Source organism: Magallana gigas, chromosome 9 (assembly GCF_963853765.1).
Source record: "Magallana gigas chromosome 9, xbMagGiga1.1, whole genome shotgun sequence".
In the NCBI taxonomy this organism is placed as follows: Eukaryota; Metazoa; Mollusca; class Bivalvia; order Ostreida; family Ostreidae; genus Magallana; species Magallana gigas.
Window position 1 is genome coordinate 43,854,761 of NC_088861.1, and position 144,179 is coordinate 43,998,939.

Below are 144,179 nucleotides of genomic sequence, written 5' to 3' on the forward strand. Positions count from 1 at the left end.
ATTTAAACTTTAAAGAAAAAAAAAATAGGAGAGATTTCCCAAAAGCTATTTCCCAAAAATCAGGAAATTCCTAATTTGTTGTGGGGGTAAGGGTTACTAATGTGCGGGCGGGCGGGGGGGGGGGGGGCGATAGCTTTCTGATACTTAAATATAATATGTTAATGTATAAGAAATATAATATTTTCTGCGAAAAAAGTGGGGGTGGACCCTCCCTGATGCTATGTGCCTGCAGATTGTTTGGTCTAACTTTGCAAAAAGTTCCGACGCCTATGCTTATTTCCTATACGATGAAAGCAGGTATGTTAGAAGTCGACCAAACCGGATCCTGTGACACTCAAGCAGTGGCCGACATGTAACCCCAATAACCCTATAGGTACACCATATGGACATCAGTCAGCGTTATATAAAGACACAATTATAAAAATAGAATACTAGTATCTTTTTTATTTTATTTTTTAATTGCATGTATTTAAAAATTGTGAAGAGGATCTTCTTATCTTTCAAAAAAATGGGAGTGGGGCTAAAAGTTCGGAAATGACCCGCTACACCGGGACCTAGCAATTGGGGATCATAATTTGAACTCAGTTTAAAAAAAGCTACATTATATATAATTATTATATAGCATTAAGATAATGCAGAAGATTTTATGGAATACTACATGAGAGAATGGTTCTGGATGTTTACAATTATTTCTAGAAATCACAAGATGATATCCTGCGCAAGCGCGGGAATCAACACTGTACTCATTAGAATGATACAATGCACAATATGTAAAACAATATTTTTGTTCATTTTTGTATATACTGTATCCACTTATTCTTAATTGCAGTTAGAACATTGCTTTCATGATACTCTTTAAAATTGAAATAGAAAAAAGCATGGCTGGATATATATAGAGGAGCGGGCAGTGATGAAAAATATAAAATGAAATGCATGATTTATACATAAACGTACATGGTCTTCACTCGTTTTATTGCAGATGACTGGAAAAATTAGCAAACTTTTCTATTTAAATTCAAACCAGTAAATCGGTTTTTAGTGCATCGTTTCTCTAAATTTTGGGTTTTTTTTTTTATCCTATTTAACTCTAATTTTTGACACTGTTCCAAATAAGTATATCAGAAATCTGATAAAAGAATGTTTTGAAGACACCCCCCCCCCCAATTCAACTTCCCCGTTTTATGCGTACTTGATTTTTTTTTAGCACAATCTGTTCATTGTTTGCAAATTATTGTATAAAGGCTTACTACCAATCTGTCATGTTAAAAAATGTATGAAAAAAAATAAAACGCTAGTGGGTGCATATTTATTTACATAATTTATGTTCTCCTTCGTTTCACTCATCCGAACATAAAGTATTTCTATTCTAAGTATTTTATAAATAACAAAAACACACGGGTGTTAGAGTGAGTGAGCTATCAACCAGTTTATTCGCCGTAATATACAATCAGCACGCGACGTTTAATAGCGGTGAACTGGAATTAGGCCCAATAATTGTATACTTCCAAATATATCTACAAAATACAATGTAAATTTTATATATAAATACATATCAAGAATACTTCATATCCACATGTACCTATAAACAAAAACAAAAAAATCGCGTTCGAAAGGGTTGATTGCTCTTCGACGACCTGTCTATACCTGATCGGTTCTATATATACTACAACCAAACAACTACTTGTATAACTGCGCTAAAAGAAGTAGTCCGTAAAAAATACAACTTACAGAAATTTATTTATGTTCTCCTTCGTTTCACTCATCCGAACATATAGTATTTCTATTCTAAGTATTTTATAAATAACAAGAACACAGGTGTTAGAGTGAGTGAGCTATCAACCAGTTCGACACCAAAGGTATACTAATTATGCAATTCAGAAATTAAAGATATTATAATCCAAGATTCAGAGTAACAGATAACTGTACGTTAAGGCTGTCCAAAACATATCCATCTTTTGCATTTATTGAACGCCATCTACCATGTACTTTAAAGAGTCTGTCTGGAACATTATTATTAGCTGCTGTTGTAGCTTCCCCACTTCTCAAACTATGTAAACCATATTCTTTGAAATCAACTCCAACAATTTTAAATGCATCTAACAGAAGTTCTCTCGCTCTAGTATATGTCAAAGGCTTGTTTTTCAATATGTGAACCAGATTGATGAAACTTAATATCACACATCTTAATATGTACAAGTTCATCGTACCTCAGAAAACCAGCATAACACAATAGTACCATGCAAACAAGTCTGGAGTGATACAAATTTTCAACCTGAGAAAACTTATCCATATTTTTTTCTAAAATTTCTGGTGTAATAGGTTTCTGCTCAACTATAGCTTTGGACCTTAATCTTTTTCCGCCTTCTAAAATTAAATTCACAAAACTGTTATCGCACGGATTGTTACACAGGTTCATGCAATGAGTCCATTGAATAGTATAGTATGCTGCATCAATAATCGCTGCTGAAGAATTGATCTGTATCAAATAAGATAAATAAACTGCGACTGTAGAGGGTGAAGCAGGTTAATCCTGAAAATCAAATGTTTTACACCAAGCCTTGAATCTCAGAAAATAATTAAGTTCTATACGTTTTATAGGTATTTTCAGATCGGCTGTTCAGTACTATATTACCCATTCCCAAAACTGTTTCTTATAGTCTTGGATCTTGAATCTCTCTAATTTCTTTCCCATGTGAGAAAGTTTGTAAGCTGAAAATAAATATAATTAAATAATGTTTAATACATAAGTCAAAGAACCCATCATCAATTATAATATTATCTAAAGTCACAAAGACTAATTAAACTATCATAATGCACATAACAATGCCCAATTAAGGCCAAAAACGAAAATGCCCCATCAAGGCTGAATAAAACATAATGCCCCATCAAGGCTAAATCAAATACATTGCCCCATCAAGGCTATATCAAACACATTGCCCCATCAAGGCTGAATAAAACATAATGCCCCATCAAGGCTAAATCAAATACATTGCCCCATCAAGGCTATATCAAACACATTGCCCCATCAAGGCTGAATTAAACACAATGCCCCATCAAGGCTAAATCAAATACAATGCCCAATCAAGGCTATATCAAATGCAATGCCCCATCAAGGCTAAATCAATCATGTATATGCCCCATCAAGGCTATTAAGTCAATGTGCCCCATAAAGGCTAAATCAAACACAATGCCCCATCAAGGCTAAACAGTTCATATGCCCTATCAAGGCTAAATTAGTTATATTGCCCCTACGAATCTTTTCCAGAATACGAACAGTTGTTACGCATCCTGGCTTTCTGTTGTTGTTTCTTTTCTTTGCTCTAAAAATAGCTTGTCTAAGCTTAGTAGCATCGTCAGCATCATCAGTAATAGGGTCATCTTGATATTCTTGTACGACATCCCACCCATACTTGTCGGCAATACGTACAAATTTATTTCTTTTGTTCAAGTCTTTTACAACAGAATTTAAAGGGTCAATTGCAGATTCAACATTATTGCTTTTTAATAGATTAACTGCTTTAAGAATGTCATGTTCTCTGTCCGAGTTAAATTCAAATTGGATCTTGTTACTTTGAAACTTAAAGTCCGGTACCTTTTTCTCCGTTGATTTTGAAGTCAAATTCAATTCGTTGACAATCTCCTGTTTCTGCCTTCTCAGCGCTCTCTCTAGCTTGTCAGAAAAGATATCCAATGCTTCTGCGGTCGTAAAATCATCCATAGAATCTTGCATGGGCCCGTGTTGTGAACCTCCTGGGGCAGCATGAAAAGCCTGCTCTTCTCCCACGTGGCTTGAACTCGTCGATCTCAGTCATAAGTACGGCCAGAAAAAAATCGTGTTCGAAAGGGTTGATTGCTCTTCGATGACCTGTCTATACCTGATCGGTTCTATATATACTACAACCAAACAATTACTTGTATAACTGCGCTAAAAGAAGTAGTCCGTAAAAAATACAAAAATACAGACGTTATTTTGTCTAACCGAATTCCTTGACACCCGTCTGGAAAGTTCCTTCCATCAAAGCTAAAACCGCATCAAATTGATAATTTTTTTTTATCAATTTGTTTTGATTAACCCAAGATATTAGCCTGCGATGCCCTAGCCTTGGTTATATACCCCGTTCTGGAAAGTTCTCTCCCATGTATCCGGTTTTCTCACCTAAGCGTTTATCCATCAAAACTAAAATCGCGCATTTAAGAAACAAATTGACTCGTTTTATTTTTTTCAACAATTTTAATAATTGTCTACGTTCCCAATAAATATATATTCACCCCAAAAAATGTACCATTCAACAAGCATATATTTTGATGCAAACTCGCACTGACATGGATCCGCCAAAGCGTGTCCACCACTTTACTCTCATTTTTGCTACTTCAGTCTGGTTTATCAGAAGCGAAAGTAGGTTTTTAATTATTTCTCAATAATTATTCATCAGGTAAAAATCAATTACAGATTATGGACATATCATATCACACGTGTTGAAATACCAAAGGTAAAAGCAGTTATTATACATGTAATATACTCTTCTGGTGCAGGCGTTTTGTAGTTTTTTGGCGAAATGTCTTATAATTTATAAGTATAGATTTTAAAAATCACGAGATTTCCGTTGACAGAGAGATAAAATATATCCAATGCATCGAAATATATTTACATATACCGAGTATGATTCCCTCTATTTCCTACGGAAATTTATCGTGAATTCATAGCTCTATAGAAACAGCCAGACTGAAATTTTCACGCCCCGTTTATCGATTGGTCAAAACCTACAGCGACAAAAGAAAAATCACGGACTACATGAAATAATCATGATGTCAGACTCAAATTCCCATAGGAGACGATTTGGCTATTTCTTTTAGAAAACGTACCGATGTACAAGAACTGCAATAAAGTGATTTTTTATTTACCTTTTCCAATCAATTTATTAATTTGCGAATAAAAAATGTAAATATAAAAAATAGAATGCTTTCTTTGATGATTCATGCAGGTTGTGAAGGTAGCGATAATTGCTGAAAAATTTGCATAACCCACTAATTGTAACGCGGGTAATGTATTTATTTCTGCAATGTTGCCACCTTCATATCGCCACAGAAAGCATTTTATTGTTGAAATATAGTTTTATATGAAATTCTTTTGAATGTTCTTTTCATTTAAATTTCCTTAAATTGGTTATGTAATGTACTGTTAAATATCTACATCAACCGTATTATCTAATGGTGTTCATAAAGCCACAGACAAACCCAGCACAACGTCCATGTATGAACGCGGGTAATGTCCCTTTTCATACAATGTTTGAACTAGCGTTACCTCTAAGACAAATCGCATATCTTGGGCCTTTCCGGCAGAGCTCGGAAAATTACCTAGGCGTCCATGACAACCCCCCTTTTTGTAAAACTTGAAATAAATAGAACACATTTTACGATCTGTTGAGATGTGAGCTATACTTCATTAAAATAAACGACATACACTAAAATATAACACAGAAGCGACATACATTACAAGACTGTCTAGCCGATACTTATTTTAATGGGAAGCGACTCCATTTTGTATAAAATTCTAACATCCGGTGATGTTAATCCATTCGAGGTGTTTTTCCGAGCTTGCCGGAAAGGCCCGAGGAGTTGCGATTTCTCTAAGAGCGCACTGTATATACTTTCACGCTTGTGTGGATCTAGAGCTAGGGGTCGGGGGTGGGGTTCATGGAAAATAGGCCTTGGACCCCCCCCCCCTCCCCCATCCCGGAAAACAAAACTTTCCCTGTTGTTGTGTTGTCTGGTTTATATGTCCCTGAATTAGAGCTCATGAAATTAATCATTTTAAATAACGAATTTGCCATGGAGTCACTTGTTCAAAGAAATAGCGATATAGGCATCGTAAAATGGCGTAAAAAACGCCATCATTAAAAATTAAGTTACCAAGATTTTTAAAGCGCAAAAGGATTATTTAAATGTGCATTTGATTTGAATTACCTGGTAGTAAAATTGCACCCTCTAGCTAAACTTATTCGAAAGTAGTAAGTTTTTAAACCAAATTTGATTAAATAAGTCTTAGAAATTTGAATAATATATGTTTCTTACATTTCTTAACTTGACATGCTCTCCTTTGTTTAAATAAAAAAATCTCTAACAATTCAGTAAAAGAAATTGTTGTCATAAAAACCAATGTAGAACGTTCAAAATTATTTTTTTCCACATTTGTCCGAAAGGCCTGACGATTAAGTTGTAACTCGGCTGAACCCTCCAATTAAACTGATTGTCAACACAAGATCACTTCTGGTGCAATTGATATACTATATATAATTAAGTTGGGTTTCATATGGAATTTAAAGACTTTACTCTATAAATCCACTTGACAAACAACAAAGAGATTTTCTCAAAGAATATCCTTTTATTCTTATTTTGTAAACATAAAAAAATTGAAAACAGTAATGTGTATAAAAAAACATCAACAGTATACAAATGTATATGTAAAATATTTTTCTGAAAGTAACATGGTATCAGTTATTTGCACGGCACTGTTTAATGCACGTGCATCAAGGACTGTCATTGGAGACCCGCGGGCAGTGTGGGGATTTGGAGCCCTTGGTCGCTTTCTATTGAGGTTAAGTCTTTTCTTGGAGTATTACCCCCTCATTCTTTCCACAGCGAGCACTTACCGAAACGGGGAACGAGCACGTCACTGATTTGCTGCAGAGTTGCCGCCATTGAGCCCCTGTGGCGTACAAGCACCGCAGTACCCTCGAGGTTGGTCACGTGGTCTGTGACGTCCATCAACATACCGTGGTGTAGATGGTACTGGATGTTGGCGGTAAGACGCACGCGGACGATCTTTGTGACGTAATCAGGCTCGTAGACGGTCTTTTCCTCCGTCTGGTCCTCGTTGACCTCAAGAATAGCTACGTCACCAACGACACGTGACATTTCGTCATAAATGACGAATTTGTCGCCTGCTTCCACTGCGCATACTGTAAATGCGTATCCTTCCGGTAGGCTGTCGGACCAGAAGTAGTTCTCGTTGTTGTTGAGAGTTTCTCCCGAGAAAGTCAGTCGCTTCCCATATCCAAGGCCGATGGATTGGAGCATGCGCGGTTCTCCGTTGAACAGGAAGTCTTTGGATCCCATGTAGCGAACTCGGTATCGGAACCCTGGACAGATGCTTTCGTCGACATGGAAACCTGACGAAAAAAAACCAAGATGCTGAGGACTCTTCAAACAAACCGTTTGTCATATTATATATTTCATACGTTACAATGCATCGATTTGAATAAAGAACACTACTTTTAAACTGACTAGATTAACCGTGAAAATTCACATATGAAATACAGTGTGAAGTTTTGACGGTTAGTGAGTGCTTCAATATACAGCATCAAGAAAAATTCACTTGGCATAATATATTCATTCAGAACGCTTTATCAAAATACATTAACTAATCAATATCTGCATGTGTTTTTGTTATTTATAAAAGTTTTTGTGGTGCAAGTATGAGCGATTTCAATTTAAAATAAATTTAATTGTCACGTGGTATTTCATTGCCCTGTTAAAAAAAAAATGAGCATTGGCAGATGCCTTTTATCTAAAAAATATTTTCCCCGTTTGCATAATTTTGAATAAAATAATATATGGGGTAATTTAGAACATTGTTGTTGTGTTGTGTAGGTCTTTCTTCCTCTTCTTCTTTCCTCGACTGCTCGATCGCTGTGTAGGTCTTTCTTCCTCTTCTTCTTTCTTCCACTGCTCGATCGCTGTCTCTTGGGTGAAGCTTTCTCCACGTTCAAAGAAATGTTAAAATTTTTACCCCGTTCTTCAAATTCTCTATGGTAAATTAGTCTCAAATCCCAATGAATGAATTTTAGTTTTTTTTTTATCTTTTTTTTTCCATCTACATATACCACGTGACAAAATGACATCAGAAATAAAATCTACAAATTTCGGCAGTTGTTTTCAGTAACGTAACATGAATATGTTACCACTTACACAACTATCCGTAATTATCTGCCGAATCGTCACAGCAGAAATCGAAGGTAACTGAAAAGACAAAACCTTTTCAAACCACAACATACGGTCTACAACACAGGTCAGAAAGGTCACTGTTTGATCAAGAGGTCTCAGGTCACATTAATTTGTAGAGTTCTCAACCCCCCCACCTACCCACCTTACAATACTCAATGCTTAGATGATCATCTTTTCATAAATATCAATAAAGTTAAACAACTTTGGTATACTTTTGACAAAGTTAAAAAATAACATTTTGAATTAATAAAAATTAATATTTTTTTTACTCAATTAAAATGTTCCTACTGTACGTTTTAGGGTAAAATTACACTAAGTAGTGTAAAAATTCAATATATATATATATATATATATATATATATATATATATATATATATATATATATATATATATATATATATATATATATATATATATATATATATATATATTATTTTGACACATATTATATTAGCTATAAAATGTGTTAACGAGGATTAACAAAATATATTGAAGTAAATGTAACTATAAAGCGTGGTTTTCTACTGAAATAGTTTCGTAATAATGTATCGGTTGTAAATCATTTTATAAAGGTAAAGCCTTACCGATCACGGGAAACTCGTGCGGCTTGATTCCCGCCGATTTATACTGGATGGGGAAACCCCGCCCGTCAATGAACGGGGTGTCGTCACACACTCTCTCCAGGGAGGAAGAGGATTCCCCTCTCTCCTCGGTGATGGCCAGGTCATGGCGGAGATCCCGGGCGGGCCGGAACAAATCTTGGAGAGACCCGCGGGATCCGCGCGGGGTTTTGGTCAGTCCTGGATCCGCGCCTAGAGATTTTATGTCCTCGGGGCGGATAGTGGCGTACAGGGATAATCTTCTGACCAGAAAACATTCGTCAATTTCATCACGGTTATCAAAGACCTGGCTATTTTCAATGATCGGCATTTTGACTTATTTGTTAAGAAATAAATAAGGATGGATTTAGTCTGGTAGCTTTTTATTCTTGATCAATCTCTTTGCGTGGCAAACTGTGTTATGATTGTAAGATCAACAGAATATCGGTATTTATTGCTGACAGAGATTATTTTTGATCAGCCAATCAGAAACGATTTGTCTCGAACTGATCTCTGCCATTGGTCGGTTTATTAATATTTTCCCACGTGTAGTCTGCATGCACTATTGCATGCACAGCTTTCTCCCATTCATAACTGAACTTTGACCCCGTATAAGTAAATATTTTGGTTTGGGTTACATGTAGATTGTAAAATTCTCCAAAAACAAAGAAACCTTTTTGATATCGGGACCTTTCCCATTTTAATAAATAATTCATGTTTACACTTACCGGCAATAATATTTGATGTTCATTTCACAAAGTAAGTCAACAGCTAGGGTGATTTTTCCACAACTTGCTAAGTATTGTTTACATAGGTCAAAGGTGAAAAGATTATTGATGTCAGACAATCTTATGAAATGTTTAATGTTATTTTTTTTTATAATATACACACTGAAAAAAATTCAAACTTCAAAAAATAAAACATTAAATCATTCCTTTAATTCCATACGTTCACATATTTCAGGCATATAATATTATCTCTCCGCATTTCTTCGATTCCGTTTTCTGTTTTTATTTACTAATTGATCTTTAGATTCAAAATTGTATGATCGAGTAGCCCCACCCCTTTTTGAACATATTACATAGGCATCAGAACCGGGGGGGGGGGAGGCTAAATTAGCTAGCCCCCCCCCCCCCCCCCCCCCCGCCCTTTCTTCTCGCAGCAAAGATAATAGTTCCTAAACTTATCTTGAAAAGATTGAAATATTGAGAAGTCATAGGTTTACTATATATGAATCCGAAGCATTTATATAAAGGTCTATGTTGCTGTAACAGCAATTACGTTCTCTCTCTCTCTCTCTCTCTCTCTCTCTCTCTCTCTCTCTCTCTCTCTCTCTCTCTCTCTCTCTCTCTCTCTCTCTCTCTATTAAAGACACAATGAACTCTCTGTTTATGCCACCGTGAATTATTTCCCTGATTCCCGATCCAACAACAATGCAAATAATAAAATAATAACCCCCCCCCCCCAAGCAGATGAGCTACAATTATCAGGCATGAGCATCGTTTTTGAAAGTGGGGGGGGGGGGGGGCCAGACCCATCCAAAAAATCTTGACAAGCAAAAAAAAACAAAAAAAACCCGAAATTTAAAGTTTCCAAAAATCTTCAAAATCCTAATCCGTGGGGGGGGGGGGGGGGGGGCGTGGGGGGGGGCGTGGGGGGGGGGGGGGGCTCAACTATACTTCCAAAAAAAATTCTTCCCTACCAAAATTTTTTCCCCTCCAAATCATGAAATTCCTAATCCGTGGGGGGGGGGGGGGGTATATTCAATTTTCATCTCAATTTTTTACTAACTTCCAAAAAAGTGGGGGGGGGGGGGGGGGGCCAACTCCATTATAATTCATTTTTTTATATGTAAATTTTAAAAAATTTGTTGCTGCGAGAAAAAGTGGGGGGGGGGGGGGCAGGCCCCCCCCCCCCCCCCTGGCCCCCCCTGATGCTACGTGCCTGATTATGTGCATAAACCATATATATTTTGGGGAATGTTTCAGGCACAGATTATATCACTTTTCTTTTTAAAAAATGTCCCAGAGCACACGTATATATATACACGTACTATATATTCCATATCAACTAAAACATTGCTGAGTTTCTCCACTTGTCTATAAGAGTCTCAGTCCGCCTATAAAAGAGAATCCCTTTACCGTGGTAAGTACATGTAAGCATGACTGCATGAAAACGTGCCTTTTTCTATTACTCTGAATTTAAAAAGTATTACATTAATTTTCGATATCGAAAGAGGGCAAGATCTGAAAAGTACGTCCTTAGAGCGGTGTCTTCCCACTTAGCCAACATTTTGAAAAAATACAGGTAAAATACAGGTAAATTTGTGTTGGCTAAGTGGGAATGGGGTGCAGGTGGAGAACAAAAGAATTTAATTACAGGTAAGCTATAGTCTGTTTTCAGATAAAAGTCAAATTTTCTTTGGTTCTGATTTGAACATATTTTATTGCATTATATATTGCAATGGGATTGGGCACAAGTTATAAATACTTAATTCGGCCTCTTAATTTCTTTGGTTTCTATATTTTTATTGAATATTTCCAATCTAGATAATATGAAATTAACAAAATACAAAAAAACGCTTGAGTAAATTAAGTCCTTAATTATATTCCTAAGGGTGATACTTCACATTTTATAAGATTCATTGTATGATGATGAATACATCATTAGTTAAGAAGATAAAATCATCCTTTGTCGTTTTTTTTTAAGTTGACCTGCACCTGAATATCGGTGCTTATCAATTGCAATTAGTTTATTATCTAAAACCATTAAAATACACATGTACATGAGGTACAAAACTGTGTTATTTGTGTTAAATTGTAATGTCAAAAGTTTAATTAAATATGATATTACATTAGAACATAGTAATACATGTTTCTAGTCTATTCTTTAAAAACTGCTGATCTATCTTATTAATGTATATATACATCCAATTTATAAACAGTTTGTTAATTTACATCAATGTTTTAATCATGCAAGTACTGGCATTGGTTAATACTTATAAAATGTGTTATGTAATAATCTTTCAGAAAATTGCTGATTTATTTTTGAAAAAAAAAATGCTTTGGTTATTTTTATTCAATTATTTATTTTAATTATCATATGCATGTTATAGCTTTAATTAAATGCTATTTTTTATTTGCATTTTTTCAATTTACTATTCTCAGGTAATTGATAACAAATACACTTACATGTGAAAACAGACTATAGCCTGCTGATCACTCAGGTGTGAAAATCAAAATGTTGGCCAAGTGGGAATTGAGAATTTCAGAATGTTGGCTAAGTGGGAATAAACCCTTAGAGCAGGCGATGGTTATGACGGTGATCAATTTACCTAAAATTCTACAGGGACCATCTCTTATAATGTGAATACCTAATTGATCTGCAAAAAAGTAAGATAATCATATGCCAAAAGAGAAGATAGCAGGAACTTCTTTTTCATTTTTGGAATATCTTCGCATCATCAAACCATTGCGAATTTATTTAATATTCTTTAAATCCTACTGTTTTTTGTTGTTTGTCCTCTATGCAAACTGCATGTTTGGTGAGGATTAACATTTCCTATAGCACCGCCTCCTAGCTCCTATTGATCAGAAATCAATCTTTACATGTACTCAATTAAAATGGAAATCATTCACATACACGACTTATGGTATAAGGGAGCTAACTCGCAGTAAATACTCAAGCCTGACCAGTTTAACTGCACTGTTTGTATTTCTACCAAGTGTGTCTCAGTTCAGTTTATTTTCATTCAAAACCATAAACTGATACATGAGGTACATAAACAAAAGTAATATTTTTACACAATTATATACACCGACACCGATGGTATAATATAAGCACTCACAAATCATATGCCATCACGAATCTTGAGAGATCCTATATTATAACATTGGTGATATATGTATCCATTTCATATACCGTAAAGATTGCTTGTTTCAGAAAGAAAGAAAAAAATATTAATTAGATCTGTACATTTAATAAAGAAATATTTTTATACATCCAATTCCAACTGCATTCAATACACACATGTACATTAAATTATTTCTTTAGTTTACAATTAACGATGATATACACACATTATGTTTACAGACATATGTACATGTATAAAACACACATTCTATTTACATATGATGTACACATATATTATATACAGTTTTTCTTATAAATAGAATGCATACACATAGTTTGTTTACATATAGAACAAAATAGTTTATTTACAATGATACATACATACAGTTTGTTTCTAATACATGATATAATACTTGCACATGGTTTGTTGACATATACACATACAATATGTATATACACACAATTTGTTTACATATAATACATACACACAGTTTGTTTACATATAATACACACACAATGTTTACATCAGACATTGTATTTTCTTCACTTTACCTGTGTAGTACTCAGTCACAAAGAGGTTGTCTCTGGTGTCCACACATAAACCCCATGGACCCTGTAAATGACAGTTGTCAATGTAGCGGAGGAACTGTCCGTCCTGATCCAGGATGTGGATACGGTGGTTGTCATAGTCTGCTGTCAGGATCCGACCCTGGCTGTCTGTTGTGATGCCGCGTGGATCAAATGGTCCCTTGGTAGTAGAGGGAGGACCAGTGTAGGTAAACCGGAGTTTCCTGGCCTGATTGACCACCACTACTGCACGGGCGTCAGAGTCTGACACACAGATATCTAGGTTCCTGTTCTCACTGATGTATTTAATGTTTAATCCACCAGATGAATAGAGAGGTTGTCCTTTGTCGTCGTACTGAATACTTTGTTTCTCTCTGGAGCCAGAGTAACACACAACTTTTGTTTGTTTATAATCATCACTGAACATGACAACCAGGAGGTCACCAGAGGAGGTACTACAGACACTGCGAGGTCTCCACCCCCGTAGTCTGATCACTGTCTGTATCTGTGTATTCTTCACTATGTTCACAGTTCTATCACTGAAATCAGTATAAACTAGATCCCCACTCCTGTCACTGCTATGTCCCATGGATAGTTCCCTGACTTGGTTTGGACTGACTTCACTAGTTCCCCCTGCAGGTTGTAGAGACTCATCATCTTATTATCATAACTACACGTCCATATTTCTTCATCACTGTGACAAGTAACACTGGTTAGACCATTAGAAAAGCCTCCATACTGTGTCTGTATGGTGGAGATGATTCGTGGCTCATCAAGCAGTGGTTTGAGAGGAGAGGATCCAGCTTCTGAGGTTTCCATGGTGTAGCCGTGTTCCTCTGTTGTAATGGAGAATGCTGACAGGGAACCAAATTGTTGGTAAAGTTGTTCTGGGTTAATTTTCTGATGGGTGAAGTTTGGTAGAGAAATTGTGAGTTTAGGAGGCAATCTTCTGAATTCAGCAATCCTGGATTTGTAGGCAGAGACAAGGCTGACATCATTGGAGTCCAGTAACTTCTTCAGATCAGCAATGCTCTGTGTGATTTCAGAAATGGTGTGTGTAATTTCATCTTCCTGTTTGTTTAAGACAGCCAGGTGTTTGGTGTCCATTTCATCAAGATCAGATTTCAGTTTCTGTATAATGGTGTCTATTTCTCTGTGCCAGACTTCTCCATGTTTGTCAATTCCTGTTGTCAATTTCTTGGAGTTTTTACTCAGATCAGCTTTCTGCACTGTTATTTTGTTTGCAATCTCTTGGTATTTAGGAGAAAGGGATTTAACAAGTTCTTGCAAATCTTTCTGTAGATCTTCTCTTTTCTTTTCATAGTTGGTATAAATGTCTACTAACTTATGATTTTTGTGACTTTCAGAGGAAACACAGTGGGCACAAATAGGAATGTCACATTGTTCACAATGAAGCTCACATTGCTTGGGGGAATGTTTTGTGCAAATGGGATAATTTGGAGTAGATCCTCGGTCTTTGAACGGTACCACCTGATGTTTTTTGGATAAATCCAGCATATGTTCTCCAACACAAGCTTTGCAGAGATTGGTCTGACAGAAGTCACAGTGTAGTGGGGGGACAGGGGTATCACACACATCACAACGCACCACATCCTGGGCACTGCTTCGGGGATCCATGGTCAAGTCCTTTATGTATGGTGCATCTACCCTGAAATATACATGTATATCATTAATTCCAATCCTATTGGAATAGATTATATTTATATATACATAAATCTATGTAAATTTTGTATCCTGATAAAATGCTTTTCTTATCATATTAATGTGAACGAAAGTTTTCAATGTAATATGCATAGCCATTCTCTCCTTAACTATGCAATCAAGCATACTAACAACATATCAAATAGATTTAAGTATATTTTTCATGATCCACAATTTATCAAAATCAAGATCATTGAAACAATTATCAGACATGTCAAATGTTGGTGATTATTTTATTCCATTTCTCTTTTTAATCCATTTTTGAAACTTGTTATCTCAATTAAATGAATTACAGACTATCAAAAAAAAATGCCAGTTCCATACCTATTAATTTTCTAATGTACTGAAACTCCATTTACTATAAGTTTAAATATTTCCTGTTGTACAAGATAGTAATCCATTTAAATGGCAAAATCAGATTTCAGTTGACTGGTATATGACAATTATTGTGGTCTGTAATTCATTAATTTTGTCTGGCAATTAATTTTTACAAATTTAGTTAATTAAATGCTATGAAACTTAATGGATGATTGGCCTATCAATAACAAGTTTAATATTTTAATAGATATGAAACCACAATATTTGTTGTTATTGGTCTACTTTATAATGATTTTTACCGATACATTCCTGTAGCACATTACATCTACAAACCTTGTACACTTTGGTTCATGTTGACAATGTACAGATGTTGTAATGGAAGTTCAGCTGGGGAACTCTGTAGTTTCTCAAAAGACAGGCCTATAAATAATAATAAACAAATCAAAATCAATAACATCAATTACCAAATTTTGGTGTATAAAAAAAACAAATTTCATAACACATATTTTAGCATCTCACATCAAAGGTTAAATAAGGTATCTAATCAGTAAAAAATCTTTTTCATCCATAGACTTTGTACTTTCCACTACTGTTTTCTTTTATAACAACTTTAATTTTAAATGACATTGGAAAGTAACCAACAATAGATACTGGGTCAGTGTTCCTTGCATTAATGCACGTCGCGTCAATCTACGGGGGGGGGGGGGGGGGGGGGGGGGGGGGGGGCGCACTGTGTTAAGTTCCTTTTCTTTAAAATCATAACAATTAACATATTTTCACCTGAATGTGTATATATTCAAGAGAGGACTATGTTAACATCCTACAAAGTATTTGTGAAAAAGTGTTGGTTAGAACTTAGAAATCTAACGTTAAATAAGCGAAAAAGTATCTATCTTTTGTGTTTCTTAGCCAAAACATGTTAAACACCTAGAAATAAACAAAATCCATTTGATCTTGAAACAGACCTGAACAATACAATGTTAAACTATTATCATAACCTGATCTTATGGAATGAATTACCTCTTCACATTAGAATTTTACCAACTGAGTCTTCATTCAAAACAGCCATAAAAACATTCTTTAGAAAGCCAAACAAACTTTATGACTTTGGAAACAGAAAAGCAAATATTATACATTGTCAGATAAGAAATAATGCAAGCAATTTAAATGCTGACCTATTCAATCATTTTTTGTGTGAAAATTCTATTTGTGATATGTGTGGTTATGCATCTGAAAATGCTTATCATTATTTTTTTGTCTGTCCACATTATCATGCACAGAGGCAAGTATTTATACAGTCAATAAGTAATTTACACTTAGATATCCCCATCTCTCTGGACTTATTGTTATATGGGGACAGTAGTTTGCCTTATAACGAAAATGTTGCTATATTTAAGATTGTACATGATTATATATTAGCTACCAAAAGATTTAAGTTTTAATGCATTATTCACAGTGTCACTCAAACAGCTGAACTGCTAGCTTTCTACAACTATTTTTCATTTTGTACATAAATAATACCCGGTACCAAGCATTTTGATTCCACTTATTTTTTCCTTTATTTTTCTCTACTATATTTTATTGTTACATTGTACCATCAATGTTTGTCAAATTGACTGTTAAAGGAGAGGGCTCAAATAGGCAGATTGCCTGCTGCCCAATCCTATTATGTGATATTTTTTACATAATAAAATATTGTTTAAATAACCTGATCTTAGTTAAGCTGTATATAAATAATAGCGAGCGCAGCGAGCTCTAAGAACCAGTGTGCGCGGGAAAAAGAACGAGCTAAACCTACAGTTCATCAAACAAAATTTTTTGTCTACGTCCCATAATGCTCTCTAATGTTTTCACCCGTGGTGCTATGCCAAAAATGGCCGACTTCTAACTCGTAATTTACGGTGTCTTAAGGTTTGAAGATACGTTTAGAGTACCGCATATGCTATGGCGAGACTCGAGAAATTTGTTAGTTGCTTCCATACCTTCGTATTGAGTCGAGATACGTTAACAAAGACGAACAAAGTTACGGATGACGTCACAGTGCTCTCGCGCTATATTTCCCGCGATAAATTTAGAGGTGGATCAAACATCTGTAATTTGTGTACTATAGCTATTTAAGAAATGAACTCAATGTCTACCCAAGTTATACTCGTATAACCTGGGTTGGAGCAATTTACGCTTTATAATCTGCGAATTATAAAAAAGCGTAAATTGCTCCAACCCAGGTTATACGAGTATAACTTGGGTAGATATTGAGTTCATTCCTTATAATTTAATTTGGAATTTGCTGTACAAATTGAGTCCGTTTTACTTTTAAAAATGATATAAATCTGTTCAAAATTCAAACGTAACGTCAAGTGAATTAGTACGTTGGTGCATTGTGACGTGTCTTGTGACGTGCAAACCAGGTTATACAAATATAACTAAATTTTTCTATCCAATCAAATGCCGCGTTACAACCATAATTAGATTATTTCAGTATAGACTGCGATACCTGTCTCATTGACATATGATTTGTTTTTTTTTTCAATGTATAGAGATTATTTAAATATATACTAGCAAGAGCCATACTTTACTGTCATATCGATTCATTTATAAGCTAATTGTGCATGCATGTATAGTAGCTAGTCAGGTAAGTATATGAGTAGGGAGGAAATAAACAATAGGATATTTTGAACTAAATAAACAGGAATAAAGAGAAAAAATAAACAGTAAAAAAATTTATGTAGATATTGCATATAGTCAAACCATTAAATTTAAAAGTGGGAAATTACACACCTACAAACAGGAACCGGGCTCTCTCTCCCCCCCCCTCTCTCTCTCTCTCTCTGGAGAGGGGTAAGGGGTTGCGCTGTATGTATCATGACCATTAAAATTAGTACCTTTGCCCCGGCATACTAATTGTAGAGAAATAATCTCTCAAAAATTCTTTGACGTTCGTTGATACCTAAATAACACTAGGATTACAATGATGCAAGGTAGGCTATGTGTAATTCTTGCTGCGCTTGCCAGAACGGTACCTGTTATCTTCAATTTTGTTTTTTGATAAACAATTCTAAACTTTCATTGCCCAATAAAAATACAAAAAATGTACTTTTAACTATATAACACATTCTGACATTCATGCTCCTTGAAAAAAAATCCCACAACAAGTAGGCCTAGCACTTACAATGTTTCTTGGCGTCAATATCATTACATTTTAACAGCGTTAAACGACCGATCTAGCTCCTCCAAAAGTTCGTCCAACATGGCGATTGCAGCAGGCGTTCCGACCGTGGCCTAGACCTATTTGGGTTACGGGGTGATTCGTACCGAGACGTTTCGCTCTGGGGCGCCTGTAAAGTGCGAAACGAAATCGAAACGAAACGAAACGAAACGAAATCAAACGAAACGAAACGAAATCAATCGAAACGAAACGAAATCAAACGAAACGAAACCAAAAATCGAAACGAAACGAAACGGAATTTAAACAAAACTAATATCAATTTTGTTTACATAAAAGGGGCGCCTGTAAAGTGCGAAACGAAATCGAAACGAAACGAAACGAAACGAAATCAAACGAAACGAAACGAAATCAATCGAAACGAAACGAAATCAAACGAAACGAAACCAAAAATCGAAACGAAACGAAACGGAATTTAAACAAAACTAATATCAATTTTGACTACATAAAAGTGAAAATAAATTCATTGAAATAAATTTTTGAACCATAAAATATAACTACCTGTATGTTTCAGATTGGCGCTGTAAATTTTTAAGCCGATTATCCGAAATTTCACTTATTTACATAATTATATAATTTTTGCAAATTTCGGATAATCGGCTTAAAAATTTACAGCGCCAATCTGAAACATACAGGTAGTTATATTTTATGGTAAAAGGGGTAAAGACAGTTTTAGAATACGTTTACAGTATAATCATCTTTATATTGCAAGTTAATTTTGTCAAATTACGACGTCCAAATGCATGCTATACATATTAAAACAATTCTTATTATATGTTAGAAACTGGTAACCAACCAGTATGCTCTAAATCACATTGTATTCGATCGTTTAGTTTTTACAATATTTCAAATCGACAGAAAGAAAATTGATGTTAGAATATGCCCTTTAGTATCATCCTCATATCTCTATCTCTCTTTTTCTTTCTTTCTCTCTCTCCCAAACTTGCGTATATACTTTGCTATGTGATGTCGCTGATAAGTTTTAAGGCATCTCTCTCTCTCTCTCTCTCTCTCTCTCAAAACGTCTGAATATCTTTTTAATCATTTAATGAAACAAATTAGAAACATTAAAAGGTATAGGAATGTACATCACTTATTTACATAATTATATAATTTTTGCAAATTTCGGATAATCGGCTTAAAAATTTACAGCGCCAATCTGAAACATACCGGTAGTTATATTTTATGGTTCAAAAATTTATTTCAATGAATTTATTTTCACTTTTATGTAGTCAAAATTGATATTAGTTTTGTTTAAATTCCGTTTCGTTTCGTTTCGATTTTTGGTTTGGTTTCGTTTGATTTCGTTTCGTTTCGATTGATTTCGTTTCGTTTCGATTGGTTTCGTTTCGTTTCGTTTCATTTCGTTTCGTTTCGTTTCGATTTCGTTTCGCACTTTACAGGCGCCCTTCGCTCTGACTGACGATTTGTACCGAGACGTTAAATCTATCACATGACCCGCCGTTTTAAAAAGGACCACTGACCAAGACGTTTAACGTTTCAAGATTAAGTATTTAATTAAGATCAAGACTTATTGATAATGAAATTAATGATTTCAGAAAGTCTTATTTGGTGTTAGATCCATTATGACGCCTTAATTAATTGATCAATTTGAAATTATATCTTTTGGCCTTTATTTTTGGAGAGAATTGTTTAGTCTGTAAAACGTAATTTGAATTTAATTTTGTCAAAATTGTTAACGATAAATACAGTATTATTTTTTTTGTACCATGTTCTTATCTGAATTTTATTTTTTTCCTGGTTCATAATATTTCACATAATATATCATTGCATTGTATAAGATTCAAAATATCTATTTTATGACTTTGCCAAGCATAGTTTACAAACAAGAGTTATTCCCTTTTTTGCATTACTACATGTGACTGTTATCTGTAATTCTAATTAGATAGTTATTCACTCATGATAATCAACATTTAAACATATTTCATTTCACTCTATAATTGACTTATTTAGCAAATATGATATGCTTCATTAATAGGCAGTATTATAAATAGCACAAAGTATAAAACAGTTACTTACAGTCTATAGAATTACGTCATGATCTAATACAAACTCATCTAGTCTGTAGGAAGAAGATCAGATCGTAAAAAAAGACAAAGCAAAGAGATTTAATTTAAAAGACTACTGGAATTGAGAATTCAAATATAGAATTGACCATGTGATGTATAATCAACTACATCAGGTTTAATACTGACTAAAATGACCGTTGTGGTAGTAAATGCCCAAAACCTATAATTATAAAAAAAACCCTCTTAATTATCAATTTCATGATAATACAATTACATGTATGACTTAGTACTATAAAATATCACCCTATCACATAAATATGTTATTTAGGTACCTCATGTACAATTACATGGTTGTTTGAGTGAAAATAAACTGAATTAAAAGTTGGAATTCCAATTTCGCCTTAGTAAGCTCTAAGGTGAATTAAGACATGGCGGCAACTTATATTAACATCTAATTAGTTGTAATATTGTTGGTATAGTATTACTGGTATACTGTATTACCATTTAAAATTATTTGTTCTTAATTAGGTATGAGTAATACCCCATTCATACGACGAAAGTGTGCAAATTAACATGAGTAAATTTACACACATAAGTAAAAGTTAATTTGCTAAGCGTTCAGACGAGATTTATCTACCGTAAGTAAATCCTTCAATTGTCATTAAAAATAAGGCGATGGACAAATTTCAGACGTGAATTTTTACAAAAGGGATATTCTGGGTGTTCCTAAATCAAGGACATTTGACAACTGATTGGTACGACAGAACAGATTGAAAAGTTGAATTTTTTTTTATTGCAGAACGGAAAATTCTTAAAATTGTGTGAACAGTTGGACAATGGTTCGACCCAGCCTAAAAAAATTGTAAAAGAATCTTTGCAAGTAAAGAAAAACGTAGCTATTGCCATTTTCTGGTTAGTGTATCGGACGACTGGAAATCTTTTTATTGTTACGACAGCATATATGCAAAATTTTATCTACCTACCCAGGTGCAGATAAAGGGTGTTTTCCATTTAACCAGATTTTCAGGCGTTGCCTACATCGCCGATTGCTGGAAGACGCGTCGCCGGTGTAAAGACGAAAATGACCACTGTAGAACACTGTCCCGGTGGTGAGATTTCTACGGAGAAAATTGATCCAAGGTCAGTATTCTATGACAAGTAGGGTCCTTTTCCCATAGTAGAAAATCATTCCAGACCAACCCCCTAAACGTTAAAAACTGATCCCTATAGAATTTTGACCTCGTTTATACGCCACATGGAAATTTAAGGCGATGCGTGTTGTATTTATGTTTCGAGGGGAGGGGGCGGCAAAAGCTTTTGAAAGATTAGGCAAAACTATGGATTTACCTCCCGTTTTTACATTAGTTTTAACTTTAAACAGAACGATGTCTATGTTTATCTTAAAGTGATCGTAAACTTTTGGAGCCCCTTCGCTAAACCTATTTAGGGTTTGTTCTCCCCCTAAAGGGACATTAATGACGATACACTCGCTTGCGCTCCATTTTTGCATAATGAAAGACGGTAATGGCAGAACAGTTTCATCTACTTGCTTTGCTGAATAGGTCCCACATTGTAGTAGATGATTTCACAGATAAACCTACGTAATGACCTGTGTACGTTCTGCAGAATTTTAGAAAAAAAAGACAGGTGTTGGTTTTGCATTGATGATCGTTTGTTTTGCGTCGGTCTCTGTTGATTTTGCAAGAAGATGTTGATTTTGTTTTAAGCTAGTCTGTTTGTATTTTTGCATGTTTTTAAAAATAAGTTGTTCCTTTTGCATTAACGTCTTTTTTTACTCTTTCAGCCGAATACACTTTTTACTGTCAATTTATTTATTTGTTAAAAGAAACATGCTTCCTTTGATGATTCATGAGGGTTATAAATGTAGAGATCACTGCAGAAGAAAGCTACGTCGTTTTCATTTTTTTGGGGCCTAAATTTAGGGTTAGTGGAACTTTTTATAATTAGTGTACTTTAATTAAAAATATTACTTTTTAATTATAAAAATACAGACAGACAGATAATGACGATGGGCAATAACAGGTGATCAACAAGCGTTATTCGAACAACTTGATACGGAAGAAATACATAATATTTAATAATAATTAATATACACATTCAGTGTACATTTGCCCCTTTCTTTGCATTGGAAATCTGCAACGTTCAGTTTTCTATGAATACACTTTGATAATTCATGTGTCATGTGCACAATCATAAACGTCTCCACGTGTTTTGAGTATAATTATTTTTGTAAGATTAAATGAGAGGTTCAGAATTACATAACAAATTTTTTATGTTGTTCTAGCTCACCTGAGCTGAAAGCTCAAGTGAACTATTCTGATCACATTTTGTCTGTCGCCCGTCTGTCTGTCTGTCTGTCTGTCCGTCTGTCTGTAAACTTTTCACATTTTCAACATCTTCTCAAGAACCACTGAGCCGATTTCAACCAAACTTGGCACAGAGCATTCGTAGGCTAAGGGAATTCAAAGTTGTGAAAATTAAGGACTTTTGCAAAGGGAGATAATTAGGAATTATTGAAAAATTTCGAGAATTTTTCAAATATCTTCTTCTCACGAACTATTAGGCCAGGAAAGCTGAAACTATTGTGGAAGCACCCTCAGGTAGTGTAGATTTTAAGTTTTTAAAATTATGATCCTCATGGGTAGGGTGGGACCACATTGGGGGGGGGGGGGTCGACTTTTTACATAGGATCTTTAAAAATCTTCTTCTCAAAAAACAATCAGCCAGGAAAACTGAAACGTGTGTGGAAAATTTTTCCGTGTAACGGGATTTTCTTCAGGTGACACTTGTCCTGCAAGGTGATAATTGTTCCATGATTGGCCATACCGTTGCCTATAATTAGCACCGATCGTCCTAAATGTACGTATAATCTGATTTATTTAAAACGAGAGAGAGAGAGAGAGAGAGAATGAGAGAGAGAGAATGAGAGAGAGAGAGAATGAGAGAGAGAGAGAGACCGGAAAATATTTAATGAGTTAAATAAGAGTCAGATTGAGGGGAAAACATACATTCGTCAAGTTGAGTTGATGCCTACGGTAGACACTTTATAATAGTACATCGCGCAAAATTTGTCTTCTTTAAATCTGTGGCATATTTACAACTCATAATATGCAAAAAAATAATACTTTAAAATGAAATATTACTAATTTTCAAGTACACTTATATGCATGATTTGCGTAATACATTGCTTTGTTTGGGACTCTTGAACAACATTAACAAAATACATGTAGCAATAGTTTTCTAGAAGTTTTTGTTAAAAACAATAAAAAAAAATAATGAATTTTTTCTTCTATTGATATTTATATCTAAATTCTAACAATAATTAAAACAGCGCTTGTTTTCTCCTTCTTGGTTTAATCCGTGATACAGATAACACGCGTGTTACGGTGTCTTACACCATCGCGGTAAAATCGTGGCCCCGCGATGACAATACCGCGACGGTGTATCGCGGAAAGGATTAAAACACCATCACGGTGTCGCGGGAAAATACGGGATCCGCGTTGGCTGTAGTGTACCTAAAATTCTACAGGGACCATCTCTTATAATGTGAATACCTAATTAATCTGCAAAAAAGTAAGATAATCATATGCCAAAAGAGAAGATAGCAGGAACTTCTTTTTCATTTTTGGAATATCTTCGCATCATCAAACCATTGCAAATTTATTTAATATTCTTTAAATCCTACTGTTTTTGTGTTGTTTGTCCTCTATGCAAACTGCATGTTTGGTGAGGATTAACATTTCCTATAGCACCGCCTCCTAGCTCCTATTGATCAGCAATCAATCTTTACATGTACTCAATTAAAATGGAAATCATTCACATACACGACTCATGGTATAAGGGAGCTAACTCGCAGTAAATACTCAAGCCTGACCAGTTTAACTGCACTGTTTGTATTTCTACCAAGTGTGTCTCAGTTCAGTTTATTTTCATTCAAAACCATAAACTGTAACATGAGGTACATAAACAAAAGTAATATTTTTACACAATTACAATTACAATTTACACAACCGACACCGATGGTATAATATAAGCACTCACAAATCATATGCCATCACGAATCTTGAGAGATCCTATATTATAACATTGGTGATATATGTATCCATTTCATATACCGTAAAGATTGCTTGTTTCAGAAAGAAGAAAAAAAATATTAATTAGATCTGTACATTTAATAAAGAAATATTTTTATACATCCAATTCCAACTGCATTCAATACACACATGTACTTTAAATTATTTCTTTAGTTTACAATTAACGATGATATATACACATTATGTTTACAGACATATGTACATGTATAAAACACACATTCTATTTACATATGATGTACACATATATTATATACAGTTTTTCTTATAAATAAAATGCATACACATAGTTTGTTTACATATAGAACAAAACAGTTTATTTACAATGATACATACATACAGTTTGTTTCTAATACATGATATAATACTTGCACATTGTTTGTTGACATATACACATACAAATGTATATACACACATTTTGTTTACATATAATACATACACACAGTTTGTTTACATATAATACACACACAATGTTTACATCAGATATTGTATTTTCTTCACTGTACCTGTGAATAGTTCAGCCACAAAGAGGTTGTCTCTGGTGTCCACACATAAACCAAATGGAGCTTGTAAATGACAGTTGTCAATGTAGCGGAGGAACTGTCCGTCCTGATCCAGGATGTGGATACGCCAGTTGTTACGGTCTGCTGTCAGGATCCGACCCTGGCTGTCTGTTGTGATGCTGCATGGATCGAATGATCCCTTGGTAGTAGAGGGAGGACCAGTGTAGGTAAACCGGAGTTTCCCGGCCTGATTGACCACCACTACTGCACGGGCGTAACGGTCTGACACACAGATATCTAGGTTCCTGTTCTCACTGATGTATTTAATGTCACCAGATGAATAGAGAGGTTGTCCTTTGTCGTCGTACTGAATACTTTGTTTCTCTGTGGAGCCAGAGTAACACACAACTTTTGCTTGTTTATTATCATCACTGTCCATGAAAACCAGGAGGTCACCAGAGGAGGTACTACAGACGCCGCGAGGTCTCAACCCCTGTAGTCTGATCACTGTCTGTATCTTTGTATTCTTCACTATGTTCACAGTTCTATCTGTGTAATCAGTATAAACTAGATCCCTACTCCTTGTCACTGCTGTGTCCCGTGGTTTGTTCCCTGACTTGGTTTGGACTGACTTCACTAGTTCCCCCTGCAGGTTGTAGAGACTCATCATCTTATTACAATAACTACACGCCCAGATTTCTTCATCACTGTGACAAGTAACACTAGATAGATAATTAGTATAGCCTCCATACTGTGTCTGTATGGTGGAGATGATCCGTGGCTCATCAAGCAGTGGTTTGAGAGGAGAGGATCCAGCTTGTGAGGTTTCCATGGTGTAGCCATGTTCCTCTGTTGTAATGGAGAATGCTGACAGGGAACCAAATTGTTGGTAAAGTTGTTCTGGGTTAATTTTCTGAGGGGTGAAGTTTGGTAGAGAAACTGTGAGTTTAGGAGGCAATTTTCTGAATTCAGCATTCCTGGATTTGTAGGCAGAGACACGGCTGACATCATTGGAGTCCAGTAACTTCTTTAAATCAGCAATGCTCTGTGTGATTTCAGAAATGGTGTGTGTAATTTCATCTTCCTGTTTGTTTAAGACAGCCAGGTGTTTGGCGTCCATTTCATCAAGATCAGATTTCAGTTTCTGTATAATGGTGTCTATTTCTCTGTGCCAGACTTCTCCATGTTTGTCAATTCCTGTTGTCAATTTCTTGGAGTTTTTACTCAGATCAGCTTTCTGCACTGTTATTTTGTTTGCAATCTCTTGGTATTTAGGAGAAAGGGATTTAACAAGTTCTTGCAAATCTTTCTGTAGATCTTCTCTTTTCTTTTCATAGTTGGTATAAATGTCTACTAACTTATGATTTTTGTGACTTTCAGAGGAAACACAGTGGGCACAAATAGGAATGTCACATTGTTCACAATGAAGCTCACATTGCTTGGGGGAATGTTTTGTGCAAATGGGATAATTTGGAGTAGATCCTCGGTCTTTGAACGGTACCACCTGATGTTTTTTGGATAAATCCAGCATATGTTCTCCAACACAAGCTTTGCAGAGATTGGTCTGACAGAAGTCACAGTGTAGTGGGGGGACAGGGGTATCACACACATCACAACGCACCACATCCTGGGCACTGCTTCGGGGATCCATGGTCAAGTCCTTTATGTATGGTGCATCTACCCTGAAATATACATGTATATCATTAATTCCAATCCTATTGGAATAGATTATATTTATATATACATAAATCTATGTAAATTTTGTATCCTGATAAAATGCTTTTCTTATCATATTAATGTGAACGAAAGTTTTCAATGTAATATGCATAGCCATTCTCTCCTTAACTATGCAATCAAGCATACTAACAACATATCAAATAGATTTAAGTATATTTTTCATGATCCACAATTTATCAAAATCAAGATCATTGAAACAATTATCAGACATGTCAAATGTTGGTGATTATTTTATTCCATTTCTCTTTTTAATCCATTTTTGAAACTTGTTATCTCAATTAAATGAATTACAGACTATCAAAAAAAAATGCCAGTTCCATACCTATTAATTTTCTAATGTACTGAAACTCCATTTACTATAAGTTTAAATATTTCCTGTTGTTCAAGATAGTAATCCATTTAAATGGCAAAATCAGATTTCAGTTGACTGGTATATGACAATTATTTTGGTCTGTAATTCATTAATTTTGGCTGGCAATTAATTTTTACAAATTTAGTTAATTAAATGCTATGAAACTTAATGGATGATTGGCCTATCAATAACAAGTTTAATATTTTAACTCTTATTTTTTACCGATACATTCCTGTAGCACATGACATCCACAAACCTTGTACACTTTGGTTCATGTTGACAATGTACAGATGTTGTAATGGAAGTTCAGCTGGGGAACTCTGTAGTTTCTCAAAAGACAGGCCTATAAATAATAATAAACAAATCAAAATCAATAAAATAAATTACCAAATTTTGGTGTATAAAAAAAACAAATTTCATAACACAGATTTTAGCATTTCACATCAAAGGTTAAATAAGGTATCTAATCAGTAAAAAATCTTTTTCATTCATAGACTTTGCACTTTCCACTACTGTTTTCTTTTATAACAACTTTAATTTTAAATGACATTGGAAAGTAACCAACAATAGATACTGGGTCAGTGTTCCTTGCATTAATGCACGTCGCGTCAATCTACGGGGGGAGGGGGGGGGGGCACTGTGTTAAGTTCCTTTTCTTTAAAATTATAACAATTAACATATTTTCACCTGAATGTGTATATATTCAAGAGAGGACTATGTTAACATCCTACAAAGTATTTGTGAAAAAGTGTTGGTTAGAACTTAGAAATCTAACGTTAAATAAGCGAAAAAGTATATATCTATCTATCTTTTGTGTTTCTTAGCCAAAACATGTTAAACACCTAGAAATAAACAAAATCCATTTGATCTCGAAACAGACCTGAACAATGCAATTATCATAACCTGATCTTAGTTAAGCTGTATATAAACAATACTTGTTATCTTCAATTTTGTTTTTTGATAAACAATTCTAAACTTTGTTCATTGCCCAATAAAAATACAAAAAATGTACTTTTAACTATATATAACACATTCTGACATTCATGCTCCTTGAAAAAAAATCCCACAACAAGTAGGCCTAGCACTTACAATGATTCTTGGCGTCAATATCATTACATTTTAACAGCGTTAAACGACCGATCTAGCTCCTCCAAAAGTTCGTCCAACATGGCGATTGCAGCAGGCGTTCCGACCGTGGCCTAGACCTATTTGGGTTACGGGGTGATTCGTACCGAGACGTTTCGCTCTGACTGACGATTTGTACCGAGACGTTAAATCTATCACATGACCCGCCGTTTTAACGAGGCCGGGTCTAATTTTTTCGGCCCTAGATTTTTGAATGAAATTTTTTACATGAATTTCTACTGATATAATTATTATTTTAAGATAAAAAAATAAAACATTTATCACACCGTTTGTTTAGGGGGTCATCTCAGAGTTTGTTAATTTTTAACATAGGACCCTATGGGATTTTGCTTGAAATGTATCAATTTTGTACATTTTTTACATTTTTTTAAACTTCTGCCCTAGGGATTTCTTTTTCTGTTCTACATATTAAAGTTATTGCTAAAAGGCATCAAATGGTCAAATAAAAAAAACCTTTTACCTCCTGGTTTGTTCCAGGGATCTTATAAAAATTGATTTTTTGTATACCCAATTTCCCAGTTTGTCAGATAATGGCTATTTTTTATTTGACAAAAGCGGAAATGGTGATCTTTATAGTATTATTAAAACATTCATACATATTTAAGTAATAAATAAATATATAACATCACATATTAAGGGTCATTAATATAAAATACATGGTTTCTGTCTTGAAATATATGAATTAAGCTATATTTAGGCGGGTTAAGTAAAACGTGAGAGGGCTAGGCTTGCTGAACCCTCTTCACGTTTTCGACCCGAGCCCGAATATAGCTTATACGTTGAGACATTTATGTTTATTCCACAATATAAAATAAATTTTACGCATCAAACGAGCTATTTTCAACAAATTTCGCTGAATATCTGCAGTTGAAACTATCACGCCATGGCGTCAACAACGCAAAAAGATGACGTCATAATACAAATGAAACGCTGCGCGAAAGCGTGCGTACTCGTTCTGTACTCGGCCTCGTTAAAAAGGACCATTGACCAAGACGTTTAACGTTTCAAGATTAAGTATTTAATTAAGATCAAGACTTATTGATAATGAAATTAATGATTTCAGAAAGTCTTATTTGGTGTTAGATCCATTATGACGCCTTAATTAATTGATAAATTTGAAATTATATCTTTTGGCCTTTATTTTTGGAGAGAATTGTTTAGTCTGTAAAACGTAATTTGAATTTAATTTTGTCAAAATTGTTAACGATAAATACAGTATTATTTTTTTTTGTACCATGTTCTTATCTGAATTTTATTTTTTTCCTGATTCATAATATTTCACATAATATATCATTGCATTGTATAAGATTCAAAATATCTATTTTATGACTTTGCCAAGCATAGTTTACAAACAAGAGTTATTCCCTTTTTTGCATTACTACATGTAACTGTTATCTGTAATTCTAATTAGATAGTTATTCACTCATGATAATCAACATTTAAACATATTTCATTTCACTCTATAATTGACTTATTTAGCAAATATAATATGCTTCATTAATAGGCAGTATTATAAATAGCACAAAGTATAAAACAGTTACTTACAGTGTATAGAATTACGTCAGGATCTAATACAAACTCATCTAGTCTGTAGGAAGAAAATCAGATCGTAAAAAAAGACAAAGCAAAGAGATTTAATTTAAAAGACTACTGGAATTGAGAATTCAAATATAGAATTGACCATGTGATGTATAATCAACTACATCAGGTTTAATACTGACTAAAATGACCGTTGTGGTAGTAAATGCCCAAATCCTATAATTATAAAAAAAACCCTCTTAATTATCAATTTCATGATAATACAATTACATGTATGACTTAGTACTTTAAAATATCACCCTATCACATAAATATGTTATTTAGGTACCTCATGTACAATTACATGGTTGTTTGAGTGAAAATAAACTGAATTAAAAGTTGGAATTCCAATTTCGCCTTAGTAAGCTCTAAGGTGAATTAAGACATGGCGGCAACTTATATTAACATCTAATTAGGTGTAATATTGTTGGTATAGTATTACTGGTATACTGAATTACCATTTAAAATTATTTGTTCTTAATTAGGTATGAGTAATGCCCCATTCATACGACGAAAGTGTGCAAATTAACATGAGTAAATTTACACACATAAGTAAAAGTTAATTTGCTAAGCGTTCAGACGAGATTTATCTACCGTAAGTAAATCCTTCAATTGTCATTAAAAATAAGGCGATGGACAAATTTCAGACGTGAATTTTTACAAAAGGGATATTCTGGGTGTTCCTAAATCAAGGACATTTAACAACTGATTGGTACGACAGAACAGATTGAAAAGTTGAATTTTTTTTTATTGCAGAACGGAAAATTCTTAAAATTGTGTGAACAGTTGGACAATGGTTCGACCCGGCCTAAAAAAATTGTAAAAGAATCTTTGCAAGTAAAGAAAAACGTAGCTATTGCCATTTTCTGGTTAGTGTATCGGACGATTGGAAATCTTTTTATTGTTACGACAGCATATATGCAAAATTTTATCTACCTACCCAGGTGCAGATAAAGGGTGTTTTCCATTTAACCAGATTTTCAGGCGTTGCCTACATCGCCGATTGCTGGAAGACGCGTCGCCGGTGTAAAGACGAAAATGACCACTGTAGAACACTGTCCCGGTGGTGAGATTTCTACGGAGAAAATTGATCCAAGGTCAGTATTCTATGACAAGTAGGGTCCTTTTCCCATAGTAGAAAATCATTCCAGACCAACCCCCTAAACGTTAAAAACTGATCCCTTTAGAATTTTGACCTCGTTTATACGCCACATGGAAATTTAAGGCGATGCGTGTTGTATTTATGTTTCGAGGGGAGGGGGCGGCAAAAGCTTTTGAAAGATTAGGCAAAACTATGGATTTACCTCCCGTTTTTACATTAGTTTTAACTTTAAACAGAACGATGTCTATGTTTATCTTAAAGTGATCGTAAACTTTTGGAGCCCCTTCGCTAAACCTATTTAGGGTTTGTTCTCCCCCTAAAGGGACATTAATGACGATACACTCGCTTGCGCTCCATTTTTGCATAATGAAAGACGGTAATGGCAGAACAGTTTCATCTACTTGCTTTGCTGAATAGGTCCCACATTGTAGTAGATGATTTCACAGATAAACCTACGTAATGACCTGTGTACGTTCTGCAGAATTTTAGAAAAAAAAAGACAGGTGTTGGTTTTGCATTGATGATCGTTTGATTTGCGTCGGTCTCTGTTGATTTTGCAAGAAGATGTTGATTTTGTTTTAAGCTAGTCTGTTTGTATTTTTGCATGTTTTTAAAAATAAGTTGTTCCTTTTGCATTAACGTCTTTTTTTACTCTTTCAGCCGAATACACTTTTTACTGTCAATTTATTTATTTGTTAAAAGAAACATGCTTCCTTTGATGATTCATGAGGGTTATAAATGTAGAGATCACTGCAGAAGAAAGCTACGTCGTTTTCATTTTTTTTGGGCCTAAATTTAGGGTTAGTGGAACTTTTTATAATTAGTGTACTTTAATTAAAAATATTACTTTTTAATTATTAAAATACAGACAGACAGATAATGACGATGGGCAATAACAGGTGATCAACAAGCGTTATTCGAACAACTTGATACGGAAGAAATACATAATATTTAATAATAATTAATATACACATTCAGTGTACATTTGCCCCTTTCTTTGCATTGGAAATCTGCAACGTTCAGTTTTCTATGAATACACTTTGATAATTCATGTGTCATGTGCACAATCATAAACGTCTCCACGTGTTTTGAGTATAATTATTTTTGTAAGATTAAATGAGAGGTTCAGAATTACATAACAAATTTTTTATGTTGTTCTAGCTCACCTGAGCTGAAAGCTCAAGTGAACTATTCTGATCACATTTTGTCTGTCGTCCGTCTGTCTGTCTGTCCGTCTGTCTGTAAACTTTTCACATTTTCAACATCTTCTCAAGAACCACTGAGCCGATTTCAACCAAACTTGGCACAAAGCATTCGTAGGCTAAGGGAATTCAAAGTTGTGAAAATTAAGGACTTTTGCAAAGGGAGATAATTAGGAATTATTGAAAAATTTCGAGAATTTTTCAAATATCTTCTTCTCACAAACTATTTGGCCAGGAAAGCTGAAACTATTGTGGAAGCACCCTCAGGTAGTGTAGATTTTAAGTTTTTAAAATTATGATCCTCATGGGTAGGGTGGGACCACATTGGGGGGGGGGGTCGACTTTTTACATAGGATCTTTAAAAATCTTCTTCTCAAAAAACAATCAGCCAGGAAAACTGAAACGTGTGTGGAAAATTTTTCGGGGAATGTAGATTCCAAGTTGTGAAAAATGACCCTCGGGGGTAGGATGGGGCCACAATGGGGGTCGACTTTTCACGTATGAATATATAGAGTAAATCTTGAAAAAATCTTCTCCTCAAGAACCATTTGGCAAGCAAAGTTGAAACTTATGTGGTAGCATCCTCAGGTAGTGTAAATTCGAGGTTGCGAAAATCATGACTCCCGAGGGTAGGGTGGAGCCACAATGGGGGGGGGGGGGGTTGAAATTTTACATAGAAAATATATATAGAGTAAATCTTTAAAAAATCTTCTTCTCAAAACCATTAGGCCATAAAATCTAAAGAGGATGTAGAAGCATCCTCAGGTAGTGTTGATTTAAAGTTGTGATAATCGTGACCTTTTGGGGTAGGGTGAGGCCACAATGGGGGGGGGACGAATTTTAACAAAGGAATATATAGAGTAAATCTTTAAAAATCTTTTTCTCAAGAACAATTTGGGCAGGAAAGCTGAAACTTGTTTGGAAGCATCGTCAGGTAGTAAGAGTTGAAGTTTTTTCAAATCATGATTCCCGGGAGGTAAAATTGGGTCATGTGGGGTGGGGCAAATTTTTACATAGGAATATATAGAAACATATCTTTAAATCTTTGTCTAAAACAACATTTGTCTAGAAAAGCTGTAACTTTAGTGAAAGCAACTTCAGATAGTGTAGATTCAAATTTGTTCAAATCACAATCATTAGGAGTAGTGTGGGGCCACATTGGGGATTCAGTTGTACAAAAAAACCATTTTAGTTATTCACAAAAACTGAAATGATATTATATATGCTTTTTCTTATATGCAAGCATTTTTATATATTCCTGATTCTTTAAAATTGTTTAAACTTTGGCCCCTGGACGATTATTGGGCCTCAATAAGGGTTCAAAGTTTGATGTAGGTTTATATCCTGTTCATAAACAATTGTTAAGGGTCTTTTTGAGAACTGCAATGCTGAATGTGACATGACTATAAAATCATTCTGTTAGAAAAGGGACATGATTATAAATATAAGAATATCCAGGGGGAAACAGATTTTTTTGTATAGGATCTACATTATACCACATTGTCCAGATATTTTGTATTATGACTCCATGAAGCTGATTTAATCATGCGTATTGTTGAGCAGGTGAGCCATGTGGCCCGTGGGCCTCTTGTTTATATCTACTCCTTAATAAAAAGGATTTTTCTCTACAAAGTTTCTGGCACTATATTTTTAGTCGCGGAAGCGAAGTAAATAGCATGTTAATATGGCTGTTCCATGTATGTTTCAAATCCCTGACTAAGAGCGCAAATAATGGCTTTATAGCGGCGATACACAATATCTTATACAAATAGACATCAGTATATAAATATAAGGATTGAATGAATTTTTTATGTCGTCTGTCCTATGACACACCAAGCGGTGCAGACAAATTATCACACCCCGCTAACGAGCGCTTTTCAATTCGTCTGCACCGCTTGGTGTGTCATAGGACCGATGACATCCAAAAATAAGCCTTCAATGCTTAATTTTTTCAGAACCACTGAATTCAAATAAAGTTTAAGGAGCGGGTATTGCTAACGCTAGACGAAGCTGACAGAATTGATCGTGGCCCTAAATGTATCTGAAAAAAGGCACAATAAAGGTACTTTCCGTTTAAATACGGGTGAAGGCAAAAAAAAAAAATTAATAAAATGAGAAAAGGTGTAAGTTATATCTCATTTAACTGCATATAGTAATAAAATTATAAATATTCAAATTCATATATAATTAATGCTTACCTAAAAGGGTGGGGTACGCTACCTTATATGGATAGCATTATTTAACATGTGATAATAATTACGTCAAACAGATTCTCCAATCCACTGAATGAGTCGCAAAGCATGACGGTCTACTACCTGTTTACGAGTCAACAGACACACGTGATTTTTGTGTTATAGAGAATTATGATTAATTGCTTTCCGGAAAATATGTACCTCTTGCTTTTACTTTAAAAGGTAAAAAAAGACAATTTACGTACCATAGACTTTGTTCCATGCTAACATTGAATAACGGTTATTTTTTAGATTGTCATTTGTTGCTTCAAAAGTCGATCAGTATCAAAAGTCTGGCAAATATACGCATACAAGTACAAACAAATGTTGATAGGGAAACACTGCATACTAGTAATTGTTTATTGGTGACTTATTCATTGTACACCAAAAATAAATACAGGTAGCTAACATACTTAAATAACCATGGCAATAAAAAGCACAAATATACAAATACATCCCGAATTCCATGCTCTGGTTTTGCTACTTTTAAACTTGCTGCAGGTATATGTTTGCAGTCCAGAATAGCATTTGTACCATGTTGATTATGTCCGGGAAATACACATGGCTTTTTAAATGGCATTAGAAATACATGTAAAACGAACACTAGCACTAGCAAAAAAGTTGTGAACGTTAAACATTCTAATTGTTTTTCCTGAAGAAAATTTTCAAAGTGCTTTCTACTAATGTTGTCCCAAACTAGGGTTATCGCATGAAAAATTTGGTCAGTGCTTTTAATTTATTAGGACAAACCTTTTCTTTGAGCTTTGACGATGGGGCATTTATATAGGTTGATATAAGACCTCATAAGCATTAGTTTTTTTTTAAATGTGAGAATAGAAATGAAAGATCAGACATAATTTTCCATATTTGTGTCATACATTCTGACAACAAAAACTGAAAATAGTTTATAAAGGATAATTCAAAATGGTAAATTATATTTTCAATACGCCTAGTATACACTAAAACGTGTAATAGCGCATGATGAATGTACCTTGCAATTCATTACCGGATTGCCATGGTCTGTCGATAAAAGGAAACAGATAGTTAACCGAGCGTGTTTTGTGCCGACACAGTAATAGTAATTTGAAGAAAAAAAATGTACACTCCTGTAAACACCATTTTTAAGAAGTGTTGCAGTGATCGTCTCAACACACAGCTCTAAGATGTCGCTGGAGGAATTGTGGAACACGCTAAAGAATGCAACTGACTGCAAAACTTTGCTGAAGAAACATTTAACCGAAGAATTTTACCAGCAGCTCAAAGATAGGAAAACAAAGTTCGATGGAACACTCATCCATTGTATTCAGTCAGGTACATGTCATCTATGTAAGAAATAAACAACGTTATTTAGTGAACATCATGAATAGCAATTGCTCTGCTGGTGCTAGTGCATCATGAAAATATGCCAGCAGTTGCTATTCATAACGCCGAGTTTACTAAATAATTTGTGTTAATTCCTTATATTTGCATGATCACCTATATTAGACCTTGACATTTAGATATTGCATCATAAATAAATGTTCATTCTGTAATGTAATTTGTTTTATTTTTCAACTCTCATAGATTGCCAAAACAGAATAAATGATACGTTATAACAGGTATTTCTTTAAATGTGAATATAAGACATGTTTTAACTGCACCATTTTTTTAGCAAGTTGGAGAGAAAACACAAGTGTTAAAGAATTGAATGTTTCAGGATAGGGCTGCCCCTAAAAGTATCAGCTCTCAATTTAGTCCTTTGATCAAAACTTATCAAAACATTTTAGTTTTTCCGGGCAGACCTACCCTGATGGATTTCTTGGCCAGAATTCGTGCAGAAATAGACCGATCTTTTTTGTTGTTGCAAAAATGATGTTTTAGCCATCCTTGAAGGTTTATTTAAGAGTAATTACTCCAATTAAGTGAAAAAATAAGTAAATGTATGTATAATAAGTTCACATTTATTGATCATTTTTATGTATAAATCCTTTTTCTTGGTACCGGGGATGAATAAACACAAAGAATAAGTCTAATGCTCAAACAACTTGTTTGAGCATTGGACTTATTCTTTGTGTTTATATATATATATATATATATATATATATATATATATATATATATATATATATATATATATATATATATATATATAGGCTGTAACAACCTGGACGGCGGCTGTGGGATTTTCGCCAGTGACCCCGATGCCTATGAGGTTTTTAAGGAGGTGCTCCACCCAGTCATAAAGGACTACCACAAAGTGGCAGAGATCAAGCACACAAAACCAGACTTTGGCGATTTTAACAACCTCGGTTTTGGCGACCTTGACCCTAGCGGAGAGTTCATCGTGTCTACGCGGGTCAGGGTCGGACGTAGTCACGCCAGCTATGGGTTTCCACCAGTGGTCAATGCTGAGGTCAGTTAATATAGCTAAGTGTGTCGTATCAAAGAGTATACTTGCCATGTTTGAAACAAGACAAAACCTGTCAGTTTGTCAGTATGATGAACTGTATAAAGAGGTCTCACTTTAAAAATGACCGTATATTGATGAATAATTTAACGAAATGCCATTGAACAAGCCATTTTGAGACAAGATGCTAACAATGGAAAGAATAGCACACTTAGTATACGATTTTGCCAACAATATTAAATGCAGGTGTTCCCCAGGTCTCTGTTCTTGGCCCATTATTGTTTTTACTCTATGTAAATGATGTGGCTGAAAACATGAGATCAATATGTAGACTTTATGCTGATGATAGTTCATTACAACAGTGTTCAAACAATATTTCTGTCATAGAAGATAATCTTAATTATGATCTTCATGTACTGAAGGAATGGTCAAAGCAATGGCTTCTAGAATTTAATCCACAAAAAACAAAAGTTGTATTCTTTAGTTTTAAAAATGTTGAAAAATTTCCTAATTTGATGTTTGATGATTGTACCTTGGAATATGTTTCACAACACAAGCATCTAGGAGTATTGTTATCTTCAAATTTAAGTTGGTCTAATCACATAGACATCATTGTTAAAAAAGCTTACAAAAAACTTGGTCTACTTAAAAAACTTAAATTTACTGTATCTAGAGATATTTTAGCACAAATGTATGTATCATTTATAAGACCACAACTAGAGTATGCTGTTGAAGTTTGGTCTGGATGTACCCAATTTGATATGGATAAGCTTGAAAAGGTTCAACTTTATGCAGCAAGAATAGTTTCAGGTCTTTCAGTCATAGCTTCAAGAAATTCTCTATATTTGGAAACAGGATGGGAACCATTAATAACGAGACGAGACCGCCTTAAATTATCTACTATGTTCAAAATTCACAACAATCTTGTTCCTTCTTATCTAAAAGACATAACTCCTGAAATTAGAAATGTCACTTCCTACTATAATACTAGAAACTCCTCAAACTATTCTTTGCCTAGATGTAGATTAGAAGCTTTTAATAAGTCATTTTTTCCTGACACTATTCGTAAGTGGAATAGTCTGAATAATAATACCAAGGAAGCTACTTCGTTAAATATTTTTAAGAAATCACTACAGAGCAATTATACAAAACCTCCTAAGTATTTTTCTTTTGGTAAAAGATTCTTGAATATCATTCATACGAAATTAAGGCATAATTGTGTTCTCAATTGTGATCTTTATCGGTGTAACATAATAGCCAACCCAATGTGTTCATGTGGAAGTTTAGAAGATGCACATCACTTGTTCTTCGTTTGTAAAAAATATTCATCATTAAGACAATCATTTATGTATAATCTTTTATCACTGAACTTTTTGAATATAATTGATGTACATTTGTTACTTTGGGGTGACAACACTTTATCTTATGATGAAAACATAAAAATATTTAAAGAAGTTCATACATTTATACAAAAGTGTGGTAGATTTATCTAAGTTTTTAAATTATTTTTAAAATTATTTGCTTAACTTTCTTATCCATCCTAATTCTAATTCTAGATTTAAAACTAATGATTTATTTGTATTTCATTACATGTTCTATAACTGTTATCAATGTTAACTGGCATTGTATGGCACTGTAATATATTATGTACAAGGAGAGGACATTGTAAGTTTTTGGAACTTGTGTCCAATCCTTTTGGCATTAGTCAATAAAATATGTTCAACACAATATTAAAAGCACTACTGCAAACATAAGCCAGTTTCAATATTTAACAAAATTTATTTAAAATATCTTTTAAAAAACGCAAATTACACAATAACCAGGTTAAAAGAGTTAATTATTTTACGCGATATCATTAAAATCTTAAGGTTTTGTTAAGGCATTGGATTCCTGTGTTGTATGCGTGACCTAGTGGTAACGCGTATGTCTTTTTGATTTCGTGGTCGCTGTATCGATTCCCCTAAGTAGTAAATATATTGTTGTTTCTTTTCTCGTAAAGCATGATAAAAATAGAAAGTATAAATTACCTGTATCTTATCTGGATTTTAAAAACAAATTCTCTTGTATTATTCTAAGCATGAGCATCAGAAATAAACAGATTTCCTAAATACTTCTACACTGTTCACATTCATTGCATTTTGCTGGAAGTAATCACGGTTCAGAATATCAACTGAATTTATACACAAGGGTTCTAAGTATATGCTGTCTTTTATGAGTAAACATAACATCAGTACCCAGGTTTCGGAAATCATATTGTGGCAAGTACCTGTATTCATTTTTAGTTAAAGGTACTTTCCGTTCAAACACGGGTGTAGCAGAAATAAAGGGAAAAGGCGCTATACCTCTAACAGAAAAAAAACCCAAATTTGACCAGTACATATAGTTTTATCACAAAGAAATATATTATTAAAAACGATTGACGTTTGTGGAGGATATGCGTATCTTATTATGTTCGTAGTTTTGAGTCGAGATCTTGTAACTATATGACATCATGCTGTAACTACGAAAGACGAATAGGGCCACATAAAAACATATTTTTATTTAGTAATTACGAGAAAAGATCTCGTTATTGCTAGTTAATTATCTCGTTATTACGATAAAAGATCTCGTTATTTCGCGTTAATTTTCTCGTAATTACGAGAAATGATCTCGTTATTACGAGTAAAGATCTCGTTATTACGAGTTAATTTTCTCCTTATTATTATACTGTATACATGGTTATTTTTTAGCCATATGCAATTTGCCCCCTCCTTCACTTGCAAACATGTTTGTCCCGTCTTGAATTCGCCCAGACACAGTTGTGTTTAAAGAGAGATAATTTGAAACATATGTCTTTGTTTCGCCCGCTGACAACGATCGAGGGCGAAAGTGGCGAAAATAAAAAAGGACGAATATTTCCCTGTATACAGTATTTGCATACGTATGTATATTTAGATTGATGTGAAACCCCCCCACTAAAACACACACAGTGACACATTTATAGAAAATGCAGTGTTCTTTTTATACATAAGCTCCTCTTTCCTTACAGGAACGCAAAGAGATGGAGAAGATTTCTGTTGATGCTTTGAATTCTTTGGAGGGAGAGCTGAAGGGGAAATACTACTCCCTGGAAACCATGACCCCCGAGGAGAACCAGCAGCTCATTGATGACCACTTTATGTTCAAGAACGACGATAGGTACATTGTACATACAAACAATTCCAGCAAGTTGATGTTATATATTTTTCTCCCTTTTCCTCTTCGTTGCCTAGGCAAGGTAGTAGATGCAGATGTAGGTGGCAGGTGTAATGCACCGTTTTTGTTGAATCAGTTGTAAACTAAGGAGTTGAAGGACCAATCGGCAGACGGACAGGATCGCAAAGTAATTTTATACCGATGAGTTTTAAACAAAAATCCACTGGATGTGACAGTTTTAAAGAAATCCAAGATGGCGGCGATGTTAACCTTGTTTATTATTAGATAGAGGGACTATATTTATTATGAGAAAAATACATAACGTCAGGTGCCTTTATGTTTAAAGAATAATCCAATTTTGTGTTCAAAAACATGCTAAATTAATCTTTAAAAGACCCATAATTTAACTCAGTTATTCATGTTGATATTCTATTTGATCCAAAGTCTAATGTGTGGGTTCTCTAATTTGGCCAAAATATTTATTTCAAGGTAGCTTACCACATCGAGGCTTATACTTTTTATGACACTTCATCACAAGATGGCTAATTACATTATCACAATATGTTTTATATTAAATTGAATGGTTAAAGTATCAGGCTTGTGAAAAACAGAGTAATGTTTGAATCTGCCTGGGGGGTTTTGTTTATTTTTTTGGATTTATTTTTCGAAAATCATATTAAATCTTTAACAAAAAGTGTTCTCTTTTTCGCTTATTTGACTTTTATACTTCTTATGGATCATGCTTCCGTTCAAAATAAAGTAATTTTCTGCTGATTTGAAAAGCTATTTCGAGGTGAAGTGAGCCACTTCAATCAATTATTTTTTTTTCATTGCAAGATTTGAAAAAAGGAATAGCTCCAAGTTTATATGTTTATATGTATGGTGAACTTGGAAGGTATCCACTTATTATTAATATTAAAGTTAGAATGATTTCATTTTGGGGTAAATTAATTAATTCCCAGAATTCTAAGTTATCTTCAAAACTTTTTCATGTACTCAAAAACTATAAGAATCCATGGTGTGTATATGTAAAGAACATTTTAGATAATTGTGGATTGTCCTATTTATGGCAAGAAAATTCTATAAATATTCCTTGGTTAAAAGCGAAAGTTCGCAGCATACTATTAGATCAGTTCAAACAAACATGGTATAGTGATGTTCAAAATTCACCAAAAAGTATAATGGAAGAAATACTGTATTTTTAGAACTGGTAACTCAAAACTACCTATTGAGACAGGAAGATGGTTCAATATTCCAAGAGAGAATAGAACTTGCAAATTATGTACTTGTAATGAAATTGGAGATGAATTCCATTATTTGTTTAATTGTTCTGACCGTTGTATAACTGATGCTAGAAACATGTATTTACCAAAATATTATATATCATACCCAAATGTTTTAAAATTTGAAGCATTGTTTAATGTATCGAACAAAAAACAACTTATCAAGATTTGTAAATTTATAAATACAATTATTGAGAGAGTTAGCTCTCTTGGTTAATGTACATGTACTAATCCTTCTTCACAATGTAATTTTTGTATATATCTTCTCTACACTGTAAACACAGTTTATTGAGAATAAAGTTCATTGTCATTGCCTTGACACAATTTTTTGTTCAGGGCAAGGAACTATTTTTTTAACTTTTTTTCTATCATAATTGCAGGTTTTTAAGGGACGCTTGGGTGTACAAGGATTGGCCCATTAACAGAGGGATCTTCTTCAACCACAACAAAACCTTCCTGTGCTGGGTAAATGAGGAGGACCATCTCCGTCTGATCTCCATGCAGAAGGGGGGAGACCTCGCTGCCGTTTGGGAACGTCTCGTCAATGTAAGATGTGGTCTCATAACTGCAACGGTTATGAGAGAGAGAGAGAGAGAGAGAGAGAGAGAGAGAGAGAGAGAGAGAGAGAGAGAGGGGGTGTAGGGGACGAACGGACAGATAAGCAAGGCTGGGCAGAGAGTATTATATAATTAATAAAGGATGTTCAGTCTTAATTTTTTACTATTCTATTATCAAAAAAAAAAAGTATCAATAGGATTTGATTAAAAATTTTGCATGTTAATGTATCTGTTGATTGATCCGCACACGTTTCTTCTTTTGCAGGCGATCCAGGAGATGGAGAAGAAGCTGACCTTCGCCCACCACGATCAGCTTGGCTACCTCACCTTCTGTCCCACCAATCTAGGAACCACCTGCCGGGCAAGTGTCCACATCAAAATCCCCAAACTAGCGGCCGAACCCGACTTCAAGGAGTTCTGCGATAAACTCAACCTTCAATCCAGAGGTACTTTAACTACTGTTTTATAGTTTTTACAACCAATTTTCATATAGACACGTAGATCCATTTTTCATTGAAAAAAAGGAGGTTGTACTGACTAATATGTTTCTAATGATTGAAATAAAAAAGGAGATTTTTAAAAAGTTGAAGAACCAACCCCCTGTTAGCAAGCACGGGCGTCTGATATAGAAAATAAAGGGGAATTCAGGGCTTGTATTTTCCATTTTAAGGAACTTATGGATGGTACACGGAAAATGTGGGTGGAGTCTATGATATTTCCAACAAGCGCCGCCTGGGATTGAGTGAAATCGAGGCTATCCAGGAAATGAGGCGCGGAGTGGAAGAAATCATCAGGCGTGAGAAGGCATTGCAGGGGAAGTAAAAGAAAAAACCAAAACTGAATATGCATCGTTGGAAAAAACCCGGAAGATTGTTCTGAACTGTGATATATTTTTTATTCTGTCATATTATTTCGTAAATTATCTATTTATTCAAATGTTTTCAATAAAGGTGTGGAAATATTTTATTTTTATAACCATTTATATTTCTAAAATTGTAGTAAAATTCAAATTTTAAAAATGTCGAAATTAATATGCTTAGAATATATCGAAAGGCTTGTGTACAGCTCCCTTTTTTCTAAACATTGGTTAATTATATATAATTATGCATGGATTTCAAAATAAAATATTGACCAGAATTTGTATTTAGACTGATGTTAACGTTCATGCCATCAAATCAACTTAGTAATATGTTCTCTTTGTAGAGTATTTATCGACCGAGTAAACAAATTCAAAATATCAATTTAAATTTTGAAAATTAACGATATCATTGTTATTTCAAAATCTTATTCATTTAAATGATGAAGGCAGATATCTGTCAAGTGTGCGATGAGGGGAAAGATGGAAATGCTAATTAATGACAATACACACATTTCCCATAAATATTTCTGGCATGTATATTTTTATAGCCAAATAATAGATATAGGGGGCAAAAATGAAAAATCCGAATTCCTCTTTTGATTTTTCTCAATCTAAGTAACAGAGTAAGGTGTTTATATAATAGAATTTCACCGCTATTAATATTCGAAAATTAAAAACCTATAAAATACACGGTCAAGATTAGTAAATGATGGGTTTATGAATTGAAAATGTACTTTAATAATGTATGTAAAAAAATATAGCATTAGTTTTGTTGAAATCGATCTGTTTAAATAGTAAGTGGAAACATGTTTATCGCTAGTTCAATACAAAATTAAACGCTTGCCTGTGATGTTCCGTCCAAATGACTGGTTTTGTTTTTTCGGATTTTTTTAGACACCACTTTTAGCATTGTTTTCTTATTTTTTTTTTTAATGGGGATGAGGTGGTTAGGGTAAAAGATCCCTCCCCCCTTTTCTGGAAAAAAATAATAGTATAACCTAAGAAAACATTTGATCACTCTTACCCATATGTAGATTTTGCATGATATATATAATCTCTAGAGAATTATGTATTCACAGCATTGGCGATACGTGTACCAAGTTCTGCAAGTATTGCATGTACCTAAATAATTTAATCTTTAAATAATTGTAAAATGTATATCAAGAAAGCAAATCTTACAAACAAGGTTCGGTATAAACACAAATATAAGATTTATAACATTTTGGAGTTTTGATACCGACTGCATGGTGCGTACAACGTGGGGTATGGTGGTTTTTGTCTCCCCCCTCCCCACCGCGCAGTTTTCTTTAATAGTCGACTTAGATGAAAAATATTTCTTATATATATCACACATGTGATGGACAGGCTCCGCTACTTCTTCGAATTCAACAAAACTGTTACTCATTTCACTCTACAAAATTCTAATAACTGAAAACATTTTGATAGACTTTAACTTGTGTAACAAATCATTCTCGAACTTTATATTTATAAATATATATTTATAAACTTTTGATCAAAAGAAATATTTACAGAGTCGAAAATATACATTTTTAAAAGAGAATATTTACTAAAATTAAAAAAAAGAAATTCATGCCCCTCCCTTTGCCACAGGATCTTCGCCCCCCCCCCCCATTCCACGCCTCATAAGATTCTTGGTCAAATACTTTACATTTTATAGTTTTTAAAGTTTGAAGTATTTCTTTAATTATTTGTAAACTATTAGATACTATATCTGAGAGAGTTAGCTCTTTTGGTATCATGCCTGTACTAATGATTTTCGTTTATTATATTGTATAGTTTGTACATACAGTAGACAACTATTTCCTTTACACTCTAGTTTCAGTTACGAGAATAAAGTTCATTGTCATTGTCCTTAACATGCTGATTTATTTTTTTAGAGGAATGTTTTGTTTAAAAAAGTAGAGAATCACGTTTTTGTAAATCAAAGGCACCGAAAATAACATGAGTCGCCTCCCCTCCCCACATACTGACAACGTGTTCCAAAGATATTTAATCCCCTAGTGGTTAGTTAGTAACTGTATTCTTCTATGCAAAACTTTTGGTTAACTAAATCTATTTTAATTACACGCAGTAAGTCTTTGACTACTTACTAAATTATTACTTTCTCCGATTCAAAATAACCGCCCCCGCATGGCATGAGCGATTGCACGCGGTGAATATTGAATCTCTAAAATTATTGGTTTAGACTTTGGATGTATTTGATGTTTTTAGGTCTTATACGTAATATTGCATCTTTTGAAGTTGTTCTCTTTGCCTGAAATAAAAACCAAGTTATGCCTCTTATATGCCCAAGTCTCAAAGAATCGAATATTCTTAGGCATATAAATTATTTCAAAAATTTTGCGAGCGTTAGCGTTCACTTTGTATATTTCCTTCCTATTTTTTTTAAAGTAAGACTGTAAATTTTTCGTTGTGTTATTGATATTTTAGAAAATACATATTATATGATACATGTTATAGGGTAGAATACAAAATATTATGTCCGGGAACTTTATTCCGAGGGCAATTTTCTTCCTAAGCATCGATGCATATCGCCCGACCATGATATTAATTTTTTCCCGGCTACAAACAGATCAATAAAATAAACATTACTATCAAGAGTTGAAATTTCATTCTATTATTTATTTCTTGCATTAATCCTATCGATGGTGGGATTTTAACACGATTCATTGCTAATAGCTAATCAAGAGTTTGACCGTACAATTTAGATAAACATTTAACAATTAAATGTGGAGAAAAAACATTCTTAATATTTTTCAAACAAGAGTATTTTGCTTGGACAACATGTAGATTTTACAACTTTCAATATACAGAAGAGAATATCAAATATTCTGTTTTATCGTGATCTTTGATATAAGCTCAGCACTAATAAAACATCATAACGTTGCGTTTGTTTTGAAATAAAATAGACTGGTTGAATAAATTGTGTATGGCCTGAATAAAGTCTTGCATACATTGACAATACTATAATAATAGGCGCTGAGGACATTGACTTGTCAACACACTTCTGGACAGTTGATCGCATAACACTGTATCGGAATCCAATATACCGCTTCATCGCCCGTGTCTTTGTAAACACAATGTGCAAATTCAGGAGAGGCGAGAAAAATCTCGACGCCGTAGGCAAATCTCGCGCCTCCCGAGATCAGTCCGAGAGGGAAAGCGCTGTGCCTCGATTTGTTCGGACGATTAGCGATTAAATGATGACAGGTAGAGAAAGGAGGTCAATCTGTAAACTCTAGAGTTCTACAATTATCACTGTACGACACTGGTCCACAAATTGTAAAACAGTTAGAATTTCTACGATGACACTAATAAAATTTGTCAAGAAACGCATATATATCTAAAGTTTGTATTTGGTCCGAACATAAAGGTGGAAAGCAACAGAGAATTCAGATATATCCACTCCAGTTTATTTATGTTATAATGTATCTTAATACTATAACAGCGAATATGTGTACATTAGAAAACAAAGATAATCCGACAAATCTCCGCAAAAAAGCCAAAAGAAAACGCAAGCATATTCCGCACGCCCAGCGGCCTTCGGAGTATGTGGAGAAAAGGAACAAGAGAGAGAGGAACCGAATACGGACAGTCAACGAAGCCTTCGAGGAACTCCGAAAGAAAGTCCCATCCTGTGGACAAGACCCGGATCTGAGGATTTCCAAGATGGAGGTCCTGACGCACGCCATAGGCTACATTGAGGACCTGTGTGGGTGCCTCGGGTACGGCAATTTTGCGGAGTACTGGTTTCACGAGGGACAGTTCACGAGGGTAAAGGAAAACACTGGGTCCGGACTCCAGGTAAATAACAGTGCATTGCATCATTTAATTAACTTAATTTGATTAATTAATCAATTTAATTCAATGAAATGTTTGAGCGTTCGAGACCCGTCATTACGGTTGATAATTGTACTGCCAAATTTGTACATACAGCCTTTAACAATAGGAAAAACCTTCTACATATGTAAATCGTTTCGAATTCGTTTTGTATTTTGTCATACTTATCTTAATATACTTTTATGGAAATTTAATTTTAAGTCATGAATTTTGTCTAATAGAGTTGATTTGTTATCATAAACATTATTTGAGACAAATTAAATCAGACTTGCGTGTAAACCTTATCTATCAAGTTTAAAATATTATAGAGTGAAATATAATACTTGCATGTCAATCTGGCCAGGTACAATAAATTACTTAAACTGGTTAACTTTGTGTTACACGTATAACTAATAAAATATTTACTTACATGTAATAACTATATTAATTTTTTTTAGTCTTTGGATGAGAATATAGCTCAAAGTATCCAATAATATGAAAATAGCATTTCCTATTCTATGGTAGAAAGATCATAAATTTAAAAATTATGTAAAAATTTCTCGTTATTTCTAATGTTATTTTTATTAACAGGAGCGGAACACTGGGATATCTGGCTTCAGTCGTCCGTCACTTCCGATGTATAATGGCGTCCTGAAGGAAAGAACGACAAACAAAGCGGATTCTACGTCACTTCCTCCCCTTTCTGAGCAACCCTGGAGATCCTCCCCGTGTGTCCGCACCCACTCCACGCCTGATTATTCACATGTAACGAGAAAATTGTGTGGCCATAACCCAGTCACTGAAACGAATAATTTTGTAAATGATCATTCGTTTGAAGCTGTTCACAACAGTTGTTTTACACGCCATCCGGGTGATGGAGAATTCCAAAATGGAAATCAGTATGACGACTATGTGTACTGTGAACCGAGTAATTTCCCCAGTGATGATATGGACGTTGGGTCATTAGATACTTTCCATAGAGTCTCAAAGTTTTACCATTCTACCATTCCCTTTATATGATAATATTGATAATTAAAAGTTCTAAGCTACATGAATTTGCAATTAAACTGGTTTTACAACCACATAACTTAGTAAAATTGTCTGTTTAAACCATGGGGTGAAATCATATTATACAGCGTCATTTTGATCTGGACACGACAATGTCCAGGCTTTCAGCTAAATGTACCCTCTCTGTAAATCATGAATTTATTTTGTTCATGATTAAAAAAAAAAAGATTTTGACTATCGTCAATTGTGTAAAAATGATATACGCAATTTCTCAACGTTGCTAGACACACCTATTTGTCATTTTATTTATCTCGATCTTTTCCGAAATATGATTTAACAACTAAAATATCGTTGTTATGTGGATATGGTGGATAGCGGTGGTCAGTCAGATTTATCGTTAATCATTTATGGTTTCGCGCCATACTTTTCACAAATTATTTATATTTCCGCTTTTGTTTGATAATTCTATTGCTTTACAGGTTTTTAACCAATTTTGCCAAAACATGCATTATAGCTACAGGGTCAAATATGATTTTTAAAATACGATTTTTGCCATCGTCAATTAAATTTGATTTTCAATTTCGAACCAAAATAACTGCACCAACATGGGTTCTAAAAAATTTGAATTGTTTTTAAGTTTACATGTAGTTCTTTGAAGCAAATACTGGTACATGTATGATAACTCGGAAAATGAATAAATGTGAAAAAAAGATAAGACGACGAACAGTCGAGACATTTAAATATGAAATTTTCAAAAAAGGTTTTAAAGAATTAATGTTCAACATCACTTTTTGGAGAAAGTCTAATCAGTAGAAATAAATGGAGTATAAGGTGCAATATATGGGTACCATATTGTATATATATTAAGTGTGATTCCGATCCGTGCGTGGATCAAGAAATATTTTTCGCGAAGGGGGGGGGGGGGCGCGAGGGATAACCTTTTTTTTGGGGGGGGGGGGAAGGGGCAAGGTTTGAGACCTATTTTCAGTAGTTATATGCTACGTAAATTTAACAAGTTTTAATTTTCCAGGCAGGGGGGGGGGGGGTGTCCGGACCCCCGACCCCCCCCCCCCCCCCCCCCCCCCTTGATCCACGCAAGCGATTACTATCTATTTTAAAAATATAACAGAAAATGTTATGAACGATAGTAAATGGTACAAGTGTCTTATATCATATTTATGATATTGTTGATTCCAGATGAGCACTAGCTAGCGCGTGATAATAATGACATGAGGGATACAACTGTACGTATACAAAGTCAACCATTCTACTGTATAATATGAGGTAACTCGGGTACCACTTTAAATGTCCGATGGGCTGCGTGCATGTATGTTTTAAAAATATGATTAATTACAATTAATGATACCCGTATATAAACACAAAATAATCTGTAAACTTCACTATAAAATAAAACCATTTACTCTGCAAAAAAGCCAGTTAAGGGTATCATATGTCAATTATCTTGTCTGTATATATACTAACACATGTACCTATAAAGTATTTTCTTCTTCCTAGTCGAATCAATTCATAAACAGTAAATATACTTTACTAGTAAACAGGTAAACGTGACACCTCACCATAACCCTCAAATTATGTGTTGATTTGCTTTGGTACTTGTTACATCACAGAGTGTAAACAAACGTATTTGTATTTCCCCAGATAGGATATTTAAAATACTACACGATGAGGTATACCTTACTATGAATGAATGAAATTGTTAAAAATAGGTCAAAACAACAGGAAAATACTTTCTTGCCCCTCCCCCTTGTGACGTCACACTGGTCTTCCATTTTTTCCGCTGATATAAATGTTATATATCGCGTGGTCCCACTCAAACCGCAAACTACAAGGAAAAATGCTCAGCTCAACATTGAAGCAATTCAGACACTGCTCTCGCTCATTCTCCAGGCTCTGTGCTATACAAGCTCGGGCACGGGTAAGTTATAAATAGTACAATGTAGATTACAACGTTCTTAAAATACTATAATATTATACTGTTACAATTATGCTTTGTATATATATAGAGAAATTTCAATACATCGTTTTGAAGACATCTCTTTTTTAAATATCTTTCCAGAGCAATGTAATATGTAAATTAAGCAATAGAATGTTTTATGCATTTAAGTGTTATGTATTTGTCTTTGTCCCTCCGTATGTATTGTCTGTTTGTTGTCTGTCGCTATCTTTGTCTCTGTGTCTGTACATTGCACTCTCTCTCTCTCTCTCTCTCTCTCTCTCTCTCTCTGTCTGTCTGTCTGTCGTCTGTCTCTCTCTCTCTCTCTCTCTCTCTCTCTCTCTCTCTCTCTCTCTCTCATACTACATAAACATACACATATTGTATGAAGAGCTTTTATTTTCAGCAAGCCCCAGGAGCCGCTGTGTCCAGTAAAGTCACCCAGGGGTCAGAGGGACGCCGATTTTCCACAGGTAAACCACAGCTGACCTGTTTTAAGTCGGTGCAAGTGGACTTATCTTTTGATCTGGGCATCTGTCGTATATTTTTAACGTGTATTAGACCCCGGACAGGCACAGATGACATGAAACACCTTGAAATGTTAATGTAGATGAAAGTTTATCGTAACAAAAAATAATAAGCGTCAAAAAAAATTCTACTTGTACAAAGTTGGATCATTAATTGCAATCTAAAAATTATCGATCCCAAGATGCTCAATCTTGTAGATCTATGCTGTAAATTGTGAAAGAAAAGATTTACTATAGTATGCGCGGGGATTGAATTATTATATATAGAAAATTTTATTGTGTAGCTTGGAAGTGTACATGTATTTGTATGTCCTATATACCACTTTAACTTCTTTATTTACATGTAGGATGCAAAAATTTGATAAATGTATAAAGTTGAATGTTTTATGTTGATAAAAACTGAAATAATATTTCTGCCGAGGAATCGTCTGCTTACATGTTGTTTACAGCGTATGACCTTGAATATTTCGGATATAACGATTTGCAAAGGAAGATTAATATCTGCTAGCGCGGCATCTTCTTTTATATCTAACACGAGCTGCCTCCGATGTATTGTAAGACTAAGTGGGATTTATGAGAATAATGGTATTGCTTTACCAGCCTGAGAATCAATACTCGAAGCATTAACTTGGACTTTGCCAAAAAAAAAACCCCACACAAACGTCGTTCGATTCTGATGTTCTTTACAACTTTTATTCCTTGCTCTATCAATGATCTTTAGGATTATCCAAGTTCAATTGCATTTTTTATCGATTCTGTTTATGTTTATGACCTTCACTCGTGAAACACGCACGCATCATAAAATATAAATACTATTTGCTTTCTTTCCAGATGAAACTCAATATCTGCAAATCGACTGTCAGGAAGTCTGCTTTAAGTCCCTCATCGCCGACCATGAAAACGGCATCATGTCCAAAGTGGAGGAAAGAAGACCGGAAGTGGTTCTGTTAGATCATTTACACGAGTCTGACTTTTGGGGCAAAATACAATCACTCATGCGCCATCTAGGATACACCGGAAGTATAGAAGACTCGCGGCATGGCCGAGTAAAGGGCGTGTTTATAAGGAACGACTTGATGGGCCGCAGGAGTCAAAGCGAGGGAGGGACATTCTATAAGTCAAGAATGCCCGACCCGTATTAATGTCTATAAAAAATAGACAAACTTTTGGCTCACCCCCTACCTCAAATAACATTGTAGTGTTGACATTACCCCCCTTAAATGTCTACCTCAGAGTATATAGTGACGCAAAAAAGAATCTCAATTAATTAATGAGTCGAATAGACCAGGGCAGCCTCCCGCTGTCTACAATTGTTGTTATTTAAATATTTTTAAAAAATATTTTTACTAGTATGTATTAGTTAACATGTACTTTGGGCAATCCACATGTGTACATGTTGTTGTTTTTATTACATTGTTTACGAATGGTTTATAAAATAAAGAAATGTACAAAGATTATTACATGCATGACTTACTGTGAAATTATCGTTGTTCGTGGGGGGGGGGGGGGGCAATGTTCGTGGCTTTCGTGGGTAACCCTAGCCCACGAATTTACATCCTCACGAACTTATATACAAGTATTTGTTTAAGGGTGTTGTTTACTCAGGGTTTGAGTTCTCAAATTCGAATTGTTATAAAGTTCAATGTCATGAGTAAAATTTGTTCTAAATACAAAAAGTACTTGTGAAGTGAAATATTATTGACATAACATTTGATATTTCTACTATATTATGGAATTATGCCCAAACAAAAATGGACTTTTAGCCAAACAGAGGAAATTCGGACTAAATTTTGCAGATTTTGTTTTCCGCCAAAACACTTTTGGCAGTACTCTAATATTAAAAGTTAAGATTTTATATTTTAGTCTTTATAATTTAGCATATTTTCTGTTAGTATTACCTCACTCATTCATTATAATAATCGTAAGGCACGAATTTAACAAATATTGAAAAATGCTTAAAATCGAGAAAAGACACCATATCTCAAAATTTTGATCATTGACCTCATATAAATTATATGCCAACAGAATAAGATCAATATAAGTAGTTTAATACTATAAATCTTTTTGTATTATCATCATTCAATTTTTTGTAAAATTTGATCAAAAATGGGTTGGAATTTGAAAAATGATAGAGGAAATTCGGACTGGAATATTTATAAAAATTGTGAACGAAAACGTAATGCTTTGTATGTATTTAGTGTCACTGCCATTCATAAACTGTATTTCATTTTTTAAAAATATTGAGCAATTTGTATTATTTTCACAATTAAGAAAATCTCAAGCATAGTGTAAAATTTTAAGAGATTTTCCTTTAATTTTCCAAAAATATATAATGGCCATTAACTCAAAAAGTAGGTCATTGACCTACTTTTTTGAAAATGAAAAATAACACTACAATAAAAGGTTTATAACACACATTAGATGGTTTTTCATTATCATCAGTGGAATTTTTTTTCATTCTGAGTAAACGTCACCCTTAATATTAATTAAAATTATCCCGAACTTTCTACCAACGAAATTACGTCCCTACGAACTAGGAAAAATTGGCTTCTCACGTACATTGATCCCCCGAATAAAACTGATTCCAAAGTATTGTATTCACCACCACGGACTATAGCTCGCATCATTCTCTGATTAAAGATCGATGAAAACAATGTGCTTAAATCAGAGCCCGAGAAGGTCGATAAAGTCCCTCTATTCTCTTTTGTTCACAAAAAATACAAAATATTATACACAATACTGACTGTGTAGAGGAAATATTCGCCCCCGTTTTATTTTCGCCCCTTTCGCACTCGCTCTCAATGAGCAAGGCCAAAACCAGTTTTAGATAACTGTTTTATTAGAAAGATTATCCATTTCTAATTGCAATTGTGTGCGAATTCAAGACAGGGGTAAACTGTTTTCAAGTGAAGAGGGGTGGAAAAAAACACAGGCCAAAAATAACCCTGTATACAGTATGTATGGCGAACTTAGATGAGTGTTTAAACAATTATCACCGAAGTTTTTATATAATGAATTCCGAAATTAAATAATCAGAAAAAACAAGAATGTGATGTTTTCTATGCTGCAATTGAGCTGCGATAAATGCATGTAACTGTATAAATAGTTTTAAAAATCGAGTAAACGTACTATCAATGGTTGTACATAAAACCATAAGAGTTAATTTTAACAACCTTGAGCCATTAGCCACCCCATCAAACACCGTGCGACGGATCCCTGTATAAGATATAAGTACGTACATGAAACCCGACCCACGAAATGTACAAACCCGTTAGATTACACGACAAGTTCACCCAAATATATAATTATATGCATGCAGTAAGACAAAGAGAAGATCAGATATGGAGACAGATTCCATCTTGCCGCCGATTTTTTATGCCAAAAAATGTCGTACGATTCATATCGCCTGCTTAACGGTTCAGCGAATGCTTAGAAGACACACGACTCTGAAACCGCCGAAACATGATCATAAAACCTTGGACTGAAATAACTCCGAATAAAAATCTAACTAACGCTGATATACGCGTTTTGTGTAAACCCAAATTACCCCAATCCTAATACAGAGGCAGTGTGATCAATAGATCCTATAGGCATTTTTTTTATTTGGTTCTAAATAGGAGAGTGCAGTGAACATAGCAGGGAGATGTTATTAGACATAGAGTCATTTCACGTCTTTGCTGTAAATCTTTCATCTTGCGTGTCCATTAGTAGAATACATTCCTGGTTGTTCTAGCATGCTGTGTTATCCAGATCGAATACAAGTAGCTGTTTATATAGTATAATATTTATTAGACACATCGAGTGAACTGAAATGCATCATCTTAAATGTCAGTACACCAACCTAGTAATCTTTTATAAGGTATTTTATAAGTAATGCGATGCGCAATTAATGCGTACGCAAATAGTGATATGATTTGCCGGATGTCTCAAACCGACACATCTTTGAAGCTGATCTCAACATATTTTTTTCTCATCAAAACCGTAGGTGATTGATAGGTTGACCGGACGGTCGATGGGATAAAGGATATGTTCAAATATACAACTAGAGACATACACCTGTCTTTTGACACCCCCCCCCAAAAAAAAGCATTCAGTTTACCGCATACAAAGCACGAACCCAGCCCAGAGGGAATATAGAGAAATATAGGCCGAAAATGTTTAAAATCTTATTCTCAAGAACTACAATTACTATGCAAGCATTCTTAGAAAGGGTAGATTGTATAAATTGTAACTCTCGACTAAAACTAGGACTCCAAGGGGTGTTAAATATTCAAGTTTAAAATATATTGGAAAATATTAAACTAAAATAAAATGATACGATAAACACTTGTTCATGTGAGCTACGTGGCCAATGAGCCTCTTGTTTTGGCTATAAGTTAACAGTATCAAATTATTTTCCATACAAACCAATAATCCTGGGAGGTTATAGACTTTCGCCTATATACACCAGCAAAATCAGTCTCCATTCACTGCACAGCCGAATTAAGCTCACGTCCTTATGTTATGTGGACGTATATACCACTGTAAGTGAGTCGGGAACGCTAGATTATGAGATCTATCAACTATATTATTGCCATTACCACTTAACTTATCAGGTACAATACACAGCAGATATGTAAGAAACAGTCTGTTCCCCGCATACAATTAACCTCAATCTAATAATGCAGTTTGTCTAAAATAAGCCCCCTCCCCCCCCCCCCCCCCCCGCCCTCTTCATAATATAAAGTTAGAAGTTTTCAACAATCGGAAGCAGTCGTATTCACACGAACCCAACATCCGGGCTTAAAGCATGTACTTTTGCAAACAATACAAGGTGCACGTGCGAAATGGTATGTAAAGCACGTGAAAAAACGGTACGGTATTATGTAACAAGGGCATTGCATCTCGTTCCAGGAGTGTCCAATATCTGTGATACTCAAAATAACAACAAAATGCCGCCCTTTAATATAATCGATAAATACAACGTATGACGTCACTCACAATACCACGGAAATTCATGAATGAGAACACTCTCATGGGTAAATCGCTACAGTCAGAATATGCTCCGCTCAATAGTGCACGGCGTTAAAAAGTTCAATTTTATCCGCGGAAGTCCGCGCGATTCTTTCATTGCGGTAAGACACAGCTGCATTATCTTTTTTTAAAATAGTTTTTAAAAAAATGGAATATTTTTGTGCATAAGACATTTAAACCTTGCCGTGGTATTTAGTGAATTTTGTGGTTTTAATTTAAGCCGTCTATATTTTTTTCCTATTTCAGCAATGTGTGAACAGCGGTACGAAAGGTTGCTTCCAGAATCAACAAACTATTAACTATTGCACAGGTAAGAAATCATACTGAAAAAAAAAATATATTGTGATATTTGTTATATAGTATTGCTGGTTTCTTCAAATATAGGTACATTTTTACCTTTTTTTCTGGAAAGGGGGGGGGGTTAGGTATGTGAATGAGTATATACTTCGGTAACCTTTTGTTGTTTCTGAAAGTAAATATGTATGGTTTTTTTAATTATTCATCATAAAACGAAAGAAGATTAGTCTAACCTGACTTTACTCCAAAGATCAATGCCCTTTACAATAAAGTTACGATACGTTAGAGGTGTCTACAACGCCTGCCGATTAGAACTGCATGTTAGGATCGATCGATTTCTCGGTCTAAGACTAATGGTATATATGCTCACCATGAAACGATTATTTAATCTTGATTGCTGAAAAGTTTATAACGAATCTTTATAAGTAAGCAAAAATTGTATAAAACAAAATAAGTTAATTGGTATCTTACACCAAGCCACTAGAGACCACGCAGGCCATATACCCGATACACTGGTATGTGGAATAAACCTAGTGTAACAGATCAAATAAAACTCCCATTGATACCTGAGTCTTACCAGTGACATAATTTTGTTGTTACATTTAATTAAAAATCAATATTGAAATAATGGTATGTTACATGTACATATGTAAAGTACATTGACAATTAATGTAATAAAAACATAGTTTTTTTTAATTAACAGATATAAACATCATGATAAGCAACATAATACAAAGTCATTAATTTACTGTTTTATCTTTTATGGCGGATTATTCAGAGAGTATAAAAATCAACGGAAAAAACAACTTAGCAATACAGGCTGGGTCGGTCTGACCAACCCCCTGAACGTGTGACGATACAAATCAGTTCTATTTGTTCATTATATATCACATTACAAAAGTTTACGTCAAATCTGGGTCAATCCCAGCGGTGACCTTGACATTGACCTAGTAAGAATTAAGGAGGAATTTTAAACATGGCGTAACTGGTTGTTTATTGACACAGGGGACATTACGGTCGACATATCAGCATTTCTATTGCCTTTAAAAGCAAACAATTAAAGCAGGCGAAATTTCTTGAATACCTTCCGGCTATCCTTACAGAATTCCGGGCTTTGTAATCAAATGTCAACATTTATAAAAATATATATCTCAACTTAGTATTTCTAAGTCGACCGTCGATAGAAAATACCAAATTATTAAAATTTAATCAAGAATACATACATTTTTTTTTCATATAAAATCATTCGTTAAAAATATAAATCGGTTAACTTTTTTAATGTTCTTTTAATAGGTGTAAAAAAAAATTAAATACCTTAAATACATGTATATGATTACAGCATACTGACACAAAGCATTATCGCTTAACAGAAACTGACACACGTAGAGATAACGGAAGGCAGTCTGTGGAAACTCTTGACATATACAGCTGTTAAAATTAAAACTAAATAAGTAATGCAAAACAATTTTTGTAATAAGAATACGGGATTTAAAAAATGATTTAAATTTTCCCATTTGCACGAAAATTCATTACCTGAAAAAAAATATCAAAATATATATCAAAAATTATTACAGAAGTAAAATAATCATTTAAAATATATCAACAGATATCAATTATTTATTCTAGGTTTAAAATGGCTGCTTTATGATAATGTAATTTATGACTAATACTTATCCAGGCAATTCAATCAAAGTACATAATAAAACTTACTATTGTAATAAATGAACTACATGTATTATTATCTTTAGTTATATCCAGACATGAAATTTATGATAATGTTAATAATGAGAAAGGTGCGTGCAATCATTTCGCATACAGTGTCATTAAACCCTCGCATTTAATAATTGTTCGCAGTGAGATATGTGCCTGGAAAAACGAACTAAATACTAAAGATTCCCCAAATACGTAAAAAGGAAGCGCCCAAAGATTCCCCAGAAACATTAAGAACAAGCGAATCTGTTTCCAATTAACTATTAGTATCGATAGACCTGCGGTATATTTGCTATTTGTTTGTAACTAAAATGCACAGCCTGTCAGAATAGCTTAGCTTCTTTGTAGATATCTTAACATAAATAAACACTGGCGAATGACATCTAAACCCAGTGAGACGTCATATTTTATGTAATAATTATTACGTAACAAATAGCAAAGCACACCTTTAAATCTGATATACAAATGAAATAATAAATAGATGCTAGTTAGGCTGATTCTCCGAACGCCTACTGCCCAATTATCATTATTCAATTATACTGGGCAATTATGGGGCCTTCTAAAGGTGGTGCGATATATCGTAGCGTAATTAATTATGATAACAATAGGCGGTATAGCAAACGGTATCAGCTAATGACCGCACGGTGGAATTTACACCGATATTACTTATATAGTTACTGGTCAAATTTACCCACTTAAAACAACCCATTTATAACAAATTATTCAAAATTTATTTTTAATTTCGTAGCAACGAAAAGAAAGTAACGATAAAGTTGTTTTAAAAATCCAAAATGTTTAACATTACTTATTTCAATATTTCATCAAAAAGTATAAAAATTATAAAAGTCCAAAATAACGGAAAGTTGTAAAAAAAAAACGCCATTAGGATTAATTAAGTGGTCTCATTTTAATACTTATTGATTATCTTTTATATTAATAGATAACAAAATTTATCTCTGTGACATCGATTTTTAATTTTTTTTAAAGATTACACGGATTATGTCGTCATCGATTTTTCAAAGCGTGATTTTGATGACGACACAAGCACAGACCTTGACGTCAAAACGATTTCCCCCAACTTGGAAAGCAATCCCGAGTTTGTGTACTTGGAGGGCATCCAGGAGAGACATTACTGGGGAAAGATCCGCTCCCTAATGAGGGGCCTCGGGTACAAAGGGTACCTTGAGGATCTCAGGCATGGGCGAGGGAAGGGGATCTTCATAAGAAACGATGTGGCGGATCTAGTGAAGCCTTACGGGGGGACTGTGTATAGGTCTAAACGACCCAACCCCTTGTAGGCGTCTGCTTGTGATGCTGGAGAAGGCAAGGTCGACACTCATTGGAAAATCTACTTGACACCAAGAGCAGAAACATAAAGCAATCATTTCTTTTTGAACATCAGTTATTGTATGTGGTGATATAATTAACAATATACTCATATGTTTACAGTTTTGTTTGTGGAACTGTTGAAAAATACCGGTATTTATAAATTTGTTTTTCCAAAACAATTACTTTTGTTTTACTGTTTAATACCTTCATAAAAACTTTCAGGCCCCAAATATGAATTCTAAATTTTGAATTGCAAACTGCGTTCTAGAATGCGGTTCACTATTCAATTGCGAACTGCGTTCCAAAAACCGATTGCCGGTTAGGAAGTCTATCATATGGCATAGAAATTGTTATTGTAATGACCATGAGATGTTTTATAATATAATTACCACAAAAAAAATGATACAGATAAAATGTTTCAAATCAAGTTCATAGGATGAAGAGGGATAAACAATTTTTTGGTCCGGCATTCTAAAGTTTTCAAAATAACTGCTTCCACTCAAATATTGGAGGATTGTGAATCCTGACTCCCATATGCAAGTGTATAAGAATAGCTTGGCAGCAGGTAAAGATAGTAGAATGTCATCTTAGATAGATAAAGCACTGTGCCGGATAATTATGCCAGTGCCATATGGTGTCATTTTTGCACCTGCTTAAGATGAAGTTTCATAATAATCCATACATATTAAATAATAGACCATTGCCTAGTGAGTATATAACCACTATTGTTTTATTGTGTCTCACCTGAGACATAAGCTATTTACCTTTAAAAATTATTATTACATCACAAAACAATATTTTCCATGGGAGAAATGATTTCCTAACAGGAAATATTGAAATTTCTGTAGGATTTTCTAAAAATCCTGCATGAATTATATTTCTATAGGAGAAAAGTATTTCCTGCATAAATTAAGTTCAGACAGGAGGTTTTCCTATAGGAAATTAAGATTTCCTATCGCATTTTGAAATCCTATGGGAAATTTGTTCATTTCCTATCGGAATTTAAAGTCTTACCGGAGGTTCTTTTAATTAAGGTTGAAAATTCCAAACATTTAATAGGAAAATTGTTTTTCCTATGGCAAAAATTGTTTTCCTGCATAAATTTATATTGCAAAGGTAAATATCTCAACTGTCAAGGGAGATATAGTAATTACAAAGGTGGTTTTAAACTCCCTACGCAATGGTCAACCCTATGGCATGAGTGAAATCTTCATTAAAAACAACTTCGATGGAAGATAAATGCCACCTTGGCATTGGCATAGTTGACCGGTACAAGTTAAAAGCTCTGTACATGAAATTGAAAACCAGGGAAAAACACACAGTGACAGACCAAAGTATCTATGGGCAACAAGTATCTAGTCTGTACATCAGAGTAATTCATATAGAATCGCTTGGCATTCACTATGGTGTGTAACGAGAGAGAACTCGAAAAACAGCAACCAAAAAAAAAATAATAATAACAATAAAAAAAAAATAAAGAAGAATTTTTTTTTATCGAACTTATTGTTATCAATACCAATAAAAAATCTGTTATAAAAGTGTTTAAAAAAAGGAAAAAAAGAAAGAAGCATATAAACATTTAAATGACGAAGTGAGGTATCTAATTCAAGTTACAGATTTTAATTCAACACAGCACTTAGTAAAACTGATATGAAATGGAAGGGGGGGGGGGGGTCTAAAATAGAACGGAAGACTAGCATGAATCTATTTATATCTATAGTAGAATTATATAAACTAACTACTGTTTCGTTCATTAAATCTGATCTTTATATGCTGCGAAAGCAGAACTACATGAATCCTAGATTACGGACATATTGAACGTGACAAAGAATGCTAGATTATGTAATACTGCGCAGTTAGCTCCCATAGTAATCGAGGATAATGTTTATGAAAGCCTATAGGAGCGTTGTCCGTCGTCCGTTTGCCGTCCACTGGACAGGTGTCAGGGAATCGACAGTCTATCTAGATGTAAGTAGTCGCTTTCTAACTAGTGTAGCACAGTCGGCTAGCAGCTGATATATAATGCATCGTATACATTACACTCGTTGGATAGCTATTAATATACTGGTATAACACTCCATATACCATGTACCCATTACTAGCTCGTTCACGGGATGAACTCTATGTAAATATATAGATTTCTTGAGTCATATCACTTACTTTTGCCGACTATTTACTACCCTAAGTGACAGGTGACTGTGTACATGTACGACTGTAGCTAATTTTATTCCCTTAAATCTGGAACATTGTTCAACTCCTGTAATTAGTTGTTGGTGCTGGACATAAAGCTTTCAAACTATGTACATAGTTTGGAGGTTTACATGGTAAGCAGGTTTACATGGTGAGAGTGTGTACATGGAAAGGAGGTTTATATGATGAGGAGGTTTACATGGTGAGGAGGTTTACATGGTGAGGAGGTTAACATTGTGAGGAGGTCACACGGTTAGGAGGTTTGCCTAGGGAGGAGGTTTACATGGTTAGGAGTAAACATTGTTAGGAGGCGACATGGTAAGGTGGTTTACGGTTTACATGGTGAAGAGGATATAATGATAAGTAGGTTACATAGTACATGTAAGAAGTTTTGCATAGTGAGAAAGTTTACATCGTTAGGAGTTAACATGGTGAGAAAGTTAACATGGTAATTAGGTTTTTATTGTAAAGAGGTTTACAAGTAAATGAGGTTTACATTGTGAAAATGTTTACATTGTTAGCAGGTTATATGGTTAGAAGGTTTACATGGTGAGGAGGTTATATGGTACTTTGTAGGTTCATATGGCAAGAAAGTTTGTAACATGGTAAGAATAATATATGGTGAGGATGTTTACACTGTGAGGAGGTTTACATGGTGAACAGGTTTTATGGTAAGAAGGTTTATATGATAAGAAGGTTTACATAGGAATGATGTTAAATGATGAGGATGTTTACATTGTGAGGTTTACATGGTGAGGGGCTTAACATGGTGAGTAGGTTATATGGTTAGGAGGTTTACATGGTGAGTAGGCTATATGGTTACGAGGTTTACATGGTGAGGAGGCTGTATGGTTAGGAGGTTTACATGGTGAGGAGGCTATATGGTTAGGAGGTTTACATGGTTAGGGTGAACATAATGGTATCTAGCAAAATTTTGAAATATATTCATGACTACTTGTTCTGGGTTCTTGTTGTAATGGATTTGTGTTATGTAATGACTAAAAATATTAATTTACAAATAACTTGATGATTCACGATGCACATAATTGAATTTTGAGTTTAAAACGTGATAGCTTACTGATCATGTTTGAGTCCAATATCTAGTATCTCTCTACAGAATTATTTACTTGACATGATGAGTTATACCCTTAATTATCAACCTGATGAGTGAATTTTTTTTACTGTTGATAAAGTAATTTGTAAGATTAAACAATGTATGATTTGTAAAATTTGAAGAAAAACAAGTGGCCAATAGGCCTTAACGGTCACCCGAGTAGCAAATAATCCATACACAAACTTATCGAGGAGTCTCATATATGCATTTAATTAGGTTTCATTCTGGAGTAGAAAAATTATAAATTTGTAATGACGACCACCTCCCTGCCTGAACTCTTTAAACAAGAACTATGAAACCAATAATTTTGGCGAAAAACTTAAAGATCTGTTCTACAAAATCACGAATTCAGGGTTTCTTTCATGTGTGTGGGAGTAAAGAAGATAATTTTTAAACATTATATACATTAACACCCATATATCCATTTTAGCCCTGCCCTAGAGTTAAAACATATACTCCAGGGGACATGGAATTTTAAAATTTTAGAAGAGGACTTCCTGGTAAACATCATTATGAAATCAGTTTTTCACACAGATGTGTGAGAATAGAGACGAAGGTTTTTAATCGTTATATGCATTAACACTATATTGCCATATTGCCCACTCCCCATGTACTGAACCCCTGACCCAGGGGCCATGAATTTCACAATTTCGGTAGAGGAGTTAGTGGACATCATAATCATGAATTTAGTTTTTAAAAAATATATATGGGAGTAGAGAAGAAGATTTTCCAAGATTAAATACATTTTAACTATATGGTCATATTGGCCCAACCCTAGAGCCAGAACCCCTGACCCAGGGGCCATGAATTTCACAAATTTGGTAGAGGGCTTCACATCATAACCACGCAACCAGTTTTTTCCTCACATGTGTGGGAGTAGAGAAGAGGATTTTTGAAAATTTGGCTTTTTTTGCATATTTGGTCCCACCTGTGCCCCCCCCCCCCCCCCGGGGATGGTAGAGCCATGAATTTCACAATTTAGATTCCTCTTACCATAGAGATGCCTCACACCAAAAATGGTAACAATTAGCCTTGTAGTTTTTAATGGAAGTAAAAAATGTAAAATTGTTAACGCAAGACGGACGACGCACGACGACGGACGAAGACAGATAACAAAAGGTCACCTGAGATTTGAGCAATGAAAACGTGTTTCACACTTACGCATTCTACTGAAAATCCCTAATTAAACGCAAGGAATTAATATCCGCGTAAAATTGCGAGAAGCATCTCTCGCAGATACTAAAATCTCGTATCATTTTTTGAGAGTTGAACACTTAAAGAAATTTTGACAATAGTTCCATATTGGCGATTTTATATTCTCGCGACTTAATACAAAACAGCGGGATCTCGGAATTAAGTACTCGCGTAAAGTAAAGAATCTGCCACATTTTTATTTGCTACAGTACAAACCCCGCCATATTTTTATTAAACTAAAAAGTTACCAATAACTTGAATAGTGCTTACGTAATTTATGATTTCTAGTGTTTAACTTACTATAATTGAAAGTATGCTCACCATGTTTGAGCGAAACATCTATCTGTCATCTTTATGAATTAAAAAATGACCCATGGCAAAAGACCGCTTTTAAAATTGTTATGTATGAATTCATGCGACAGGGGTCATATACTTGCCTTTTCGACGTACTCTTATTTTTTTTTTTTGAGCAGCGGTCCTTCCAAGTGATTGAATTGGACAGCATTAAGAAGGAGCGGCCGGACAGAAGAAAATACATCATAGGTTTGGTTATGTTTCGCTGTTTTATTTTCTGAAAATATTATTTAAAGGAGAAACTATTTTTCAAAAAATGTGTAATTATCAGAAAAGAACAACTCAAACGGAAAACCCAAATAAAATCATTAAAAAACTCTTGAGTCAATAAAAAAAATCAGTGGATTGTGATCAGACTTTTTTTCAAATACTTTGCAAAGCAGATGATATTAAAAAATTTTTTTTTATTTAAACATTATTTGCTTGATAGCTTGCAAGTCTTTCCAGATCATAAACCAAATAAGAATTTGCAATTTAATTTTTAAAAAATAACTTAATTAATGCATGTACCTTTATTGCTATGTAGATAACTTTGACTGCCTGCGTATAGATCTGACAAAAGATGACAAAAGCATAGGGACTGTGACCGGAAGACACGCAAAAAAAGAATTCAGCCCTTTACACAAACCGGAAGTGGTAATTATTGAAGGCATGGCGGAGAAAACGTTCAACATGGAAATGAAGTCTGTCATGCGCAAGCTCGGATACTCGGGTTTCCTGGAAAACGTGAGACACGGCAAAGGAACTGCCTTCTTTATAAGGAATGATAAATTAAAGAAAAAGAAATCGCTACCAGCAACAGTGTTCGCTTTTACATTACGTTATCCTTTAGTCTAAACAAAGAATCACCACTTATTGGACTCATATTGAATGATCAGAGAGATCTAGAGCTATACTTCTTGAAGGATCTATGTCCATGAAAAAGATCAGTTTTTAGTTTAGTACAAAGCTGTTATTTTGTAAACGAAAGTGTATTGATGTGTCTATTGTAAATGTATAGTTATGTATGTAGAAAGTAAATGTTATGACGATATTAAATGGAAGTTTTTAAGATTCAAATTATAACAAAAGATTTAGAAAATACTTCAATCAAAACCAATAATTAACATACAAAAATAAATGAAAATAAAAGGGTAAGCAATATTACACATAACTTATCAAAACAAACCCTGACTATTTATACAAACAATCTATACGTATATGATACACATTTTGGAAACAAATATTTAAATAACATATAATAATGTAGATGGATGTATCAATCAAAATTATCTCTAAATTAAAAGGACATGATCACTTTTGATCAACCCTCCCCCCTTTTTAATGTTTACTATGCTTTAGTAAGGGACTTCTAATAGTCGACCAAATTTTGAGTGTCATTTGTTGAGTTATAAGCGAGATTAAGAGATTACACTTCTTTGTTATGTAAACAAAGCTTAGATGAATTAATGTATTTGTTTACAATAAGAAAATCCCAGGTTTTAGCTTAAAATGAGTGTGGCGAACACTAGGAACTGTTGTTGATCAAAACCAACTAGCAAGATAAAAAAATCAGCTTGAAAAGGAACAACTTTTACTGGTATACTAAACTAATGTAAACAAAAGCATGGCACAAGCCTTGTTTACATAGCAAAGGATTGTGAGCTCTGTATCTTAATTAAAACTCTTCGACTGACTCTCAGATTTTGAGTGATCATTAGAAATGGATAGATAAAACATTGGAAACAATAAAAATAGACAATATTTTTGACCATGCCTCTTTAAATAATACAAATAACAATCATACCATGCTTACAAAAGAAAATAGTACACTTTTGTAGTGTGTTTATGACCAATATGGGGTGTTTAAAGTAAAAAAAAAGTACGGTAAAAAACTCTCCAACAAATGGCGAATTATTCCATACGCATAAATAGCCGGTGAAGTTGATGTATTTGATGTGTCTTTCCCAGCTTTGCCAGAAAGACACGAGAGGTAGCGATCGTGGGATTGACAACAATGTAAACATGGAACTATGTACGATTGTGGGACTGACAACAATGTAAACATGGAACAGTGTACGATTGTGGGATTGACAACAATGTAAACATGGAACAATGTACGATTGTGGGACTGACAACAATGTAAACATGGAACAATGTACGATTGTAGTTTTGACAACAATGCAAACTTGGAACAATGTAGGATTGACAACAATGTAAACATGGAACTATGTACGATTGTGAGATTGACAACAATGTAAACATGGAACGATGTACGATTGTGGGATTGACAACAATGTAAACATGGAACAATGTACGATTGTGGGACTGACAACAATGTAAACTTAGAACAATGTACGATTGACAAAAAATATTAACATGGAACAATGTACGATTGTGGGACTGACAACAATGTAAACATGGAACAATGTACGATTGTGGGACTGACAACAATGTAAACATGGAACAATGTACGATTGTGGGACTGACAACAATGTAAACATGGAACAATGTACGATTGTGGGATTGACAACAATGTAAACATGGAACAATGTACGATTGTAGTATTGACAACAATGTAAACTTGGAACAATGTAGGATTGACAACAATATGAACATGGAACAATGTACGATTGTAGTTTTGACAACAATCTAAACATTGAACAATGTACGATTGACAACAATGTAAACATAGAACAATGTATGATTCAGAACAAAATGAAATCGTGCAACATATTTGATTTTGTCCTACTGTAAATGGACCCCTTTTAATGAATACCAGCGCATTTAAAAATCTTAAAAGTAACCCGATTGAAAGGAGAGAAATGGAAACATCAAAGGGTTATATATATATATATATATATATATATATATATATATATATATATATATATATATATATATATATATATGCATTTTTCAAAATATTTATCTATAATAAAATTTCACTTATTATTTTGATTACATATACATGGCTTAAACAATTACTATCATTAACAAATCAAAGATATTAGTATAAACAAAACAAACTTCTTGAGGTAGTAGGTAGGCAAATTGCGATATCTCACATTTAAGGTTCTCGGATCCTCAGCCTCACAGTATTTTATTTTCATCAAAATTGTTACTTGTCTTCAAAGTAAATAAATGAAATGAAATAAAAAGAAATTAGTTGATGGTATCCATGCATTTTACAAAGTTATTGTCTATTTGTCCATGATGGATATAATGGAATAAATATATATCAGTTAAGATCAAATGAAAAGGAAACCTTGTACCAGTGCGTCGGTGGCTAGAACCCCATTACGAAAAAAAAAATCCGGATAATTTAGAGTTATCGACCATGGCTGAGGATCGGAGCTTTTCATAATCTTGAATAAAAATAACCATGATCCATGTTTACATTGTTGTCAGTCCCACAATCGGTCAGTGTGACAAGCTTGCCATATGTAGGAAGTTAATTGTTACATGGATAAATCAATCAAGGAAATTAAACACGATTTGAGTTTAATATTTTCAATTTGTTTTTTTTATGTCCAAAACATTTAGCTTGAGCATTTGTAATGTAATTCTGACGGTAATGAATTAAGTTACAATCAAGATACATAGCATATCATTCTTTGTTATGTACACAGAACTCAAGTTTTCACTTCCAAATTTCTTTTAAAAATACATGAAATTAAATAAATCGTGATAAAATTAACTAATTTCTTATCTTCATGAATAACTTTGCTGATTTGAATGAAACCTTCACATGTCACTCATGAAACAAGAACAAGGTTTGAGCTTTGTCTACATAACAATGAATTATGTTCTCCGTGTTTTGCTTGAAAATTGAAAAGAAAAAAATCAAAATTTGTCCAAGAATTAGAGATGCTTAAGTTAATAATTAAATACATATAAAAAAATATAAAACATGAATTTTTTTTAGTTCAAATCGTGTGTAAGTCTCTTTTGAAAAAAAAATAAAACTTGTAGTACAATGCAATATTACACTACCCAGCGGTTTGTGTATTATTTCTTTTGCAATATACCCTTATGGGCCATCAATTAAAGCATGTAACATATTGTTTTTAAATTCATCCATACGTTGTGGATGAAAATGCGTAAAATACTTTTCATCAATCTGCTTCTTGTATAATATGACCTCTGACACATTTCCACTTGTTTTATGTCCTAGCCAATTTCCAGATTGAATTGACTGTATCCATTCATTAAGACTTCCTACGCCTTATTGTGGCCAATATTTTTTTTTTCATACAGGAAAACAATACTACTCAATACAATCTATAATTAATATGTGTCAGCAGATTTTATCAACAAGTTATATGGTCTTCGAACTATTATCTTCATACGATCGACTTGATTTTAATAACAGTTTATGATTCAAAAGAAAACTACAGAGAAACATTAAGAAATATACTTTTCTGTATTCCATATTGAAATTTGACACAATTTAGATATTAAATTGTGAATTGAAAACTAGTTTTAAAACTATGATTTTACCGTGAAATAAGTATATAATATATACACCTAGTTTAAACGTTTGACCCTAAATGTATACATCGACCAATATACATGTAATTAAGAATTAAATAACCTAACAATCCCAATCTTTATAAAAAAAATATTCGATATAATTTTTAGACATTCTGCGATATTTCACCCATATAAAGAGAATATTTTTTAAACGGTAAGAAAAAAAAATAAATAACATTTAAACAATGCCCAAAAAACAAAAACAAAAATGAACCGAAAGCAAATGTTGAATTAAAAAAAAAACCAAAATATTTATATACAAGCAATTTAAACATTATACAAATAAACGTCCCCTAACACCGGCGTCATTTCGGAATATATATATATATATATATATATATATATATATATATATATATATATATATATATATATATATATATATATATATATATATATATATGAATCCGTTTAAGACTTTATCTTTCAAAATGTCTAAAATATGCAAAAAAGAAGTAAATATATACAGTGCAAAAAAACTTAAATAGAATTAACAATCTCAGGTGTATTTTTAAACATTTCATAGCATTCGACTTGAAAGAAATCATGACTTAGATGCATTAATTGGTAGGGGGGGGGGGGGTTATTATAAAAATAGCAGAACCTTCAAAGCATTGTTTAGAATCAGAGACTTTTCTTTTATTGTTTTTAAAATTATAATTTTCTCCTTTGATTTCAAGTAGCTCTACGTATACGCAGTTCTATAATATCAATTCTTAATATTACATGTGCGTATGTATATTCTTTCCTCTTTTCCGAACTCATATTCTGAGCTTCATAATTATCTCAGGCTGGTAAAATATTTCCATGAAAACAATATCTGTTTCTTTATCAGGAAAACAAATCCATATATTATCGATTATAACTGTTCCGTGTTGTGGTGTTTACAATTAAAAATAATCTAGGTTATTCTGGAATGTTAATAGAGCGACGGAAATAGAGCTACGCAGAAAGCGCGGTATGTTTGTAAACAAACTACGTATAGTATAGATCTGTCGTCACGTCCTCATAGAGTCAGTGTGCGGTTAACCATGCAGGGAATAAGTCGTCTCACGAATATCCTACTGAGGGAAACGAAACTAGTAAAGTCACAGTCACCACGAAACATTCCTCAGGTACGCTAAGGACTTTACCGTACATAGTTCAGGAAATAAATTAAAAAAAATAAAGTTTTCGTAATGTTCGAAATGCATTTATCTCTTGCGAATATTTTCATTATGTCTTGTTTCGTTTCTGTGGGTTTTATAATTACTTTAACGCTAAATATAGTCCTTATATTCATATAGGCACTATTTTCATTCTGTTCAACTTGCGGCGAGAAGAGTACATATGCAGGGAAACGAAAAAAGTCAGGTACATTGGCGCGCTTTTATAACACTATATGTAATTGCAATGTAGATTTATTAAAAACAATAAATCAGTTTGCCATATAGAAAACAATCCTAATTACCGGTAAAAAAAAATGATTGAAAAAAGAAGTTTTTATATTTATTTCAAATTTATTTTTGTCCAATCTTTTAAAATCAATTTTTACAATTATATGTATTAACTCTGAACGATACCGGTAATATAATAACCTTTTTTTTTATTTAGTGGAGAATCTAGACTGTGTAAAGGTGGATTTCTCCAAACAAAACTTTGAACAGCAGACATTCTCAGACACCATCAGCTCACTGACCGAGGAGTTCCTCTATGACGTCAGCACCATCAAACCGGAAGTGATTCTGGCGGACCACATACAGGAGAGCCAGTATCTGATGCATACACGGGGAGCGTTGCGCTCTCTTGGCTATACCGGACATTTCAGCAGTCTGCAGGACGGGCGGGGGTTGGGGGTGTTTGTGAGAAAAGACATCGCAGATAATTTACCGATTGCCCCTGGGACAGTTTATCAGTCCTATCTAGATACATCCTAAAGATTATTTTCACAGCAATCTATTTACGGATTTATAATCTGTGTTGAGTAGTGTTACCCCGGTTTCTGCGTGGACATGTTGAACTGTACTCTCACTCTGAGAATAAATCACGTGTTTATAATCGGAGTTTGGGTTGGAGAGAGTGTTCGATCATTACACCATTAAAGTTACCGTGAAGTTATCCGTTGCTGATGAAGTGTATTTACCGGTGTTTATTAAATACCGTGTGATTAAGCTTGTGTGATAACTTTAGTTAATACTGTGGATTCTTAATAAAAAGCGAGGAATTAATACCTGCGTAAAATTGCAAATATTTACCCTCCCGACTTTTTTTTTAAAACTGGGTTTTATTTTTTAGACTTTTGAATTTTAGGAAATTATATTAGTAAAATGGTGCTTGCAACTTTATAACCTTGTGGTTTGATACAAAATAGTGGAATCGCGAAATTAAGTAATCCGTTATGTATGGAATTTATAGCATAAGGCGCTTCCTTGTATCAACGACAGGGATGTCTCTGGGTACAGCTAACACATTTATATTACACCTCGTTTGTGGTTTCTAATATTTGTACGTTGAAGTGTGATTGGATTACAATGAAGAAGACACATCTTAAAAGGATGTTATTGTTGTATTTCATGACCATGTTATTGTTGTATTTCATGACCACATTTCTTTGATATTTTTGTGGCAATTGGTAAAAACTCACTGAATAAAAAATAATAAAACTTTAAAATTCAATGAAAAACATTGTTTATTTCTCTTTCATAAAGGTAGATTTTTCATAATATTTTTAATTTAGTATCATGTACACACAGCTGTGAATTATGATAGATATATTATCATAATCATAGATACAGTAGTATGTACATCTGATCTAATTTTTAGTGGTTTAAAACAATAAATAACCAAACTTGTAACAATGTTATTTGGACTTTTTCTCACTTTTTTCTCTTTTTCCAATATGCATTAACAATAATATTAACTAATCGTATAATGATCAAAACTTTCTGACTTTATTTTATCATGAAAACATACATGCATGCTAAGTTGCTAACTTGACACGTTTGTTAACCAATAGTTTGAGTTTTTCCTCTTGTTCTGCGTTCTCCTAACTCCTGTTTAAGATTTTCTGACATTCTTCCAATTTCTGAGTTACGTTGTCATACACATACCTGCCAAAACAGTAAGATAAAATCAGAGAAAATTTATTGGAAAGATTGAGGCTATTTTAAATTCTTTTAAAAAGTTTAATACTGCCATGAGATAATCATCAACTTTTCGATCAAATATCTTTTTTATTGGTAGGTCAAAGAATCTGTTGCCAGTTTTATAAAGAATACCATCATAAATGTTTTGTATTTCTCAGACTTACAAACAAGTTCTCAAATGGGTGTACAACTTAACCCTCTGTTCAGAGATCAATTATATAAACATTAGTTAATTACCGTTTTTCTTCATCTTCTGGTGGATCTAAAATTTTGAAGTGTGTTTCTATTGCAACAAGGCATTCACGTAGACCTGAGGAACTTGGTTTACCTACAATAAGAATTAACAAGACTTGTAACTTTACAGAAATAATGTGTTAGAAATAAATACAAGGCAGAAAATGATCTGTTTTTTATACCAGTGAAATTCATGGTAACTTAATAGTACTTTACACTAGAAAGTTGTGTAACATATGGAAATATAACAAGTTTACTCTTAAAACAACTCCCTTTTAGTTTGCATCTAGTCTAATGGCCAAACACCCTTACCTCACAGCTTGTTGCAAGTCATTTAGTGTGCAAGACAAGATGAATAACCGCTGGGTTTTTATACCTAGTCACAAACATGTACTGGACCCATAAAACAAGCTCACTTTAAATCTTAGTGTCATTTTTACAAACATAAAATAAAAACCTACTCAAGGCCTTAAAAACTAAGACATATTCAAACTTGATCCCAAGTTCCAATTATTACAAAACGATTTATATAGCAGGAAAGTGAAACTGAGTTCAAAGGTGTGCTCATTCAAGTTTTCTGGCCCTGGCACCTGAATTTAACACCTTTTTCTTACATTTGGAGATTGTGGCGACAAGGTGAATACAGCCGTGTAGACAGTTAAGATCTGGGGCGGGACAACTCTTGATTCTATACTCCAACTCTTCCAGGAAATTACTGCAGACAAAGAGATTACTGAATGAAGATCAGGTCAAATTGTGGTAAAAAGGACATTGATACAATAGAATGTATTTGAAGAAAAAAAACATAGGTAATCACAGATTACAAAGCTCGCCGAGACGAGACATCACCCTTATGAGACTTCACCTTATGAGACCACCTTTATCATATTAAATGAAAATCATACTTTATGATCTTGAATATTCCTGGATTCTGTTTTGACACAATATCGTATATCATCTGTTAAAAAATTGTATGATAATCATATGTTCATATGTTAATCAATACAATAATATAAAAGTAAATATTGCATCCTATCATATTTACAACATATATCATATAATACAATAAAATACCATAATAAACAATGATGAGATATGATATTGTAACGTATGATATGACATTGTGTTGTGTTATACGTTATTGTATTTGATCAAATAATACAATATCATAATATATAAAACAATATAGTATTATGTTACAATATCATATTACATAATACATCATAACATTGAAACATATGATATTATATTGTATAATATAGTATGATACTGTATCATTTTTATACATAATATGATATTGTATCATATGATACAATATTATTTGATACAACATTGTATCATATCAAATGATACAATATTATGTGATAAAGTAAAATATTATATAATACAATATTATATTATACATATTGTATCATATGACACAATAATATATTTTACAATATCATACGATACAATTTCATGTGATGTGATAATATATCATATTATTAACCATTATCATATTATACAATATCGTATGATACGGTATTATATATTATAACAGTATCATATTATACAATTTCATGTGATATAATTCTATATTACAGAAACTAATATCATATTATACAAAATCGTATGATACAATATTATAGAATATACAATATAGTATCATAGGATACAATATTATATTTTGCAATATCTTATGTAGTAGTATCATGTGATTAAATAATGAATTAATAATACAATATAATATTATTACTTATTAGGTTAGTTACTGACTCACTACGGAAATATATTGGGTTGATCAATCTCATAGATGGCGAGGCGAAGCTGAGCCATCTATGAGATTGATCAACCCAATATATTTCCGTAGTGAGTTAGTAACTAACCTAATAAGTGTTTTGTTTTCCCGAGGACTATCAAGCGACATATTTATTCACAAATAGCGATGATCTACGCAAAGCCATGTACAAGATGCCTAATATCTCGTCCAATTCTATCATTTAAACTCTTCAAAATTTTCAATCTCACCTTTCAAATACTCTTTGCAAATCTTTGCTTCACCCATGTTTACTTACAATGTTTTGTTGCTATTCAATTTTAAATGTTTTCTCCCTTTCCTCTGCAGATTTTTTTTTTAGACGCTGCCATTTTGTTCTGCTCCAGACAAAACAATGTGACGTCAATATTCAAAGGGCAACTACTCTAAATACTTTAAGAGCTTACGGCATGCGGTTTATGATACTATGAATTGTCAAAATGAGTAAGCAAAGCGTCGACAAATGCGGCCATATTGCCTAATATTTAATCCTCGAAGAACATACATAGAGATATATGAGGCAATCACGTGCCATGTTTAATCCAATGAAAGTGTGACATTTCAGTCCAAGGGAAAACAATATACAATATTTTATCATAATATACAAAACTATACATAACAATATCATGATACAATATCATAACATAAAATATCAAAAAAATTACACAATATCATATCGTATCATATAACTTTTTATAATATCACATATGATATTATATTGTATCATATTAAACTATATTGTTTCATACCATGCAATACTATATCATAGGAATCATGTTATATCATTTATCAACAAACACATCTATCTATCGAGCAGGTTTGAGTGAGGTAGGAGATTTCTTTAGCATCCTTGATAATGGAGATCAGGCTCTGCATCTGAAGCAACCTCTGCGTTTCATTTATAATACAGTGAAATCAACTATGCAAGCTATCATCTATAAAACATTTGACCTGTTCCAAAAAAACTAAACCTCATCCAGCATCCGAAACCTATGGCTCAGATTCAGCATTTAAGCCTGTCAGGTGCATCAGTATACATAAGACGCATCTCCATGCAAGTTTGGTGAAGTTCAGACCAGTAATAACTAAGACATCATCATCAGAGGGCACTAGCAATTAAAACCTTAACCTGCTCCAGCATCCGCAACCTTTGGCTCAGATTCAACATCCATGCCTGTCCAGTGCATCTGTATCATAAGACACACCATCCATTCAAGTTTGGTGAAGTTAGGACCTGTTATAACTAAGATATATTTTTTAGCATCCTTAATAATGGAGATCAAGCTCTGCATCTGAAGCTTCCTCTGTGATTCATTCATACTACAGTTTAATCAAATATGCAAGTTTGAAAAAGTAGTATTATCTATTAAACATGTGACCTGTTCCAAAAAACTTAACCATATCCAGCATCTGAAACCTATGGCTCAGACTCAGCATTCAAACCTGTCAGGTGCATCAGTATCATAAGACGCACCATCCATGCAAGTCTGGTGAAGATAGGACAAATAGTAACTAAGTTATAATCATCAGAGGGCACCTGCAACAAAAACTTTAACCAGATCTAAAAACCTTAACCTCCTCCAGCATCCGAAACCTATAGCTCAGATTCAGCACCCAAGCCTGCCTGGTGCATCAGTATCATAAGACACACCATTCATGCAAGTTTGGTGAAGTACGGACCAGCAGTAACTTAGATATTGCTATCAAAGGGCACCTGCAACAAAAACTTTAACCAGCTCCAAAAACCTTAACCTCCTCCAGCATCCGAAACCTATAGCTCAGATTCAGCACTCAAGCCTGTCTGGTGCATCAGTATCATAAGACACACCATCCATGCAAGTTTGGTGAAGTACGGACCAGCAGTAACTTAGATATTGCTATCAAAGGGCACCTGCAACAAAAACTTTAACCAGCTCGAAAAAAACCTTAACCTCCTCCAGCATCCGAAACCTATAGCTCAGATTCAGCACTCAAGCCTGTCTGGTGCATCAGTATCATAAGACACACCATCCATGCAAGTTTGGTGAAGTACAGACCTGCAGTAACTTAGATATTGCTATCAAAAGAAACCTGCAACAAAAAATTTAACCTGGTCCAACAACCTTAACCTCCTCCAGCATCTGAAATTTAGGACTCAGATTCAGCATCCAAGTCTTTCAAGTCCATAAGTAGGTCCAGATGCATCATCCATGCAAGTTTGGTGAAGATAGGACAAGTAATAGCTTAGATACAGGACCTGCAACAAAAACTTTAACCAGGTCCGGACGCCGACGCCGAAGCCGAGGGTATAGCATAAGCTCCCCCTGACTTCGTCTCGGTGAGCTAAACAGAGATTAATACTGTATTATTAGGATCATGTAAAATTGAGGTCAGCGTGGACAGTGATACAGATTACACATGCATCCATATAAAGGTATATTGGCAATTTTCCATTAGTTTTCATGTAAGATTTATGTAATTTCATAATGGTACATTTCTCAGCCATGGCTTTTGAAACAAAATATGTTTAAGACAAGATTGACTAGTTCTTTTAGTGACTTTGTTTTACAGTTAAAGGTGTTTTTAAATGGCTATAACTGTAGTTTTTACCGTAATATTTTGGGTTTTTTGCTGATGACCCCGGTGAGGAGAGAGGATACAGGGGGCAGACTGTCTAGGCTCTCTGTCACTCCCTCCAAAACGTCCTGTTAAAACATGTACAAAAATAAAAAATTTAACTGTTAGAAGTTTATAGCAAACATTAATCTTACTTTTAAGATATATAGAGAATTGCACAGAGATATATGTTCATAATATGCTTCTTTTTTTTTTTTTACAATTTTTCCAACAAATATTAACCTTACTGAGTAATTACTCTGGGATTTTGGCAAAAACAAATTTTAAGCACAATTAAAATCAGCTTGTATATGAATGATATTTATCAATATTGATTAATACGTAAATAATATTAAGTATTTTTCTTAATTATGTAATCATCAAAATGTCAAGATCAGGTACATTGTACATTGTACTATCAATCAAAAACCTTTGTAAACTATATTTGGGAACAGTATTATATTCATGAAGAATTAGCCTTTGACCTTGACCTGACCTTGACACTGGCCTGGGTCATCTCGTCCATGACAGTAGTGATGAGGGCGGCCGTGAGGCTCTGCTTCAGTGTCTGCTGCCCCCCTCTGTTGTATACAGAGGTCAAGGTCTCCGTGACCGGGCCCTTGATATTTGCACCAAACTACAAACAGTAAACACAAAAATGAAGTTACTTTGTTCATTTAACTTGTGGTTTTAATTCAAGGCGGGGTAAAAAGTAACCCCGGGTTGTTTTTTCTACCTAAATAATCAAAGAAAGATTTCTGATTTACAGTGATTTTAATGCGGAAAATCACAATACATGTATTAAAAAATTTGGATTTTTTTCTTGTTAATTTTAATAATTTTTTTTTTAAACATTTTGAAGACTTAAAATGTACAGATTTTAAACAATATCTCTGACTGGGCTGCTAATTTACAAATATTGACTAATCTTAAAAAGTTTCTTTAACTAAAAAGCAAAAGTTTATATCAAACCATGATGAATGTCCTTATGTATTGTCTTTGGTACAGATATACGATATAATTTGTTCTTTAATTTTAAATATTCAGGACATTTTCCGGGAATTAATGTCTTTATTGTTTTTTTTAATGCTATAATTAAACATGGCGGAAATCTTTGGACAGACTTACTAAGTTACGAATTTGTCTCCTACATGAGCCAGGACTGCAGTATTTTATTTAAAATTGAGGTAATAAATCTTTTGATTGTAGTTACAATTACATTAAACATTATTTGCATAAAAAGTAAATGCGCACCTATAATTCAATGGATACTAATAGTGTCAACTTCAAACTGACTTGTTAAAGCATTCTACACATACAATCACATAGTAATATAAACTATCAAACACGCTTAAATACCTTATAGATGACATCTACAAATAGAATAGCACTCACGAATATTCGTATATTGATTTATGGTATTCGTTTCAACACTAACAAATATACATGAACATATCAACTCTCAGTGACTTGTTTCTGATCCAACAGAGGAGTTCTGTGCCCGGATTAGTTACCGCTTTATCTGTGTCTGTGGTCTGTTGAGACTTCCTCTGAGCTGACATCAGGATGTCGGTGAGGAGATCTACAACCACCGAGCTCTGCTCACCGCTCTCCTCCTCCAGACTCACGACAAACTCAGTCACATGGTACAAACAGGAAGTGATGTCAGACAACAGGAGGAACTTCTCATCTAAACAAAGAAATCTTTCATCTATAGAAGTAACCAAAATTGGGTAAAAAAATTCTGTATATTAGTGAATGCTTTATTCTTTGAAACTTTCATGTGAAACACATCTTTTGGTGTACAACAACTTAAAAAAGAAAAAGAAATTGAATTGTGCTTAAATGTAATGACATGTACAATCCGTCTAAGATATAAAAATTTAAAACAAAGCAATTAAAATCATACCTGCATTAAGAGCATTTCTACAGAAGTTGGAAAGTTTCAACACAAATTCTGGAGTTCCCAGTCCCACCAACAAACAGTTACTGCACACCTGTAGAAAGCTCTGACAACAAAATAAAATAAAATGCTAAGTAAAAAGTAACCCTCTTTGCCTCGGTGTCACAACCATACTTGATGGACTTGAACAACCGACCTTTAAGACCTGTCCACACAAGTCGTGTTTTGTTGCGGATGAAGTAACGGAGCGCTTCCTCTGACCTTTGCCCTCTTCCTCCACCCCGCCGGAGTTGATGTGAGGTAGAACTTTGTTCTCAGCCCACTCCATCACCGATACCAGGGCCGACAGACCATCAAAGTCCTCCTGTCAATCAAAACATATCAGTCTCCTTGGCAATACTGTATACTTCTGTTAATTTGTGCCTGAATGACCTTGCCATCCTTTCTCCATGTTAACAAATCTTGTAAATTCTGTTTTGTCTGTTGTCATTTATTTCAAAGGATTTAATCTTCCATGATGAAATAAATTCTGATTTCTTGAATTAAACAATTAGTGTACAGTACTGTTGTTCATACCTGTGCTTGATCCTGCAGAAGCAGTGTGAGTCTACAGTACATCACAAAATACTGAGTCAGGAGATCGTCGTTCAGAGAGTCACCGGTCTGGTTCAATCTATTCCCCATATGAAGCTGGAACAAATGAAAGCTGACATGTTGTAATGAGATAAACAACTCAAAGTATCTCACTCATCTCAGATGAACAAAAACATAACATAAAACTTTAAATAAAAACATTGACCCAGATAAAGACTTTTCAAATTCTATCACAAAACACTTTTCCCCTCACCATGGACTCCTGTAGCTGTTCTTGTATCTGGATCAGTTCCCGGGGGTGGTGGGATAGAACCGCCGCCCGACACACTGGGTGGGTGATCAGGTAGGTCAGATAGCGGGCGGCCAGAACCGGTCCATACTGGTTCTCCTCCTCCGCGAACGTCACCGACTTCCTCTTGTCCTTACCCTTCTGTTATAAAAGGACTACGATTTAAATCAGCAAGGAAACTGACCTTCCTTATCAAATTGTGATCCCTAAATTTTGCATCTGGTTACAATAATTTGAAAATGATCACTGCTTTATTGATGCAGGCAAAACCCTTTTAAGCAGGCTTCAAACTTTTCATAATCAATCTTGGAAAAACACACAAAACTTTAGAGCAATAGGAACCATGATTGTATACTGTGAGCATATCAAATTTGACTGTGTATTCATTTGATTATTCATTGATTATAGACAGAAAGTAGCTTCCACTAAATCAAGTGCATCCAGAATTAAGCCAACATGGTTAAAATTCAATTTCTTACAAATATTGTACATGCCAAATATAATACGTTTACAGTATCAATGAAGAAACAAATTACATAACCCAACTGACAAAAACAATCTTTTATTTCTGAAAAAAAAAAAAACCCAAATCAAAACAAATTGAAGTTGTCTCAGATGACAATCATTAACCTTGCCGTACTTTTTTCTACCACTGTGGTTTATATAGCTATTTACCTTGGCTGTGCTCTCTTTCTTTCCACCCCTGAAGCCGGCTGAGATCCACTCCTGTAGAAGCTCCAGGAGATCTGCCATCTTGTTCCACTTACACTTGGCCTCCAACAGACACCCGTAGTGAGATTCCTCAGTCTCTGTTGTCATCTTCTTCAGCTTGGACAGACAGCTGCGGCTATAAACAACAGGCTTTGAATCAACATTCACATACTTATCTGACAGTTGAGTTATTGAAACAAATCCTTGAGCCTGACTTACTAAACTATCATTCGGACCCTCCCCACCCTTGTAAAAATTTCTGGATCCACATAATTGTTACTTTTTTAAAATAAAAGTAATTTTACATCTTGAGATAGTATGCATGCAGCATACCGGGTATATTCAAAATCCAAGCTTGTACTTTATTGAAAAAATACATCCATGTGATCATAGATGTGTCTCATGGAAGAAAGAAACAAATTTGTCTTGATCAATATAAAAGAAAAATATTTTAGGAAATTACTTCCACTACTTTCAAGTAGACTCTGTTTCACCAGAATGAAACAACTAGCACCCCAGTTTTCAGACAAAACCAAGTCTTTGGTCCAACCCTACAGCTTCTTGTTTTCTTGGATGTGCCTAAGGAAATAACTGCTGTCTATGTGGAGAGTAAGCTTGTTATTGTCTTCATGGCCAGTGAATAGATGTACCACATGTATATTTACCTGAGTACAGGAACAGAACTTGATGGAAGGTGTCCAGCCAACAGAATAACAGCCAATGAAATCTCAGGATCCTGTAACATCAAAATGTAATGTTAGGTTACAATAGTAAATGACATTTTGTTGTGAATTTTTCAGAATGAAGTGAGTCACTTTTCTCAGTGTAAGTCATCCCTTCGAACTCTATTTCATGTCTTTCCTGATCCCATACTTACCTCAAATGTTTTTAACATCTCTGGCACAGCCAAGCAAAACTTCTGCTGAAGATCTTGCTCAATTTTCTTATGTCTAGTCTTTATGGGAAAAAGAAAATACAAAATCATGCATTTCTAGAAAAAAAAATACCTCTTATAAAGAAAGTTACAATAACTTCATTTGAAATTGAGCCATTTCCCTTAGCAAATTAAAAAATCATAGTGCTGTGCTTCATAAAAATTTTGAGTTTATTGGTTCAGGACACTAACAAATAATTTGTTTTCCATAACGTTACCTCCTGAAGTTTTGTGGAGATGTTATACCACATGATCACCAGGATCTCTATGAAGCCCTTCATCACCGCCGTATTGTGAACCGTCAGATCTTCCTCCTGGAAGCAGATATCATCTCTTGTTACCTTGTGAACTTTTTAATTTATTTATTTATTAATCTTTATTTATCTATTAATCTTTAATCCTGCACAACTGACTTGATGTTATTGTTATTGTCTCAATAAACCTCTTTGGAGTTCTGAGCATCACTCAATGAGTTAACTGACCTCTTAGGTTTTCCATGTATCACTCAGTGAGTCATCTCACCTCTTCACTATTCTGAGTATCACTCAGTGAGTTTTCTCATTTTACTATTCTGAGTATCACTCAGTGAGTTTTCTCATTTTACTATTCTGAGAATCACTCAGTGAGTTTTCTCATTTCTTCACTGTTCTGAGTATCATTCAATGTAATATGTAAGATGTCTCACCCATTCACTGTTCCATCTAATTAAAATTAGATGTTAGATCCGCTCGCTTACTTGCTACACAAAGAGTAGTAAGTAATCTAACATTTAATTTTAATTAGATTGTTCACTGTTCTGAGTAACACTCAGTGAGTTATCTCACCTCATCACTGTTTTGAGTATCACTCAGCGAGTTATCTTGGGACTCCTGTCGTATCCTTTCGTCTCTGATACACTCCAAGATCTTCCTACACAGAGTTATCATGTAGCCGGCTGTATACAACAAAGATAAGTCAATAGAGGAGTAAATCAAATAGTTAACAAATTTGACCATATATAAAACGGAGATGGAATGTTAAAACTATAAACTGTCAAACAGTTTTTGAAAAAGCATATATTGTTCTAACCAAGTCTACACCAGAATTGACTTTTTTCAAAGCAAGTCAAATAAGATACTATGAACAAGAAAAAATTGACAAGGTCAAATTGGGTGCTGTTGAGGTATTTCATTGGAAAGTGACAAACAGTTCGCCAGTTCCCTTTTATACAAGTAGTTAATTAACAGCAAGAACATAGCAACCAAGGCAGCCTTAGATTTCCCAGCCATTCACCTGTTTGTTGGAGGTCCATAAAGTGCTGGGCATTACGGAAGAAGACGCGGGTCGCCCCAGGGTTAGTCTGTATGAGAGCCACACAGCGGGGGATCTGCTCCTGTTCACTCTTGTCCAGGGGGAGAAAGCTGGGGAAGAGGAGGGTCATCAGGCGCCGCACCACTGGGGCGGTGTCCACTTCCAGGCGGGCTAACAGGTGCTCCACTGGAACCACCTCCCAGAACTGTCAAAATTAATGAACTGCCATGATTGGGCAAACTCCCCTTTCAAAGTAATCCAAGTACAGTCAATATTTCTGGAACTGATCATGTCACAAAAATAATGAATTATATAGTTCTTCAATGTAATGACTTCTAGTAATAAATGCAGTTATACCTTGATAGCCCTGACCCCTTTGACCTTCAGGAGGAGGTTTACCATGGCGACTCGAACCTTCTCTGAGGTGTCGTGGATGTGGCTCTGTAGCTGTGGGAGGATGGGCTTCAGCATCAGGTGACAGAGGTGATTGTCCACCAGGGTGATCAGGCCCTGTAAAAGGGGGAGACAACTTTAATAACATTAACTATATCAACTTATGAAAGACTGTAAAAATGTATTTTGTTTGTTAATAATTCATAATGAGACCTACATTGTGTATGACATATCAAAGGAAAATACATCTTTGTTGATATTAAACTTAACCACAAGTATCAAAAGACCCTGTAAAACATATCTAGCTCACTAATAAATTACAGAGACCGACAGTACATTGTATGTTTAACATATCAATTAATGAGACACCTTTGATGACATTTACTTAAGTAACTAGATAACACATTTGTAAACTGTGCTGGGCTAGGTGATAAGGCAGAGCTCAATAATGTATATAATATGTATGACGAGGAAACCTTAAAAGTACCAAGAAAACTGAAATTGTAAAAGAAAATCCATTGATCATTACATGGTAAGAACACAATAACAGCTCTCTATTTATGTTTTGTCTACATTTACATATATTGACCCCTGACCTTGACGACACTCTCTCTGACATCCGCTGACGACGAATCAAACGCCAGGTCCTGGATCACCTTGGTGATGATGTTTTTGATGGTGACGGAGGGCATCAGCTCCCAGAAGAGGCTCATGATTCGGAACACCCCCAGCACGGCCTGGCTCCTGACCCCGGGGACGGGGTCCTCCAACAGCATCTGTAACATCCTATACATGTAACCTTGTAATAATGGTAACATTCTGTAACATCCTATACATGTAACCTTGTAATAATGGTAACATTCTGTAACATCCTATACATGTAACCTTGTAATAATGGTAACATTCTGTAACATCCTATACATATAACCTTCTAAAATTGGTAACATTCTGTAACATCCTATACATGTAATCTTCTTATAATGGTAACATTCTGTAACATCCTATACATGTAACCTTCTAAAATGGTAACATTCTGTAACATCCTATACATATAACCTTCTAATAATGGTAACATTGGAGGGATGGTTTGTCATAATGCATATTTATCATTAAAATGAAATACATAATTCAAGAAGAAAATCTTTGAGGTATAAAGCATTATCACAAAAGTAAGTTTTATTATGAATACAAATTATTTTTACTGTAAGTAGAGATACACACCATTGCTTGGGTATTTACTACTGTACATCTTTATAATGTACATGTATACTATAGATTCCTTATCTTATGGGAGTACTTAATATCGCGATTCAACTGGTTTGCATCAAATCACATGAATATAAATTCGCGAACATCGAAGTGTTTGCATAATTTCGTTTAGTTTACATATGATTGAAAATTAAAAGCGAGATTAACAAATCTGCAAGATATGCTTCTCGCAAATTTATGCGGATTTTAATTCGTCGTGTTTAATTAGGAATTTACTGATTTCTCAGTCACTGGTAGTTCAAATTCACGTCCACAGCCACATGTATTTTAACTTATGTACACCTTTTTTTTAATGAACATCAGTTTAAAAGTCATAAGATTTTATTCTGTACCAGTTTGTCATATTAGTTATTCCTTTAGAAAACCAATAAAGAAACCTTTATAAATGTACATGTAGCTGCATTAAATCAATCCCTTCTCAGTTTCTTCTATCCCCTGTTAGCCCTTACCAGTAGGAGGTCAAACTGTTTCTGGAGCAGAGTGTCCTTCTCCTCCGTGTTGAAATCTGGGTCAAGGAGAGGGAAGGCGTCCACTAGCACCCAGGTTGCATTACCTCGCACGTCGGGGTTAGCCACCTACAAAAGAGCGGAAAATGTTTAACAGAGAACCACTCAACTCAAGTTGTACAAGCCAGGTTTCTTTTTTGGTTTACTCGACTTCTGATCTCTTTTTAAAAATTTATTAAATTTTGATTTCCTCCGTTTTGTTCTTAATATTTCTTTTTTTTAATGGAGGAAGGGATGTAGGATTATATTTTTACATAAAATTTCTATCCAAAGTAAAAAGTTGTGTGTTTATGTGTATATTATCATTATTATGCATTACTTTTTGTGTTAGAAAATGAAACATTTACAGAAGTGCCTAGTGATTGCTCAATAAATCACTGCTATATACAAACCTTTAGAGACCTCCAGAGAAATGGCTCGTACAGATTTAACAACATGGCATCCACTCCACTTTTCTTCTTCTGCTGATGGAAGTACGTCAAAACCTGCAGTACATAAAATACTCACTATAGAAAAATCTTGCAGGAATGAAATTTGGCTGTAGTTCAATTTTTTAACAGGTGAGCATAGATTTGTATCACTGCATTTCTGACCATACCAATTTGCATACATATATGCATGATATTTAGCTATGTACTTGAATCGGTGACAAATTTTTCTAAAAACACAATAGAATAGAACGTCAATACTCAATAGAATGCAACAGTCAAATGTAATACACGTGTACCTTTACTTGTACCTACCTGTCTGAGGGCTGGGGCCAGAGACTTCTGGGCGTGTACTGCGTGGTTCATCAGGTCCTGTATACAGTCAGTCTCTAGCTTCTGTTGATGTAAGAAAAAAAATAAGTATTTCAATTAATAAATGGATAAAACATTATCAAACCACTTACACCACATATAATGTATTCTCAATTAAAACAAATACTAAAATATGGAGGTTTTTAAAGGTAAAACCCCTGTTTACGAGATATCTATACTTACCTGCATCAACTTTTTGCATTTTCCCCGAGCTGCCTACGATCATGCCTGAACTTTTGAGACCACCCCTGTGGTATCATCTAGTGTTTACCCATAATGCACAAGCATACTTCCGTTTCAGTTTTGTGAGGGCCTACACAACTAGGACCCAATGAACAGGGGTGGGTGATGCAGGTAAGTATAGATATCTCGTAAACAGGGGTTTTACCTTTAAAAACCTCCAGTTTACATCAATATCTATACTTACCTGCATCAACTTTTTGCAGAATTTGTAGCAGAAATATTGGGCGGGATTACAATCACTATCATATAATAGTAAAATAAAGAATACACTCACCCAAAAAGATATTCTATTTTTGTTCTTTTTCTTTTGCCCATCTCGATGTATCAAGAACTGATGACTTGGCAAAGCGAGCTTCTCCTTGAGGAACATCTCTCATATAGAATGAAGTAAAGGTGTTTTCTGTTGCCCAATGAGCTGTCTGTAGAATTTCTTCTAGAGTTGCACCATTGAAAAGGGCCCATGAAGTTGCCAATCGTCTTGTATCATGTGCACGCACATGAGATAAGGTCTCACTGTTATGTTCATACACAAACTTTACTAGTGACACAATCCATCTTGAAATTGAATTCTTGGATGCTGGTTTTTGCGAGTCCGATTTGTAAGTCAAGAATAAACACTTTTCATCACCACGAGAAGACTCTGTCCTTTTTAGGTACATTTTAAGTGCTCTACAAGGACACAAAAGCAAGTCTCTACTGTCTGTTGCAAAGCTATTAAACTCTGGTATGAATATTGGTTTCCATGGCTTTCCTAATCTCTGAGTTTTGGCTAAAAACTGTATATTTGGTAATAAACGTATTCCATTCTGCTCAAGACGTAAATGTGACTCTCCAATTGAAAGAGCTTGAATTTCGCTTACTCTTGATGCTGTTGCCAGAGCCACAAGGAACACTGTCTTCCATGTAAGGTACTTCATATCGCATGAATTCATCGGTTCAAATGGGGAGTCACACAACTTCCAAAGAACAGTCGGCAAATCCCAATTTGGAAGTAATGGTCGTACATTAGGTTCAGAATTGTATATTCCTTTTATTAACTTTGACAGATCAGTGTTGTTACTGACAGAACTATTGCTCCAACCCTTATGCATAGATGCTATCGCTGACCTATAACCCATTAAAGTATTTGGCTTACAATTACGTTCTTCATGCAAATAGATGAAGAAGTCTGCTAAATCAGCTACAGTGGCCTCAACTGAATCCTTTTGGTTCTTGGCACACCATTCCTTGTAGATTCGTATTCTAGCATCATACATTTTTCTTGTTGACTGTCTTCGTGAGTTGAAGATAAATGACTTAGCTTTCTCAGAAAATCTATTCTCTGTTCTTTGTTGTTTGAAATTTTCCAAACCGCCAGATGCAGACTTTCTGGACTTGGATGAATGAACTGCCCTCTTCTTTGAGTCAACATGTCTCTTATTATTGGAAGTTCCCTTGGAATGTCGACCAATAGATGTAGTAGGTCTGGAAACCATGACTGTCTTGGTGAAAACGGAGCGATGAGGAGAAGAACACACGACTCCTGTTCCACTTTCCTGAGTACTTTCGGAATTAATATGGGAGGCGGAAATGCATATGCAAACATTCCTGTCCAATCTACAGCTAGCGCATCGCATTCCCATGCCAAGGGGTCTGGAAACGGAGAACAAAACACTGCTAGTTTCCGGTTTTCCCTTGTTGCGAATAAATCTATGTTTGGAGTGGGAAAAACTCGAAAAATCTGCTGAACTATTTCTTGGTTGAGACTCCATTCTGTCATCTTGGGAATTTGTCGCCCTCTGGACAACTGATCCGCTATTACATTCTTTTTCCCTGGAATGTGAGCTGCTTTGAGCTGTATCCCGAGAAGGTGACACCAATGCAGAATCCTCCATGTCATCACGCATAGGGCTGCAGACTTTGTCCCCCCTTGGCGATTGATGTAAGACACTACTGTTGAATTGTCTGTCCTCAGCAAGACTTGCCTGTGTTTGACATTGTCCCTGAAGTGATGAAGTGCATTCTCCACTGCACTGAGTTCCAACAGATTTATATGTGATGACTGTTCTATCACCGTCCATTTCCCCGACACATTGCGATCCTCTAGGTGGGCTCCCCACCCGTAAGTTGATGCATCCGTCCACAAGGTTAGGTCTGCTCTGAAGCTCAGAATAGACGTTCCTGCCAGAACATTCCCTCTCTCTATCCACCAGAGAAGATGTGGGATGAGGAAACTGTCCATTTGAATCAGATGATCCAGTTCGTCCACATGTGGACGCCACTGGGACAGAAGGCAGAACTGAATGGGACGCATCTTGAGTCTGGCAAGAGGTACCAAATCTATACAGGCTGCCATTAAACCAAGGATTCTGAGGAATGTACGTGCTGGGATAAAAGATTCCATAACCATGGTAGAAATTGCCCCAAACAGACTGAGAAAACGGTCCAAACTGGGGTAGACCATACCCTGTTGGAGGTTGAATAGTGCTCCAAGATAAGTTATCTGTTGCGTTGGCTGCAGAATTGACTTGGATTGATTTATTACCAGGCCCAAGTCCATCAGCAGAAACAAAGTTCTCCTTAGTTGATGAACTAATGTAATTCGATCTGCATTTTTGAGAAGCCAATCGTCCAGGTACATGTAAATGGAAATCTGTTGACTTCTTAGATGTGCACCTATTGCCCCCATTAATTTCGTAAACACTCTTGGGGCTGTTGCTAGACCGAAGGGCATTGACCTGAATTGATAATGGATATTGTCTATGCAAAACCTGAGGTATTTCCTGTCTTCTGGATAAATTGGAACATGTAGATATGCATCCTTTAGATCTATTGATGCCACCCAGTCTCCTACATTCAGAGCCTGTATTACTGACCTTAGAGACTCCATCTTGAAATGTTGATTTTGGAGAAATATATTTAACGGTTTCAAATTGAGAATCGGACGGTAACCTCCGTCTCGTTTTGGAACAACAAAAAAGGTGCTGTAAAACCCCTGACCTTCCTGGGTCTTGGGAACAATCTCTATGGCATGCTTTTCTAATAAACTTTCTATTTCTTCTAAAATACATTGTCTTTGGACGACATCTTGTACATTTGTTATTCTTACTCCTGTATTTGGAGGGTGTTTTATGAACACAAGTTTGAGTCCTTCCTGGACTATTTTTAAAATCCAATCGTCGGATGTAATTTTCATCCACTCCCTGTGGTACGAAATGATCCGACAGCCTACTTTGGCTGATTTCTGCAACTCGAGTCGAGTCTCTAATTGATCCGTCAAAACTACTTTGGGGGACGAAACCCCAAACGATCTTGTGCAGAGCCACGAGTTTGACCTCTGAAGGAACCTCTTGAATTGAAATTTCGTCCTCTTCCTATAGTAGTCTTTTGATTCTTTTCTGCAGCAAACTTTCCCTTCTTTGCAAAGGATGACTGCTGTTCTTTCGGTTCCGAGGTGCCCACTGAATCATCTCTCTTTCTTTTCCTTGCAGAACTGAGGGCTGAACCATCTCTCTGCTTTGAACCCCTCAGGTGCTGTGTTTCTTTAGCATCGCGCATACTTTCTGCACTTGCGTGAAGAATATCAAAATACTTCCCACAAAAGAGCTTAGGATTCAGAGTTGTCTGTACAAGGAGTTTGTTTTCAGTTGCTTTGTTTTTAAAAGCCAAATCCTCAATGTGAATGGCTCTGCGGGCTGCAACTGCCCCCACTAACATGCGGGAAGTAACATCAGCCATTGACTTGAACACCTGCATGAGTGCTTGTAGGGCCTCTGTCTTGTCCTCATCAGATACAACGTTATCAACGTAGGACGTAATTAGAGAGGCATATGTCAACTCTCTTAGAAGAAGTCGAGATCCTTGATCTATCTTCCATAACTCATTGTTGCGTGAATGCAACATAGGGTTGCGGAAACGGTAAGAATTTTTGTTTCCTTTTCTCCCTGTTGTAAAACTGCTGTCCTCAATGTTGTCATCAAGGCGCGGCGTTGTGCAGTACTTGTCAAAGTCGGAAGAAGCGACTCGGTATTTTTCATCATCTGATGCTTTATAAGTCCGAATCGCACCTTTTCGCTGGAATTCTTCATCAACATCTGTTAATGTGTTTAAAATGTACCCATCCATAGGCAAAGACTGTTGTGGGGTAGATGATTTTGTCCCAATCAAACGATTTGACATGTATGATTTGAAGTCTCGGCTCTGAGTTTCAGAGGCATCAACTGAGTTGATGTTCAGTTCTGTAGACACTTTTTTAACAAAATTTTTCCAGTCTACCATGCATGAACCATTAGAGTCTGTGTCATGCGTATGTACTGAACCCAAGACAGAGTTATCAAACTCTGAACGATTATCCTCGTGAACATCAATAACATCATCAAGTGAATTGCTTAAGACTTGATCAGTTTCACCTCTGTGGCTTACCAAATCATCGTCATCCGATTCTCTGGAGCGTTGATCATCTGACGGTCGAAATCTATCGAACCTGTTACACGCCCTGTCTGAACGAACATCAGACGTAATAGCAATAGTCGGTTGTTTATTCGAATCCTGGACCAACTCTTTAATTCTAGCGTCAATCAACCTTTTCATGCAATTCTCTTGATATTGCTGCCATTGGGCTTCGAAATTCCCCAACACGAAAGGCGGAAAATTACCTACTTGAGGTGGGACTGAACCCTGCGTCAAGTCGCCGCCATTTTGACTCATTTCTGTCGGAGAAAGAATTTCTGACGCAGCTACGTTTCCCGCAGAGGAAACTTGACTATCAGAACGATTGCCACTATTCCCCACAGAGGGAACTTCTGGATTTGGCAATGTAGCTGACTTTCTCCCCGCTTCAGATTTCTTTCGCTCGATCATCTTTCTGATCAACGTCCGTTTTTCCTCTGACCACTTACTGCAAACTTCGCATGGAAATGCTTCGTTGCAAACTCTGTGTCTATAGCACTCTGCGTGGTCATCCAAAACGGTCATTTCTCTATTACATTTTACGCAAATTTTAAATGAATCAGACATTTTAAGACCGCAGGCTTAAGAAATTTTAATCGAAGAAAAACACGCGGCTTTTCTTCTCGAATGCCCGAACAAAACTGAAACGGAAGTATGCTTGTGCATTATGGGTAAACACTAGATGATACCACAGGGGTGGTCTCAAAAGTTCAGGCATGATCGTAGGCAGCTCGGGGAAAATGCAAAAAGTTGATGCAGGTAAGTATAGATATTGATGTAAACTGAATCAGTAGTGTTTCTTACCAGTTTGTATCAATATGTATCATCATGATGGTAAAATATCATATGTATTGTACAATACTTGAGGAATACTGGCGTGCGACCAGTTCTCGCCGAGTACCATTTCTCGCCAGTACATCATTGTGACGTCATTTTATCAACACATAAAATTATATACGAAAAAAGATGTCACAATGCACTGGCGAGAAATGGTACTCGGCGAGAACTGGTCGCACGCCTGTACTGTATACAGGGAAATATTCGCCCCCGTTTTATTTTCGTCCCTTTCGCCTCATTTTCAGCGGGCAAATTGAAGACTGGGCAAATACCAATGTTCCAAGTTATCTCTCTAATACACAATCTTGTCTGGGCGAATTTAAGACGGGGCGAAACCATTTGCAAGAGCAGAAGGGCAAAAATAACACGGGGCGAAAATTACCCTGTATACAGTAATGAATTAAAAGCCTGGTGAAGGCCAAAGTCGTAAAATAATCACACAATTATATTTTCTTCACTTCTACATAAATTGTATATTTGCATGTTGATTGATAAATATATTCTGAATAGTTTACTGTGACAAAAAGCAGAAGGAAAATTAACACCAGACAAAATAAACACTTTAAATGCTTCGATGATTCATGCAAAAACAAACAGGTTCCAAGTTTTCTAATCTGCATCACATTATGAGGCGGGATCAACCATGAACCAGACCTAACGATGGTCTTATTTACTCCTAGAAACCTCCCTACCTCCGATGCAGGGTTGTTTCTCTTACCTCGGTGAGGTTGGATCCTATGGACCAGGCTCGAAAATACACCTCACCAAATCTCTCCAGCCAGGAGCTACAATGAAACACCACAAAATTAAATTACAATAAAACACACGCACACATGGTGAAATAAATCCATCAATCAACTTGAATCCAGATGTGTTTCTATCATGATTTTACTTTAGCGCATCAGAAATTTCCTTGTCCAGGAAAGTTGTGTGAATATATGATTTTTACCTCAAGATTTTTCTCCGAGTTTTAACCGTATGTATAGGGAATATTTTTTTAAAACAAAAATCCATATCATCATGCAAGGATCTGCTTTTACAAGTTGTTTTTTTTTTATCAGGGAGCTGAGCTAAAATACCTTTATGGAGATTTTTACCTACTAATGTAAAGATGTAATTTTACACAGATTTTTTACCTTGATGATGTAAGGATGTGATTTTATGCAGATTTTTACCTGGGTGCTGTGGGGATGTGTTTACCTGGGTGTTGTGGGGATGTATTTACCTGGGTGTTGTGGGGATGTGTTTACCTGGGTGTTGTGTTGTGGGGATGTGTTTACCTGGGTGACGTGAGGATGTGTTAACCTGGGTGTTGTGGGGATGTGTTTACCTGGAGGCTGTGGGAATGTGTTTACCTGGGTGCTGTGGGGATATGTTTACCTGGGTGCTGTGGGGATGTGTTTACCTGGGTGCTGTGTTTACCTGGGTGTTGTGGGGATGTGTTTACCTGGGTGTTGTGTTTACCTGGGTGTTGTGGGGATGTGTTTACCTGGGTGTTGTGTTTACCTGGGTGTTGTGGGGATGTGTTTACCTGGGTGCTGTGTTTACCTGGGTGCTGTGTTTACCTGGGTGTTGTGGGGATGTGTTTACCTGGGTGTTGTGTTTACCTGGGTGCCATGGGGATGTGTTTACCTGGGTGCTGTGTTTACCTGGGTGTTGTGTTTACCTGGGTGTTGTGGGGATGTGTTTACCTGGGTATTGTGGGGATGTGTTTACCTGGGTGCTGTGGCCAAAGGCCAAATAAACTTACGACAAATCAAAAATATTTGAAATCCTCTCTTTTATAAAACACAGAGGTGTCAGAGAGGAAGGGTGAACGAAAAAGAGAGAAACAGTTTTGTGGGGGTGTGTTTACCTGGGTGCTGTGGGGATGTGTTTACCTGGGTGCTGTATTTACCTGGGTGCCGTGGGGATGTGATTCTTGATACACTTGTGAAGACAACCAGTCAAGGTACCATCCAGTGTCATAATGAAGCCCAGAAATCGACGACCCTGTAACAGTCAAAAGGACTTCTCATCATTCAACCCTATCATACATGTTAAAATCGGCAAAGCAAACTTAATTCACATCAATGTGCACCACTGAAGCACAGTTATAATAACAAAGTGCAAACCTCGTCCGTTCCAAGGTAGTTGTTATTGACAACGGTCTGCTGCAGAAGATCAAAGAACAGAGAACTACTTTCATTGGTCATGTCAACCAACTCTAGAGCTGAGTGAAGTGCCCACACTCTCTTGACACTGTTTGCATTCTGCCAAAAAAACAACACTTGTTTGTTTAGCAATTAAAAAAAAGCAAAAATTGGGCATTTCAGAAAAAACACTGCAATATCTAACTTACAAGTTAAACCTGAAAAGAAAATAATCAATGATCAACAAATCTTGTAATACATGTACCGGTACACTGTACATGCAGAAACAAACTTTGCCTGAACTGTAAGTCCAATTCGTCAGAAAATATGGCCAAACAAATAAAACATTCAATGAATAAAACAAAGAAACTCTCAAAAAAAATCATAAAACCAAAACGAGAAATTAAATCTTTACAGAATGCAGGTTTGGTCACTCAGATTTTTCATGACCATTCTCATTTTTAGTCACTACAAGGAACCACTTTCCTACGCAGCCAGCCCAATAAGCCTCAACAGACAGATGTTAGACAGTTAGACTTACCCCCTTAGTAGACAGACTACTATGTTATAGACAGACATTAGACTTACCCCCTTGGAGGACAGACTCCTTTGTAACAGACAGACATTTAGACTTACCCCCCTGGTGGATAGACTCCTCTGTAACAGGTAGATGAGGGTGTTAGTGACCAGGTCAAACCGACCATTCAGTCCCAGCCTCCACCACTCCTCAAACAAAGAGGACACGCTGTTCCTCAGTCGGTCTGCTGAGTCAGGCATGTGTAGGAGGAGCTCTGAGGACAAAGGCCAAATAAACTTAGGACAAATCAAAAATATTTGAAATCCTCTCTTTTATAAAACACAGAGGTGTCAGAGAGGAAGGGGGAATGAAAAAGAGAGAAACAGTTCAAAGTATGGTTATAGTACAGATATACACTTAGTACATATAATTTAAAAATGCATTTCATTTTGAATATTTACATTTTCACCCGTCTTTGTCAGTGATAACATTACAAATCAGTTTTGAACCCTAAAACCCAATTACTTTATAAAACATGAGTGACACAAAATGGGCGTGTCTTATAGCATAACCAAAAAACGGTACTGGCTGCGCCGCGTAGTAATACATAGCATATGCTACATAAAAAATAATGGTTTTAAAATAATGTTGTTTTAAAGTGTACGAATTAGAAAAATATAAGTATCAGTAGTAAGGAATCTACCACAAAGCCCTTCGGGCTTTATTGGATTTGAACATGCCCCGACCGAAATTATCATCTCATAATACTCAAAGAATGATTCCTTATTCCTTAATTGATACTGACAGCTAAATCATATCTCTAGTAAAAAAAAAGAAAAAAAAAAACTTGTTATGATTCTGAAAAGATAGTTGCCCCCCCCCCCCCAAATGATAATTTTTTTTTGATCTTCAGATAAACTACATGAGTAAATAGTTCATTTAAAAAGTTGATTTCATGTACATGTTCACATGTGTTAGTATGAGATGCACCGGTACATGAAATAGAAGCTCAAAATATGTGCTGCATGATTGATAGAGTTAATAAAATTAACAGAATCCTAGATAATTTCCCCTGCTCACCGTGTAGGACACACGCTGTAGACATGAGGTCGGGTGATATGTGTGGAGATGGCTGTCTGATTGTTGTCTGTGCCAGCATCACAAAACACTCCATCGTCTCCAGGACCACCCGCATTTCCTGAAAATAAGGACAATACAAATAATTACAACTATAATCTCATTTCATAACCAATTAGATTGAGGTTACAAAATTTATCAAAAATAAAAATTTAAGATGTTATCAATTGAAAACTGAATATGAATTTATTTTTTAGCAACATGAGAATTAACAGTGTGAAACTTGAAAGGCCACCGAGAGTTCCTGTGATGATGCAATGGTGATGGATTGTCATGACATCAACAATATCAGTGTGTACTCCCTCTCCAGCCATATATTTTCATTATATTTCTATAAGCAGATTCATCCTTTCCTAGTACTCTAACAATAATATAACTTCTTCCCTGCCAAAACAGAGCCCTTGCTGAAGATGTTAATAGTAACAAAACCCTTCCCTCATCACACACACTCTCTCCATCCACCTTTAATACCCACCCCTTCCAGTCGGTCATCTTGGGCCAGGTCAAGGGTCAGGAGGGTGGTGGCACACATTTGATTGACACCCACCCACAACTCCTCCGTCTGCTTCTTTGTGTAGCCATCAAATATGTCCGTCAGGTTCTTCTTGTGCTAAAAATGATGCAAGAATGCGAGAATGACTGCGACATTTATTTGAATATAATACGCCCCTTAATAACTATTGACTGGGGTTGAGGGCAATATTGATCAATGATCATGTTGATAATATTGGCCCCAATGGACAAGATATTGCTTGACTCGAAGTGGAGGACAATATGATCATTCCAAGGGGACAAATATAATCTATCCATGAAAATCTACAATTTAGCAATGAGACTTGTAAAGTATACTTACAATACTATGATTATTTAACAAGGCCATGAGACTTTGAAAGTATAAACACAAACAGGGTAATCATGCAGTGCAAAGTAAACCAGTCTGGTGTACGTGAACTTACATGTGAAACAAAAGTCAGCAGTTCTTTAGAAGCATTTTTAGACGAAATGTGTATCAATTCTTCTCTCTTTTCCATTCTATAATTGTATACCTGTAGTCGTCCGAATAACTTAGTTAGTTAATTGTTCTTTAAATATTGCGCGCTATCTTTATAAAAATCATATCCGGTTGAATACCGAGCCCGAGCTTTTAGGTATGCGAATTTTCAAAATAAATTCTAAAAGTGTCATATTTCCCCTCATTGTATAAAAATGTAACGATTGGGTACGGGACGCATTCACCGACATCTTTTTTTAAAGTGATGGGGGCAGACCTACATGTACAAGTATGAAAAATGTACATGCAAATAAAAAAAACATTAATAATAAATAAAAATTAACCGACAATCTTTCATTTCCAACCCTGGAAGAGCACCTTAAAAACCTTCTAATTTTCATGTTTAGATGATTTCTTAATTATACTTTACCTGGGCCGATTTCCAAAAATGTCTGACTTAAATATATGTTAATTAAGGATACCAAATAAAAGTTCATAATATTCATTTGTATTTTTTTTGTTGTTAACATGTTCATAGTATTGTTTGATTTAAAAACCACATTTTAGAGCAAAAAATTCCAAAAAACAAATTACTTTGATCATTCCCTAGATATAAGGACGATTTTGCCATTAAAGACAATGAAGATTTGACATATTAAAAGTCCTAAGGTTGCAAACAAGATATCAGAATTTATTCATTCCATAACAAACTCTGGCTGGAAATATGAAAAATATGTTTTTGAAGAATTTTGATTTAAAGACATCCAATGAATTTGCACAGTGAAGTTTCTTATTAACATGTGCAAAAAGTTTATTTCACAGAACATAAATAGAATACCAGATGATGAGATACAAATTAAATTAAAAAAAAAAAATAAAATAAAAACATTGATAGGTAAGAGCTAGGGGGAACATCAATGTAACACAAAGGACAAGGGAGCACCAGGAACTTCAACTCTATTAGTCTATGTATAGGCAATTCTGATTTGAACGATTCTTAAACATGTGTACATGTGCAGTCTAGACTTGGTACATTGTACTCAGTCACTATAGTATTAAAACTTACAAATTTAAGTATGATCACTTGAGTTAATATTGGTGCTGTAATTTATAATACTATTTAACTAACGCGGAGTATGTAAAGTTTTTTTCTGCAATGATCGCTACCTTCATAACCCGCATGAATAATCAAAGGAAGCATTTAATTATTGTTTATATTTTATACATCTTTCTTTTAACAAGTTAATATATTGATTTTAAAAAGTTAGTAAAATTTACATAATTACTGTTAATACACATCAGTACGTTAGCTAAAAGAAACAGCCAAATCGTCTCCTGTGGGAATTAGAGTCCGATATCATCATGGTTATTTTGTGCAGTCCGTGATTTTTCTAAGGTAGATGTAAGTTTCGACCAATCGATAAACGGGGCGTGTAGATTTCAGTCTGGCTGCTTCTGTAGAGCTATAAATTAAATATAATTTTTTTGTAAAAAAAAAAAAAAAAAAAAAATAGAGGGAATCGTACCCGACAGATGTAAATATAATGAAAATATTCAATTGAGGTGCAATTTAAGAAGGTATATATATATATATATATATATATATATATATATATATATATATATATATATATATATATATATATATATATATAATCAAAAAAGAAAAAGAAAATGAACAGTTCCAAAGTTTCTATTCACTAGCGCTCTCTGGATTTACATCCTTCTTCAGGTGAATGTACATAAGTTATGAACTTGTTTTCCTTAGAAACGTTTACTATGACGTCATGATGTAACGAGAGTCTTTTCAGGGAAGGAATAAATCCATGACGTCATAATACAATATAAAACGTTAAAGTTCGGGAAAACTGAATTAGACACAATATAATAATAACGACATCAATAAATTTACAAATACAAAGACTGGCTAGAACAAAGATGATTATACAGATATTTAATGTTTGTTGAGTTTTGGGGAAAATAATTTAATAAAATAGTTCTCTTTCACAAGTCTCATGGCGGTTGAATCGGTTTTAAGTTTATAAAATGGGAATACTTTATAATCTCCCTTAGCACATCTGTCAAAATGTTCACTGCATGGGGTGTTTCTGGTACTGGGATCATTGATCTGTTGGCGATGGACGCGCATGCGGGCGGTAAGTTGTGTTCCGGTTTGGCCGATGTAATTTTCGCCACAGTGGTTACATGTAATACAGTAAAGCAGATTTTTGGATTTACACGACATGTTTTCATTAACATAAAAAGTCTTGCCACATTTAAAAGAAATAGAATCTCCTGTCTTTAGGAAAGGACACGTGCCGCACCTGGAATCTCCGCATTTGGAAACAACATATTTTTCTGGTGTTGAATGAAATTTTGCTCTTGTCAATATTTTCTTCAGTTTTGGTGGTTGTCTTTGGCTATGGAGTAGGTCAGATTTTTTAATTAGTTGTTGAAGTTCTTGATCCCGCTCAATGATAGAAAAATTCTTTTTTGCTTCTTGAAATATATTAAAATGTTTGGGATTGTTGGTTGTAACAAAAGGAATTAAAAATGAATCTTTTTCCTTTTTTCTGGTTGTTCTGAGTATATTCTGTGGTATTTTCTTTGCTTCTTCTATGGCCGAATCTATTAGTTTTTTGGGATAATTTTGAGCACTTAGATACATTTTCAATTCCATCAATCTTCGATCTTTGTTTTTTTTTTTTTTTTTTTTCTGAAAGAGCAATAAGAGAAAATTTAGCTCTACAAAAATTTGATGCAGAAATTGCACTACTGGAAACAAGATCAACTAGGTATACTCAACGATTTCAAAATATTGATATCAAAATGGAAGATGAAATAAAGAAAATTTCATCCGGAGAAGTTCAGAACCACTTACTTAAGCAGTGGAAAAAAGTCACCGATGAGGAGGAAGAAAAGTCTGAATACATCTGGACCAAGAAGAAGGTCTTTTATGATGATTATGCAGAAAATTACGGGAACGTTGAATTGGACAGAAATGAAAAACCTGCCCAAAACAAATCGTTAAAACCAAGATCAAGGTATCAGCATCGAAACGATAAAACATATGCTGATGTAACCATGGAAAAAAACAATGAATCGGCGAGACAGAGGACTAACAATCAAACATTTAAATCAACACAGAATAACCAACGACACCATGGAAACTGGAATCAAAACCAAAGGTACCTTAAACCAACAACCGGAAGAACTCATCAAAGAGACCAAAGCTATAATCCCATTAGCAACAGGCAACACGACGTTCACAACGATGAAATTAACAACAACAACAACAACAACAACAACAACCAAAACAACAACAACAACAACAACAATCACAGAAAGCCTTTTTTGTGGAGGGGCAAGATTCAGAAATACCGCTGGAAAAGTTGGGCATAGAAAACATAGACCCCAAAATAATTAATTTATCTAGAAAGACCTTTTCCAAAGAAGAAATTGAAGTATTAGAACTGGGTTTCAAATTCACACCAACACCAAACCCAGACAATCAAACCTTAGAAAAGGACATAGATGAATTTTGTCGAAAACTACGTTTACGTGAATTTTTTGGACGGGTTGAGAATTTTAATGATTGTATAGTTCAAAACAAAAAAGGAACAACAATACAAAAAGGTCGAAACAAACATCTTGATGAGTACATTGATAGTCTGAAAACTACAAAATCTTCATTGAAAAACAAAAATCATGTGAAACATAATTTAAACGTCAAACAGAAGAAAGCTCTGCAAAACTTACAAAATGAAGATACAATCATTCTCAAGGAAGCCGATAAAGGAGGAGCAATTGTGTGTATGGACAAAACGTTTTACAAAACCCTTGTTCTTCAACATCTAACTGAGGACAACTTTTATGTAAAATTACCAGAAAATCCCGACAACAAAATCATGAGAGATTTGAAACGCCTATGCAAAAAACATGAACATTTATTGAAAGATAAGGAACTGGACTATCTTACAAATTTTGAAATGAAAACAAGTAATTTTTATGGACTTCCGAAAATACATAAAAGTAATCATATTAAAACCGCTATCAAAGATCAGAATCAAGCATATATTACTACTACTGGATCCTTGGATCTGAAGCTTCGGCCAATTGTTGCAGGCCCATCATGCCCAACACATCGACTGAGCAACTTTGTGGACATTTTACTTAAGAATATATGTGAAAAAGTCCCTAGTTACATTCGGGATAGCATGGATTTCCTCAACAAAATCCCTGAAACAACAGCCCCAAATTCTCTTCTAGTAACATTTGATGTTACTAGTTTATATACAAATATTCCTCATGATTTTGGATTACAAGCTATAAAATTTTGGATAGAAAAACACCCAGAGCTTATTCCGAGAGACTTTTCACCAGACTTCATTTTAGATTCAATACAGTTTATTTTGGAAAACAATACGTTTCATTTTGATGGAGATTTTTACAAACAAATCAAGGGAACTGCAATGGGGACAAAAATGGCGCCCACCTACAGTATTTTAGTAATGGGATATTTTGAAGAAATTTTGTATCAAAAAGCTGAAAAGGAACTAGACCAAAAAATTAGTGAACACCTTAAACATTCCTGGAAACGATATTTAGACGACTGCTTCATTTTCTGGGAAGAATCCGAGGAAGATCTTCATGAATTTCACAGTCTTCTTAACTCTTTAAATCCAAATATTCAATTCACCATGGAATTCAGTGATTGTTCTATTTCATTTCTGGATATCATGGTTTTAAAAAACCAATCAAAAATTTCAACAGATGTTTATTACAAAACCACGGACACTCATCAGTATCTAAATTTTAAATCCTGTCACCCTACGCACACCAAAAGAAATATCCCGCACAATTTATCAAGAAGAATTTGCACTATTGTTAGTGAAGAAAAAACCAAAGATCGAAGATTGATGGAATTGAAAATGTATCTAAGTGCTCAAAATTATCCCAAAAAACTAATAGATTCGGCCATAGAAGAAGCAAAGAAAATACCACAGAATATACTCAGAACAACCAGAAAAAAGGAAAAAGATTCATTTTTAATTCCTTTTGTTACAACCTACAATCCCAAACATTTTAATATATTTCAAGAAGCAAAAAAGAATTTTTCTATCATTGAGCGGGATCAAGAACTTCAACAACTAATTAAAAAATCTGACCTACTCCATAGCCAAAGACAACCACCAAATCTGAAGAAAATATTGACAAGAGCAAAATTTCATTCAACACCAGAAAAATATGTTGTTTCCAAATGCGGAGATTCCAGGTGCGGCACGTGTCCTTTCCTAAAGACAGGAGATTCTATTTCTTTTAAATGTGGCAAGACTTTTTATGTTAATGAAAACATGTCGTGTAAATCCAAAAATCTGCTTTACTGTATTACATGTAACCACTGTGGCGAAAATTACATCGGCCAAACCGGAACACAACTTACCGCCCGCATGCGCGTCCATCGCCAACAGATCAATGATCCCAGTACCAGAAACACCCCATGCAGTGAACATTTTGACAGATGTGCTAAGGGAGATTATAAAGTATTCCCATTTTATAAACTTAAAACCGATTCAACCGCCATGAGACTTGTGAAAGAGAACTATTTTATTAAATTATTTTCCCCAAAACTCAACAAACATTAAATATCTGTATAATCATCTTTGTTCTAGCCAGTCTTTGTATTTGTAAATTTATTGATGTCGTTATTATTATATTGTGTCTAATTCAGTTTTCCCGAACTTTAACGTTTTATATTGTATTATGACGTCATGGATTTATTCCTTCCCTGAAAAGACTCTCGTTACATCATGACGTCATAGTAAACGTTTCTAAGGAAAACAAGTTCATAACTTATGTACATTCACCTGAAGAAGGATGTAAATCCAGAAAGCGCTAGTGAATAGAAACTTTGGAACTGTTCATTTTCTTTTTCTTTTTTGATTATTTATACTGTGTGATATCACCTTTCACTCATTTTGGATTATATATATATATATATATATATATATATATATATATATATATATATATATATATATATATATAGGTATATATATATATATATATATATATATATATATATATATATATATATATATATATATATATAGGATCTCTCATGATTTGCGATGGTATATGATTTTTATCCAACGAGTTGTGTGTTTTCTATCCCCGAGCCTTGGCGAGGGGATAGAAAACACACAACGAGTTGGATAAAATCATAAACCATCGCAAATCATGAGAGATTCTTTTTATCACATGTTTTACCGAGTATTTTGTTAATCCGAACTTTTTCTGTAAAAATTGTGATTCAGAGCCACACAACACATTATTTACAACACGTCAACAACGTTACGCATGGAAAAAAAGTTCCTTGAAGTTTAACTAACAGACATTCATTTTCGAACATTTTTTTTTATGAATTCATGACAAATAAATGAAACAACATTAAATGTTTCTCTCAACACCCCTCAACTGAATTAATTATTTACTTTTTCATTCTACGTCAACCAACCGTCTAAACCTACGTAATGATTAACTATGACGTCACGTGGCGTAAGAACACACAGTGGAATATCAAAAATTTATCCCATGAGTGATATCCACCGTATATTGGGATAAACATGTGATAAATATATATATCTCATAGATGGCGAGGCGAAGCCGAGCCGTCTATGAGAATGATCAACCCAATATATTATCGTAGTGAGTCAGTAACTAACCTAATAAGTGTTTTGTTTTCCCGAGGACAATCAAGCGACATATTTTTTCACAAATAGCGATAATCTTTATTAAGGAAGGAGTCTTTTCGTTATCAAACATACTTCTTATAATAAGAAATTCATGAAATTTTGACACAGCCAAACGGATCATATTACCAAATGATTCTATCAGTATAATCAAATTTGACCTTTTTGTTTTCGCATAAAGGTCAGGTCTAGGTCACTACCTTTTTCCTCAACGTAATGGATGATAAAAATAAGCGTAGCTCTTTGTACATCTATAGACATTTGTTTAAGATTTAAAGATTCTATTCTTCAATGAAATGATAGAATATCAGAATGTCTATCAGCTTATACTACTAAATTGGAATAAATACTTATACTAAAATAGATATTGCTTAGCCTGAATTTCCTCTAATTTAAAAAAAATAAATTATGAATTATGAATTTATGTATTATGAAGACTTTATATAAAGATATAAATTGACAGAAAAGCTTATATATTGACCATATAATAAGAGAGAAAAACTGATTTTAGTGATTTTTTTCACAAAAATCAATGCATAGAATAGGCGTTTTAAAAGCTTACAGAAATATTTTTTGAATGGCAAATCATATTTTAAAAACATATTCTGAAACCCAAGTATCATATCATTAGTTCACATTAGTAAAAAAAATCCAACATTGATGTTATTGTTTTTAAAATGCTAAAACAGACTCATCAATCTGCAGCAATTCTGAATTGCGAAACATAGGATATTTTCCTACGCCAATATTACGCCAAAAATATAGTCCTTGCTAGATTATAAATATTGATTACTTTTTCTATGCCAAGTTGTATGATAGTAAAAAAAAGAAAGAAAAATGTACCATGTTAAATTCCCTTCATCTTGATTTAATGAACAATTAATCAAATTTACCTTTGACAAGTCGAAAACTAGAAAAGACTCCTTCCTTAAGGTAAGGTTTGCGGTTACAGGGAGATAACTCACACATTTTCATTGTGACGTAACACCAACTACCCTTTATTTCACGTCAACATTTATATGACGTCATAATTGATTTCAGTTTTTTTTTTAATTTCGCGGGTTTTTTTAGTTTCAATAAAAAAATAAGAATACACAAGCATTTTATCAATTTCCACGAAAACGAAATCCGCATTATATGGTTTTGAATAGTGTTTTAGAAACATCAGATTACACAATCATATTCTAAGATACGTTTTTCCTGAAATCGGTGGACTTGGAAAGGTTTCAAATAAGATGTTTTCGTTTACATAATAGTAGTCCAAAATTAAGACTTTTGTTGCATTTTATTCTGAAAGCTGTTCTGAGTGATTAAAAAGGCATTGTCCTGTTCTTGTATGCATACAAAATGACATGTAAGACTTCGTGTTTATTGGTTTTATATCCTGTGACAACATTTTTGGCCAGTTTCGGGCAGAAACAAGCCAGTTCAAGAGATGTTTACATTCTTATCCTGAAATGTACAAGATGGCCGCACACCCCCTTACAGGATTATGATACATGTATATTTTTTTAATTCAATTTTGTTGCAACAATGATCACTGGCACAACAAATTTTATTATTATACTTTCATGTTAAATACTGAGATCTGATTGGTTTAGACGCAGTTGATAATCCGTTCTATTACCCTCAGCGTTAGCAACACACTTAGCAACGGGTAACACTATATAAATAGTGCCTGTTTGGGAGGGTAACAGTTGAAATTGACACCCCGAGAAAATCATTGTCAACCGACGCGAAGCGTCGGTTGACAATGGTTTTCGAGGGGTGTCAATTTCAACTGTTACCCTCCCAAACAGGCACTATTTATTTTGTTATACTGAATGTCTTAATTTTTAAGAAAATTTTACTGCTTTTAAATAGGAATAACGTGAATTCTACAGCGAACCGTACGCGCATAATTTTCGCGCATGTAACATTTTTTAATGTTACCCGTTGCTTAGTGCGTTGCTAACGCTGAGGGTAATAGAAAATATTATTAACTGCGTCTTAACCAATCAGATTTCAGTATTTAACATGAAAGTATAACAAAACGAATTGTTACATGCACATAAATTATGCGCCTACGGTTTGCCGTAGAATTCACGTCTATATAAAAGCAGTAAAATAAAGTAAAATAAAGACATTCAGTATAATAAAATAAATAGTGCCTGTTTGGGAGGATACCAGTTGAAATTGGCACCCCTCGAAAACCATTGTCAACCTCTGCTTCGCGTCGGTTGACAATGGTTTCCTCGGGGTGCCAATTTCAACTGTTACCCTCCCAAACAGGCACTATTTATATAAAATCAAAGGCATATGTGGAGAACTTTTTTAAGTCAAGTTCTATTAGTTTGTCCAAATATTTTGTATTTAAAAGCTAAATAAAGCTAATTTAATTAGAGTTCTAGCTATTATCGATCGCTCTTAATGTCCCTTATGGATATTGCTTTTACAGTTTTTTAAACACATATTTACGACTCCGTCTGTTTGCTGACTGTCAATACCCACCATTAATCGAGTAACCGATCGATTTGCTGACTGAATGATCCCATCTTTTTTTTGTTTTTTGTCTGACTGATAATACAAATTTGAATTTGAACAGTCTTAATTTTCATCCGCTGACAGCTAGGACGAAAGGAGCGAAAATTAAACGGGGGCGAATATACCCTGTATACGTATTCTCTTTAAATAACTGTATCCTCTCTTTTCAATTTCCCTTTCATGTTGTCTGTTTGTTTTCCGCTATATGTTGACTGATATATTTTCATTTCTGCAATTGACCGATTTTGTGTTACTGTTTATTCCTTCTTTAATTATTTCGACTTACCAACCATTACACCACAGAATCAAACAGTAGGCAATGTTTTGTTTTAAATTTTATTCTAAATGGTTAAGTGTAATTACACAAAATAAAGTATTAGTTAAAGGAGATCAGATATAAACATAAGGATTTAAGCTGCTCAAACTTGAATATAATCATTGTCGTTTCATATAGTACGTACACAACAGTATTTGATTTAATCCAATTGCAAGAAAATATATATCAAGTTAATTAAACATGTTCACTTGTATGGTATGTGTAGTAAAACAGATGAGTTAATACGAAATAGCTGATTTATTTTAATTGATCATAACAATGAACATTTATTTTCCATTCACATGTATATTATACAAACAAAACAATTAAGTACATGTTTATATATAAAAGTACCGAGTATGCATTAAATATATGCTACATGTAGATATATCCTTATAGCTCAAATGGATTTCATTCATGATTTTTAATTTGATAAAAAAAAATCAATTTTAATTTGATTCAAAAAGTTTTAATCAAGAAATTACTAATTATACGCTTTGAATAACATTAAGCAATATGTAGCTGAAAGTAATATACTTAGATATGACATTGTATACAATTTACCGATGAAGAAATATTAAGTTGCATAAGAAGCTTTTGGTGATAGCCTTTTGACCTTTGGGTTGACCCTGCTAAGGGAAACAACTTTGCAAAGTTTTGAATTGGACTTTTCTTTTTAATCTATTTCATTATTAAAACTTAACTTCCACTTTTTTCACCACTCTTATATGATATTGGCATTGATACTGATTTACTATAGCTCCCTGATAAACCTCTCTTTGCACTTCATATGAGCCACTCTGATTAACACTCCCAGGATATGGTACTTGTACTGTCGCCATCACTTCCTGTCCCCTTGAGCCATATGAACCACTCTGATTAACACTCCCAGGATATGTTTCTTGTACTGTCGCCATCACTTCCTGTCCCCTTGAGCCATATGAGCCACTCTGATTAACACTCCCAGGATATGTTTTTTGTACTGTCGCCATCACTTCCTGTCCCCTTGAGCCATATGAGCCACTCTGATTAACACTCCCAGGATATGTTTCTTGTACTGTCGCCATCACTTCCTGTCCCCTTGAGCTCTGTTCACCATTTCCATTGTTTTGGCTTGATACGCAACAACAAGTGAGCGCCTGTTTACATAAACATACATATATATCATACAGTGTATTGTCATGTAGGTTCAGCTTGTACAGATATGTATCATTAAACGAAATTATTGCAAAGCCATGTCTTTTTGTCCGAAAAAAAATTGAAGATAATGGATATAATGCTAAGAAAATAGATAAATAAAACCTAAAAGTGTAGTGATGTGATGGTGTTTATATAATGTCGAAGAGATAATGCTTTTTTTTTTTTTAAATATTATTCATTTGGAGCAATTAGTTAATTTTTCGTGTCTGCTTTTCGACAGTGGAACACCGAACGCATGCTAGCTCGAGTGCCCTTATTATAAATTGTGATGTGAGGTATTATATATAAAAATATATTTATATGTATGTGAATATGTATGTGCGGTGGAAAGGGTGAAAAAGACATTAACGCAAAATGAAAAACTTACTTAAAAAACATGCTAAAATACGAAGCTTTAGGTGACTCTATAACCCCTTTTTGATGACGCAGTACGCAAAAAAGTAGATCTAGAAGCATGTACCTCCGGCACTGGCTGATTTAAACTGGGGCAAATTGTTAGGAACCGCTCTTTTGACAATTTTGAATAGATTTAATTTGATAATTGGAAAATTCATTATTATTATTTTAAAGATACGATATGTACATCATTCATGTAAATATTTCTCTCAGGTTGGGATACGTAAATCCTATATAAATTAATCTTCCTCTTTATATTTTTTGATTTACTTTTGCATTAAAGCGAATATATTTACTTATATGATCCTATAATAATATATGTATGTATTTATCATTAAAAACTTAAAGAAATTAAAAAGTCCCTATTCTTTTTTTTGTGTTTATTTCATTTAATTTTTTTATGCCACATTTATTAAAATACAATATCTTATAACATCAAGCAGCTTTTTCGGATGATTTGTCAACAGTGAAAGAAGATATGAAAATTATATATTTTGAAGAAATACTCACACATTTGCAATAATTATATTTTTAAATGTTATGAAGTGTTACATTGTTTTATGTGTCTGAAAGTAATATCCATCATTTGACGAACAACCTTCTTTGAATTTGTTAATAGTTAACTCTTTAAAAATTATTTTACAAAACCCCGAAAAAAACATTGTTTAAAGGATAAGCTGAAGTCCGGACCCCCCATCCACTCCTTAAAAATTCAAATTTCTTAAATTTACAAAGTAAAATTACCGAATATATGGCTCAAACCCCCACCACCACCACCACCCGTCCTTTCTCTCTGAAAAATAAGCTTGGGTCGTCACATGAAAACATTCCCTCTAATTCAATGGTACGTTTTTACCAGGTAGCGATTTGTCCAGGGTACTATTTCTCATGATACCTTTTTTGCACGCCACCTAGCGTTAATTCAGTGCATGTCTGTTGGTTTTGCATCGCTAATCGTTTGTTTTGCATCAGTGTCTGTTGATTTTTCAAAAGAGCGTATTGGTTTTGTCTTAAGCTGGTTTGTTTCGTATTTTAGCTTGTTTTTAAAAATAAGCTGTTTGTTTTGCATTAACGTCTTTTTTACCCTTTCCGCCGACCATAAGTATTGCATTGATGCAGTCAACTGCGTTTTATAGTTCTGAATGCCATATCGCCAAGTTTATGGACGTTCTAAAACAACAATGAATAGTAATGGAACAAAATTGAATAATGTAGGGATAACCACAATAGGTATTTTCTTTTAAATATATAGTGGAAATATGATTTTAAATTTTTATATCATTGACATTTGAAATTATCAAATAAATTAAAAATGATTTTTTTTATCCTCATTAAATCTTCTAAATAAATAATGATTTCAGAAAAAAGCATACGTCGATCACGAATCAATTGAAAAAAGATAACATAGTGTCATATTGGAAATGGAAAAATTGCTATTTGTATTATCTCCGAACTGATTTGTTAAATTGCATAAAAAATTACCTTGAGTTCAATCATCTTCCTCATGAAACCTCCTTCATTGGTGTTCTGGCTTTGATTTTCAGCATTACTTTCATTTCTTTTCTTATGGAAAATTAATGCACAACAACAGAAGAGCGTCTAATTTTAAAGAATAAAAAGACGAGGATTATCATTTCATATCATTTTAGAGTAAATGCTAAAAATCTCAAAACTAAATAATTAATCACAATTTGGCGATTTGTATTAAACCTGTTCACCATTTTTCAAGTAAAAGTTAGATCATATTACATATACGTAATTGTTTAGAGGTAAGTGTTTAGCAATTAAGAAAGGGGTGCCGAGGAGGATATAATATTATCTACCTTACTAATAACATAATATAATTTTATTTTTGCTGAATGATGCGTTAGTTTAGCATTTACAAACTCTTCTAAAGAGTGGACATTTTTTCAGAAATCTATATTTGTCAATTTAGCGAGAGTTGACTTATTTCAGACGTCGACAATATTATTCGCTATGAAGAACTTTTAAGGTGAAATAGGTTACCAAATCAATGCTTCATTTATCTTAATACTACTTTAAGTTTCTTTCTTAAAAATAAATCTCTTGTACAAATCATATGCTAGTGAATGATAAGAACATATATGGAAAATAAATTTAGTTAACAATTTATAATTTCATCAGAAGTTCTCTAAAAATGCGATATGCTTGATGTCTCGCAAATACAAATTTGCTTGTTGAATTAAAGGTACCATTATCTCAAATGCTAAATAGCGTTATGAAGACGTGTCAATGTATATTTAACTCAGTCTGATAAATGTAATGAATAGAATACCTCAGCAATAACACAGCAGGCGGCCAAAAGACTGAAATAAAACGCCCACCCTTTGTCATGATCTCCGTAATCAGCGACGATAACCATGCAGCCCGAGAAGCCAAAAATACCTATAACAAAGACTTGGCCTTTAAAACTGGCAAACACTTTGAAATAAAATATCTTTAAGAGGTCTGTTGGTGTAAGATTTCCTTGAAGATTTACTAGATTCCAAGAAAAATTACATAAATGGATAAACCACGTATTGACTTAGATAATGTTTTATTTAAGGACTATTTTTTAGGTCTGCTTTGCTGTCTTTCATGCAAAGTTTTATTCAGTCTTTGAATTCAGTTAAACAAGTATCGCTATCCCTTTTAAACATAATCAAACTCGATATTTTATGGATAAATTCAGAATCTACAGCTCAATACACAGCCTGTCATTTAATAATGAAAACAAACGTAGAAAATTGTTTAATTTATTGCAATTTTAGAGCAAAATCATATTTAAAAAAACCAAAGCTTGATACCTGACAGTGATCGTAAACAACATACGGTGCCGCAAATCTTCGAACAACACCCTTCATCACTGTCTTTGCCTTCACAACAGAACAGGTAAACAGAAGATACAGTTGTTAGCAAAATTAGCAAAAAGAAGATCACTTGAAGTCCGAGAATAGCTGCACCAAGTCCTGCAGAAAATAGAATTCATTTTGTTCAATGATTTTAAAGGTAGTTCATTCAACATTACCAACATCTATAACTGTCTCTAAAGCTTTTAATATGTATGAATAAATTTATTCTCAGCTTTGCGTTATATACATGTATATATATATATATATATATATATATATATATATATATATATATATATATATATATATATATATATATATATATATATATATATATATATATATACACACACACACACACGCAATTGATTTTTAACTTTGCTTTCAATGACTTTTACGATTTAGTTGATTTTCTAACTTACCTGCCACATCACCAGAGCAATCCGAATTGTAAATAAGTCCTCTAACACATTCAGAGGTCGCATTATTTTTTATCCAGTATGGGGAGAAAAAGGCACATGTTTGTAACACTATGGCCGGCAATAAAAACAAGCTTAAACAACATGCAGCAGCAGCCATAATCAAACGTGTGAATAAACGTGTAATATATCAAAGTGGAGAGATTTTAAATGAAAACTGAAATAATGGTATTCCTACTTTTTGTTCGCATTTCTTGGAAAAGAATCTTTTCGAGTTATTGACCTGACGTCATGTTATCATGCACTGGTTAAGGTTTGGGTTCTAAGCATAATTCGGCAATGAAGAACCAATCACACATCACAAACTGGTTAACAATTTTAATTGTAAATTAAATTGTAAAATAAATTGTGTATTCTATAAGTGTGTGATGTGGTAAGCCAACTGTGGTTAAATTATGATACTACTACAATTATTGTCGAGATCAAAGAGATACCGCTGCCATCATTCTCAAATATACCACCACCGTCATCAGAAATACATTTTTTCCTGATGGCAGAAACGATATTTTCACTAAGGTTACTAGGTTTTGTCATAGATCGTATGAGAGATTCTTGAAATTCGTTATTTTTATACTTTTGGTGTTGTCATCTGTCGTCTTTGAAATGTGAATTATGATTGTGAATGGATATAAAATATGCTGATCAATTTCATTACACGTGTATAATGTAAATGGATTAAAGTTAAAAAGAAGACTTATTTTCAGCACAAGGAAGATTCATATTCCATCAAAATCTGCTTCATGCAGCCAATTAAATATGTAACCTGTTGATGATATGGATTAGGTTTTAAAGGTAATTTATTTAATTGTCATCTTGTTCAAATTTGCAATAGTCAATGTAAAGTAATTATGAATAAAAATGTGTTTCACGCCTATTTGGATAAATAAAAAATTACACCTTTTCAGGGTAAAGATTATTTAATAAACATAGATAATCCATCTAATGAACAAAAGTTTCTATCATTCGTAGCAATAACTGTTTTTTTCTGACATTTTCAATACAATCTATTTCTTTAAATCACTGTTAAGGATATGTAAACCGGTAACAAAAAATTGAGAACATATAAAATACATATATAGGCATTTGTATAATCAACTAGAAGCCCACAGGCTTTGACTGTCACCTGAGTACCATAGCACTTAGTTTGTTATGTCAGAGTCTCATGTCTGCATTTTAAGCTTCATATTGAAGCCTGCTTATATTTGTTATGGAAGACAAACAGCGATTTGCATAAGAAAAATGTCGGTTCAATATATGGTCATATTTATCACCTCCTCCCTGATAAAAAGCCTTAACTTCTGATTCATAACATGGGCAGTAGATTTCACAATTTAACATAAGGGCATTATGAACATAAGAACAATGCATGACGTTATCTCCGACGACAATGATAGTGCAACAACAACAACAACAACAACCCCCCCCCCCCCCCCAAGCAGAATCATCGCATTTAGTTTTTCTCAAATATGTATAAGAATACAGAAGAATATTTTTAGATCCAATATACTTTCACAATAATGGTTATACCGCAGGGTCTGAACCTATGAATTGAATAGAGAACATCTGTTCCAGAGGCCATGATTTTCACAATTTAGGCCAGGGGCCTCGTGGACATCATAACCATGCATTAATGTTTTCACAAACGTGTATGAGATCTTAAACATTTTCACTTTACGGTCATATTGGTCCAACCCTAGGGCCCGAACCCCTGACCCTATGGCCATAAATTTCACAATTTTGGTTGGGGACCAGGGACATTGTATCCCTGCATTTAGTTTTTCCCCACCGGTGTTGGAGAAGGGAAGAGGTATTTTTGCATTTTTAGCCATGACGCCCCGAATTTTTATAGGAATAGAGAAGAATATTTTTAAGATCCAATATATTTTCACTAAATGGCAATATTGGTTATACCATAGGGTCTGAACCTATGAATGGAATAGAGAAGAGATTTTTCTAATATCTAATAAATTTTTATTATGTGACCATATTAGCCCCGTCCTAGGACCTAGACCTCTGTTCCAGAGACTATGATTTTAACAATTTAGGTCGGGGGCAATTGAGTGACTCAGGTGACATAAAAAAACTAAAATACAAGGAAAAGACAGACAATTGGATATACAAACACTTTAATGATACTGAAAACGTTTTCCAATATAGTTTGATACAGTAAAACACGCTTATAACGAAGCCCCAGGAACGGGTAAGTTAACTTCGTTATAAGCGTAATTCGTTATATCCGTCAAGTTTACAACATGAAATAGAGACTTGGGGAATGAAATTCACTTCGCTTTAGGCGTGAATTCATTATAAGCGTGTTCGCTAAAACCATGTTTTACTGTATTTATACAAGCATTGCTATTTCCAAGAGTTATTAATTTATTCTATATTAATTACGTACGTTATTTGTCATTAAAATCTACACACATACAGTTAAATATGGTATTGTATGGTTGAAAAAAATGTGACTGTTGCATCTTAAGTTATCAGCTTTAGGGTCTGTATTTGAGCAAACAGTACTTTCAATCACATTATAAAAAATATAACGCTTTTAACATTCCTGTCGAATTCAGAAAAGTTTAGACATTTTATAGATAGTAAATTTGACAGGTTAAATTCATGGTACCTACATCAACTTAAAAGCTTTATCTCAAATTGAAACATAGATTGTTACATATCATCGTCATTTTTCTATAAAACATATACGCATATGCTTACATTACATTCAAAGCTGCACAGATTATACAAAGTTTAACAAAGTTGAAGCTCCAAACTTTGTTCAAACTTTGAGCAATAGGAAGGAGGGGAATGCAATCAAAAATGCAATCAGGGACAAGAATTGGCTTGTTGAATGGCCGTTAGATGATACATCACATCTAAGAGCCTGTGCTGCTGGAGAAGGTTTACTCGGGTATGTCAATTTCAGTGTTGAATTAGTAACATTGGGACAGTCGATAACTTCAAACTGTTTGTTGAAACATATCCGGATTTCAAACAACCAATTTTTCTACAAAAATTAATATTAGAGGTTTAAAGCATGCTGTAGTTATTTGTGTCCATTATCTGACTTTACAAAATATTTTTTATATATAATACTGCGGATAATATATCATCTGAGATCATATTTATCTGCATACTGAAACGTGTTTATAATAAGTGCATATATAACATATACTCACGGCACACCGCATTTTTGATTCTATTATTTTGCTTAACTTGGTTGTACTAAGAACTATGGCATCCTGTATAGTTGCAGCCTACAATAAGGAAATTAAAACGATAAAAAATAAACCCGGATACGACTATATACTAGTATCATGATCTGAAACAAGTATTAATTTTAAAGGAATGATCGGCATGTAATATCATTGGTCAGCTCTGTTAATATAATGCGAAAGCATTACGGTACATGCAATAAACATGATAAATAAAATATATATATTTTTTTTTGATTTCCGAAAAATCAAGAAACAAATAAACTTTACTTTTAGAAGGCAAACTGTCTTCCGATTAATATTCTTACGTATACAAAGGATTGAAATCATTATGTACGTAACTGTGTTCATGTTTTAATCTCAAGGCAAACACATTAGAATAACTTTTTAATATTCTACATGTAATAGAAAATTTACATGAAGCTGTCATTGCATACTAAATGAAATAGAGCAAGGTACAATGCATGGGCAAGTAGTAAAAGAACTATGTATGACATGAGTTAATTTGGTCCCCATAATTCGCCATTTTTTAAATGTTTCGGGTACAATAAAATGTTTTGTTATATTTTAGAATAGATGATGTAAGATATATTTTCACCCATTCATTTGATTTATTTGCACTCACTGGCAGTATATGACGCTATTTCGATAATTCAATCAAAATCACTAAAAATTTGATATTTTTCTTATCTTTTTATGAATGGGAAATATAGAGCGCATGCTTGAACAAGGACAAATTTTTTCTCACTTATTGGCCTTGGACAGTTCTCGGATTAAAATATGTTGTTTGTTCAAGCATGCGCTCTATGTTTTCTGAAAGAAAAACTACTTGAAAACAAGCTGTTTTATGCAAAAAATGCAAAAATCTTGGGAAAAGGTTGTCTTTACGATGTCATATTTCTAAATTGTAGACAGTTAAATCAAAACGAAAATTATGTAAAAACATCACACATATATCTGTACAAAGAAAACAAAGAATTACAGTAAAATGATGGGGTTCATTTTAGTGGGCCATTTTTGGCCCATATCATACATAGTCCTTTACCGGATGCCTCAAATGGCCACACCTGTGATCAACCAGAGCCGATCACAAACGAGCCTACATTTCTAAATATAAACACTATTATCTCTTTGACTTACTGGGTACTGATTTCCCTCAGTTATACGGCTGCTGTTAAGAATCCTAAATATAAGGTACACACATTTTTAGTTTGATATATCAAAATAAGACATGGCATTTGATGAGATAAATCTATGATTTTGCTGCATATGCTACATGCTATTCTCTATGTGTAACAATCTTACTCTTTTATGTTATACATATTAGCTAATGTAATAACTTTGGTGAAGTATTCACCAATATTCTGCACGCCTGGTACACTTTCTGCACATGACCCGTGCATCCTCCATTGCTTATCCCTACAATTAATAATCGATGAATGTTTCTAGATAAACCACACATTTAATAAACTAGTCTGCACATTTTTATATATTCAAAACAAACGTGAATAAAAATAATAGCAACCCCCCCCTCCCACCCCAAAACAAATATAAGTAGGAGCAAAATTGTTTTATAAAAAAATTACAGCTAATGTTATCAAAGGAGTAATTTAAAAATGTTTGAATGATGAATTTTGCAATACAACGAACGAAAAAAATCAATCAGCATTAAAGCTATGATCCACTTTTTATTCTTAGTATATATTTTTTATTCTCTATGATTTTTTGCGCATCACATGCTTTTCAGTCCAAAACATCTCAGCCTAAAATCATTTTTGGTCAATATATGTTTGTATAACAAAAAAATAAATGCGTTTCATCTTACAGACCTCTTTTATATTTTGACACTTTGTTTCAAGACAGTTGCACAAACCGCTAAAACAGTATCCAGACCAATGCACTATATTATGAGTTAAGCAAATTATAATAAAAGTAATTTAATAATAGATTATAAAAATTACGCTTTCAACTACATATAATACAAATATTTTAGAAAAAGAGTGCGATTTAATAAAGTATATCATCCTTATGATAAAGAACATGTTTTGAATGAATTTAGTCCTAATAATTATAATATAATGAATTGTAACCAATAAATAATATGATTATAACTTTAATATTTACCAGAATTGGTCATTTGATTCATTCTTGTTCAGATTAGGCCATTGTCGATTCATTTCTTTCGCTATATTCTATAGACAAAAAAGGATTCTTTCAATATTGATGTGTGCCAATATACCAAAGCATACTAATTTGCATGAATACATATCAAGACTAACCTGAGGAATTTGGGACACGTCAAAAAAGCTACTGCAGTTCCTAGGGTTGGCTCCAGTAAAATTAGAAGGCCTATAGATGCAATACAACTTATATGCCAAAATGATTTAAAGTTAGATACTATTAATTAATCATTGTAAGTTGATTATCTTGAAGAATATTTCATTATAAAGATAATAGTACTTACCACAGGCCATGAATTATCCAATTGTCTGGCACGGCAGTCATGTTGCACTTTGGAAACAACAAACAGTTTGTCAACATTATAACGTCTCTGCAATTTATAATGATTAATAAAGTGACAATAAATTTTAAAATCGATGTTTCAAAAATGTGCATATAGTATGTCATACATGTACATACTTTGCGTTGGATCATTTGGCAAAATGTAACCGGCCATTGGAGTGTGAAAGTAAAGAAATCAAAACTGTCTGCTCCAACACAACTTCAGTGGATACATGTATGAAAAAAGCAAAATAAAAATTAAAACTTATTCAGAAAGAATAAGTTTTGTTGCACAGTTTTGCACACCAGCAATGTTAATTTTTAACTGTTAATTTACAATGTAAATTTGTTTAAAGCTGAAGAATTTGAAGGAATTTTCAATTTTTGATTGGAATCATCTCTTTTATGATGATACCAACACTATCAAAGAACAAACTGAAAATAGTACAAAACAAATGCTATAGTATATGACGTAAACCGTCTTTTCATTAATCTCACATATAATTCTTTATCTAAAAGGTACTTTGTTTTGTATAAGACACATAGTTTCTAATAATTTCACAAACAAGAAAATAATATGTTGAGAAATGGAAGAGGTAAAAGAACGTATATTACTCGATAACACATAATAAACATAATTTATACTGCACCTAAATCCTAGGAGTATAACTGTTGAGAGGGCGTGCCTTCGGAAAGTTGCAAAACTCATCGTTGATAATATCTGTAAAGACCCGTAAAATCTTATAAATTGCATTTCATTTTCGTAAATAGAGGCGCAGGGGCAAGATCGCTCTCCTGAGTAACATCGTCCATAACTCTAATAAAAGCAGCCAACTCTATACAATACTGTAGACAGGGAAATATTTGCCACGTTTTATTTTCCCCCTTTCGTCCTCGTTGTCAGCGGGCGAATTTATAACTGGACGAATTTCAATGTCTAAAATTATCCCTATTTCAGCACAGTAATGTTGGGGCGAATTTAAGACGGGGCGAAACCATTTGCGAGTGAAGAAGGGCAACAATAACACGGGACAAAAATAAAATAACTATAAACGAGGGCAAATAAGATGAAGAAAAGAGATAATATTCATGCAAACAACTCTCAATCTGCAAACAGTTGGGCATTGATAAAACTTGATAATTCACTAAAACGAAGACAGTGCAGTAAAACCCAAAAGTACTTTTTTATCTTTTTTTGGTAAAAAAGCTAGCTTCATTTTAATGATGATGACTAATTTCGAAATGCACATTGTGTGTTCAATGTATCTTCCAATCATGATATTCATAAATAATATAGTATAATAGTTATTGAATTAAACTTTTAAAGAGTGTACCATGAGACTAAGAATAGTTTGCTTTCAAGTAAGGAATAAGAAATCATTCTTAGAGTATTATGAGTATCCAATTGTATAATATTATTTATATTGATATAATTTTTAGCAATTGTACGATTTAATATTTGAATGTAAAAAATTTGCTCGCGCCCCAATTATACGTCATTTGAATCTATTAGACCGTAGAGTACAAAATTGATACGTAATGTTATCGCAGGCAAAGACATTGCAAAATGTCAATATTTAAAAAATACCTAGTTGGAATTGAGCATGGTCGGTGTACCAGTAATTTTTTTTCTTCAGAATATAATCATCCATTGAATAATCATTTGGATCTCTATTTGCAAATGCTTAAAGTAAAGATTACAATAAAGAAATTTGTCAAAAATAGCAAAGTTGGTTATTCAGAACTGTCATGACAGTTTTTGACATGAAGAAATATCTCAGGTTAATTATGTTGCAAGTTGGATTTTCTTAAGTTATATGTTTATTTCTGTTAAAGCTGCTTGGTCCGATATTTTGATCATTACAAAAACAAATAATTTATTATACAAACCAAATGTCTAAGGAAGTTAAACACTTTTACCTATCTACATAAACAGAATGGTCTCCTTTCAAAGATTGAAATATTTGAATAAAATAAAAATGATTTCAATAAGAAAACAAAAATTGCATCCCTGTTGTGGTTGGTTTTGTCAACTGACTGTTTATTTTTTAACCTGCGTATTATGCGTCGATTGTAAGCTATACAAACTTCAGAAAAATAAGTGAAAAAAAAATTGTAAATAGGTTTATCTTTTTCTGCCACAACATTTATAAAATCTTCATTGTTTTCTTTATTAATAGCGAATGTTACCGTCTTTACAAACGCCTGCTTGCCTCAACGTGGGAGCAAATCTAAAATAGTTAGTGCACTTGAAAAACGTGTGTGTCTTAGTTTTACCCTTCGTATCGTTAGGAAATAAAACATAATGTTGAATGAGGCAGTTAAAGTACACAAAAATCCCTTTCAGATACCTAATTAAGGTTGTTATGACCTTCCATAAATTAAAGAATCGTAAAATTCTACTTAATCTTATATCGGTAATATGTACCACGTGGATTTTGATTGACAGTAATTGACACATGCTGAAATCTACAAGATTTTCGTCCGACTACGGTCATTACATCTTCGCTTGCCAAGGGTTTTCGGTCCACTTTGCTCCCCATAAACCCTTGGCGGATTTCATACGAAAACTCGGTGATGTGGTGGCGCTATCTAGCGAGCAACTTGGGTTGCACCCCTTGCATATTTACATTTTAATCGAATTGAACAACGGGTTATATACACATAATGGCATTAAAACAACTTGAAAAAGTGTTGACTACCGAATATCGTAACATAATTAACGATGTTATTAAACACGAATTAAGTTAAAACCTAGGGAAAGCACTGGATGTTTTATTCATAGTGTTTTGTAAGGACCTGTACCGAGAATGAAAAAGTCGCAAATTTATATGAAAGCTTTCATGCCATAAAACCAGGTATCGTTGTTTTGAATATTGCGGACCAAAGACATTAAATAAAACACATCTCATTTAACCATTAAAAGCAATAACCATAAGCAGGAACGTATATACTATCAGGATATGCATATTCTACATTCGCCATGTTAACTTCCCATGCTATCACGCGAGCTAACATTGACAAGTTTGTAGAACTATGTTCAATCCCAGTAAAATATATAGGTTTTTAAAGCGATATGGTTAGACCATCGTTGGGGAGGCACTATACTCGTTAACTTGTGTCTCATCTTGTTAAAAGCACCGAATGTTTTACCAAAGATCAAAACTGTGTTTTCTTTTAAAGTTTATATTTACAAGCACTGCTATTGGATCAGCTACTCGCAGCTGCAGCCAATCATAAAACGGAGCTTGTCACCGAGTTTTCGTAATGAAATCCGCCAAGCGTTTATTGGGAGCAAAGTGGACCGAAAATCCTTGGCTAGCGAAGGTGCGGTCATCATTGAATACGAGGTAAAAGGGCTTTCTGAACAAAACACATCATTAACTTCTCAATAAATGATCATTTTATTTCCAATTTCAGTTCATTTGAACATAAACAGACATAAATATGTCAGAAAACCACTTAAAGGGGCATCTCTTACAAAATGAATTTAGTTTGTAACAACTCCTTTGATAGAGTTAAAAAAAAAGAAAACGCAAAATACATACCTACAAAATAGTGATTTTGGTATTTTTAAAATTTTGAATAATTATTACCTGGGAGAAGTAGAAAAGACATATTTCTATCAACTAACCTGCCAAGGAATATTTTTGCGAGCCCTGCATGTGTTTTATTCATAGTAAATACGCATGAGTAATTGTATAAAAGACGAAATCCCCTCAAACGTTGCGATGTGTATATTTATGGGTTATAAATAATTATAAATTTAAAAAAAATAATTAAATCGATTTATTGGAGAAATTTGTAATTTTCTTACAGTTTATGCATTAATGAGTAGTATAAAAGTACAGAATCCGATTGGAAAATTTTTTCCAGTCGGTCTTTTTGTGGCGCCAAATTGTGCCTTCCTGAGAAGATGACAAGGTACCTTTAAATCTAAAGTTTGTTTTGTAAACAAATTTTGTATATCATTTTTCCATTAAAATATGACTTATTTGAACGGGAAACCTACTGCATTTCCTATTATCATTGCCCATTTTTTTACACACACTAAGCATAACCATCCTTTAATAGCGTTAAAAACTTTATAATTTGATATGAAATTGTACCATGCAGCTTTAAATGCATCATAAAAATAAGTAGGCATAACCCTGTAAGGAAATTATCAAAAGCTTATAGTCAGCTTTAATTACCAGATTGAGACTGTCATAGCATTTTAGCTTTGCTACGTTAACTTTTGGCCTCCATAGACCAATCCACACTTTACAAAAGTTATGTCCCTTGGCCGCCTTCTTTGGGGAAAACCAAAACCCAGTACTTGTTCTTGAACTAGGGGAGTCACTTAAATTCCTTGCGTATTACGTCATCAGTTTTTGTGACGACATGGTTTAGTACAAGTTCTCTAAACTTGTAGAGTGTCGTAATTACAAACGTGTATTTTTTTTTTACAACAAATAAAGTCTTATTGATTAGGGAATGTATTCTTGTAATACATAATATAAATTTTAAACTTTATTTGCATGAAATTTGATAAGAAATACCATTAATTGGAATTAACTAAATAAATTCATGTCTCAAAACGATTTACGTACATTCATAATCTACAAGTTAAGAAATCTCAACTGATAAATTACAAAAAAAATGAACGTGTACGTGTTGTTTTAACACACGTACGCGTACCCGTACACGTTTTAAATCTCAACCTATCTAATGTTTCATAAAACATCGTATCCAGATTTTACAACATATCGACGCCATGTGCGTATGTACACTTTAAGGTTTAAAACAATTATGCAAAAAAAAAAAAATATTAGACAGCGATTGACATTTCGAACAAGAAAACACTTACTTTCTGGGCCTGTTTTGAGCACAAAGATGGCAATTATACTTAAAACGAAAGTGGGGATCTTCCCGGATGTTAAAAACAAACAGAACATAGATAGCGTAAAATTCAAAATCCGGGTCATATAAATTCCGTATCAATACATATGGCTTGTTCCTTTAACCTCGATGTTTTTTATAATGCATCTTATAATTCAACTTCAGCTCATTTTAACAAAAAAAAAATGTCCAAAAATTATAGCCTTTCATATGGAAGGGATTACCGCTTAAAGTCTATGTATCTCCAGTTGCTTTTATTCTTATGCTAAATTCTTCAGATCATTTACACTTGTATGTCACTATTGTTTTTATATTCATGCTTATCTATTGTCACTTTGGTTTTTCTTTGATTCTTTATTGTTTGCTTAATTCTATGCTGCCATGTTCTCTTCTTATTCGTGTAAATTCCGACTTCTATCCCTGTTACAAATGTGAATTCTTGAGAAGATAACACATTTAAGAGTGTACAATGACAACATCGAAGACGACAGACAATGGACATATATTGATCAGAAAAGCTCACGTGAGCCTTCGACTTAGGCGAGCTATAAAAGACAATGGTTTGGAAGAGTTAAAACAGTATTCTACAGGAAAAATTCCTGCGATTAACTTTTTCAAACATTGTTCGGAATTTATAAAAAAAAGATTGATAGCGTGCGCCAAAAAAATGAGTCACGAGCCATAAAATAAATATTGAAACTAGTAGACTTCAACATATTATATTTCTTAACTGTTTTCATGAATAAGTATGTTATTATTTTTTATAAGAATACATAATTGTTTTCTGATTGGTTAATCAAGTTTATTTTTTATTCTTTATATTTGTAAACATTGAATATGAATAAATTGATTGTTATATTTTTTCTACCACATGGATAAGTGAGTGTTTTCATACTGATTGAGATTTTCTGCCATAAACCATAGATGGTTTTGTTGTTCATGAATCCATTGCATTGTATTGACTATTATGTTTTACAAATGCCCTTGTGTTTATCCCATTTGTCAAACTTATAAAAAACCTGTTGTGATCCTGATTCGTTAACCATATATATTCTTGCTACTAATACCAAGATCCATTGAGTTATATCTTGGGCAAGTATTAGCTGCATGTCTGTAGCCCCTGGTCTGTAGCTACAGAAAAAATGTAGCGACAAAAGTGATACATCTCTAAAAATAGTTTAATTAACATATTATATAACATATTGTTAAATCATAATAAGAAACAAATGTTATTTAAAGTCTGCGTTATCTATGTCATATTTTATTTTTTTATAGTCAACTTTTCTTTCTTATGTAGCAATATACCTTTATCACCTGCATATAGTGTTTTTGTCCCTCAGATAATTCGATACACAAGGGCATGCTCTTCGTATGAACAGTTTCTAAGGCTAAGCTACTGACAAATACGGTGATAAAAAGGACTATCAACAGTCTCGTCTGGAGTCATTTTTTTGTAAGTTATATGGTCAATACAACGACCTTGTAAGCAAATTCAATCTTTCACTGGGTCGCTTAGTGACTGACGTTTTTCATACTAATTGTGATTTTTCCGTTTTTTCCCCGATTACCACAAAGAGCACACGGCGGGTGTGACCGGTCAGCAAAGGATGCTCACTCCTCCTAGGTAATTGGTCCTACCTCTTTCTTTTAAGAGGTCTTTGTTGCCCTGCTTTGAATTTGTATTTCGTTTTATGAAGTTTTTATATGGTTGACGTTTTTTTATTGTCATTTTTCATTACTATTTACTGTATTTACCATTTGAGGAGTGTCATTTTAAGGCAGCCTTTATATATACAAGTCGTTTCTATTGTTTTTTTTATACAAATTGCAGTGCACCTGAGTTTATCCTTGCTTATTGATCTAATGGGCATCAGCGATACTGCTAAATGTGCATTTTTTAAGGTTATTTCAAATTTATAAATTTATTGATATTAAATGAACAATGTTTGCATTTATCGTAGGACCTACTGCGTTAACTAGTTTAATTGTTAGGCTTTTAATTTTAATGTTCCTATACAGCACGTTAACGGTAACTGTTGTGGTTCAAATATTTTACTGGGAAAGATAATGAATTTACACAGAAATGGTTATTAAATAGTTATAGAAATACTGTTAAAGGGAGTTAATATTAGATAAAATGAAGCCCATTTTTAATAGTCCCTGTTAATAAGATCAACTTCGCAGCAAGAGCTGTTTCACTTAGTTAAATAATATTGAATTACACATCAGTCATTGTAAATGCAGTACTAGTATTATTATGTATCGGTGTTGTCGGAGTGGCTTTGGGCTAGGGTTTCCAGCTGTGCATTTTTTCAGATGTCTGTCTGATAAATTCCTTACAGAATACTAATTTCAGAATATACAAAGACTATGGAAAATAATTGCACAGATATTCTTATTAACGAAATGTAAGGCATGCTCGATACACTACAGTATAATGAATAATTAATAGTTTCATGTCATCGACATGAGTTGCAAGTCTAAATAGGAAAAAAAATAAGAAAATATAGTATTCATTTTGCATATACACTGTAACTAAAAGCCGAGAGTTGAATTTCAAGAGTGGCAAATATCAATATAAAACAGTCTCAAATTATAACTTAAATGCCTGTATCATGTGTAATGTTACAGCGTGAAGAATTAATTATTATGAGCTCTAACTGGAAGAACCACCAACTTCAATTTTTGAACGGTCCGAAGTTGGATATGACGTTGGTGATAACTCTTTCGTCGTGCTCTGTTGGAGAAGACTTTCAAACCTACACCATTTCCTCGGACACTCTTGTCGTATCAATTAAAAAGCGGAAGAATCTTTACAATTAACAAAGTATTCAGGTCAAGGATAATTATGTACAATTGGTTTCAAATTAGATGGTAATTGTATTGTTGTTTGACACAATTAATTAATTGTAGGTATTCAGTTATTAAAGAAGAATGCATTATTCATTTGATCAAAACTGCATGTACTAAGTATTTAGTAGTTTTAATAGCGTCGATATACGTTATTTACCCGGTAAATATTATCATATTATTGTATGATGAAATAACACTGTGTGTGATTGTATACAAATTATCTCTACTCTACTTTAATTCTGCTTTTGCTTTAACATAAAACAAAATATGTTAAACTAGAGCGTTGAAACATTTTTGGATTTTTTAAAACATTGTTGGAATTTTACTATATAAATGTCTATTTTTATGAAAATAGTAATTTTTGCATTAAAATACACAAATATCTAGTCATTTGGAAACCGCTCTCGTGAAAATTGATTTTCAGAAACTGTGATGTTATCTATGTTCACTGACTTTGGTGCTTCGTTATTTTATTGTTGATAAACCAGCTACTTTGAATCTAAACGTAAGCATTTTTTTTTCATTTTATTAAATATTGGGATCGACTGCTGATATAAATTATTATGCAAGAATTTTAAATAAAATTTTCATTTGATGTGTAAAACACTGTACCTTTACATAATACGTGATGGAAAAGTCAACTTTTGAGTTATTAAAGAAGTTTGAAAATGGAATGATCCCTTAAATCTTATTTATGATTCTATTGCACAAAATATCTCTAAAAGATCCTACATGTATCTATTAAGCATATAATACTTTACTATATTTCACTTGACAACAATCAACATTTTGATTAAAGACCCTATTTTATTTGAAAGAAGTGAATGTGTTCAATACCACCAACTCGAACTTGTACCAGTACTTTCAGCCATTTGATAAAAAAAAAAATGAACCAGATTGACGGAATTTTAGGAATATTGCTTATTTTCAAAATTTGACCGATCCCGATTTAAAACAAACTGATTCCGATTTAAATTGTCAACAATTAGAAAAAGCAATGTATTTTCATTTGAATCTCAACAAATCACTTGAATTTGATTGTACACTTAATTCACAAACCATATCACAATAAAAAATCCTTGTTTGGTAAGTATATAAATTTTCCATTTTTGGATCAAGATCAGTTTGTAATTTCGATCGGGTGTGGTTCAATTTTCAAAATTAGCAAATTTCTAAAATTTTATCAAATTGATTCAATTTCTTTTTTATCTATAGGTCTAACAATTTTTTTTTATCTTTTTTTATGAATTATTTTATTATTAAAAAACGTCTTTGACATTACTGAACATGATTTTTAATATTATCATCATGCATTTTTTCATAATAAATTTCAAACTCTACAGTGTGTTAAGTATAGCCAAAACAGGTTTTTTACTTTCCCAGAAAAAATATCCAAAAAAATGTATAAAATAATTAAGCACATATATACTTCTTCGAACAACGGAATCATGTTTCAAATATGATACTTAAACAATCTATAATCTGTTATTCCGCGTCATATTAAAATTTTCCCCTGATGTCGAGGCAGCCATGATTGTATTACGACTTTGAGACCGCTATAAATAAAGCTCATTATGTTTTGGAAAATCAAAAATTAATAATATATTTGAAGTTTGCTTTGTTTACAATCGATGCACAAAATACGGTTTAAATAAACCCAAACATTCGGGGGTACAGAACTATCTGGGTCCCCTTTCTAAACACCGCTGTTGTGCAGTTTGGTTTGGGATTTTTTGTATGCCCATAACAAATATGTTATTTCCTTTGAATATTTCTAACTTTTAAGGGAGACCGATTCAGTTGGTGTAAATAAGTGAAAGTCTATAAATGGTATACAATAATAGCTTAAAAAATCAGACCATGCAGCTTTAAATGTTTGTTTGATTAAATTGTAACGTAAATGAAAATTACTTTCTTTCAAATTGATTTTATACTTAGAGTTAAAAATGATTCAAAGATGATATTTTATAATAACAGATGTGGGAGATTTGCTAAAAAAAAGTTATATTTGAAAAAAAAATGTTTGTAAGAGTTAACACTATCAACTTTGTTAAAAAAGTATATTCTTAAGATAATGGATACAGTTTGTGGGATCTTTAATACAATGAGGAAACAAATAGAAACGAAAGCTAATTGTTCTTGTTTTTGTTATCTTCTCATGATTAAAGTGAAGAGTTATATGCCCCTCATTTTACTTTCTTACTTTCAGCGCTAAACAATTTAATATATTCAATACCAATTTAATAATACGTTTTCTATAATCTACATCAACCATAGATACATAACACAAGTACAAGCATATCAATTCATGACAAACCTGAAAAAAGAATGAGATCATTTTCAACTGTATATGCAGATCGGTATAAAAACTGTTAAATCAATTGATAAAATATTGATAGAACATATACTGCTGACTAACTCGGTGTTACTAGGCATGGCCCATTCCAACGTATGACTTCTATATACCATAAACGTATCCTGAACGTTAATACCCAAAACCCAACCTCTTCGACGGACCGCCATATTTGTTCGATTTGTCTGGTTGACATAAACGAACGTACAGACACCCGCACATTAGTCAGGTGTAATCATCAATTTCATATCACATGCATAGACACGTGGTGTAAGGTATACATGAAAATGATATGTCCTTACTGTAGATCACATATATCTGATTAAACTGACAATATATTGTATATGATTCCAGTATGATTACATACTGGTCCTCTGGACAAATAATCGTCCAATCCCCCCCCCCCCAAAAAAAAGGACGAACGTACCCAGTTGGACGGTGTTCATGCCTTTTTACTTTTGGAATGATGTTGGATCTCTTATAAATAGGCACGACACTTGTGTATATATTTTTTAATCTAAAGATATTGAATCCACTGCGCAACTCAAACTGTCATTGTAGGCATGCAAAGCCGTTAATATTAAAAAAAATATCAAAAACATGATCTCAAAATGTATGAAAGCTTTTTAAAAAGAAACCCACTTTCTTATGTTTGTCGCTTTTGCATTTATTTTAATGATATTTGCATTTTGCAAGTATGCCGTACCTATGCAAAAGATTTCATCGACTAAAATTAAGTTATGTGTTAACAACATGTCATCTTTCTAAGTTCTTTTTATGAGACATGTGTATTTTCTCTATTAAACCCGAGCATTCTGACAGATTTACATTTGTTTTTATTACTGATCCATTGATGCAACGAAAAAGTGTGTTCATGTATATATATAAACCAATAAGACAATCTTGCATAATGCATTCTTATCTCCTTACACATTGATTAGCAGCACACACGACTATGTTATATTTAGTTGTTTGCCAGATTGTTATACATATGTTTTTTTCATTTCCATATATTTGAATCGGCGATCTATTTAATATTAAATCTGAGACTTCTTAAAACGAAACATTCATACACCTATTATTTTTTTGAAGGTCTTATCAGTTTGTAAGAGAAATATTGCTTTCTTATTAACACGTCAAGTAGAGCAAAAATGAACGATCTTTCAAAATTAAATTTCGAAAATTAATATTAGCAGCTACCCGTATAATACTTTAAAGTAAATACTACTCGCAGTCAGTAGTTTACGATAGTTACATTACCTGTGATGAATTTTCCCTCCGAGTATAAGTAATTTTAGCAACAATATCGTGCCCTTTGCGAATATAATTGCACAGTGTTTCAACGTCATGATCGAGATTAAACAGAGAGAGAGAGAGAGAGAGAGAGAGTTGCATCGTCTGGATAAGTAATGTGATATGTGGTTTCCTTTACTGCTTACCTTTTCCCTTCAATGTTTGTAATTTAAATCGTTTTTCATTTTAAATGAATATATAGTAGTAAAAATAGCGATGTGGAATATAGAGGAAAATCTTTCTCTGCTCAATTTTCCAAATATTCCACATATTCCTCACAATATCAACGTTAAATATCATTCAGTAGCTAGTAGCTCATTCAGTATGTTGGTTAATATATTATAATAAAATATATCATAATTAAATTCATATGCTCTCTGCCTTTAAAATGTTTTCATTCGCGATGTGAAATAAGCAAATGAGTGATTAAACAATACCAGGGTAACGGCCACCAAATTAAAAAAAAATACAAGTATTCGAATGATTTTTAAAAACAAACAAACAAAAACGAATGAGACAATGAGACAATGAGTCTGTACAACCATAAGGGGGAACTACTGATGACAATCCAACCTAATTCAAACCTTAATCAGGGAATACACCATTCGATCAGAGCGACCGAGAATGGGAATTTAGTATACTGTTAACCAATTTTAATTCGCGATTTTATTTCGCGACTAACTGCCGAAAACTGGTTTGAGACGACTAATGTTCGCAACCAAGCCTTATCCAGACCTGTATTGTTATATGTCATATGTCACTCTTTGGGTGGGCGGTGTGTAGCCAGAGTAACGAAGTAGTTTAAATTGTTCAAAGTATTCATTGACAATGATTGAAGGAGAACACTATTTTCAACTGAATGAAACACCAAATACATCAGTAAAACCAAAAATCTAGATATGCGTTTGTCTGATTACGGAAAATATGCAGTAGTAATTGTTTATATGCTGGAAAACTCAAGTTTACCTACAATGGTTCCTCACTTACAACAATAAATAAGTACATTCGTTGTTAAAAGTATCAAGATTCTACGATGACTATTCGTAGTTATACTGCATGGATTTAATGATGCATTTCTTGTAAGTAGGGAACTTATATAAGGTGGAATCTGCCTTACTTATTAAAAATTTAAAGAAATTGATAATTACAAGTGTACCTGTGTACTTGTTTACTATTATTCAACAATGTGAACAAATAAAAAAAAATATTCAACACTTACATTACAAAACAATGTCGGTAGGTTTGATGCATGGTAGGCCTGACAATCCACGGTTTAGTCCTTTTTCCTTTGCCTTTGAGCTAAGTTTGATTTTAATCAGGATGTTTTCCAGTGCTGAAGACCAGAGCAGCTTCATATGTAGACAGCATGACACTTTTTTCTTGACTTGAAGTTGAAAATTTTCCCTATTTAGTACATTTTGTGACATATACACACTGTCTAAAAAAAAGATTGATGAACATTTGTATAAACCATATGCTTTTTGTCCTCGCATTCAATGAACGCAAATTAAATTGCCGCTCAGTTTTTGCTTTTACATATATACATTTATCAACTATTTTCCACAGTTTATTCCACAGCGACAATGCATGCTTTCAACCTCATTTAATAGATTTTTACATGTTTTCATTAGTTATGATAGACATCTTCTTTAATTTTTAGCAGGGAGCGAAGGGGTATTCAAAGGCTTCCATATTCACATTCCCATTTTACCTGCACCACACTACAATATCAATACAATCATGAATATAATGCAATTGTTTTCAATATTTCGATTTAAACATTAAGATTCATGTGTACATTTATCCAGACAACGCACACATATTCTGCTTTACTCTCTGCGAGTTTGGTTAACATCAAGTACCTGAAAATTAAATTCCCTCTCTTTTTCAAAAAATAATCCTTACAACAGTTTATACATGTAGGCACATGTCTAACTTATTTTGTAAAATTAAGATGATCAGTAAAGTTAGAATGGCTGATATTGCATAACCCGAGCAAATTCTGATGCCAGAAAATATGGTAAGGGGTTACACTGATCTTATTAAACAAAGTTTTCAAGTGTGATAAAGTCAAAGCAAAATAATTTATTATATCTATTAAACTATAGCAAATAACTACAATAGATCAGAGTGTTCATAACCCATTCCTGTCTTTAGACTGGTTAAACACTGTGACTAAAGTGGTACGTATATTATACAAAATAAGATTTCCCTGTTTGACGCCCTCTGCCATACAGGGACAGGCTGCGGCTCTAGCCAATCAGAGAGTCCACTGAGCTTTACGTTTACAAATGGCAGCCTGTGTGTTGAGGTCAAGATACAAAGAATTCTTGGAATTAACAAGCTTGTGTGTAAAACACACGTATAACATGTTTGATAGAGTCCTCGGATTAATTTGAATATAAGATTACAATCATTGTTTTAATCTGTATGTTTGAGTCGTCTTAAGATTTGAGAAAGGATTAGTTGGCAGAATACCAAACAAATTAGGTATCGATGTTTGATTAACGGACAAAATGAAACAACTTGAAGAAAGCAGATAAGCTTATTGAGTTAAAGCAATTTTCTTATAATTACAATTTTAAATGACCTATTTATAGCACTGAAAATGATACATATAACTGTACTACATCTTGAATATATGCTCATTTGGTCATTCCAAGTTTTAGCTGTAAATTTTATATAAATCTCAAAGATGCTTAAACTATTAACGAATACGGAATATAAATGATGGTTAGGGAGAAAATGGTCAGTGAGAAAAATACGGTTAACTTTAATATAAAAATTCAAGATGTTGAAAATAGGCTAATATTTGAGGCAAGGTCTGGTACGTTATGAATAAGATGGAGTCCGTCTTAAATGCAAAGGGTTTTCGTGTCCCTCTTTGATGCTCCTAAATACGGCTACATTTTAATCGGAAAATAAGTTCATTTTAAGTCCAGTCGGAAAATGGCCAACATTTTCGTACGGGATGCTAATAAAAATACAAATTTGTGATTACTTAAATAATAAATTAAAATTGCTTAATATTATATATTAAATTATTATAATTATGTACATGTAATTCTAATATAATGTAATTAGAAATACCTCAAATGTTTACAAAAGTACTATATTTTGTTACTTACTAACTTTAAGGGGAAAAGATTAACTGTGCTTATATTCTATTTGTTAATTCTGTTTATCAATTACAAATCAAGAAATTGATACCTGAACCTTTTTACACAACCAACCTTTCTACAGTTTTTGGGTACGATTTTCATATTTCATGAAAATGGTTTCAAGTTACGAAAATGCCGGTGTTTTGCAAATTGCTGATCTGACGAGAAGAGAAAAGACTGTAATGATCATACTTATCCGTATCAGAGCTAATTGACATTCATATCAATGTCTTATCACGCAATCTGCTGAAAAGAACACTTGGGGTATTACTGTCATAGTCGTTGTTATCCATGTTAACTTTATGCTTATCTCATTTGTAAGCCTTCAAACTTTGTTTACTCCTGGATATGATACTCAAACTACGAAGCCCAGTACTTCTTTGGCCAATAGTTTATTAACAATCGTGATCGTATAGTTAAAATTACAACAATCAAAAGCAGTCCTAATCAAAGAGTCTGCTCAACCTCATTTCACATGGGTATATATAAGGTTTTTCTTATGATGGACAGTTCTGACTAGTTCGGCCCATTTACGACGATCATAAGTGAACATTTAGTGCTCAAAATTAAGATTAATATTTTATTTCTAAATAAAGTAACAAAACTGTCAAAACTGCCAATCAGAGAGTACAGATGCAGGATTTGAGTCTCCGAGTCCTGAGTCTCGGAGTCCCCTACCTAGGTATGAGGCATCACTTACTCATAATACGTTCATTCATACATGGCATAAAAGGTTACAAAGGTTAATATATAGAATGCACAATACATGACTCAATATAGAGTACCAGAGCTATCGTTGCAGACACAGAATCGCCAAATTTGACACTTGTTTTTAAACTCTCAATTTGGATATTATTATGCCCGTATTATTCACCTGGTTTAATAACATCATTTAGGAATACAAGATTCACATAGTTCATTCTGTTAATTATCATTAACACCATTCAGTGAGCAGTATCTAGGTACACATAAATATCATAGTGACCATTATGTAATACTAGCAATTCAAGGTCATAGAATGGCTATCTGTTTACACATTTATGCTATACAACCGACATGTAGCTGCATGATCAAAGATGAACTATAGAAACCGTGACATTGTAAATAAACTTCCTTTTGTTATTGTAAATTTAATTTGTTTTAAATTGTATATTTGTTTAATTTAGGATTTAATGTTTCACTTATATCGCATTGATTTTTATATCATAGCTTTCAGAAAGCTAATGAAACGCCAACAGAATCCCTTTAAATATGTCAGGAGGTTACTGTTTATTTTGTTTTCTTTACTATATACTGCACTATATGTATTCCTATGAACAGACAGCTCTCTTGATTCATCTAACAACATTTTAGTAAGAAAATTAAAGTAATTGTACTCATCTTTTTGAGCTGAAAGGAAAAAAATAATTAAAATAATAAAAAAAAAAAAATAGAAAAAAAAAATAAAAACAGAAAATCAAATAAAAAAATAAAAGAAGATAAATTAAAAAAAAAAAAAACAATAAGTAAAAACAGAAAATCAAATAAAAAAATAAAAGAAGATAAATTATAAAAAAAATGAATAAATAAAATCAAGAAAAATCTGTTCTATTATATTATTTACAACTTTATTATGTATCACAGTTTGGAAGGATTAGGTTAAATACGATATAATTCTAGGTAGCAAATTGTATATCATTTTTCGATACATCAATAAGCCAGTGTCATGCATATTTGACAAAGGAATGTGGATATCATTTAGGAGACCTCTGTTTAAAGGATTTATTTATGTTAAACAAAATAGAACTGATCTAACTAGTCTTTTTTCAAGTACATACAATTTTATTATCCATGCAAATAGAATACTCATTTTATATAACACATGCATTAAATCTTTAAACTATTTTAACCTTTTAAAAAAACATATTCTTATATGTATAGAACATTAAAAGAAATGTTATCGTTGCAAAACTGAACTAATAGTTATTAAATAAATATGCAATACCTTTTACTGTGCCGAAGTTTTAAAGAAAAGTACCACGTTATTTTGATTAATTCAATCAAATTCACAAACACATATCTAATTTCACACACGGATATAACAGACTAATCATTTATATTTTTACATTTGATATTATTTATAACAACAATTTTGATGATAGCTAAGCCGTTAGTCATTATTTGATAAAACGAAAGTAGATACTCCAATGTAATACACGTTTTTACGGTATTGATTTAAAGCACGGTTCAAACTAGAGTTATCTATTTCCAATAATCGATTAATTACTCGTATGAACCGTTTTAAAAATACTAATCATTGTTATAAAATTAAAAATATTAATATGATTTATGGAATTTTCCGACAAAACAAATTTACAAGAAAAATGGTTTAATATAGACGTACTCATTCAACCTTAATTAATTGTAGGTGAAAAGAAAGTAAGAGTGTCATCCTCTATTTCCTTGGTGCAAATTCAAATAAATAAAGTATATTTACCCATAAGACAGACAGAGCGCAGTATATATAGGAATTACAAAAGGTAAGATATTGGGCATGGTCCTAGTTACAACGAATCATGACAAGCAACTGCAAGCATTCTGTACAAAACCCCTGCCCCATATGCTTAGCGAATCTAGATGACGGCGAAGAGACATATGTATATTATAAGACGTGTAGGTTGCTCAAATGCAATCATAGATTTCACATTGACTGCATTAAGGCTTGGTTTAAATATGATAGACCACATTGTCCCTACTGTAGGTCACAGGTAGTATGCGTTAAACTCGAGGCGACTAACGGACCGACCTAGTTGTACTGGGATTGTGTCTCGGACTTTTGCGTTATTTCTGCTTTTAGTTCCCCGAGACGAAGTCGCAGGGGGGAGGGGAACCTAATGTACATGTGTATCTCGGCGTCCAAAGACAGTTTTTGAAACAGGTCACAGATCTGACCCTATCTTCACCAAACTTTCTTGGATGATGTATTTTGGGAAACTTTATGCCCAAGCATCATCAATTGAAATTAACTAGACAAAGTTTTTGAAGCATATGCGTAGTGATGGATATAAAAGTAAGTTGCTAACAGTCATAATGTCACCAAACTTTGATGAGTAATGCATCCTGCGATTCTAATTCTCGAATAGCTTGAATGGCAAATCTAATTTCAAATACCGGTTAAATTCTTTATAACAGGTATCATAATGAAGTAGCAACTCGTCTTCACATAGTCAAACATGTAACTTTTACAAATCATTTAAATGCAATTTAATTATTAATGCGTTCATGACTAAAACTAAATAACAATTAGTTAAAGATCCATGCATGACGGATCTTACTAAATATATGAAGTATATAGCTAGCCAAAGATCGAATATCTTGATGTTTGTGCATTTGTAAGCGTATTCATTAATGTCAATGCTGATCTTCACTTAATTGCCAAGTAAAACTGTGGATGTTATCGAGAAGGTCGCTTCAAACACAGAGCTTGATTTCAAATATATGAATAATTGTGCAGATTAAAGTGAAAGTTAGGCCATTATTATTCACAGTATTGTCTACGGATTCTATCGTATTTCAATTACGACAAAGAGCACATGGCGTTTGTACCGGCCATTATCAGCAGAGGATGCTCACTCCTCTATGGCACCTGATTTTACCTCTAATTTTTTATAGGTCCGTGCACCTGTTTGCTATGCTCCTGTTTTGTATTTTCCTTTGGACTTTTGATGTTGAACACTGTTCGTTGTCACCGCATTTCATGATGTAATTCTAAAATCGTATTATAAGATACACAAAATAACAATGATATGAGTAAATATTAAGCATATTATATGATTTATGATATTTGGATTACAATTAAAACCTTAGATGTGAATGTATTCTTTCGTAGGTCACCAATGAAATGTAGCGAACAGTTTTCTAAATCAAACGTTTAAAGGAAATATACCAAAATCAGGAGCACAGCAAACACGGACCTTTACACAAATTAGAGGCAGGATCAAGTGCCACTAAGGAGATAAAATAATCAAAAAACTCTTTGAAGCTAAGATGTACAATATACTGTTCAAAGCAATAAATACAGAAGATGAACTTTATGATATTCTTTATTTCTTCGTTTGTCTAAATGTAAAATTTAATTGATATATGAAAAAATAACAAATATTATGATAGCGTACTGATTGCTAGCGTTTCTTTTATTAAACATACATGCACTTTTTCTATTAAACATTTCTTCATTCAAAAATTTCAAAAGTCCATATCATTTATCGCCATTCTATTATCAAATCCATAAAAACATTATAGTGCACCTTACTTGCGAACAGAAAGTGCCGCGGTACCGCATGACAGGACATTATTAATACATTTTGACCACAACAATTTAAAAATCTATACAAACAAGCAATGCAATGGAAACCATGTTGCAGAGATTTACAACCCAATTATATAAGATATGTGAGGAATCAAAACTAATGCAATCAGGAGATCCCATGTATTACAATTAATATTTTTAAAGCTTGTTTTAAATTTAATCTTTGTTTTTTCTTTAAATAATATGCTGATCCACATTTTCAGCTTGTTATTTCATTTAAAATCGCTAAAATAAATGATGCAGAATCCAATTTGAATCGCATCTTACAGCTTTAAAACACACACACAAGAGAGAGAGAGAGAGAGAGAGAGAGAGAGAGAGAGAGAGAGAGAGAGAGAGAGAGAGAGAGAGAGAGATTTTCAGAAAACCTTGCAGGTTTTGAAGTACGCTGCGTATTGGTACCAATATTCCATAAAAGCACTTTAGCTTTATTGAGAATTTTGGTGAAATCTATCTGTTGTACTAAAACATCTCCCCCGGTGAAGCCAGCATCTATCTGTATTTGATCGTGCCTTATCATCTGACCAATTATAACAACTCCACCGGTGTTATTAATGTACTGCACTGTACCGTTTCCTTCCTTTACTATCCTTTCCACTTGACTAGAATCCGTGCATACTGTGCTGTTTCCATTCTTTACCTTCTTTTTCTCTTCATAGGAATCCATGCATATCACACAGCAACACAACTATATACAGTAAAAAAAACCTCTCTCTCTCTCTCTCTCTCTCTCTCTCTCTCTCTCTCTCTCTCTCTCTCTCTCTCTCTCTCTCTATATATATATATATATATGGGGCGGTAAATATACCCCTCTGATTCGTACGAGCATTCGTAGCATGGAACGCATGATCGCACGTCCAATCGCATTGGCGTATGTTCAATCGTCCGATCACCTGGTAATCTCGCGCGATCCTATTGCATTATCTTTCAACAGTCGCTTTCATTGTACAGCAGTCGCATATAGACGCAAGATGTACTGAAACCAACTCAAGCCTTGAGTTTGTAGATGTTCAGTTTTATACATAGTATGTGTTTTCTACAGCATGTAGTACGCTTTTAGTAAAAAGCTGAAAAAATAATAAAATAAATTTACAATACTGAAAGTACTGACATTTGACAATACTGACTCTATGAATACAATGATTGAAAAAACAGACTGACTGAATTCTTTCAATGTAAATAATGTAAAAAAAAATGAACTGATATTCTTGTAAGAATGTTGGACACAATGTATAATGATATTGTAACCCTATCGTGATTTATTTTATTGCAACATTTAGATTTGTTATTTATAGTAAGTCTTCACGCAAAATCATTTAAAAAGTATTCGGTAATTTCCTATAGTTACATGACATAATTTAACGAAACATGTGCATGAGGAATAAGTAATTTGTTTACATTTATATAAAGTTTACAGACTATATGACACACATACGGTTGTGGTTTAACACTAAATCACATAAATTACCTTGTTAACTTTCATTTAGGGCATTTCTTTCGGCGATAAATGCAGTTTGTTAGGGAATATTTACATTTTAACTTTCTGGCTATCATCGTCTTCGTCACTTCCGGTTATCGATGTTTGCTAATTAAATGTTTTGATTAATTCAATTCACTATTGAGCGTGTTTATTTATCATCATGTGATGTCTTAGGAATGTAAATAAATGTTAATTTGTTGATTATTTGCTAATACTCAATCTTACTCGTGGAACTATATTTGTTTACCCTAGTATCGTCGATAGTTACGATATTCATGCGCAGATTTTCTACAGAGAAACTATAATTATACAGATGATTTTATTATAAGTCCTGTTCATTAAAGTACTTAATTTATTGCATATTTATTGTTTAAAAACTGATTTTTACATGGTTGCTATAATTATTTATCATTTGCCTTTGTACGGTAGCCCTGTGTGGTAGAAATAGTTCTGTGTGGGAACTTGTGTGGGAACTCAGCTTCCCGTACAGGTCGCTGATTGGTCAATAGCTTGTACGGCGTATTTTTATTGGTTAGCTTAGTTCACGTGACGAATAATGGGAGGTTATATAAGCGCGCGAGTACTACGTTATGACAGATTTCTGCTAGTTGCACGGCGGTAACATTTTGAAAAGTACAAAAAGGTGAGAAAACTCTACTATGTAATTTATAGCCTAGTTAGAAATCTCCTACCACACTGGACAACCTAAACTTGTGTTTCTGAATTGTCAGCTGTATTTATATATATGAATTTATATTAGAAGAACCTGTTGATATTTGTGTGCCATACACTGTTACACCATTATGCCATACTGATGCGTGACAATAAATGGGTAAGACTGATCATCTATCTTGAGTATTATTGAATAAAAAGATAAAGTGTAATGGAGCCTGGCCAACTTGAATTTAAGAAGTAATTTATCTATTAATCCATCCTGACGAGACGAGTTATTGAGACAAGCAATAGATGATATGTATATATGCTGAGGATTCAGAAATTCTAGCCAACCCCCCAAATGGCTTACAAACTGGTGTCAGAAGTGGGATGCTAAATTTAACAGCATCCCGATACGAGCCCATGTGTTGTCCAGTGTGGTAGTCCAACATTCCATAAGTCTTAGATGTAGATGTCAGAGTTGAATTTACTATAGATGATCATTACAATTTATTAAAAAGAAATTAAGATGTCCGAGTCCGGTGAGTCGGTTGATCACGAAGTCGAAGTTCGCATACCCGAGCTGGTTTCGTTCGAAGATGGCGGTCAAGGCGACATATATCATGACTGTCAGAAGTTAAACAATGAAGAACTATTGGTCGAGTCTGCTAGCTATTCCTCAAGAGGAAATGAAGACAACCATGTTCCACCACTGAGTGCCTTAAGTGGTTTTCCTAGACGAACAGAAATGCAGCAATTTCCAAGTCTCACCCAACCGTTAAACTACATGATGAAGCCAGAGTCCTATGATGGTACTGTTAGCTGGGAGGAGTACATCTCTCACTTCAATGATTGTGCAGAATTAAGCAGATGGACAGATAGACAAAAGGTGCTGTTCCTTGCTGCAAGCCTAAGAGGTCAAGCCAGGACATTTTACATGAGTTTATCCTTGGCAGAGAGAAGATCCTTTGATTCCCTTATCACCAAATTTAGTCAACGCTTTGGAAATTCCAGACACCAGAATAAATGGCTGTCCAAGCTTGAATCCCGTAGACGACAGACTGGTGAAAGTGCTGCTGCCCTTGGTAATGACATCCGACAGATGGTGCAGAAAGCATACTGTGACCTAGATGAAAAAGCTCAAGAGATTTTAGCATTGAATCACCTTTACAAGCTGATAAGTGTAGAGATGAAATGTAGATGCATTGATAAGAATTGTCAGAGTATCTCAGAAGCTGCTGATGTAATTGACAGATTTGAAGCCATCCTAGGTGAAAACTATGACAAAAAGAAACATCAAGCCAGAGCCATGAAGACAAATGATGTGGATTTCAACATACCTCAAGATGTGCCAACCAGTGTCAAGTTGATGTCAAATACTGCTTCAGCTTTTGATTCATCTGCCCTCTTACAAGAAATCAGCGCCAGATTAGAGAGACTAGAGAGAGCAAATAAGAAGCCTTCCCACCAGCTTTGCTTTCACTGCAACTCACCAAAACATTTCATCAAAGAATGTCCTCTTCTAGAGAGACCCATACCTGGTCAGAGAAGAAATCAAGATGTATCGAGGCGACAAAACTATCAGCAGGGAAATGGGAGACCATCAGCCTTGTAGGTCGACAGCTGATGGAGGAGTCAAGACCTAGTGCTGATGACTCAAGGGGGTGGCTTTTAATAAACAGAGAACATTTTCAGATAATGGATTCCACATTACTGGAGTCCTGGGTGGGGTGGATGTTAACTTTTTATTAGACAGTGGTTCCACCGCTTCACTTTTGTCATATGAAGAATTCAGAAAGACTCCGGAGGAGCTGTGTCCCGTCCTTCAATCCACGAATGTGTGTGTGCAGGATCTGAATGGTCATGCTCTGCCAGTCCATGGTATTGGAAGATTTTACATTTATCTCGAGGATGTCCCACATGCAGTTGACTTGTTGGTTGTTGACATGGATCTTTCAGCTATCCTCGGGCAGGACTTCCTATTGCAATACTGCCATCACATTGACTACAAAACAAGAATTTTACAGACTGAGAAAACCAATGTTCAATGTTGGATTGCCAATGAACAAACAGCTACAAATGTAGAAGTCAAAAGAACCATTTCGATACCTGCATATTGTGGTATATGGGTTCCAGTGTCCTTGACGGGAAATGATAACATCACAGACATAGGCTTCCTGGAGCAACTTAACACCTTCAGTGATGACATAGAAGTACTAGATGGCTTGATAGATACACATTCTGAGCAAATACAAGTAAACATTGTGAACCTTGGAGAGGAACCTGTAAAATTACAAGCAAAAACTGTTATCGGCGTATGCAGGAATGCACATTTGGTAGAACGAGACGCCATACCACAGAGAGTTTTCATTACAGAGAGTCTTATAGATGATCCAACTCCTGAGAAAGATTTACCAGATCATCTCCTTGACATGTTTGTTAGAAGTTCCACAAGTCTGAACCAAGAACAGAAAGATGTCTTCTTCAAACTACTCCTAGAGCACAAAGATGTATTCTCAAAGACATCAGATGATCTTGGGTGCACTGGCATAATAAAACATAAGATAGATACAGAAAATGAAAAGCCTGTGAGACAGCCTTTAAGACGACAGCCTATTGCAAAACGAAACATTGAGAGAAGCGAAGTACAGAGCATGTTAGAGAAAGGTGTGATTGAACCATCAACCAGTGCATGGGCATCAAATCTAGTTCTAGTATCAAAACCAAATGGAGCTACTAGAGCATGTGTTGACTATCGACAACTAAATGCAAAAACTGTCAAAGATGCCTATCCGCTCCCTCGTATAGATGAATGCCTTGACTCACTTTCTGGTGCCAAATGGTTTTCTACAATGGACCTCAACTCAGGCTTCTGGCAGATAGAGATGGCTGAAAAGGACAAAGAGAAAACTGCATTTGTAACAACATTAGGGCTCTTCAAATTTCGAGTCATGCCATTTGGTCTGGTAAATGCCCCGTCTACATTTGAACGTCGCATGGAGAATGTATTGAAAGGACTTCAGTGGACTGAATGTCTTGTCTATATGGACGACATAATCTCACATAGCTCAACTTTTGATGAAGGCATTCAGCGTTTAGCCAATATTTTCACCAGACTTCGAGAGGCAAACTTAAAGCTTAAGCCGTCAAAATGCATCTTTTTCCAAAAGCAAGTCAAGTTCCTTGGTCACATTGTTTCCTCAGAAGGTATCCAGACTGATTCAGAGAAAATATTTGCTGTCAAAAACTGGCCAGTCGCAAAGAATGAAAAACAGATCAGATCATTCCTTCTTACTACAGAAAATTTGTGAAGAAGTTTGCAGAGATAGCAAAGCCTCTCCATGATCTATACAAGAAGACGACAAAATTCACATGGACCTCTGAATGTCAAAATGCTTTTGACACCCTCAAAACAGCACTTACAACTTCACCTATACTTGGTTTTCCCTTACCTGGATTACCATTTACTCTGGATACAGATGCCAGTGATAGAGCTGTAGGTGCAGTACTGTCCCAGAACCAAGACGGCAAAGAGAGAGTAATAGCCTATATGAGTAAAACTATGAATCGCCACGAGCAATCCTACTGTGTCACACGTAAAGAGCTGTTAGCTGTTGTCACTGCCCTTCGGAAGTTTCATCCCTACCTTTACGGTCAGAAAGTTTTACTTCGTACAGATAACGCAGCTGTCAGTTGGGTCAGGAGCTTGAAAAACCCCACAGGTCAGACTGTACGATGGCTACAAGAGATCGAGACTTACGACCTCACGGTTACTCACCGCCCTGGGCGAAGTCATCAAAATGCAGATGCTTTATCAAGAAACCCATGCAAGCCTTGCCTTAGACAAGTACAGAATATGAGTGATAATGATGCTAGTGATGATGAGATGTCAGGTGAAAATAAAAAAACAAGAAACCAAGCAATCAGTCAGAGTGACCACTAGAAGCAAAGAAGTACCCCAGCATGAATTTATAAACCAGGAAATACTAGAGGGATGGGGGGGTGGATGAAATTAGACAGTTACAAATAGAAGATCTATCTATAGGCATGCTGTTGTTAGCCTTGACAGATGGTTCTACAAGACCAAAATGGGATGTTATTTCACACAATTCTGAGTCATTTAAAACTTTGTGGAGACAATGGGAGAGACTCAAGGTCATCAATAGTCTATTGTATAGAGAGTTCCATGATACAGAAGCTAACAAGGTCATACTACAGCTCATTGTACCAAAACAGAAGAGACCAGATGTTATTCACTACTATCATAATATTCCCACCGGAGCCCACCTAGGAGCTGAAAAGACCATATCACGCATAAGGAATTCATTTTACTGGCCATCTATGACTAAAGAAATTACACGGTACTGCAAAAGATGCGATTTCTGTGCTGCACGTAAATCCTATCAAAGACAAAACAGAGCACCCCTAGGACAATATTTGGTTGGAGAACCCATGGAAAGGATAGCTCTTGATATTCTAGGACCTCTGCCAGAGTCTACAAAAGGAAATAAGTACATCTTAGTTATGATTGACTGTTTTACCAAATGGACCGAAGCCATAGCTATTCCAGATCAAGAAGCTGAAACCGTTGTAACCACCTTTGTAAATGAAATAGTCTGCAGATTTGGTACACCTTTACAAGTCCACTCCGATCAAGGACGAAATTTCGAATCAAAACTCTTCAAAGAAATGTGTGAATTCTTCCAAATTGATAAAACTAGAACCAGCAGTATGAGGCCTCAGGCAAATGGCAGTGTCGAGCGTTTCAATCGCACCCTAGCTACTATGTTGACAATGTACTGTGAGCAGAACCAGAGAACATGGGATAAATACCTCCCTCAAGTCATGATGGCATACCGAGCTTCCATACATTCTAGCATTAATCAGACACCAAACCTCATGATGTTAGGCAGAAATGTAACTCTCCCGCTAGAAGCAGTCATTGGAAAGCCTCCAATTGAAGCAGATAGTGAAACTGAAGTAAGCGAATATATAGAAGAGCTACAGAGAACCCTGAATGATGTCCATACCATAGCACGAAAACATCTGAAAAAGAGCGCAGAGTACAACAAACGACACTATGATCTAAAAGCAAAGAAACATCTGATGGACAGAGGTCAACCTGTCTGGCTGTATGACAATACTAGGAAAATTGGAGTGTGTCCCAAGTTAACGTCAAAATGGAAAGGCCCATACCTTATTACCAAACGAATAGATGACGTCAACTACCTTGTGCAGAGATCAGCTCGTAAACCAGCAAAAGTCTATCATGTGGACAGATTAATGCCCTACAAAGGAACAACCCTCCCTACCTGGTTCAACAGAATTTTAAATAAAGCATAGAAGTTCCTATAAATGTTGTTTGGTTTTTTTTGTTGCTGTTATTACTTTAATTTGTTTATTAGAAGTCGTACTTACAGTAGAAGTTAGATGTCAGGTGCGCGCGCAAAGGTTGGGATAGAGCTGGCCTGATCACCCAGAACTCTCCTCCCAGAGATGTTGATAGAGATAGTTAACAAGTCGTTTATAGAACAGTGCTATAGACGTGGACCTACTACCTGGTACACATCAAACAGTATGTTTGGTGTCTTGTTTCAACCAGTCTCTTTAAGATGTAGATGTAGTATGAGACTACAAGATGTGTACTTTAGAAGTAGAAGTACGAGACGATTTCTTATGATTTCCTTCTTAGTTAGACGACATCTCTAGTTATTTTGAATGGTTTAGTCATAACAGTTAGAAGAGCTTCAGAATCTATTAGAAGATAAGACGATTAAGACGTATCACAGATTTCCCCATAACAGCAAATTTTATCAATTCCAGATAACCTGAACAATGGAGTGCTGGGTTTGTCATCTTAAGTTCCCCACAAACAGAGAGCTGAAGAACCACATGGGTCCCATACATGGAACTTTGAAAGTAATCTGCCCTTGGTGCCCTAATGAGAGAACCTACAAGAGGGTGACAGACCTCAGGAGCCATGCGAAGCAAAGCCACAGCCACCAACTAGCGAAGTATCCAGGAGATCTCATCACCGAGAGCAATGGGATATGGTTTAGCCTACATCCAGAGGGGTATAATCGCCTCGTCCCAGGAACTGAGTGGGGGTCTAATGCAGCCACACATGCCAGAGTGCTGGTGCTGGAATGGTTGTCTAAAACCAAGCATGCATCGAAGAAGAAGGACAACTGGGTCAACGATTGGGAGTCTCTCAGGAAGAAAGGGAAGTCCTTTGCCCCAACTCCAGATGCCCTTTTCCAACCTGACTACATTGAGACTGAGACGGAGATGACTGAAACAACACCTTCTGGGTATAGTCCAGCGAGACCCAAGATCGACGAGTTAGAGGTGGAGTATATAAGCTTAGCAGCGAGGAAGATCTTTCTATGTCAAGGCGATTCCATCTATGCCATCCACCTGAGAGATACAATCCTAGGCGATCCTAAAGCCATGGCCAGCATAGCAAGGAAAATGGGGGTACAGAAGACAGAGAGAGAACCAACCAGGTCAGCTGAATTTCCTGTTGCATCCCCAACCATACAGAAGCAGCTTTTGAAATTTGTTGGGCTCGAACAAAAGTATTTAGAAAATATCAGAGAGCTGAAGGAGGAGGAGAGAGCAATGAAACCAATCAAGAGGAAGCGAGAATCGGAGCCAGAACCTCCTCAAGTACGTGTACCATCACCCTGTACAGCCTCTTCTGCAGACTCAGCCGAAATACCATCTGACGCCACAACTGCATCTACAGCTATCAGCATCCACCTGCCTCAACCCAAGTCAAAGCCAATAGGAGCCTCCCTGTCAGAGAGAGCACTGAATTTGTTGAAGAGAGGATGCTTGCCTCTCTTCCCACCAGCTAGAAGGGACTGGGGAACTGAGCAGGCGACATTGAGATGCAACAACATAACTGTTGTGTGGCCACCCAAGGACTGGCAGGAAATGTCGCCTGACCGAAGACTCCTATCCTGGGAATACACAGCCTTGACCCTGCAGGAAAGGATGGACCAAAGCAAGAGTGCCACCATCGAGAGGATAGACCTTCTGGACAAATTCAACTTCCTAGCTCTGCCTGGTACTGTGGAGAAGAATGCAAAGAAGACAGACCATGTTGTGAGGAAATCCCGATATTACATTTACGAACAGCTGAAGAACATTGTGAGTTCGAATTCAGGTGACAGTGTGTGGATTCGAATGCTGGAGAGATCTTGTGCCCTTAGAGACCGCTCAACAGACAACTCCCTCGCCGTAGTAGAAGACAAAGACATTCCAATCAGACTTTAGATTCATCATCAACTTTGACATGTATTGTGTACTGTGTTATGTTATTGTTAATTCTTCAGAAATTCAGGAGAATTTTGTAAATAAGTTGGGGGGAGTGTAACCCTATCGTGATTTATTTTATTGCAACATTTAGATTTGTTATTTATAGTAAGTCTTCACGCAAAATCATTTAAAAAGTATTCGGTAATTTCCTATAGTTACATGACATAATTTAACGAAACATGTGCATGAGGAATAAGTAATTTGTTTACATTTATATAAAGTTTACAGACTATATGACACACATACGGTTGTGGTTTAACACTAAATCACATAAATTACCTTGTTAACTTTCATTTAGGGCATTTCTTTCGGCGATAAATGCAGTTTGTTAGGGAATATTTACATTTTAACTTTCTGGCTATCATCATCTTTTCGTGTAGTCTTCGTCACTTCCGGTTATCGATGTTTGCTAATTAAATGTTTTGATTCATTCAATTCACTATTGAGCGTGTTTATTTATCATCATGTGATGTCTTAGGAATGTAAATAAATGTTAATTTGTTGATTATTTGCTAATACTCAATCTTACTCGTGGAACTATATTTGTTTACCCTATCGTCGATAGTTACGATATTCATGCGCAGATTTTCTACAGAGAAACTATAATTATACAGATGATTTTATTATAAGTCCTGTTCATTAAAGTACTTAATTTATTGCATATTTATTGTTTAAAAACTGATTTTTACATGGTTGCTATAATTATTTATCATTTGCCTTTGTACGGTAGCCCTGTGTGGTAGAAATAGTTCTGTGTGGGAACTTGTGTGGGAACTCAGCTTCCCGTACAGGTCGCTGATTGGTCAATAGCTTGTACGGCGTATTTTTATTGGTTAGCTTAGTTCACTTGACGAATAATGGGAGGTCATATAAGCGCGCGAGTACTACGTTATGACAGATTTCTGCTAGTTGCACGGCGGTAACATTTTGAAAAGTACAAACAGGTGAGAAAACTCTACTATGTAATTTATAGCCTAGTTAGAAATCTCCTACCACACTGGACAACCTAAACTTGTGTTTCTGAATTGTCAGCTGTATTTATATATATGAATTTATATTAGAAGAACCTGTTGATATTTGTGTGCCATACACTGTTACGCCATTATGCCATACTGATGTGTGACAATAAATGGGTAAGACTGATCATCTATCTTGAGTATTATTGAATAAAAAGATAAAGTGTAATGGAGCCTGGCAAACTTGAATTTAAGAAGTAATTTATCTATTAATCCATCCTGACGAGACGAGTTATTGAGACAAGCAATAGATGATATGTATATATGCTGAGGATTCAG

At 34.3% G+C, this 144,179-nt stretch overlaps 12 protein-coding genes and 1 long non-coding RNA gene across 23 annotated transcripts; 7 read left to right on the forward strand and 6 right to left on the reverse strand.

Annotated features, from left to right (window-relative positions):
- Window positions 1-6,401: 6,401 nt before the first annotated feature.
- LOC105329160 (uncharacterized) lies at window positions 6,402-9,038 on the reverse strand. The gene is made up of 2 exons (XM_034478526.2): window positions 8,590-9,038; window positions 6,402-7,169 (listed from the first exon to the last, which is right to left on the reverse strand). The coding sequence occupies exons 1-2, from the start codon at window positions 8,933-8,935 to the stop codon at window positions 6,625-6,627; spliced, it is 891 nt and encodes a 296-aa protein (XP_034334417.2). The 5' UTR covers window positions 8,936-9,038; the 3' UTR covers window positions 6,402-6,624.
- Window positions 9,039-12,567: 3,529 nt separating this feature from the next.
- Window positions 12,568-18,387, reverse strand: LOC105324112 (E3 ubiquitin-protein ligase TRIM45-like). Of its 2 annotated transcripts, XM_066071399.1 has the most exons (3): window positions 18,233-18,387; window positions 15,397-15,483; window positions 12,568-14,692 (listed from the first exon to the last, which is right to left on the reverse strand). In XM_066071399.1, exon 3 carries the CDS (start codon window positions 14,659-14,661, stop codon window positions 13,579-13,581), a length of 1,083 nt encoding a protein of 360 aa, XP_065927471.1. In that variant the 5' UTR covers window positions 14,662-14,692; window positions 15,397-15,483; window positions 18,233-18,387; the 3' UTR covers window positions 12,568-13,578. The 2 variants fall into 2 exon arrangements, with proteins under 2 accessions (XP_065927471.1, XP_065927473.1); XM_066071401.1 differs by lacking the exon at window positions 15,397-15,483 and having other exon boundaries at window positions 18,233-18,356.
- A 6,114-nt stretch (window positions 18,388-24,501) lies between these two features.
- Window positions 24,502-28,248, reverse strand: LOC117691792 (E3 ubiquitin-protein ligase TRIM71). Of its 2 annotated transcripts, none has more exons than XM_066071394.1 (3): window positions 28,110-28,248; window positions 27,277-27,363; window positions 24,502-26,613 (listed from the first exon to the last, which is right to left on the reverse strand). In XM_066071394.1, exon 3 carries the CDS (start codon window positions 26,580-26,582, stop codon window positions 24,903-24,905), a length of 1,680 nt encoding a protein of 559 aa, XP_065927466.1. In that variant the 5' UTR covers window positions 26,583-26,613; window positions 27,277-27,363; window positions 28,110-28,248; the 3' UTR covers window positions 24,502-24,902. The 2 variants fall into 2 exon arrangements, with proteins under 2 accessions (XP_065927466.1, XP_065927467.1); XM_066071395.1 differs by having other exon boundaries at window positions 28,137-28,232.
- A 7,179-nt stretch (window positions 28,249-35,427) lies between these two features.
- On the forward strand, window positions 35,428-42,516 carry LOC105329166 (arginine kinase). Its single transcript, XM_034478525.2, has 6 exons — window positions 35,428-35,590; window positions 36,412-36,671; window positions 39,694-39,842; window positions 41,503-41,668; window positions 41,945-42,125; window positions 42,350-42,516. The coding sequence occupies exons 1-6, from the start codon at window positions 35,443-35,445 to the stop codon at window positions 42,499-42,501; spliced, it is 1,056 nt and encodes a 351-aa protein (XP_034334416.1). The 5' UTR covers window positions 35,428-35,442; the 3' UTR covers window positions 42,502-42,516.
- A 3,496-nt stretch (window positions 42,517-46,012) lies between these two features.
- LOC105329158 (twist-related protein) lies at window positions 46,013-47,501 on the forward strand. The gene is made up of 2 exons (XM_011430340.4): window positions 46,013-46,363; window positions 46,970-47,501. The coding sequence occupies exons 1-2, from the start codon at window positions 46,013-46,015 to the stop codon at window positions 47,396-47,398; spliced, it is 780 nt and encodes a 259-aa protein (XP_011428642.3). The 3' UTR covers window positions 47,399-47,501.
- Window positions 47,502-49,160: 1,659 nt separating this feature from the next.
- On the forward strand, window positions 49,161-51,324 carry LOC105329159 (hypothetical protein). The gene is made up of 3 exons (XM_011430341.3): window positions 49,161-49,322; window positions 49,747-49,813; window positions 50,699-51,324. Exons 1-3 carry the CDS (start codon window positions 49,194-49,196, stop codon window positions 51,007-51,009), a joined length of 507 nt encoding a protein of 168 aa, XP_011428643.3. The 5' UTR covers window positions 49,161-49,193; the 3' UTR covers window positions 51,010-51,324.
- A 3,454-nt stretch (window positions 51,325-54,778) lies between these two features.
- On the forward strand, window positions 54,779-58,395 carry LOC105329156 (uncharacterized). Its single transcript, XM_011430339.4, has 3 exons — window positions 54,779-54,981; window positions 55,127-55,190; window positions 57,875-58,395. Exons 1-3 carry the CDS (start codon window positions 54,868-54,870, stop codon window positions 58,183-58,185), a joined length of 489 nt encoding a protein of 162 aa, XP_011428641.3. The 5' UTR covers window positions 54,779-54,867; the 3' UTR covers window positions 58,186-58,395.
- Window positions 58,396-60,022: 1,627 nt separating this feature from the next.
- LOC117691794 (uncharacterized) lies at window positions 60,023-64,119 on the forward strand. Its single transcript, XR_010709316.1, has 3 exons — window positions 60,023-60,184; window positions 63,188-63,257; window positions 63,595-64,119. It is a non-coding gene; the product is annotated as an uncharacterized lncRNA (long non-coding RNA).
- A 4,420-nt stretch (window positions 64,120-68,539) lies between these two features.
- Window positions 68,540-70,245, forward strand: LOC105329152 (uncharacterized). Its single transcript, XM_011430336.3, has 3 exons — window positions 68,540-68,698; window positions 68,870-68,936; window positions 69,177-70,245. The coding sequence occupies exons 1-3, from the start codon at window positions 68,615-68,617 to the stop codon at window positions 69,497-69,499; spliced, it is 474 nt and encodes a 157-aa protein (XP_011428638.3). The 5' UTR covers window positions 68,540-68,614; the 3' UTR covers window positions 69,500-70,245.
- LOC105329151 (condensin-2 complex subunit G2) lies at window positions 70,234-94,431 on the reverse strand. The gene is made up of 28 exons (XM_066071393.1): window positions 94,272-94,431; window positions 93,791-93,925; window positions 93,259-93,376; window positions 92,298-92,452; window positions 91,644-91,781; window positions 91,427-91,521; window positions 90,248-90,314; window positions 83,965-84,045; window positions 83,614-83,706; window positions 83,165-83,290; window positions 82,043-82,222; window positions 81,411-81,563; window positions 81,036-81,258; window positions 80,588-80,697; window positions 79,982-80,077; window positions 79,707-79,784; window positions 79,495-79,565; window positions 78,794-78,965; window positions 78,083-78,259; window positions 77,812-77,925; window positions 77,432-77,599; window positions 77,242-77,341; window positions 76,847-77,022; window positions 75,829-75,969; window positions 75,327-75,421; window positions 71,557-71,657; window positions 70,946-71,036; window positions 70,234-70,672 (listed from the first exon to the last, which is right to left on the reverse strand). The coding sequence occupies exons 1-28, from the start codon at window positions 94,344-94,346 to the stop codon at window positions 70,609-70,611; spliced, it is 3,393 nt and encodes a 1,130-aa protein (XP_065927465.1). The 5' UTR covers window positions 94,347-94,431; the 3' UTR covers window positions 70,234-70,608.
- A 9,467-nt stretch (window positions 94,432-103,898) lies between these two features.
- Window positions 103,899-110,331, reverse strand: LOC136271407 (uncharacterized). Its single transcript, XM_066071402.1, has 5 exons — window positions 108,768-110,331; window positions 108,301-108,462; window positions 107,790-107,899; window positions 106,976-107,092; window positions 103,899-105,036 (listed from the first exon to the last, which is right to left on the reverse strand). The coding sequence occupies exons 1-5, from the start codon at window positions 108,922-108,924 to the stop codon at window positions 104,590-104,592; spliced, it is 993 nt and encodes a 330-aa protein (XP_065927474.1). The 5' UTR covers window positions 108,925-110,331; the 3' UTR covers window positions 103,899-104,589.
- Window positions 110,332-110,372: 41 nt separating this feature from the next.
- On the reverse strand, window positions 110,373-119,588 carry LOC136271408 (ribonuclease Oy-like). 9 transcript variants are annotated; one of them, XM_066071405.1, is made up of 10 exons: window positions 119,388-119,578; window positions 115,189-115,259; window positions 114,677-114,758; window positions 114,501-114,547; window positions 114,316-114,385; window positions 114,161-114,228; window positions 113,342-113,455; window positions 113,177-113,219; window positions 112,001-112,078; window positions 110,373-111,828 (listed from the first exon to the last, which is right to left on the reverse strand). In XM_066071405.1, exons 2-10 carry the CDS (start codon window positions 115,245-115,247, stop codon window positions 111,601-111,603), a joined length of 789 nt encoding a protein of 262 aa, XP_065927477.1. In that variant the 5' UTR covers window positions 115,248-115,259; window positions 119,388-119,578; the 3' UTR covers window positions 110,373-111,600. The 9 variants fall into 9 exon arrangements, with proteins under 9 accessions (XP_065927477.1, XP_065927481.1, XP_065927478.1 ...); XM_066071409.1 differs by having other exon boundaries at window positions 114,677-114,744; window positions 119,388-119,576; XM_066071406.1 differs by lacking the exon at window positions 114,316-114,385 and having other exon boundaries at window positions 114,501-114,587; window positions 119,388-119,588.
- Window positions 119,589-141,381: 21,793 nt separating this feature from the next.
- On the forward strand, window positions 141,382-143,587 carry LOC136271406 (uncharacterized). Its single transcript, XM_066071398.1, has one exon. The coding sequence runs from the start codon at window positions 141,397-141,399 to the stop codon at window positions 142,840-142,842; it is 1,446 nt and encodes a 481-aa protein (XP_065927470.1). The 5' UTR covers window positions 141,382-141,396; the 3' UTR covers window positions 142,843-143,587.
- Window positions 143,588-144,179: the final 592 nt, after the last annotated feature.

Coding starts and splice junctions, on each gene's coding strand:
- LOC136271407 (XM_066071402.1), bottom strand. CDS start 108,924: ATGGCTGCTGCTGCATGTTGTTTAAGCTTGTTTTTATTGCCGGCCATA. Junction 107,900..108,300: donor TTGTTTACGATCACTGTCAG/GTATCAAGCTTT, acceptor TCTTTGTTATAG/GTATTTTTGGCTTCTCGGGC. Junction 105,037..106,975: donor GGAAGATGATTGAACTCAAG/GTAATTTTTTAT, acceptor TTATGTAAACAG/GCGCTCACTTGTTGTTGCGT.
- LOC105329151 (XM_066071393.1), bottom strand. CDS start 94,346: ATGGAAAAGAGAGAAGAATTGATACACATTTCGTCTAAAAATGCTTCT. Junction 82,223..83,164: donor AACAGTTTGACCTCCTACTG/GTAAGGGCTAAC, acceptor AGGATGTTACAG/ATGCTGTTGGAGGACCCCGT. Junction 75,970..76,846: donor CCACAGACACAGATAAAGCG/GTAACTAATCCG, acceptor TACTGTTTGTAG/TTTGGTGCAAATATCAAGGG.
- LOC117691792 (XM_066071394.1), bottom strand. CDS start 26,582: ATGGATCCCCGAAGCAGTGCCCAGGATGTGGTGCGTTGTGATGTGTGT.
- LOC105329160 (XM_034478526.2), bottom strand. CDS start 8,935: ATGCCGATCATTGAAAATAGCCAGGTCTTTGATAACCGTGATGAAATT. Junction 7,170..8,589: donor GCACGAGTTTCCCGTGATCG/GTAAGGCTTTAC, acceptor TTTTTTCGTCAG/GTTTCCATGTCGACGAAAGC.
- LOC105324112 (XM_066071399.1), bottom strand. CDS start 14,661: ATGGATCCCCGAAGCAGTGCCCAGGATGTGGTGCGTTGTGATGTGTGT.
- LOC105329156 (XM_011430339.4), top strand. CDS start 54,868: ATGAGAACACTCTCATGGGTAAATCGCTACAGTCAGAATATGCTCCGC. Junction 54,982..55,126: donor CGCGCGATTCTTTCATTGCG/GTAAGACACAGC, acceptor TTCCTATTTCAG/CAATGTGTGAACAGCGGTAC. Junction 55,191..57,874: donor AACTATTAACTATTGCACAG/GTAAGAAATCAT, acceptor TTTTTTTTAAAG/ATTACACGGATTATGTCGTC.
- LOC105329152 (XM_011430336.3), top strand. CDS start 68,615: ATGCAGGGAATAAGTCGTCTCACGAATATCCTACTGAGGGAAACGAAA. Junction 68,699..68,869: donor CACCACGAAACATTCCTCAG/GTACGCTAAGGA, acceptor ATATTCATATAG/GCACTATTTTCATTCTGTTC. Junction 68,937..69,176: donor AGGGAAACGAAAAAAGTCAG/GTACATTGGCGC, acceptor TTTTTTATTTAG/TGGAGAATCTAGACTGTGTA.
- LOC136271408 (XM_066071405.1), bottom strand. CDS start 115,247: ATGAGTTTTGCAACTTTCCGAAGGCACGCCCTCTCAACAGTTATACTC. Junction 114,759..115,188: donor GTTATACTCCTAGGATTTAG/GTGCAGTATAAA, acceptor TATCCACTGAAG/TTGTGTTGGAGCAGACAGTT. Junction 112,079..113,176: donor CTGAGGGAAATCAGTACCCA/GTAAGTCAAAGA, acceptor TCCTTATTGTAG/GCTGCAACTATACAGGATGC.
- LOC136271406 (XM_066071398.1), top strand. CDS start 141,397: ATGGAGTGCTGGGTTTGTCATCTTAAGTTCCCCACAAACAGAGAGCTG.
- LOC105329166 (XM_034478525.2), top strand. CDS start 35,443: ATGTCGCTGGAGGAATTGTGGAACACGCTAAAGAATGCAACTGACTGC. Junction 39,843..41,502: donor ATGTTCAAGAACGACGATAG/GTACATTGTACA, acceptor TCATAATTGCAG/GTTTTTAAGGGACGCTTGGG. Junction 42,126..42,349: donor ACTCAACCTTCAATCCAGAG/GTACTTTAACTA, acceptor TTCCATTTTAAG/GAACTTATGGATGGTACACG.
- LOC105329159 (XM_011430341.3), top strand. CDS start 49,194: ATGTTATATATCGCGTGGTCCCACTCAAACCGCAAACTACAAGGAAAA. Junction 49,323..49,746: donor CTATACAAGCTCGGGCACGG/GTAAGTTATAAA, acceptor TTTTATTTTCAG/CAAGCCCCAGGAGCCGCTGT. Junction 49,814..50,698: donor GGGACGCCGATTTTCCACAG/GTAAACCACAGC, acceptor CTTTCTTTCCAG/ATGAAACTCAATATCTGCAA.
- LOC105329158 (XM_011430340.4), top strand. CDS start 46,013: ATGTGTACATTAGAAAACAAAGATAATCCGACAAATCTCCGCAAAAAA. Junction 46,364..46,969: donor ACACTGGGTCCGGACTCCAG/GTAAATAACAGT, acceptor TTTTATTAACAG/GAGCGGAACACTGGGATATC.